The sequence below is a fragment of the Thalassophryne amazonica genome, chromosome 3 (assembly GCF_902500255.1).
Source record: "Thalassophryne amazonica chromosome 3, fThaAma1.1, whole genome shotgun sequence".
Lineage (NCBI taxonomy): Eukaryota > Metazoa > Chordata > Actinopteri > Batrachoidiformes > Batrachoididae > Thalassophryne > Thalassophryne amazonica.
This window is the reverse complement of record NC_047105.1, coordinates 20,745,803-20,889,981: the sequence shown is the minus strand read 5'-3', so window position 1 is coordinate 20,889,981 and position 144,179 is coordinate 20,745,803. Positions and strand designations below refer to the sequence as shown.

Below are 144,179 nucleotides of genomic sequence, written 5' to 3'. Positions count from 1 at the left end.
AATATATGACATAGACACTAATATTGATGAAAGTATATTTGACTTAAAAACGATTGGTTGTGAGTATTATACGGTAGAACAGCTGAATAGTGAAAAAATTGCAGAAGATACCCTGTCACTCATACATATAAACAGTCGAAGCTTGTATTGTAAAATGTCACAAATAAAAGATTATTTAAATCAGTTTAAAAATAGATTTAGTATTGTTGCAATCACTGAATCTTGGCTTAAAGATGATCTCATGGATGAAGTTCAAATGGAGGGATATGAGCTGTATTTTGTAAACAGAAGATATAAAAAAGGCGGTGGTATTGCTATGTATACAAAAACAGATCTGATGTGTACAATTGTTGAAGAAATGACAATTATGAATGATGTCATAGAAATTGTAACAGTGGAACTTGTACATGAAACATCTAAGAATATTTTAATTAGTTGTGTATACAGAGCACCAGATTCTTGTGTTGTGAAATTTACAGATAAAATAATTGAATTATTCCATCAAATTAAAAACAAAACGCTTTTTATGTGTGGGGACTTTAATATTAACATAGAAAGCTCCAGCTGCCAAAGATTAAGTGATTTTGTGAATACAATGTATAGTTTGGGGTTATTCCCCTTGATAACAAAACCAACCAGAATTACATCGCAAAGTGCAACGGTAATTGATAATATATTTACAAACAGAACAGATGAAATTATCAAGAATGGGATCTTCATGACAGATATTAGCGACCATTTACCAATTTTTTCAATATTTAAATATAAAAATAGGTACAACAAAAAAACTGATATAAACTTTAAAAGAGATAAGTCAGTAAAAGCCTTAGAGGCATTAAAATATGACCTTAAAAATCAAAACTGGGAAGAAGTTTATGTCAGTGATGTTAATGTAGCATATAACTCATTTATGAAAATATTGATGAAATCATACAATAAAAATTGTAAATTAATTGAAATTAGTAAGAAAAGAGTAAATAAACCATGGCTGACAAAGGGAATAAAAAATGCTTGTGCAAAGAAAAACTATTTATACAGGTGCTTTTTAAAATTGCAAACAAAGGAATCAGAACATAAATACAAAAAATATAAAAATAAACTATTAACAATAATTAGGAAACAAAAAAAAAGATTATTACAGTGAAAAACTAAATAAGAGTAAAGATAATATGAGGGTAACATGGGGAATTATAAAAAGTGTGATTGATAGTGATGGAACGAAAGAAACTATTCCAAATTACTTTGTTAAGGAAAATAAAGAGATATATGATATAAAAGAAGTTGCAAATGGGTTTAATGATTATTTTTCAAATGTAGGGTCAAGTCTGGTGGGAAATAAACCAATAATAGAAGATAAATTATGTACATTGGTAAATACGGTCAATAGTATTTTCCTGGACAGTGTGGAAAAAGATGAAATAAGAAATATTGTAAAAAACTGTGTAAGCAAAAGATCAACTGACCATGAAGATTTAGACATGATGACTGTAAAAAGTATAATAGAAATTGTTATTGAACCATTTACTTATATTTGTAATCTGTCTCTGTCAACTGGGGTTTTTCCAGATGAAATGAAAATTGCTAAGGTAGTCCCATTATATAAAAATGGAGACAAACATAATTTTTCGAATTACAGGCCAGTATCATTGCTTCCACAGTTTTCTAAAATTATGGAAAAAGTTTTTGTAACAAGATTGGATAAATTTATTGAGAAACATCATATTTTAAATAATGCTCAGTATGGATTCAGAACAAAACATTCGACAGCTATGGCAATTATGGAACTAATAGAGAAAATATCAACAACAATAGATAATAAGGATTATTTTGTAAGTATTTTTATTGACCTGAAAAAGGCTTTTGATGTTATAGACCACTCAAGATTGCTCCACAAGTTACAACAATATGGAATAAGAGGTGTTGCACATCAGTGGGTAAAAAGCTACTTAGAAAATAGAAAACAGTTTGTTCAGATAAATAATACCAAATCAGAATTGTGTAACATTATTTATGGAGTACCACAAGGATCGGTACTTGGACCCAAACTGTTTATTTTGTATATCAATGATTTTGTGAATGTATCCAATGTGCTTGGCAGCATTTTATTTGCTGATGATACAACGCTGTTTTACTCTGGATCAGATATACAGGAAGTAGCACAAGTGATAAATACAGAGTTGGAAAAAGTTAAACATTGGTTTGATATAAACAGATTGTCACTAAATATTAATAAGACAAATTTCATATTGTTTAATGATAGAGCGAAAGAAAATAATGTGTCATTACAAATAGATGGAATGGATATACAAAGGGTAAAAGAAATGAAATTTTTAGGAGTCATGATTGATGAAGATCTTACATGGAAGTCACACATAAATTACATAAAAGGAAAAATAGCGAAAGCCATTGCTGTTTTGCATAAAGTAAAATATTCATTAAATAGTTATGGTTTATTAACATTGTACAATTCATTGATTGTCCCATATTTAACTTACTGTGTAGAAATCTGGGGATCAACATATACAACCTATATACAACCTTTATTTATTTTGCAGAAAAGAGCTTTAAAAGTGATTAGTAACAGTGGTTTTAGAGATCCATCTAATCCATTGTTTATTAAGTATAGGGTACTTAAATTTCATGATTTAGTTGATTTGAAAATATTACAAACGATGTACCAAGTTAATAAAATACTTTACCAACAAACATTCAAAATATGTTTGAAAAAAGAGTAAGTAGTTATAAATTGAAAGGAATAGAAGTCTTTAAAAAACCAAGATTTAGAACCAAAGTAAAGGAAAGGAGTATTGCAGTAAATGGTGTCAAATTATGGAACAATCTTAATAAAGAAATTAAAGAATTAAGGTCACTTAAATTATTTAAAAAACATATTAAATTAGATGTATTAAGTAAGTATGAAACTATGAAGTAAGTCAGTGGGCTGCAAGAAAGTAAAAAAAAAAAAAAGTAAACTGTTAATAATGTTTGGAGTGTCTTAAGTTTAAATATAACCTGTCAGTGATGTAATCTATTAATTAATGGTCATAATTATGAAATGGGTCAGTGGTATGTGACAAGTTAAAGAAATGCAATCTGTTAAATAATGTTGACTATGATGCTGTATATTGAAAGATTGTATTGTTAAAAGGGGCAGAAATCATAAGACTTGTTCTTCTTTCTGCTCCTTTTCATTCTGGTATTGTGGTGCTTTTGTTTTTTGCTTTTCTGTTTTTCTTTTAAATGAATGAAATAAATATTAAAAAGAAAAAAAAGAAAGAAATAAATAAATGCATGAATTAGTTTTTCAGCATCACTCTGAGACAAGACCTTTCTGATTTTAGAGATATTGCGTAAATGCAAAAAGGCAGTCCTACATATTTGTTTAATATGCGCTTTGAATGACATATCCTGATCAAAAATGACTCCAAGATTTCTCACAGTATTACTAGAGATCAGGGAAATGCCATCCAGAGTAACGATCTGGTTAGACACCATGCTTCTAAGATTTGTGGGGCCAAGTACAATAACTTCAGTTTTATCTGAGTTTAAAAGCAGGAAATTAGAGGTCATCCATGTCTTTATGTCTGTAAGACAATCCTGCAGTTTAGCTAATTGGTGTGTATCCTCTGGCTTCATGGATAGATAAAACTGGGTATCATCTGCGTAACAATGAAAATTTAAGCAATACCGTCTAATAATACTGCCTAAGGGAAGCATGTATAAAGTGAATAAAATTGGTCCTAGCACAGAACCTTGTGGAACTCCATAATTAACTTTAGTCTGTGAAGAAGATTCCCCATTTACATGAACAAACTGTAATCTATTAGACAAATATGATTCAAACCACCGCAGCGCAGTGCCTTTAATACCTATGACATGCTCTAATCTCTGTAATAAAATTTTATGGTCAACAGTATCAAAAGCAGCACTGAGGTCCAACAGAACAAGCACAGAGATAAGTCCACTGTCCGAAGCCATAAGAAGATCATTTGTAACCTTCACTAATGCTGTTTCTGTACTATGATGAATTCTAAAACCTGACTGAAACTCTTCAAATAGACCATTCCTCTGCAGGTGATCAGTTAGCTGTTTTACAACTACCCTCTCAAGAATCTTTGAGAGAAAAGGAAGGTTGGAGATTGGCCTATATTTAGCTAAGATAGCTGGGTCAAGTGATGGCTTTTTAAGTAATGGTTTAATTACTGCCACCTTAAAGGCCTGTGGTACATAACCAACTAACAAAGATAGATTGATCATATTTAAGATTGAAGCATTAAATAATGGTAGGACTTCCTTGAGCAGCCTGGCAGGAATGGGGTCTAATAAACATGTTGATGGTTTGGATGAAGTAACTAATGAAAATAACTCAGACAGAACAATCGGAGAGAAAGAGTCTAACCAAATACCGGCATCACTGAAAGCAGCCAAAGATAACGATACATCTTTGGGATGGTTATGAGTAATTTTTTCTCTAATAGTCAAAATTTTGTTAGCAAAGAAAGTCATGAAGTCATTACTAGTTAAAGTTAATGGAATACTCAGCTCAATAGAGCTCTGACTCTTTGTCAGCCTGGCTACAGTGCTGAAAAGAAACCTGGGGTTGTTCTTATTTTCTTCAATTAGTGATGAGTAGAAAGATGTCCTAGCTTTACGGAGGGCTTTTTTATAGAGCAACAAACTCTTTTTCCAGGCTAAGTGATCTTCTAAATTAGTGAGACGCCATTTCCTCTCCAACTTACGGGTTGTCTGCTTTAAGCTACGAGTTTGTGAGTTATACCACGGAGTCAGACACTTCTGATTTAAAGCTCTCTTTTTCAGAGGAGCTACAGCATCCAAAGTTGTCTTCAATGAGGATGTAAAACTATTGACGAGATACTCTAACTCCCTTACAGAGTTTAGGTAGCTACTCTGCTCTGTGTTGGTATATGACATTAGAGAACATAAAGAAGGAATCATATCCTTAAACCTAGTTACAGCGCTTTCTGAAAGACTTCTAGTGTAATGAAACTTATTCCCCACTGCAGGGTAGTCCATCAGGGTAAATGTAAATGTTATTAAAAAAATGATCAGACAGAAGGGAGTTTTCAGGGAATACTGTTAAGTCTTCTATTTCCATACCATAAGTCAGAACAAGATCTAAAATATGATGAAAGTGGTGGGTGGACTCATTTACTTTTTGAGCAAAGCCGATAGAGTCTAATAATAGATTAAATGCAGTGTTGAGGCTGTCATTCTCAGCATCTGTGTGGATGTTAAAATCGCCCACTATAATTATCTTATCTGAGCTAAGCACTAAGTCAGACAAAAGGTCTGAAAATTCACAGAGAAACTCACAGTAACGACCAGGTGGACGATAGATAATAACAAATAAAACTGGTTTTTGGGACTTCCAATTTGGATGGACAAGACTAAGAGACAAGCTTTCAAATGAATTAAAGCTCTGTCTAGGTTTTTGATTAATTAATAAGCTGGAATGGAAGATTGCTGCTAATCCTCCGCCCCGGCCCGTGCTACGAGCATTCTGACTCGGGGGTGTTGACTCATTTAAACTAACATATTCATCCTGCTGTAACCAGGTTTCTGTTAGGCAGAATAAATCAATACGTTGATCAATTATTATATCATTTACCAACAGGGACTTAGAAGAGAGAGACCTAATGTTTAATAGACCACATTTAACTGTTTTAGTCTGTGGTGCAATTGAAGGTGCTATATTATTTTTTCTTTTTGAATTTTTATGCTTAAATAGATTTTTGCTGGTTATTGGTGGTCTGGGAGCAGGCACCGTCTCTACGGGGATGGGGTAATCAGGGGATGGCAGGGGGAGAGAAGCTGCAGAGAGGTGTATAAGACCACAGCTCTGCCTCCTGGTCCCAACGCTGGACAGTCACAGTTTGGAGGATCCAAAAAAAATTGGCCAGATTTCTAGAAATGAGAGCTGCTCCCTCTAAAGTGGGATGGATGCCGTCTCTCCTAACAAGACCAGGTTTTCCCCAGAAGCTTTGCCAATTATCAATGAAGCCCAGCTCATTTTTTGGACACCACTCAGACAGCCAGCAATTCAAGGAGAACATGCGGCTAAACATGTCACTCCCAGTCTGATTGGGGAGGGGCCCAGAGAAAACTACAGAGTCCAACATTGTTTTTGCAAAGTTACACACCGATTTAATGTTAATTTTAGTGACCTCCGATTGGCGTAACCGAGTGTCATTACTGCCGACGTGAATTACAATCTTACCAAATTTACGCTTAGCCTTAGCCAGCAATTTCAAATGTCCTTCGATGTCGCCTGCTCTGGCCCCCGGAAGACAATTGACAATGGTTGCTGGTGTCGCTAACTTCACATTTCTCAAAACAGAGTCGCCAATAACCAGAGTTTGATCCTCGGCGAGTGTATCGTCGAGTGGGGAAAAACGGTTAGAGATGTGAACGGGTTGACGGTGTACACGGGGCTTCTGTTTAGGGCTACGCTTCCTCCTCACAGTCACCCAGTCAGACCGCTTTCCCGACTGCACGGGATCTGCCAGGGGGGAACTAACGGCGGCTAAGCTACCTTGGTCCGCACCGACTACAGGGGCCTGGCTAGCTGTAGAATTTTCCACGGTGCGGAGCCGAGCCTCCAATTCGCCCAGCCTGGCCTCCAAAGCTACGAATAAGCTGATTCCCAAAAACACACAAAGTGAATAATGTGCAAATAATCAGTACCTCCAAATATGAGACCATGGGCCTCTGTTGGAAATGGGTGGATTGTCCCCTCTGGGTAAGGGGAGATTTATCTTCCAAGCACAGGAATTCAAGTGTGAGATCGATGGACTTTTTGGAGCTTCATCCAATTGAAGATGTACTGGATTGTCGCGATGAAGAAAGAGCTGAACTAGAAGGCAAACTCTTGCTGTACCAGTTAATTCATGCTCTGTCCTCACAAAAGGTCATGAACTTTGGGTAAAGACTGAAAGAACAAGATCACAGATACAAGAAGTGGAAATAAGATTCTTCCATCAGGGATCTGGGCTTCCACTCAGGGCCAAGGTGAGACGTTTTAATATCTGGGAGGGATTCTGAGGGGAGCTGCTGCTTCTTCACATCAAAGGAGCCAGCTGAGGTGGTTTGGACATGTGGTGAGAATGCCCGTTGGTCTCCCCAGAGAGGTCTTCCAGGCATCTCCAACTGGAAGGAGGTCCCAAGGAAGATTCACTGGGGGGGGGATTATATTTCCCGGCTGGCTTGGGAATGCCTCAGAATCCCCCAGAAAGAGTTAGAAGACATGCCTAAGGGTAGTGAAGTGTGGAATGAGCTAATTGGTCTTCTGCCTGTGGCCCATAACCGAATAAGTGGCAAAAAATGAATGAACACCAATATTGTCCACAGAACTGTCCACACTCTGATATTTGTTGGAATATTTGTTGCATTACTTGACAAACTTTGCTCTAGTTGCTGATACTTCTGGGAGCGACTGACCTCTGGCTGGCGGGTTAGACATGTTGGCATACTGGACATCTCTGATTACGTTTAAACCACTTCTCAGGTCGAGTGTTTTTACATTTTGCTCCTGTGCTCTATTTCTGCTGAGCTCAAAACAAAGGACAAATGTAAGTCCTTGGCAACAACATGAGACAGCTTTACTTTCTTTTCTTCTTTGGCAGGAATCCACTGATTGTTGCTTTACAGTACATTTATTTTCCAATGCCCTGCTGCAATTTAGGAAGCGTTTCCCCCAAAAAATAACGTCTCTACTTCAATCCCCTGTCTCCCTCCTCCCTCACCTACCTTCCTCTGGTTTGATTCTGCCTCTTGCTGGTTCGACCCCTGCGATCCCAGACCCGTAGGGGACGAATGCGACCTCATGTCAGCTCGTCTCTGTTTGACACGACTCCTTGAGGGAACGAATGTCCCCACATAAAGAAAGACAGAAGAAATGGGGACGTCAGGAATTCGCTGATTCTTTCAACGTTGCTGTCTCTCAAACCGATGACTTGGTCTCTATTTCTAAATGAACCAGGCAAGAAAAGTAGCATCATGATATGACACATTGGTCATCCTGCTTCATATGAAATGTGTCTTCAGACTCAGTGTGAGAGCAAAGCCACATAAAACAAACAAGATTTTTTCTTTTTCTTTTGCAAACCTTCGATGCGTGTCTGCACTTGAATTTGTTGTTTTGTATATGAAAAATGTTTCTGTGAAACGAGCAGAAATCCTGGCAGTTTGATGATGTTTCATTTGCTGTCACCGTGGTGTCTGACCTGTGAAAGTAATCTGTTTCTTTTCATCTGAATTAAATGAGGAAGCCCTCGTTTTTCTTTTTCAGTCACACAATTTTAGCAAGATCATTTTCATTCCAGCCTTCAATCACAGACAGAATTTTGATCACATTAAAAAGCATAATAATTAAAATACAAAGAAATCACAGCAATATCCAGAATTAAATAATTTATCTCAGAGTCATCAGTAAAGAGATACTGATCAAGACACAGTTCAGTGTCTCCTGCATGGAGTAAGTGTTGGTTCGGGTTGTGAACCAATGACAGAGGCACCTTTGGCACTAAGATGAGGACTATCACTTGCATTGTGAGGGAACATCTGCTATATCATTTTGGCCATATGGTGCATTTTTGTTGTGTTGTGGACCCAAGTTGTTTGAGAAGATCATAGACACACTCATGCTACATCAAGCTGCTACAGCTAGGTTCCTTTTGAAAGTCTAGGAAGAACTGGTAGGGAGGTTCCAGGCACGTTCATTTGGGAGGAAACCCCGGGGAAGACCCAGAACTAGGTGGAGAGATTATATCTCCACACTGGCCTGGGAACGCCACGGGATCCCCCAGTCAGAGGTGTTCAATGTGGCCCAGGAAAGGGAAGTCTGGGGTCCCCTGCTGGAACTGTTGCCCCCGCGACCCAATCCCGGATTGAAGATGAGTGATGAGTAGTCTGTAAACTGAGAATGGTGGAGTTATTTAAATCCAGATTAAAGACTCATCTGTTCCATCTGTTTTTTAATTGGCATAAACGTAGTTATATTGAATCGTTGTCTTTCCCTCAAACTTCATATCTATGACTGGTGAAGGACTCAGTTTCATTACAACAAAACTGGGCAAAAGTTGGCAAAGAAGAGGACTCTATTGCTGGTGAATAATTAGCATTTTGTGTTCGCTGTTGTAAAGCGGTGTTACACTGAGCTGTTCATTCTGGCTGATTCTGATATGTTTTCCATCTAAGGACAAGCTGTTGAATTCACAGAACATGTGTGAAGGGGAAGTCATCTGGACTCACTGGCTTAGGATTGCACCACTGGCTAAGATGTGTGAGGTCTATAGGTGCAATGATTTTGAAGGAAATCCTAACTTAATATATTGGTTTTTTTGTGTGTGTGCATGTGTGTGTAGAATTCAAATACAAGTGTATTTGTTGGATAGGATATGTCAATTGGCATTTCTAATTTGCCAGTTTTATCCTTTCGAATCCCTGTATCAGATATTAAAATAAATATTTTACATTGACAAAGCCAAATCAAATTTACATATTCACAGGTGAACTGCATATATATCACTGGATAGAACTGCAAAGCTCAATCTCCTGCCTTCCTGAACTTTGCCAGGTTGCACAAGTCCTGCTGTGATTCATTTTTGGACAGCTATTGTCTACTGTTGTTCAAACTCAATTACACAGGCATTTGAATTTTTGCAGTCCACTTTTGATGTAGTGTGGTGCCGTCTGGAGAAATTCAAACTGGTCTTGAATGCTGAAAAATCCAAAATAATGTTTTTTTTTTCCTCAAAGTCACCTGTTTCCTTGGAGAATATACCATGAATTAAAACTGCATGAGGTAAAATGCAAGTCAGCAGTTACAAGTATTTGGGATTAATTATTGATATGGAGCTCTCTTTTAAAGTTCATTTTAAACACGTGATCTCCAAATTAAGAGAGAAGCTAGGCGTCTTTTATAGAAATAAGTCATGTTTTTCCTTAGGCGCTCGGAGGCTTCTAATAACTGCTACCTCGTTGCCAGTACTGGGCTACGGCAATGTCGTGTATATGTGCGCTTCAACCAGTTGTCTACAGTCCTTGACTCCGCTGTATCACTGTGCCTTGAGATTCATCACTGGTTGAAAGTGACTCACACATCACTGTGAGCTTTATGTTAATGCTGGCATGCTGTCTTTGCATGTAAGGTGATATACAACACAGTGGATGACTCTGGTTTACAAGGCTATTATGGGATTGGTTCTGATTTATTTATCCAGTTTACTTCAGAAGCCATTATGCTTTGCATTCGAATGACATGTTGCATCGTGTTTGCACTGAAACAGGAAAGAACGCTTTTAGTTTTTCTGCTCACTCTGTTTGGAATGTCCTCCAATCTGAACTGAAACTGTTTGGGTTGATTTCTTTGAACACATTCTGCTTTATTTTGTAAATTGCTAGTATTTTATTTGTTTTAACATTCTTTTGATGTTGTTAACTCACTTAATATGACGTGTGCTGCTGCCTTGGCCAGATCACCCTTGTAAAAAAGGTGTTGATCTCAATGGGATTTTTGTCTTGTTAAATAAAGGTTATATATTCCATCATCACACAATGGTTAGATCAATCCTTCCATCAAAGAGGATGCACAGTTGAGCATGAGATCCCCCTCCTTCTTTGCATTTCTTCTCAAACTCTTGCCCTAGCTATCTCATCAGCCTCTCTGCTCTCTTGACCTTTTCAATAACTGTAATTATGTTGCCTTCTGTGATGATTCCTACATCAGTCAGAGCTGCAGGTGGCCTCAGGCCAATGCCATACCTAAGACTAGCACCGGCAATGCTTGGAATCTCATTATAGTTTTTCTGCATCTTTACTGAAGCTGTAGAATCAGGGTTAGTTTCTTCCATGAGCTCAACTTCAGGGACAGAATGCTCTCCAGCACCACTTCTCTCCAATTCCAGATCCTCATCACCATTTAACAGAAATCTTTCAACATCCTTCCTGGCTTCTTTCTCTGCTACCACAACATTGTCCTCTTTGCTCCTTCTCCTTTTCTCTTCTTCTTTTCAATCTCTTGCCTTGGTAAGGCAGGGGTTCGCATTTTTCAATTCAATCTATTTAATTTATATAGTGCCAAATCACAACAAAGGTGTCTCAAGGCACTTCACACAAGTAAGGTCTAATATTACTGACACCCACAGCAAGCACACAGGGGACAGTGGTAAGAAAAAACTCCCTCTGATGATTTGAGGAAGAAACCTCAAACAAACCAAACTCAAAGGGGTGACCATGCTACTGGGCCATGCTACTGATAGAACTGACAATACAAATATACAGGAAATTTTGGGAGTACATGCCAGTGTCTGGTTTACAAGGCTATTACAAGGCTGAGAAGGGGAAGGGGATTGGGTCCACAGATCCCATCTGTTTCATGACCATTACAGAAGACACCCACTCCCACTTCTGGATGGAGCTGCACCTCAGACAGAGAGAAAAAAACTGAATCAGGTGGCAGAAAGACAACAAATAAGGTATAATTTGTAAGCATTAAAGGGCCCCTTCACACATAGAACGAATGTGGTTGAATTGCGCATGAAGTTCGCATGAAGCAGGAATCGTATGCAATACGTGTAAAATCGTAGTTGCCTCCAATGCCTCATACACCTGTTGCTACAACTATTTGCGCACCCCAGAGGCTAAAAGACAGTGTGCCCTGTGAGAGCCCATTCAAACCCTGTGTGTCAGCCAAATTCCAGGTGACACACACGAACATCCGACACCGCTCGATTGGCACGTAGAAAATGTTTGGCCATTCACACTATTAACATGACAACAGCTAACAGACAATCACTGTCAAACTGCATGTGAAATTTGTCTAAGTGCCTCCACAAGTGTGGCGTGAAATCAACACACATGTGGGGAAGGTGTCTCGTACATATGTGTGATTGCCATCCACTAGCCCTAAGCTTCATTAAAAGACCCAGACTTTAGATAAAGTTGAGGGCACGGCCCGCTCTGTTTACTAATAAAATTAATTTAATAGAGTAAAAAGCACAGTAACATACTATGCCAGTATGCTAGCCATATGAAAGGGAAGTCTGGAAGCCTTAAGTCTGGACTTGAAAGTCTCTACAGAATCTGACTACTTTATTGACACAGGGAGATCAATCCACAGAACAGGGGCACAATAAGAGAGAGCTCTGGGACCCACAGACTTTTAATTCACCCTAGGGACACTAAGTAGTCCTGCACCCTGAAAATGCAGAGCTTGGGCCGGTACGTAGGTTTAATTAGGTCAGCTAAGTAGGGAGGTGCTAGTGTTACAGGTCCCAGGCGTGGTGACCACAATAACAAAAAGAATGTGATCTGTAAAATGAATGTAGAGTTTCAGAGCAGGGAACATAGATGCACTCGTACTTTCTCCATATTGCGTCTCTTTATTCACTCTAACATATGTACAGTTCCATCAAATACAACCCCAATTCCAATTAAGTTGGGACATTGTGTAAAATGTAAATAAAAACAGAATACAATGATTTGCAAATCCTCTTCAACCTATATTGAATTGAATACACCACAAAGACAAGTTATTTAATGTTCAAGCTGATAAACTTTGTTGTTTTTGTGCAAATATTTGCTCATTTTGAAATGGATGCCTGCAACATGTTTCAAAAAGGTTGGGACGGGGCAACAAAAGACTGGGAAAGTTGATGAATGTTCAAGGAACACCTAATTGGAAACAGGTGAATGTCATGACTGGGTATAAAAGGAGCATCCCCAAAAGGCTCAGCCATTCACAAGCAAAGATGGGGCGAGGATCACCACTTTGTGAACAACTGCAGGAAAAAAATAGTCCAACAGCTTAAGAACAATGTTTCTCAACATTCAATTACAAGGAATTTAGGGATTCCATCATCTACAGTCCATAATATAATCAGAAGATTCAGAGAATCTGGAGAACTTTCTACACGTAAGCGGCAAGGCCGAAAACCAATGGCACTGCATTTAAAGCTGACATCAATGTGTAAAGGATCTTACTGCATGGGCTCAGGAACACTTCAGAAAACCATTGTCAGCTAACACAGTTCGTCGCTACATCTGCAAGTGCAGGTTGAAAGACAGACGCAAAATGGAAAAGTGTGCTGTGGTCTGATAAGTCCACGTTTCAAATTGTTTTTGGAAATCATGGACATTGTGTCCTCCAGACAAAAGAGGAAAAAGACCATCCAGATTGTTACCAGCGCAAAGTTCAAACCCAGCATCTGTGATGGTATGGGGGTGTGTTAGTGCCCATGACATGGGCAACTTACACATCTGTGATGGCGTCATCAATGCTGAAAGGTACATCCAGGTTTTGGAGCAACACATGCTGCCATCCATGCAATGTCTTTTTCAGGGATGTCCCTGCTTATTTCAGCAAGACAATGACAAGCCACATTCTGCACGTTACAACAGCGGGCTTCATAATAAAAGAGTGCAGGTACTTGGCTGGCCTGCCTGCAGTCCCACTGAAAATGTGTGGCGCATTATGAAGCGTAAAATACGACAACGGAGACCCTGGACTGTTGAACAACTGAAGTCGTACATCAAGCAAGAATGGGAAAGAATTCCACCTACAAAGCTTCAACAATTAGTGTCCTCAGTTCCCAAACGCTTATTGAGTGTTGTTAGAAGGAAAGTTGATGTAACACAGTGGTAAACATACCACTGTCCCAGCTTTTTTGAAACGTGTTGCAGGCATCCATTTCAAAATGAGCAAATATTTGGACAAAAACAATAAAGTTTATCAGTTTGAACATTACATATCTTGTCTTTGTGGTGTATTCAATTGAATATAGGTTAAAGAGGACTTGAAAATCATTGTATTCTGTTTTTATTTACATTTTACACAACGTCCTTCACAACTTCATTGGAATTGGGGTTGTAGATCTTGTTAAATATTCAAAAAGATAGAAAGATAGGATCATTGCAATACTGTTGCTAGGCACAAAGGAAATATTATTTATTTACTTTATCTTTTGCAGAAAGAAAAGAAAAAAAGAGAATCTACTTTTCAAGTAGATCATTCTAGTTTCTAGTGCATTTTCTAGTCCTGTAAAACACGGTTCCAAAAACGTAAATAAAGTTCTTCCTCTACCATGTACTTCTGTCTTACTCCACACTGTTTATTATTACTCACTAATCATGATACAGGAGCTTTCAAACCTGAGATTTAATTCTACATACAGAACCTTTAATTGTAAACTGACTTCTATTGATTCAGCGCAAATCTCAGAAATACTCATCTGTGCTCTCAATGAAAGTACGTAAACTCTTTCACCTGTGGGCATTGCACTGCTGATTGTACATAAATGAGCTTAATGTGACTGTTTCTGCATGAATATAATAAAAAAGTGTATTCATTCCTTCAAAAACTGCATTAAGAAATCATCTAAACACATACGATAATATCAGGAGCCTTTGTGGGATAAATTGGGGCGGCTTCAAACATTCAAAACCTAGCACAGAAGTTTGCAGGTGAACAGAATCAGCATGAGCAGACAGAATCTCATTTTAGGGCAGAGCCAGCTGAGATTATTGGCGCGACGCAGCTGGGCTTTGGCGCCTTTCTCCCTCACTTGCTGCAGCTTAATAAACTCACTCAAAAGTTACACAAGTAATCAAAGTTACTGTTAGAGACTTCCAGCAGCAACACAAAGCTTAAGGCTTACATTTAGAGCAATTTCTGTAAAATGAACGGAGAGTTTCAGAGCAGGGAACACAGGTCCACTTGTACTTTCTCCAGAAAACGGATGGTCCGTCCCTTATATGCGACTGGGAAACACAACTACCACGCCAAAGGTTCTGCTTACTATTTCTCTCCTACTTCATTCATATTCACCAAGACTATATCTCATGAATGTAAACTAATACTGGTCTCAATTATCAGATCATATTTGCACAGGCTAAATGCTTATGAGACAGTTTTTAGTTGAGAATTCAATACAACAACATCAAATGTGGCTGCATATATTTGGGTGCACCACACAAGTCAGTGAATAATTTTATAGGTTAATAGCAGAACCTTAAAATCTGATCTCACTGGGACAGGAAGCCAGTGAAGGGATGCTAAAATGGGTTTAATGTGGTCAAACTTTCTGCTTTGTGTCAAAAGTCTGGCTGCAGCATTTTGAACCAATTGGAGAGCCCTAATACTGGACTGCGGTAAACCAGAAAATATAACATTGCAGTAGTCCAATCGAGAAGAGATAAATGCATAAATCAGGGTCTCAGCAGCAGCCATAGACAGGATGGGATGAATCTTTGCTATATTTTGCAGGTGGATGACATCAGTCCTCGTAATATCTCTAATGTGGAGCTCAAAGGACAACGTAGGAGCAAAGATTGCATTTGGTGGGGTGCTTTACTTCCAAGCTTCTCTCTCTGTCCTTTGATGTAGGCAAGATCTTTCACAGGAATGTGTTTCCCTCTGGTGCAGGAACAGCTAATAAAATATCAAATAACTTGTCTAACTTCATAGTGAACCTGTTTTTGGCATCAAGTTTGCCTTTCCAAAGAGAAAGTTTCATTGCTTGATTCCAGACCCCTTGAGATTGGAGATGTTGGGCACCTTTTCATACCTCCCGGTGTATGATCAGTCCAGTGTCGATGTCGTGCACCAGCTGGTCCACTGGGTAGTTCCTCCTGTCTTCACTTTCTTCCCTCAAGTTTAAGTATGAAGAATAAAGGAGGTGTTGAAGTACAATGTGTGGGGCCCTGGGTACGTTTAACTCTGACTGAGCCTATATAACCTGTATAACTATGACAAATTATCTCCTTTTCAGATTTAGTATTAATTCAAGCAAATGGAGGTGCATCCACTTAGTAGGAAAATATGAATTTTTATTTTTAAAACCCACTAAGAATTTTTAAACCCAATTTTACACTATTTACTTTTCCTTTTTAGCCTGTATTTATTTCATTTTTTCAACATAGTTTGTACCTTTATAACTAAAGGTATGAGACACACAAAATACTTTAAATGCAGAAAAGTAGTTTATTGTGTTTGTGAAATAAAATAAAATCTGAAATTAAGTTTCAGCGTTCAATATTTTTCCAACAATTCTTGACACTTGTTTTTTCTTATAAGAACAGTCTTTGAGAATAACTTCATTAAATCAACAAGTTCGGTTATCACAACCTTTTAAAACAAACACTGACCCACAGGAACACTCTTCTGCTAAATAACAACAAAAAAGAGAATCCTTTGGGAAAAAAAGTTGCAGGCCTGAGTCAGTGCTTGTTGAGGTCTAAAACTTAGTGACCCGTTCACTGGCAAAGCAAGCAAAATAAACTTAAACAATGAAAGCACGCACACAGTTTTATTCACAACCTTCTTAGTTGATGGACAAGTGATGGAATGATGAGGGGGAATTGTGAGTGATAAGGGGGAATTCTGAGTGATGAGGGAGGAATTCTGAATGATGATGGTGGATTCTCAGTGTTGAGGGGGAATTCTGAGTGACGAGGGGGAATTCTGAATGATGAGGGAGAATTCTGAATGACGAGGGTGGATTCTGAGTGACGAGGGGGAATTCTGAATGACAAGGGTGGATTCTGAGTGACGAGGGGGAATTCTGAATGATGAGGGTGGATTCTGAGTGACGAGGGGGAATTCTGAATGACAAGGGTAGATTCTGAGTGATGAGGGGAAATCTGAGTGACGAGGGGGAATTCTGAATGACGAGAGGGAATTCTGAGTGATGAGAAGGAATTCTGAATGATGAGGGAGAATTGTGAGTGATGATGGGGAATTCTGAGTGATGAGGGAGGAATTCTGAATGATGAGAAGGAATTCTGAATGATGAGGGAGAATTGTGAGTGATGATGGGGAATTCTGAGTGATGAGGGAGGAATTCTGAGTGATGAGAAGGAATTCTGAATGATGAGGGAGAATTGTGAGTGATGATGGGGAATTCTGAGTGATGAGGGAGGAATTCTGAATGATGAATGGGAATTCTGAGTGACGAGGGGGAATTCTGAATGATGAGGTGGAATTCTGAGTGATGAGGCGGAATTCTGAATGATGAGGTGGAATTCTGAGTGATGAGGTGGAATTCTGAATGACGAGGTGGTATTCTGAGTGACAAGGGGGAATTACAGTGAGGAAAATAAGTATTTGAACACCCTGCGATTTTGCAAGTTCTCCCACTTAGAAATTATGGAGGGGTCTGAAATTTTCATCTTAGGTGCATGTCCACTGTGAGAAACATAATCTAAAAAAAATAATATCCGGAAATCACAATGTATGATTTTTTAATAATTTATTTGCATGTTACTGCTGCAAATAAGTATTTCAACACCTGCCAATCAGCAGAAATTCTGGCCCTCAAAGACCTGTTGGTCTGCCTCTAAAAAGTCCGCCTACACTTCACTTATTATTTCAAATTAGAAGCACCTATTTGAGGTAGTTAGCTGCATAAAGACACCTGTCCACCCCACACAATTTTTTTCACTTTTTTCAATTTATTTTCATTTATATAGCGCCAAATCACAACAGAGTTGCCTCAAAGCGCTTCACACAGGTAAGGTCGAACCTTACCAACCCCCAGAGCAACAGTAGTAAGGAAAAACTCCCTCTGAGGAAGAAACTTCAAGCAGACCAGACTCAAAGGGGTGACCCTCTGCTTGGGCCATGCTACAAACATAAATTACAGAACAATTCACGGATGAATATACAAGAAATCCTATCGGTGCACAGGACAGGAGGATCACCAACACAAATACAACTCCCATCTCTGGATGGAGCTGTACCTTAAACAGAGAGAAAAAACAGAATCAGGCATCAGAAAGACAAAAAAATACTGCATAATTTGCCAGCATTAAATAACAAGAAAAACAGAGAAATACTAAGGTGATCGCCGGCCACTAGCCCTAAACTTCACTAAAATACCCAGAATTTAGGTAAAGTTGAGGCCGCAGCCCACTCCAATTACTAATAAATGAATTAAAAGAGTAAAAAGCATCAAACAAAACTGTACCAGTATGCTAGCCATATGAAAGGGAAAATAAGTGCATCTTAAGTCTGGACTTGAAAATCTCTACAGAATCTGACTGTTTTATTGATGCAGGGAGATCATTCCAAAGAACAGGGGCATGATAAGAGAAAGCTCTGTGACCCACAGACTTCTTATTCACCTGAGGGACACAAAGTAGTCCTGCACCCTGAGAACGTAAAGCCTGGGCCGGTACGTAAGGTTTAATTAGGTCAGCTAGGTAGGGAGGTGCCAGTCCATGAATAATTTTATAGGTTAGTAGCAGAACCTTAAAATCTGATCTCACTGGGACAGGAAGCCAGTGAAGGGATGCCAAAATGGTTGTAATGTAGTTGAACTTTCTGCTCCATGTCAAAAGTCTGGCTGCAGCATTTTGAACCAATTGGAGACCCCTAATGCTAGACTGCAGTAAACCAGAAAATAGAACATTGCAGTAGTCCAATCTAGAAGAGATAAATGCATGGATCGGGACAGGATAGGACAAATCTTCACTATATTTTGCAGGTGGAAGAAAGCAGTCCTAGTAATATTTCTAATGTGGAGGCCAAAGGACAACGAAGGATCAAAAATTACCCCAAGGTTCCTCACTTTGTCAGTGTGATGTATGACACACGAGCCGAGGCTGAGCGTTAACTGGTCAAATTGATGCCGATGTCTCACTGGACCAAGAACTATCATTTCAGTCTTATCAGAGTTTAAAAGTAGGAAGTTTCTAGACATCCAACTTCTCACTGCTGCAAGGCAATCGTCTAAGGATTTTATGTGAACGAGATTACCAGCAGTTATCAGCATGTATAACTGAGTATCATCTGCATAGCAGTAAAAGGTAATCCCAAAATGCCACAATATGTGCCCAAGGGGTGCTATATAAAGGGAGAAAAGCAGGGGGCCTAAGACAGACCCCTGTGGAACCCCAAATGTCATGTCACTAAGGTTAGAGGTAGTGTTACTGTACAAAACACAGTGAGAACGACTGGTCAAGTATGACGTCAGCCATGCAAGGGCACTCCCAGTAATCCCAAAATTATTTTCCAGCCTATCAAGTAGAATATGATGATCCACTGTATCAAATGCAGCACTGAGATCTAACAGCAACAGAACCGTATTGGTGTCCGAATCCATTGTAAGCAGAAGATCATTCACCACTTTAGTGAGAGCCGTCTCTATGGAATAATATTTTCTAAAAGCAGACTGCAGTGGCTCAAAGAGATAATTCTCAGTAAGATAGTCTACGAGTTGCCGTGACACCACTTTTTCCAGAATTTTAGAGAAAAATTATAGATTTGATATTGGCCGATAGTTTGTCAATACACTAGGGTCAAGATTAGGTTTCTTAAGTAATGGTTTAATCACTGCAGATTTGAAACATTCAGGAACATATCCAGAAGTTAAAGAAAGATTAATAATTTCCAGCACAGTCGGCCCAAGAGTGGGCCACAGGTCCTTAAACAGTTTTGTTGGTATAGGATCAAATAAACAGGTTGTGCTTTTTGTTGACATTAAGAGTTTTGTCAGCATGCCTAGTGAGATACTATCAAATTCTGTAAATCTAGGTAATACCTCAGTAGTGGCGCCCACCTCAATAGCAGGGTGTAGTGGCTGGGTTAAGGCCTGCCGGGATATGTTTAACCTGATGTGTTCTATTTTCTTCCCAAAGAAATCCAGGAAATCTTGTGCTGTAAAAGAAGAGCGAACTACAGGTGGTTGTCCATGCATAAGTGTTGCCACCGTGTTGAACAAGAACTTTGAGTTATGCTTGTTTTTGTTAATGAAATCAGAGTAGTAAGTCCGCTTTGTAGCCAGTAATGCATGCTTATAGTCTAAGATAGCATCACGCCACGCAAGGTTAAATACTAATTTTGAATGACGCCATTTCCATTCTAGACCTCTTGCTTTATGCTTGAGGTCACGCAGATAATCATTGAACCAAGGTGACTGTGATTTGGGGGAGCGCGGTTTTAACACAGGTGGTGCAATCATGTCGAGTGTAGTTTTGAGCACTGAGTTTAAACTATCCACAAGTCTGTCTACTGACTGGGTATTTGTCAAATGTGAAGCTAAGACATCAGGCAATTTAGCTTCGAGTTCAGTCTTAGTTGAGGAGTTGATGCATTGCCGTAATGATATATAAGGTTGTTGTTCCACTAAACACGGCAGCAAAACTGTAAACTTAATAAGTGAGTGATCAGACACCACTGATGTAAGAGGCATGATGTCAATATTTATGACAGCAATACCACATGCAGAGAACCAGATCCAGGGTATTTCCACTAATGTGCATCGAATCCCGAATGCATTGCCGAAATCCTAATGCATCCACAATTTCCATAAATGATTTGCAGAGGGGATCATAAGGCTTATTTATATGAATGTTAAAGTCACCAATGATCAGAATGTTATCTACACTAGTTGACAAGTTAGAGATGAACGCACCAAATTCATCTAAGAATTCAGAATATGGGCCAGGAGGCCTATATACAGTGACAACGTAATACGACTGATTTTTATTCTTCTGACCTTGGCAATGTGTAATATCCTGAGCAGAGTGGAGAATCAGATGCTCAAACGAGTGATATTTGTAACCCCCAACAGTTAATAAGCTAAACCTAGATTTATAAATAAGAGCAACACCCCCGCCTTGCTTCGCATCACGAGGGACGTGACTAAATGTATAAGCTGGTGGACAGGCCTCATTTAAGGGGAGGACAGCTGTAGGTTTAAGCCAGGTTTCACATAGCCCAATCATATTTAAGTGATGATCAATAATTAGATCACTGATCAACAATGATTTTCACACAATCAGTAAGACTCCATCTACTAACATGGGTAAGACCAAAGAGCTTACCCAAAATTGTAGACCTCCACAAGGCTGGAAAGTGCTACGGGGCAATTGCCAAGCAGCTTGGTGAAAAAAGATCAACTGTTGGAGCAATTATTAGAAAATGGAAGAAGCTAAACATGACTGTCAATCTCCCTCGGACTGGTGCTCCATGCAAGATCCCACCTCGTGGCGTATCAATGATCCTAAGAAAGGTGAGGAATCAGCCCAGAACTGCACGGGAGGAGCTGGTCAATGACAAGAAGAGGTCCACTGGCACCACTGTTTCCAAGGTTACTGTGGGTAATACACTAAGATTCATGGGTTAAAATCATGCATGGCATGGAAGGTTCCCCTGCTTAAATCAGCACACGTCCAGGCCCATCTTAAGTTTGCCCATGACCATTTGGATGATCCAGAGGAGTCATGGGAGAAAGTTATGTGGTCAGATGAGACCAAAATAGAACTTTTTGGGCTTAATTCCACTCGCCGTGTTTGGAGGAAGAAGAATGCTGAGTACCATCCCAAAAACACTGTCCCTACTGTGAAGCATGGGGGTGGAAGTATCATGCTTTGGGGGTGTTTTTCTGCACATGGGACAGGATGACTGCACTGTATTAAGGAGCGGATGACCGGTGCCATGTATGCGTGATTTTGGGGACCAACCTCCTTCCCTCAGTTAGAGCATTGAAGATGGGTCGTGGATGGGTCTTCCAACATGACAATGACCTGAAGCACACAGCCAGGATAACCAAGGAGTGGCTCCGTAAGAAGCATATCAAGGTTCTGGAGTGGCCTAGCCAGTCTCCAGACGTAAACCCAATAGAAAATCTTTGGAGGGAGCTCAAACTCCATGTTTCTTAGCGACAGACTAGTAACCTGGCTGATCTAGAGAAGATCTGTATGGAGGAGTGGACCAAAATCCCTACTGCAGTGTGTGCAAATCTGGTGAAAAACTACAGGAAACGTTTGACCTCTGTAATGCAAACAAAGGCTACTGTACCAAATATTAACATTGATTTTCACAGGTGTTCAAATACTTATTTGCAGCAGTGACATACAAATAAATAAAAAAAAAAATCATACATTGTGATTTCTGGATTTTTTTTTTTTTTTTTTTTTTTTTAGATTATGTCTCTCACAGTGGATATGCACCTAAGATGAAAATTTCAGACCACTCCATGAGTTCTAAGTGGGAGAACTTGCAAAATCGCAGGGTGTTCAAATACTTATTTTCCTCACTGTATGAGTGATGAGGGGGAATTGTGAGTGATGTGGGGGAATTGTGAGTGATGAGGGAGGAATTCTGAATGATGAGGGAGAATTCTGAGTGATGAAGGAGAATTCTGAGTGATGAGGGGGAATTCTAAATGATGAGGGTGGATTCTGAGTGATGAGGGGGAATTCTGAGTGATGAGGGGGAATTCTGAATGATGAGGGTGGATTCTGAGTGACGAGGGGGAATTCTGAATGACGAGGGGGAATTCTGAATGACGAGGGGGAATTTTGAGTGACGAGGGGGAATTCTGAGCGACGAGGGGGAATTCTGAATGACGAGGTGGAATTCTGAGTGACGAGGGGGAATTTTGAGTGACGAGGGGGAATTCTGAGCGACGAGGGGGAATTCTGAATGACGAGGGAGAATTCTGAGTGATGAAGGAGAATTCTGAGTGATGAGGGGGAATTCTAAATGATGAGGGTGGATTCTGAGTGATGAGGGGGAATTCTGAGTGATGAGGGGGAATTCTGAATGATGAGGGTGGATTCTGAGTGATGAGGGGGACTTCTGAATGACGAGGGTGGATTCTGAACGATGAGGGGGAATTCTGAGCGACGAGGGGGAATTTTGAGTGACGAGGGGGAATTGTGAGTGATGAGGGAGGAATTCTGAATGATGAGGGAGAATTCTGAGTGATGAAGGAGAATTCTGAGTGATGAGGGGGAATTCTAAATGATGAGGGTGGATTCTGAGTGATGAGGGGGAATTCTGAGTGATGAGGAGGAATTCTGAATGATGAGGGTGGATTCTGAGTGATGAGAGGGACTTCTGAATGACGAGGGTGGATTCTGAATGATGAGGGGGAATTCTGAGCGACAAGGAGGAATTCTGAATGACGAGGTGGAATTCTGAATGATGAGGGTGGATTCTGAATGACGAGGTGGAATTCTGAGTGATGAGGGGGAATTCTGAATGATGAGGAATTCTGAGTGATGGGGGAAATTCTGAATGACAAGGTGGAATTCTGAGTGACAAGAGGGAATTCTGAGTGACGAGGGGGAATTCTGAGTGACGAGGGGGAATTCTGAATGACGAGGTGGAATTCTGAGTGACGAGGGGGGGAATTCTGAATGATGAGGGTGGATTCTGAATGACGAGGTGGAATTCTGAGTGATGAGGGGGAATTCTGAATGATGAGGAATTCTGATGGGGGAAATTCTGAATGACAAGGTGGAATTCTGAGTGACAAGAGGGAATTCTGAGTGACGAGGGGGAATTCTGAGTGACGAGGGGGAATTCTGAATGACGAGGTGGAATTCTGAGTGACGAGGGGGAATTTTGAGTGACAAGGGGGAATTCTGAGCGACAAGGCGGAATTCTGAATGACGAGGTGGAATTCTGAGTGATGAGGGGGAATTCTGAATGTTGAGGGGGAATTCTGAGTGATGAGGGGGATGAGGAGTGGACACAAGGAGGACGTCACCAACAGTCAGCATGCGGCGACACACCCCAGCGTGGTGGAATTATATTGCAGCATGAAGTCCAGGCTATGCGCTCCAAGCCACAGAAAAAAAAAACAGAGGAATTTCTCCTGTCCAAGTCCTTTATTGAGCATACATGTTATCTCTTAGTTAAGAGTTTATTTAACTTTAAAATTAGCAGCATACCATAAAATGAATCAGCGAGGTAAACGTTTTCAGCATTATTAGCATATGCTAGCACTCACAAGCAAGCTAACATGCTAACAATGGTCATACACTCATCACCTTATTGTTACAAGTAGACATTTCTTCACGTAATATCAACCTGGTTTCACAGCAGTTTGTGGCAGCATTCCGAAAAGTGCACTAATCTGTGGGTTCATAAGGGGGGCATGAATTAATTTTGTGATGAAATGTGGGGTGATAGGGAAAAGTCTGGGGGGTTATGGTTCAGGTTAGTGGAGGGTAGACACTTACGCTATGGTTATGGCTAGAGTTTGCAGAATGGGAGAATTATAAATAGAAAAATAAAAAACTTTTGTCATGAAAATGAAGCACTTTTCATTCTGTAAACCTCAGAAATTTTCCGTTACCACTCTGTAAACTCTGCATTCACGGGGTAGTGAACAAAGTCCTCCGGTAGCTTGTACAGCATCCTTTTGGTACAATCCCACAACTTTCTTGCTGTGAAGCTAAATCACTTGTTTGTGTTTTTATTTATTTATTTATTTATTTATTAGTGTTTAAATGCAATTTGTAAACTGGCCAACAAGTAGGTTATAAGGTTTTGAATAATCAGGTCCCATCTTATCTTAGGGACCTCGTAGTACCATATTACCCCATTAGAGCACTTCGCTCTCAGACTGCGGGCTTACTTGTAGTTCCTAGGGTTTGTAAGAGTAGAATGGGAGGCAGAGCCTTCAGCTTTCAGGCTCCTCTCCTGTGGAACCAGCTCCCAATTCAGATCAGGGAGACAGATACCCTCTCTACTTTTAAGATTAGGCTTAAAACTTTCCTTTTCGCTAAGGCTTATAGTTAGGGCTGGATCGGGTGACCCTGGACCATCCCTTGGTTATGTTGCTTTAGACGTAGACTGTGGGGGGGTTCCCATGATGCACTGTTTCTTTCTTTTTTTGCTCCGTATGCATCACTCTGCATTTAATCATTAGTGATCGATCTCTGCCCCCCTTCTCGGCATGTCTTTTTCCTGGTTCTTTCCCTCAGCCCCAACCAGTCTCAGCAGAAGACTGCCCCTCCCTGAGCCTGGTTCTGCTGGAGGTTTCTTCCTGTTAAAAGGGAGTTTTTCCTTCCCACTGTGGCCAAGTGCTTGCTCATAGGAGGTCGTTTTGACCGTTGGGGTTTTTCATGGTTATTGTATGGCCTTGCCTTGCAATATGGAGCGCCTTGGGGCAACTGTTTGTTGTGATTTGGCGCTATATAAGAAAAAAGTTGATTGACTGATTGATACCTCAGAATAATTGGTTCTAACTTGAGACATTTCTTACTAGTAGACAGTGAAATCAAAACCGGAATATACAGGTAATACCCCTACAGACAGATATTAAAGTATTATAAAGGTAAATATAATGTAAAACTAGCAAAATATTCCCTTCACAGGTACCTACTTTCTTTCACAGGTAGCTAGCAAAATGTAGCCTAAACAAATCAATTAAACTGTAATACAGTATAAACCAAGAAATTTGTCAGATATATTTTATTGCTCGGGTTCCTAATTAAAAACTATTCAACAGCAATGCCACAATGCCACAAGAAGACAACAGAAGAGATGGATAACTGCCGTCAAACATCCTAAGATGGCCACAACTGCTGTCCCAACAGGATGTTACTAAAATAAAAGCTCTAACTTCAAAATAAACACCTCCCAAATTTGTCTCTTTTTCCAGAAATGCAGCAAAATAATCATGAATATGCTGTTGTTCAAATTCAAATTCAGGATAAGGTAAGGATTATCAGAATTACAAGTTGTTCTTCATTTTTGAGTTCTACACACCAAAACACATCAAATGAACACCGCTCTTGGGTGATTTTCAAAAAAAAAAGTGTGACCCACCCTACTTTGGGAATCTGGAGCGTACCATGAAATTTAGGACTCACTACTTGTAGTCTCGTTAATAAGACTCTGCTCTTCATCGTTTGGGTGTCACATGAGCCGCTGGGCATTACGATTAGTGGACTCAATATGATTGCGGTTGTTTAGTTGCAAAGTTTCTGTCTCTGCATGTTTTACTTTTCTTTGTTAGGACCCATTTACACAATGACATGAAGTGGCTGACGCTGGCCGACGCAGCAGATTCTTAATAATATCCATGGGACACTCCATGGGTCCAAATTTCCTGTCTTCAATGCAAGTAGGCATAGCACTTGTAGAGCTCGACGTTTGCCGACGGTCCACTGACTCCACAGAGCAGTAGCGTTGCTTGGCGGAGCTGATTGTCTACTCAGCATTTGTGAAGCTGTGTGACGTAGCCAAAAGAAACTCAGCATAATTCTACAGTTGTGTCACAAGCTGCTGATTCATCATCGAGACAGGTTCTACAAACTCCTTCACATTTTCACATATTTCTTCATGCCCAGGGGTCCAGAGGAGGTGGTGAGTCCAGTCAAACGCCCGATGTTGGTTTTAGCATGAATGTGGAAAATTTTTCCAGGACTAGGATGAGCTCATGCGGAGTCTGGCGCACCTGGGTTCTGGTCAAGGTTAATCAAGTTTTCACTCTCCATCAGGAAACGCCGGGCTGAGTGTCAGAGTGTGAATGCACCATTCGGCTTTGAGTATGGCCAAAACAGATGGTCACCCCACTGAGTCTGGTCTGCTTGATATTTTTGCCTACCACTGCTGCCAGTGTGGTGGGAAAGGTCAGAGCTGACTTGTATGTAGTGCCTTAGGGTGACTTACATTGTGATGTGGTGCTGTATAAATAAATCAGATTGAACTGAAGGCGGTTTCGAGATGTCATGGATTTGGCGAGGTGTGACCCCAGCGCATGTTGTCTTTTGCATGAAATTTTGCATGAGTATCCAAGACTATTAAACATGCAGAGTCAGAGGAAATCGGTAAAACGTCAAAGATGTTTGCACTGTATTTATGCACACATGCACATGTGCACACATTGCCGTCATGTCTGTTGCTTGGCATTTTGCAAATGTCAGAAGGATAGTGTTCACAAATTCAGCCAGGCACCTGGGAGATTACATTTTATCAACATACAAATGAGCACTCCTTCATACTACACTGAGCACCGTCACAGAATACTAACCATGGCTGAGATGATAGGAAAATGGCTGTGACATTGAATTGTGTTGCCCGTGTGTGTGTTTGTGCCATTAGGGCTGTGTTGTTGATGTCTGTTGCCTGCAGTGTCAATGCAGCTGAATATGAGAGGAATAATCAAATACACATGCGGTGACGCTCGCCGATATTTATTTTATCCCGAGTCCAGAGACTTCAGATTGTACTGCTGGATAACATGTGTTATTAAAACGAATGTGTCACTTAAAATAGAGCTGTGTGACAAAGCACAGTCAAACAAAGCCCCAGCAATCACACTGCTGCTGCACATAAATTTAATTGCATAAAAGAACAACACCGTCGACTTACATCGAGGGAAAATATTAGAAAACCTTGTAACTCTTTTCACAATGTTTCATGCAGGACGTGTAGATTTTTATAGATTCTGACAATGACACAACCGGAGCCTGATTCTCAGCCTGCTGGGAGTTTGACTCTGATATTACAGCTAATTTATATCTTCTCAGTCTATGCGTTAGTATGGGGGTGTGCAACTCTGGCTCATCTGGTTGAGCAGGTTGTTGACTAACTGAAGGGTCATGGGTTTGATGTCTTGTCAAACAATGGTTAAACCTGGGGTTCATTTGTCACTTCAACTCCCACAGAAATGTGACATTAAGCTTTTACTGAGTTCACTGCAAGCACGTGTCTTTTAAATACATTGGCATGGAGATTTTTGGGCTTTTAAAATTTTTTTTATGATAAATTCAGGCTTGTCCACACTAACATTTCTAAATTTCTGCCAAAACTAACATTACAGTGTGCATAAGTATATGTCCTTACATATAACACAATTAAATCATTGTGAGATCCCCATGACATTCTTGGACATCACGACCTATACACAGGTAGTGTAAGTGCTGTACAGAGAAGTGACAAAGTCTCTGACTTCCTCCCAGTGACTTTTGGTGTTCCTCAGGGATTTGTTCTGGCTCCTTCTCTGTTCAGTGCTTGCATGGACTGGCTGTTGGGTTGGGTTGTGGATACCAGAGACTTTGTTGGCATTGAAAATTTTATTGCCCTTGATTTCACAGACAATGCTGTCATCTTTGAGGTGTCAGTCAGCACTTCCTGCTTCTATCTTAAAAATCTATACAGTTTTCCGGCGGTTTAAAATTTAGCCCATAGTGTTGAGTGTTGTGAATGTTCTCGAAGTACCATGACAATAATCCATTAATATTTACTGTTAACACACAAAAACGTAACCCAAGAATATAGAAGCAGCCTCTATTTAGAATTTTTTGGACATGATGTTTAATTTCAACAGCAGTATTTGTGCTTCGACTCGCATTTCCTCAAGGAGAGTATGTTCCACTTCTTTTCTTTTTCACACAGTTTCTATTCATTGAGCAGGGTGGTGGCCAAGTGGTTAATGCGCTTGGTTTCAGTTCAGAAGGTTCCGGGTTCAAATCCCACCCCTGCCACATTTCTGCATGTAATGTGGAGTTGCGTCAGGAAGGGCATCCGGCGTAAAACTTGTGCCAATTCAACATGCAGATCCACCTTGGATTTGCTGTGGTGACCCCAAGTGCAAACAAGGGAGCAGCCGAAGGGACTTACTTTTACAGTTTCTATTCATTGTGGGTCGAGAGTTTTCACATCCACAGAATATTCACTTACAAGTGCAAAAACAAAACCACAACAAAGATCAAATGTGTTTACGGGTTATCAAGCATGCATAGAGGACAATAAAATTCAGGGTATTTGCGCAACAACTAGTTCATACACAGCTTCAGCACTGGACTTTCCTTTGTCAAACACTCTCTAGTCAAGCACCTTAAAATGACGTAACATAATATGGTTGTTTTTAAATTTTAATCATTGGACTAGTTAGTCTTGTTCTATGACTTAGCCCAAGACTTTTTAGCACTGCTAACAACAACAACAACAACAACAAAAAGAGGAGGGGGCCCCGATGTGTCCTGTCTTAATGTATGGTTATGAGATTTGGACAATATCCAATGGCCTACAGTGATAACTGGATGTCTTCTACATGAGTTCCCTGTGGAATGATTTTGTGTTAAACAAGCAGTTACTTAGGGAGATGAAGATGAGAAATACAAACAGTATGGTCCTGTATGATAAAACTGTCTGTGGAGTCAACATTTCTACCATTAAGACTCAGGAGACTAGAAACAGTTTTTCCACATTTACTTCATGGAGACATTTTACAAATAAGAAGACAGTCTTTGGGGCCGGTCCCAATTTTGAACTTTTGAACTTGAATCCTGCCATTGGAAGAAGGCAGGGCGGAGCTTACCCCTGGTGATGGACAGAGACCATCTGGAGGCAGTTGGGTGGAGGAGGCCATGGTTCTAGCCAAGCAACAGAGAGGTGAGTCAGAATTGACATTTTTAAATAACTTGGATATTTCCTATTGGTCGAGGTTGATGACAAAATTATGGATGAGCTCCTTCTTATTAGAGACATGACTGTTACTGATTAGGAAAATCTGAATGACAGTTTAAAATCTTAGTACTCCTGGTAGGATTTGCAATATGCTACATTTCTCAAAAACTGAGTAACCATGCAAGAAGGAGAGGAGTGAGGGAAGCCATGAAGAAGGCATGAATAGGGTTCTGTGACTGACTAGAGAAAATGTGCATAGTGTTGCTTTCGTGTGTTCCATACCCAGTTGTCTTCATACAGGTTTGGAACAGAGACGGAACATTAGGGATGGAATTCGAGAAACGCCACTTGAGAATTGGTCCCACGTTTTTCAATCCATCTGAATTGTATGTGTCATATGTTCTTTTTAACAACACCAACATGTTTTTGGCAGTTCTGTGTTGCAAGATCATGTCATAATTTTAAATGAAATGTCCTGAGATCATCAAATTGTGCATCTAACAGCCAGGAAAACAGCTGTGTTAATGCTGAAAACCTCAGAAAATTGATCAGGAATTGATAAGGGAATCAGGCCGACAGCCAGAATTGATAATATTAGCAGTATCAATAAAATCATATCAATTCACGTACCTACTGAACATGTTCAGAGTTTCAGGAGCTAGCTCATCTCTACAGTTCAACACAGTGTGGCAAATCTTACTGCTTCATGATGCAAAAAAGATGGAGGTAAGATTTTGAGGCTCAAACATTTGTTTCAGTATGACTTTTATTTGTCTTCCAACAAATGAAAATGTAAATGAAATTACATTTTGGTTGAGGATTAACATTGCCACAATGTCATTCTGTAGACTCCCAGCAATGTTACTACAATGTTGAAGATCATCCAAAGTATGCATGTTCATGTACGTCTGAGTCAATTCTCCTCATTCAGAGGAAAGGTGGCACAGTGATAAGACAGTATTATTTAAGTAAACCCAACCCTACAAAATATTTTCCAGTAAAATAATGGTTAACAGTGGCGCTGAATTACACTGTTTCAAATGACCACAGCTTTGGGTAATGACCGAAAGCACAATGTCATGGGTACAAGTAACGAAAATGTGGTTCCTTCATCGGGTATCTGGGATTATAATCAGGGAAAGTTTCAGAAGCATGGATATTTAGGGGGGATTAGGAGTAGAGTTGCTGCTTCTTCACCATCGTACAGCCATCTGACATGGTTTGGGAATCTGGCGAGGATGCCAACTGTATGTCCAACTGGGAAAAGGCCAGGACACACTGAAAGAATTATGTTTCCCAGTTGACTTGGGAACACTCTGGGATCCCCCAGGAAGACTTAGAGGACTTGGCAGAGGATAAGGAAGCATAGGGTGAGCTGCTTGGTCTACTGCCACCTCAACCTGAACCTGGATAAGCGGCAGAAAATGAATGAGTGACTGAATTAACATCAGTTTCTAATGTTATCGTTACTACACTCAACAAAAATATAAATGCAACACTTTTTGTTTTGCTCCCATTTTGTATGAGATGAACTCAAAGATCTAAAACTTTTTCCACATACACAATATCACCATTTCCCTCAAATATTGTTCACAAACCAGTCTAAATGTTGTGTGGGCCGCCAGAAGAGGAGGTACTGCTGGCCCACCACCAGAAGGCGCCCTGTCTGGAGTGCGGGCCGCCTCACAGGAGCAGCCAGGGTGACAGCTGTCACGCATCACCTGCAACAGCTGTTACCAATCACCTGATCAGCAGGGGTACATCAGCAGGACGATGTCTCCACCTCTTGGCCGAGATATTGCTCTACCTGGAATGTAACGTTCTCAGCCGACTGTGAGATCTCTCGACAGTAACCTTTTGTGACTTTTGTGCATTACATAGCAGACTTTTTTTCCAACAAGAGGTGGAGGTAGTTTTCCTGCCGTGTGGATTGCTGGGTGCAAACGCGCCCACATTTAATTGTTTTTTTGGTCCTCGCCAGCAGTACCAGGTCCGACACGCGGAGGCAGTGGCCACCTGGGAGTTCGGGATTTGGCGGCTCCAGTATTCCCGGGGTCTGGTGGCGGAGGAAATCGTGTGGTTCCGGTTCTCCTTTGGACAGACGTCTTCTATCTTCGAGCCTGCCCACACGACACCTTTTGTGATTTGGCTTTTTGTTTATTGTTGTAATCTGTTGTGTTTGTTGTGCCTATTCACAACAGTAAAGTGTTGTTATTTGACTTCCTCCATTGTCCGTTCATTTGCGCCCCCTGTTGTGGGTCCGTGTACCTACACTTTCCCAACAGGATATCTCGGCCAACGTCATGGACCCCGAGGGGCGTCAACCGGCCGTTGAACGGCCAATGGAAGAGCAGGGCGCACAGGCGTCTGCAGGAGGAATGATCGGTGAGTTGCAGCAAATCCTCACCGCTTTTACGGCTCGGCTGGATCTGATGACCGAGCAGAACGTCCTCCTTAACCGCAGGGTGGAGGCTCTCGCCGCGCAGGTGGAAGCGCGCCCTCAGGGCGCTGCTGCGGCTCCCCCTCCTGTCGATCCTGTGCGCAATAGTGACGTTCCACAGGTCGTTCAATGACCCCTCCCACCTTCCCCTGAAGCATACATAAGCCCTCCAGAACCGTACGGGGGTTGTGTGGAGACATGCGCGGACTTTCTTATGCAGTGTTCGCTCGTCTTCGCACAACGTCCCGTCATGTACGCGACTGATGCTAGTAAGATAGCTTATGTGATTAATCTGCTTCGCGGCGAGGCACGCGCTTGGGCTACAGCGCTCTGGGAGCAAAATTCACGGCTCCTTCTGACATATGATGGGTTTGTGAGGGAGTTCAGAACAGTGTTCGATCACCCAAATAGAGGAGAGACCGCTTCAGCCGTGCTGCTGTCAATGAGACAGGGGCGCCGGAGCGCAGCTGCTTATGCAGTCGACTTCCGCATCGCAGCTGCGAGGTCCGGCTGGAATAGCACTGCCCTCCGCGCCGCCTTTGTAAACGGACTATCGTTGGTCCTGAAGGAGCACCTGGTGGCCAAGGACGAACCACGGGATTTAGACGGGCTTATTGATCTCGTTATACGATTAGACAATCGGTTAGAAGAACGCTGTCGGGAACGAGACGAAGGGCGTGGCCGGGCATGCGCCGTCCCTCTCCCTTCCGGTTCCGACCGAGTTCCGCCCTCCCCACGCTCCACGGCCTCTACGGTCCGTGTGGTGACAGCTCCCCCTGCTGACGAAGCTATGGACACGAGCAGGGCCACATTTAGGGCACCAGATAGACAGAGGAGGCTGGCCCGCGGAGCGTGCTTTGTTTGTGGCTCAATAGAGCATCAAGTGAGGGACTGCCCCAGCGGTTAAACACCAACGCCCGCCCCTAGACACTGGGTTAGGGGTGGGCCAAAACATTCACGTGGGACATACCCATATTGCCACACGACTCCCAGTGACAATCCTTTATGAGGATTTAACCCTGAAGGCCCCAGCACTGGTGGACACGGGCTCTGAAGGGAATCTGTTAGACAGCAGATGGGCCAGGGAGATAGGGCTCCCTCTGGTGGCGCTTACCTCGCCTGTGCAGGTGCGGGCACTAGATGGCTCCCTACTCCCTCTAATCACACATAAGACACCACCAGTAACTCTGGTGGTGTCAGGAAATCACCGGGAGGAGATCGAGTTTTTTGTGACTCCTGCCACCTCCCGTGTGATTCTAGGGTTCCCCTGGATGTTAAAACACAATCCCCGGATCGATTGGCCGTCCGGGGTAGTGGTTCAGTGGAGCGAGACCTGCCATCGGGTATGTTTAGGTTCCTCGGTTCCTCCCGGTTCCCAGGCTAAGGAGGAGGTCAGAGTCCCGCCCAATCTAGGGACGGTGCCGGTGGAGTACCATGACCTTGTGGATGTGTACAGTAAGGATCTGGCGCTCACCCTTCCCCCCCACCGTCCGTACGATTGTGCCATTGATTTGGTTCCAGGCGTTGAGTTCCCGTCCAGCAGGCTGTACAACCTCTCACGACCTGAGCGCGAATCGATGGAGACCTACATCCGGGACTCTTTAGCCGCCGGGTTGATCCGGAATTCCACCTCCCCAATGGGTGCAGGTTTCTTTTTTGTGGGTAAAAAAGACGGTGGACTTCGTCCATGCATTGATTATAGGGGGCTGAACGAAATCACGGTTCGTAATCGATACCCGTTGCCCCTGTTGGATTCAGTGTTCACGCCCCTGCATGGAGCCCAAATATTCACTAAGCTTGATCTTAGAAATGCGTATCACCTGGTTCGGATCCGGAAGGGAGACGAGTGGAAGATGACATTTAACACCCCCTTAGGTCACTTTGAGTACCTGGTCATGCCGTTCGTCCTCACAAACGCCCCCGCGACGTTCCAAGCATTAGTTAATGATGTCTTGCGGGATTTCCTGCACCGATTCGTCTTCGTATATCTAGACGATATACTCATCTTTTCTCCGGATCCTGAGACTCATGTCCGGCATGTACGTCAGGTCCTGCAGCAGTTGTTGGAGAACCGGCTGTTTGTGAAGGGCGAGAAGTGTGAGTTTCACCGCACATCTTTGTCCTTCCTGGGGTTTATCATCTCCCCCAACTCCGTCGCTCCTGATCCGGCCAAGGTTGCGGCGGTGAGAGACTGGCCCCAACCCACTAGCCGTAGGAAGCTGCAACAGTTCCTCGGCTTTGCAAATTTCTACAGGAGGTTCATTAAGGGCTACAGTCCTGTTAGTTAGCCCCCTGACAGCCCTGACCTCACCAAAAGTCCCCTTCACCTGGTCGGATCGTTGCGATGCCGCGTTCAAGGAGTTGAAACGGCGCTTCTCGTCTGCACCCGTTCTGGTGCAGCCCGATCCTAGTCGCCAGTTAGTGGTTGAAGTGGACGCCTCGGACTCAGGGATAGGAGCTGTGCTTTCCCAGAGCGGGAAGACCGATAAGGTCCTTCACCCGTGTGCCTATTTTTCCCGCAGGTTGACCCCGGCCGAACGGAACTATGACGTCGGCAATCGAGAACTCCTTGCGGTGAAAGAGGCTCTTGAAGAGTGGCGACATCTGTTGGAGGGAACGTCCGTGCCATTCACGGTTTTCACTGACCACCGGAACCTGGAGTATATCAGGACCGCCAAGCGGCTGAACCCCAGGCAAGCCCGCTGGTCACTGTTCTTCGGCCGTTTTGACTTCCGGATCACCTACTGTCCCGGGACCAAAAACCAGAGATCGGATGCCTTGTCCCGGGTACATGAAGATGAAGTCAAAGCGGAGTTGTCGGATCCACCGGAACCCATCATCCCGGAGTCCACTATCGTGGCCACCCTCACCTGGGACGTAGAGAGAATTGTCCGGGAGGCCCTGGCACAAAGCCCGGACCCCGGAACTGGGCCGAAGAACAAACTATACGTCCCACCAGAAGCTAGGGCTGCAGTCCTGGACTTCTGTCACGGCTCCAAGCTCTCCTGTCATCCAGGGGTGCGAAGAACCATGGCAGTTGTCCGGCAGCACTTCTGGAGGCCAACGTCCGAGATTATATCCAGGCCTGCACCACCTGTGCCAGGGGCAAGGCTGACCATCGCAGGGCATCAGGACTACTCCAGCCGCTGCCTGTGCCTCATCGCCCCTTGTCTCACATCGGCCTGGATTTTGTCACGGGCCTCCCGCCGTCCCAGGGTAACACCACCATCCTCACGATAGTGGACCGATTCTCCAAGGCGGCCCACTTCGTGGCCCTCCCGAAGCTCCCAACAGCCCAGGAGACAGCGGACCTCCTGGTCCACCACGTCGTCCGGCTGCATGGGATTCCAACAGACATCGTCTCCGATCGTGGTCCCCAGTTCTCCTCGCAAGTCTGGAGGAGCTTCTGCCGGGAACTGGGGGCCACGGTGAGTCTCTCGTCCGGGTACCACCCTCAGACCAACGGGCAAGCAGAACGGGTAAACCAGGAGGTGGAACAGGCCTTGCGCTGCGTGACTGCCACACACCCGGCGGCCTGGAGTACCCATTTGGCCTGGATCGAGTATGCCCATAACAGCCAGGTGTCTTCAGCCACCGGCCTCTCCCCTTTTGAGGTGTGTCTGGGGTATCAGCCCCCGTTGTTTCCGGTGGTTGAGGGAGAGGTCGGTGTGCCCTCGGTCCAGGCCCACCTACGGAAGTGCCGTCGGGTGTGGCGTGCCGCCCGTTCTGCTTTGCTAAAGGCCCGGACGAGGGCAAAAGCCCATACAGACCGTCGGCGGACCCCGGCCCCTGCGTATCGGCCAGGGCAGGAGGTGTGGTTATCCACAAAGGACATTCCCCTCAAAGTGGACTCCCCCAAGCTACAGGACCGTTACATTGGCCCCTTCAAGATCCTTAAGGTCATCAGTCCGGCCGCAGTGAGGCTTCAGCTTCCGGCCTCACTGCGGATCCATCCTGTGTTTCATGTGTCCTGTATTAAACCGCATCACACCTCACCCCTCTGTACTCCGGGTCCGGCGCCGCCTCCTGCCTGGATCATCGATGGCGAGCCGGCTTGGACTGTACGCCGGCTCTTGGATGTCCGTAGGATGGGCCGGGGCTTCCAGTATCTGGTGGACTGGGAGGGGTACGGTCCCGAAGAACGCTCCTGGGTGAAGAGGAGCTTCATCCTGGACACGGCCCTCCTGGCAGATTTCTACCGCCGCCACCCGGACAAGCCTGGTCGGGCGCCAGGAGGCGCCCGTTGAGGGGGGGGTCCTGTTGTGTGGGCCGCCAGAAGAGGAGGTACTGCTGGCCCACCACCAGAGGGCGCCCTGTCTGGAGTGCGGGCTCCAGGCACCAGAGGGCGCAGCTGCCTCACAGGAGCAGCCAGGGTGACAGCTGTCACGCATCACCTGCAACAGCTGTTACTGTTGGGTATTTTCTCCTCCAAACATTCTTAAAACCTTTAACAAGACAAACAGAGTCAAGAAACACCAGTGAGACAGAAAGTCAAATTTAGCTCGCGAGGAGTGCAGTCAGGCTGTACACCAAAGCTACACTAAAGTCTGGCCTGCGCTCCTGCTCTTTTTATTGGAGAATCCCTAACCACATCATAAAACTTGTCCTAAGGGTGGGGGGGACAACGCAAGACAAGTTTCTTCCCGTAACATAAACACATACGTCAATAAGTGCATCTGCGTGGAAAAACAGTTTATTTAATCTTATCAATGGAGGTCAGCACATCCCGTTCGTCTGTTGCACTTATCATCTGTTCTGCATCTGCCTGGAGTGTCCTGTTCTTTATACTAAGCATCACATATACAAGGCCATAAATTCACAACGGTCAAAACAACCTCCAGTTCTTTACTCCCAGTTCAGACTGACCCCAGCATGCTAAAACAAAGTTGAATAACAAGTACATTCTCAGGGTTACTTTTAAGACAGGTGCATAACAGCACAATAACAGAACAAAGACAAAGGTACAAATGTTTAACAGTGATAAAAATATATATATATATATAAAATCTTTAACAGTTACCAATCACCTGATCAGCAGGGGTACATCAGCAGGACGACGTCTCCACCTCTTGGCCGAGATATCGCTCTACCTGGAAGGTAACGTTCTCAGCCGACTGTGAGATCTCTCGACAGTAACCTTTTGTGACTTTTGTGCATTGCATAGCAGACTTTTTTTCCAACGAGAGGTGGAGGTAGTTTTCCTGCCGTGTGGATTGCTGGGTGCAAACGCGCCCACATTTAATTGTTTTTTTGTTCCTCGCCAGCAGTACCAGGTCCGACACGCGGAGGCAGTGGCCACCTGGGAGTTCGGGACTTGGCGGCTCCAGTATTCCCGGGGTCTGGTGGCGGAGGAAATCGTGTGGTTCCGGTTCTCCTTTGGACAGACGTCTTCTATCTTCGAGCCTGCCCACACAACACCTTTTGTGATTTGGCTTTTTGTTTATTGTTGTAATCTGTTGTGTTTGTTGTGCCTATTCACAACAGTAAAGTGTTGTTATTTGACTTCCTCCATTGTCCGTTAATTTGCGCCCCCTGTTGTGGGTCCGTGTACCTACACTTTCCCAACACTAAATCTGTGATAGTGAGCACTTCTCCTTTGCTGAGATAATCCATCTCACCTCACAGGTGTGCCATATCAAGATGCTGATTAGACACCATGATTAGTGCACAGGTGTGCCTTAGACTGCCCACAATAAAAGGCCACTCTGAAAGGTGCAGTTTTATCACACAGCACAATGCCACAGATGTCGCAAGATTTGAGGGAGCGTGCAATTGGCATGCTGACAGCAGGAATGTCAACCAGAGCTGTTGCTCATGTATTGAATGTTCATGTCTCTACCATAAGCCGTCTCCAAAGGCGTTTCAGAGAATTTGGCAGTACATCCAACCAGTCTCACAACCGCAGACCACGTGTAACCACACCAGCCCAGGACCTCCACATCCAGCATGTTCACCTCCAAGATCGTCTGAGACCAGCCACTCGGACAGCTGCTGGAACAATCGGTTTGCATAACCAAAGAATTTCTGCACAAACTGTCAGAAACCGTCTCAGGGAAGCTCATCTGCATGCTCGTCGTCCTCATCGGGGTCTCGACCTGACTCCAGTTCGTTGAGTGGGCAAATGCTCGCATTCGCTGGTGTTTGGCACATTGGAGAGGTGTTCTCTTCACGGATAATGCGAAGGAGATGTGTTGCACTGCATGAGGCAAATGGTGGTCACACCAGATACTGACTGGTATCCCCCCCAATAAAACAAAACTGCACCTTTCAGAGTGGCCTTTTATTGTGGGCAGTCTAAGGCACACCTGTGCACTAATCATGGTGTCTAATCAGCATCTTGATATGGCACACCTGTGAGGTGGGATGGATTATCTCAGCAAAGGAGAAGTGCTCACTATCACAGATTTAGACTGGTTTGTGAACAATATTTGAGGGAAATGGTGATATTGTGTATGTGGAAAAGGTTTTAGATCTTTGAGTAAATCTCATTCAAAATGGGAGCAAAACCAAAAGTGTTGCGTTTATATTTTTGTTGAGTGTAATAAGTGATGTTGTGACAATGTAGAATTGTTTGCTTGGTTGGCACAAGTTGCCCGGCAGTGGACGGGTCACGCTCCCACTGATTGATGCTGGGTTGCCCACGGCCTCAAACCTGTAGTTCTTTGCAGCGTGTGGAACAGATGCTAAATGTTCTCTCGGCCTGGTATGTATGCATGTATGCTGGAACAGAGCAGAGGGCATAACGTGGAGAGCTGTGAAGAGGCACTCCAGTCAAACACGCTGCTCGTGATATATTTTAAAAGTACACCGAGTGCACTTCCAGCAGTGGCATTTCAGTGAGTCAGCAAACAACAAATGCCTGATATGTTAATATGTGGGAAAGTGTGGCTGTGATGTTTTATAAAAGAGCTGCATGTACGGCAACAGAGGACACGGGGAAGAGAGTGAGGTAAGGAGGTGGGGGAGAACTCACCTCAAGGGAGCCATATAATTAAATAGATTCCATCAAGTTCAACTGTAGGAGAATTTGCACCAGTGTGCTGTGCTGCTCACCTCTGAGACAACAGAAGCAAGGTCAGGTCAAGTTTAGGAGCATCAGTGGATGCTGTACCTCCCACATCCATCACCTCATTGAAATGCCCATCATCTCAGCTGGATGCCACAAAGTAAGACCCACCACAGCTAGGCTTCCCCTTGTCCCATCACCGACCTTTGCCACATACGTAGATATACACATGCATGAAATCTACACTTTTGCCAGAGCATTCACACAGCTCTTCTCATCTTCCAGGGAGCTGTACACTCATGCGACTTCCCCGCACACAGCCACTGCAGACTGCTGCACTCATCATTGCTAACCACTCCAATCACTTTTCACCACACTCCAATGAAAACGCTCACCACTCGCTCCAAAAAGGAAAACAATCTGCATTGTATTTTAATTTTAGCTGCAATTGGAGCTTGTCATCAAAATATCTGAGCAGCCAAATCCACAATCATGCACAAAGTATTTATTTTAACCCATTTATGCCCAGATTTTTTTTTTTTCATAAGTGGAAGAAATTGCATTAGTACCTTAGAGATTTTTTATTGTGAGTAGAAAATGACAGTGATACACTTTGGTAACAACTGTTGCCAGTGGGCAAAACAGGTTATGATGTGCTAACAAAATAAAAAGCAAAACATCTGTAAAATTAAGTAAAAGTCAAATGGTCTGAGTGGGTTTGGTTCTGCTCCGGTGTTCAAAAGTGGAGTGAGATGTGTTTCAGACTTGACACTGCAGTTTCTTCAAAAAGAAAAAAAAAGCTGCCACACGCTCTGGCCAAACTCTGTCCTTTCCACTCCACACTCACATGCCGTAACCTTTGTTAAATATTACCACCTATCTGCACTAATTTCATATACATACAGTATTCATGTTTTGTGGATCATGATGTGTTGCTGACATTCTTAAAATGTTTAAAACAAAATTGCTGGCATTGTTCTACAACACTACTTTTACCACATACATTCGACCCATTTTCAGTCCCCGATTGGGTATCTAATTTTTGTTTAGTGCTAAAAACAAACACCGGCTAAAGTCATGCATTCTACTGACATTTTTCAGTGGGTGACATCACACTGTCACAGTTAAGCCCTGTAATTCCCACTTTCATGGATATGCATCACCGACAGCACAGTGGAAACTTGCAGCATGATGGAATAAGCAGTTTGTACACTTGCTTCCAAAACAGAAGCTGCTCAATTTACGAGGTCTGTGAGAAAAGAAACGGACCTTTTTATTTTTTTCAAAAACTATATGGATTTGAATCACGTGTGATTACATCAGACAAGCTTGAACCCTCGTGCGCATGCATGAGTTTTTTCACGCCTGTTGGTTGCGTCATTCGCCTGTGGGCAGGCTTTGATTGAGCACTGGTCCACCCCTCCTGTCGGAATTCCTTTGTCTGACAACTTGCTGAGAGACTGCTGCTTTGCTTGATCAAACTTTTTTCAGAAACTGTGAGGCAGATCCGAGTGGACACCATTCGAGAAATTCAGACGGTTTTCGGTGAAAATTTTAAGGGCTGATGAGAGATTATGGAGTGTTACTGTCGCTTTAAGGACTGCCCATGGAGCCGGAGGGTGCGCCGCGCCCCGAGCCGCCTTCGTCAGCCTGTTTCAAGCTGAAAACTTCCACATTTAAGCCTCTGTTGATGCAGGACGTCGTGAGAGAACAGAGAAGTTTCAGAAGAGGTCTGGATCAGCAGTTTATCCAGACATTCCACTATTAAAGGAGATTTTGTAATGAAAGACGTGCGGACGGATTCGCGCATCGGCACTCAGCCGCTCATGGCGCGGCGCCACAGCAAAACACCTCCGTTGGAAGCCTTACATGACACGTTTGAACATGGCCAGCTGTTAAACAATTTCTTGGATACTCACTCGACTGAAAGCCATCGAAAGCCGCCTAGATCTTACGAATGGTTATCAACACAGAGGCATTTTCATGTGGCGCCGCGCGATGAGCGGCTGGGTGCCGACGCGCGAATCCCTCCGCACGTCTTTCATTACAAAATCTCCTTTAACAGTGGAATGTCCGGATAAACTGCTGATCCCGACCTCTTCTGAAACTTCTCTGTTCTCTCACGACGTCCTGGGTCAACACAGGCTTAAATTTTCAGCTCGAAACAGGCTGACGATGGCAGCTCGGGGCGCGGCGCGCCGTCCAGCTCCGTGGGCAGTCCTTAAAGCAACAGTAACACTCCATAATCTCTCATCAGCCCTTAAAATTTTCACCGAAAACCGTCTGAATTTCTCGAATGGTGTCCACTTGGATCTGCCTCACAGTTTCTGAAAAAATTTTGATAAAGCAAAGCGCCAGTCTCTCAACAAGTTGTCAGACAAAGGAATTCCGATGGGAGGGGTGGACCAGTGCTCACTCAAAGCCTGCCCACAGGTGAATGATGCAACCGACAGGCATGAAAAAACTCACGCATGCGCACGAGGGTTCAAGCTTGGCTGACGTAATCGCACGTGATTCAAATCCATATAGTTTTTTAAAAAAATAAAAAGGTCGGTATCTTTTCTCACAGACCTCGTATGCTCCATTATCTGTGTATATCTGGATTTATGTCAAGAAGGGCAATTAACATAAAACAAATTAATCCAAATTAACAGGTGGATTCATATCTGACTTTGGGTTCCTTGAAAGGTTATAGCAATCTAAGTAAATGATAATAATAATAATACAAAATCTCCAGGGCCTGTCTGTGCAGTTTCACAGCAGGAAGCTTTGGATTGACCATGTTGGCCATGAGGCTGATACAGGACCTGTGACTTCTTCAGGCTGATGTGAAGACCAAGCTTAATGTGAGTTTCACAGAAGGTTTAAAGGATTTTCTGAAGACCTTCTTCTGGTGAGCACAGTGGAAGTCAAGAAGAGATAGGGTGGTGATTTTGTTCTTTACTCTCAGTCTGCTCAGTTTGAAGAGCTTTCCATCTTTCTCTATATGTCATGCATTAATGGTGACACCTTGTCCTTGATCAGGTGGAGGATTGTGGCCACAAAGATTATAAAGCACATAAGGGCAATAGCACAGCCCTACTTCACTCCTGATTGAACACTGAACATTTCAGATTTTGTGCCATTTACCAGTACTGTGTGGCAGACATGTCACCATAGAGAAGCCTTGGGATCTCGATGAATTGATTCTCTTGACAGATCATTTTGCTCAGAACTTCCACAGAACTGGACATTACATGCCATTGAATGTCTTTGTCAGGGCAGTAAAGGTGAGGTACAGCAGTTGGTGCTGCTCTCAGCACTTTTTTTGCACATGGTGGACAGTGAAGATCATGTCTGTTGTCCGTCTTGATGTTTGGTGGAAACACAGTAGAGTCCTGCATGGACTATTTTCTTCACCCCACTTCTGCCCGCTCCTGCTGAAGTTTGGACCATTGCCACCTGCACCCGCGATGTGTATTTCCACTACTGCCCACACTTGCAAAACTCTGAGAATTTATGCCCGCAAAATAACAGAGATACATTTGTTTTGTGTCTTCTCCCATCTCACAGGAGAATACGTCATTTAGGCTATTAATAAAGAGAGTCGTGGGGTTGTTTGTTTCGTTACCCTGGCCTGTATGTCTTTTGATGCACTGCTCAGGAATAGCACTTTTATTTCCTTGTTTTTATTTAGTTTAAAGACAGTTTCCTCTGCTGCTCCTGTTAAATTAAAGACATTCTGTTTAAGCTGAAAGTAGCGTGTGGACATCGCATACTTTCACACTATTTTCCTTTGATGACTGAGTCATCCTGTCACTCCCGATCCAGCAGTATTTTATTTAGCTACCTGTTTCAACCTGCAATTAAATTCGAACCACCAGCACATCTCACGGGACCAAGCAGGACCCAGTCCCAATGCAGCGCTCTAAAACACAGTTTGATTACATGGCATGCTGGAATTGTACCATGTGACTGTGCAGAAACAACTGTAGGTTGTCTCTAGTATAGCTTTAGGCCTTGCAGAACACAATGCATGACAACATCAGCATCTTTGTGAAAATGCAAGAGATTGTCAAAGTACGTCAAATTTTGCAATTAAGGGGGAAAAAAACTTGAAACAAGACCACTCCACAATGAAGGACCACTCTCGTTCCGTCCTGGATCCTCTGAGGTTGTTCAAGGCATGGACAAAGTTCCAAATTCTGACTTTCCAGGATACATATCCATGAAAAAGAGAATGGCGCTTAAAGTAGTTTCAATAAATAATTTAACCTTGCATTTGCGATTTAACCATGAAAAATGAAGGATATGAGAGAATAAACACCAAAGGAGAACAGAGCAGAGCGGTGACGAGAACAAGGTAATATTTATTCATTGCATTGTTTGGAAGGTCAGATATTTGTGGAAAGTTAATAAAGTGATGCACGTAACAATAACAGTACAACCTGAGACGGCGGATGTCAGCTTTGAATCCCTCGGCAGGTCATGATACAGATGAGATATTGATGTTGTGTTTGAGCTATTTCACAGGAATCAATGTGATCCCCCCCCCCCCCACACCCCATGATACATTTCAAATATGTTTGTGTGAGCTATTTATTTTCCATTAATATGCAAAGTATTAAGGCTGTATGGGCCCATGGAGTCGTTCCATTACTAAGAAATGCACCTTATACAGCAGAAGGTGAGGAGCAGCACAAAGAGGCGGTGAGAAAATTGAAAAGAGCTGTGACAAAGGCCGAATCTTTCATCGTAATCCTGCTTTTCTTCTGTGCATGGTGCACCGTGATTGACAGCGAGATATTAACCTTTAGAAGTACGCATCTGAAAGAGAGCTCCCGCGTTATTATGGCAGCAAATGGACAACAAACACAAATATCTGATATATGAGGCGAGAAGCGATTTTTGGTAGGAAATGTCATTTGTTTTAAAAAGGAAAGCTGATTTAATTGCTTCTCCTTCTCCCTCTGCATTTCCAAAAAGTAATGAAAGCCTGCAGAGGTGAAAAAGGTGAGCAAGTAATGAAATATACTGCATGTTTCTAATCATTTTTCCAAGTTCAATTACCAAATGTCACAAGATAAATTTATACAAACATGAATGTGAAATATGAGCGTTCTGTATCACCAACAGTTGACTTTGTTGACTCCTCCAGGAATGAAATCACCCCAGTCTGTTTGCTTCCTTTAAAGGTCTTGTCCACATGGAAATGGAACTAACCCTACACAATCTTTTTTTTTTTTTTGGCATTTTCAAAGTGTCCCGCAAACACAGCACCGTTTCAAGAAATATCTGTGTACACATGAAAATGCTGTAGTACACACACCAGAACTATATGTTGTGCTGTAACAATTCCATAATAAACTGAGACAAAACATGGAGCATGCACATAACCGGTGTAAGGAGCTAATCAGTGTAGCAGCAGAAGCAACAACTTTACAAAGTGGCACACAGAGTAAACATAAAGCCGTTTAACTGACCTGTTGTGTGGATTCATCATCACAGCCAAAAAGTATTGTCCACATAATGCCCTTGTTTTAGACAATAAAATCTGGAAATACTTCAATTCCTTATTGTGGAAACTGCTTGTGAATAAATGTCACCATTTTAAAGAGTCCCTCTGTGTTTGCGCCAGGTGCATTTCGCAGCCTGGGCCAGAGATTGCCACTGCTTTGTCTCACAACTGAGAAGAACAAATAAAACTCATTTTAAAAGCTGAAAGTCCTTTCTGCAATTATTTCATTAATGTCATAGTGCTCCAATGTATTCATGATCAGCAATCACCACAGGCATTCCAACAGCTCATTAAGGATCCACACGACAAAAAAGTATGCTAAATTACACTGTTAACAAAAACAGCATGTCATTCATCATGAAGGACTGAGATTAGAGAGGTTGGGGCAATGACATCATCATTTCAGAAATGCTGCATATACTGTGCATCTGGAAAGTATTCACGGCACTTCACTTTTTCCACATTTTGTTATGTTACAACCAGTGGTGGGCACAGTTCCGCTAACCACTAATTAGCGAATCTGACTTTTCTGTTAGCGGATTAGCTTTTCAGCTAACTTTAAAAACCATCAGCGGACCAATCAGCTTCCGCTAAATTTAGTTTCACTGACTTTTAGTCCACAAATGTTTTTTTGCTGGCATAGTAATTAAAGCCAAATGGTCAAAAAAACATTTGGGCAATTCTACGGTAACGGAATTACAATCTGAGCTAATCTGTCATGGTTAGATGCTATATGTCCAGATTTTGCTGCTGTTGTAATTCCGTTGCCATAGAATTGCCCACTTGCAAACCCTAAAATCACATGTTAGTTCCTGAATGTTATATGTTTTGCAGCAGTCAGGCAGCTGTGAGGAGCTGAGTTCAACCTGACCCCAGCAGAAGGGACTTGGTTACTCGGCTGCTGCTGCTGCTGCTGCAAAAAGTAATTTACATTCAACATGGAGTGCCCCAGACATGTGGCAAAAGGCATATAAAGCAAAGCAGGTTTGACTTATGGTTTGATTTAAAAACCAAACTAATTCCGGGTGTTTTATTGATTTTAACATCAACTCTGTCATTTTTACAAATTCAAAATATCACAATTATCTTTTTTTTAAATTAATGCACTAATTCTGAAAGTTTGAGCAATAAAACTCATAGATGCCAAAAGGCATGGGAAAATGAGCCTCTTCATCACTGGTTGGCTGTTTATTTATTTGTATAAACCAAACCCACATGTTACTGTAATGTGTGTGTTGGTTTTTACAAATAAATGTTTGTAAATATGTCATTTGTTTTTCACTTGTAAAAAAGGCATTAGGAAAACTGAAAATTCTGTGTGATTCAGCACACTGAATGGCAGCCATGTGACAGTTGGATGCTATTTACACTCCCATCCAGTAGATGGCAGTGTTCTATGGATTTTAATCCGAAATGCATAAACCCAGAGTCAATACTAAAATTTAGCAGTTAGCTTCTGCTATTTTTTTCAGTTTATCGTTATAAAACCTAACTTTTGAGTTAGCGGATTAATGGTCATCAAAGCTAACTTTTTGGTTAGCTGTACCCACCACTGGTTACAACCTTATTCCAAAATGGAATTTTAGAATTATTTACCTTACAATTGTACTCACAACACCGCATAATGACAACATGAAAATGATTTCTTGAAATTTTTGCAAATTTATTAAAATATAAAAAACTAAGAAGTGACGTGTACATAAGTATTCACACCCTTTGCTCAGTACTTTGCACCTTTGGCAACAATTATAGCCTCAAGTATTCTCGAATATGATGCCACAAGCTTGGTGCACCTATCTTTGTGACATTTTTCACATTCCTCTTTGCAGCACCTCTCAAGCTCCATCAGGTTTGATAGGGAGCGTCAGTGCGCGGCCATTTTCAGATCTCTCCAGAGATGGTCAATCGGATTCAGGTCTGGGCTCTGGCTGGACCACTCAAGGACATTCACTGGGTTGTCCTGAAGCCACTCCTTATGTCTGTGCTTAGGGCCCTTGTCCTGCTGAGAGATGAACCGTCGCCCCAGTCTGAGGTCAAGAGCGCTCTGGAGCAGGTTTTCATCCAGGATGTCTCTGTACATTGCTGCATTCATCTTTCTCTCAATCCTGACTAGTCTCCGAGTTCCTGCCACGGAAAAAAACATCCCCACAGCATAATGCTGACACCACCATGCTTCACTGTAGGGATGCTGCCTGGTTTCCTCCAAACATGGTGCCTGGCATTCACGCCAAAGAGTTCAATCTTTGTCTCATCAGACCAGAGAATTTTGTTTTTCATGGTCTGAGAGTCCTTCAGGTGCCTTTTAGAAAACTCCAGGTGGGCTGCCATGTGGCTTCCGTCTGGCCACTCTACAAACAGGCCTGATTGGTGGGTTGCTGCAGAGATGGTTGCCCTTGTAGAAGGTTCTCCTCTCTCCACAGAAGAATGCTGAAGCTCTGACAGAGTGACCATTGGGTTCTTGGTCACCTCCCTGACTTAGCCCCTTTTCCCTGATCACTCAGTTTAGATGGGCGGCCAGCTCTAGGAAGAATCCTGGTGGTTCTGAACTGCTTCCATTTATGGATGATGGAGGCCACTGTGCTCACTGGGACCTTCAAAGCAGCAGAAATGTTTCTGTACCCTTCCCCAGATTTGTGCCTTGAGACAACCTGTCTCTGAGGTCTACAGACAGTTCCTTTATCTTCATGCTTGGTTTGCGCTCTGACATCCACTGTCAACTGTGGGACTTTATATGTAGACAGGTGTGTGTCTTTTCAGTTCAAGTCCAATCAACTGAATTTTCCCCAGCTGGACTCCAGTTAAGCTGTAGAAACATCTCAAGGATGATCAGTGGAAACAGGATGCACCTGAGCTCGGTTCTGAGCTTCCTGGCAAAGGCTGTGACATGTGATTTCTTTTTTTTTTTTTAAATAAATTTGCAAAAGTCTCAAAAAACAACAAAAAAAAGCTTTTTTCACATTGTCATTATGGGGTATGGTGTGTAAATGCTTGAGGAAAAAAAAAATTGTCCATTTTGGAATAAGGCTGTAACATAACAAAATGTGGAAAAAGGGAAGTGCTGTGAATACTTTCTGGATGCACGGTAGGCTGCCAACACAAAAACGTGAATCCGGTGTTTTCAGATTTATCCACTCGGGGACCTGTTTTCAAAAAGTCATTTTCAGGCTCTGAAAACGCTGGTTCCATTGGGACAAAACACAAATAGGACACAAAACTTTTGCAGATATGCCCGAACCTGTGGCCGTGTGGATGCGACCTAAGTCTACAGAAAAAAATGTTTAAATAACTTTTTTAAATAGTGTGTAGGAGTGTAATGTGAAATGAGGAATGAATGGGAGGAAACTGGAGTCAACGTCTGTGACCGAACTGTAAGAAACCGCCTAAAGGAAATGGGATTTACATACAGAAAAGCTAAATGAAAGCCATCATTAACACCTAAACAGAAAAAAACAAGGTTACAATGGGCTAAGGAAAAGCAATCGTGGACTGTGGATGACTGGATGAAAGTCATATTCAGTGATGAACCTCGAATCTGCATTAGGCAAGGTGATGATGCTGGAACTTTTGTTTGGTGTCGTTCCAATAAGATTTATAAAGATGACAGCCTGAAGAGAACATGTAAATTTCCACAGTCATTGATGACATGGGGCTGCATGTCAGGTAAAGGCACTGGGGAGATGGCTGTCATTACATCATCAATAAATGCACAAGTTTACATTGATATTTTGGACACTTTTCTTATCCCATCAATTGAAAGGATGTTTGGGGATGATGAAATCATTTTTCAAGATGATAATGCATCTTGCCATAGAGCAAAAACTGTAAAAACATTCCTTGCAAAAAGACACATAGGGTCAATGTCATGGCCTGCAAATAGTCCGGATCTTAATCCAATTGAAAATCTTTGGTGGAAGTTGAAGAAAATGGTCCATGACAAGGCTCCAACCTGCAAAGCTGATCTGGCAACAGCAATCAGAGAAAGGTGGAGCCAGACTGATGAAGAGTACTGTTTGTCACTCATTCAGTCCATGCCTCAGAGACTGCAAGCTGTTATAAAAGCCAGAGGTGGTGCAACAAAATACTAGTGATGTGTTGGAGCGTTCTTTTGTTTTTCATGATTCCGGCCGGTGATTCCGTAATTTTTGCCAGGGGTTGTATATACAGTAGTGTTCAGAATAATAGTAGTCCTATGTGACAAAAAAGATTAATACAGGTTTTGAGTATATCTCTTATTGTTACATGGGAAACAAGGTACCAGTAGATTCAGTAGATTCTGACAAATCCAACAAGACCAAGCATTCATGATATGCACACTCGTAAGGCTATGAAATTGGGCTATTAGTAAAAAAAAGTAGAAAAGGGGGTGTTCACAATAATAGTAGCATCTGCTGTTGATGCTACAAACTCAAAACTATTATGTTCAAACTGCTTTTTTTAGCAATCCTGTGAATCACTAAACTAGTATTTAGTTGTATAAGCATAAGGCAACATGACCTCTTCAAGTATTTTGACATATCCAAACTGATCCACGATACCTGGTATGCGACACCATAGTAGGAGAAACATGCCCATATCACGATGCTTGCACCACCATGCTTCACTGTCTTCACTGTGAACTGTGGCTTGAATTCGGAGTTTGGGGGTCATCTCACAAACTGTCTGCGGCCCTTGGACCCAAAAAGAACAATTTTACTCTCATCAGTCTACAAAATATTCCTCCATTTCTCTTTAGGCCAGTTGATGTGTTCTTTGGCAAATTGTAACCTCTTCTGCACATGTCTTTTATTTAACAGAGGGACTTTGCGGGGGATTCTTGCAAATAAATTAGTTTCACACAGGCGTCTTCTAACTGTCACAGCACTTACAGGTAACTCCAGACTGTCTTTGATCATCCTGGAGCTGATCAGTGGGTGAGCCTTTGCCATTCTGGTTATTCTTCTATCCATTTTGATGGTTGTTTTCCTTTTTCTTCCACGCGTCTGTTTTTTTTTTTTTTTTTTTTGTCCATTTTAAAGCATTGGAGATCATTGTAGATGAACAGCCTATAATTTTTTTGTACCTGTGTATAAGTTTTCCCCTCTCCAATCAAATTTTTAATCAAACTACGCTGTTCTTCTGAACAATGTCTTGAACATCCCATTTTCCTCAGGCTTTCAAAGAGAAAAGTATGTTCAACAGGTGCTGGTTTCATCCTTAAATAGGGGATGCCTGATTCACACCTGTTTGTTCCACAAAATTGACAAACTCACTGACTGAATGCCACACTACTATTATTGTGAACACCCCTTTTCTACTTTGTTTTTTTACTAATAGCCCAATTTCATAGCCTTAAGAGTGTGCATATCATGAATGCTTGGTCTTCTTGGATTTGTGAGGATCTACAGAATCTACTGGTACCTTGTTTCCCATGTAACAATAAGAAATATACTCAAAACCTGGATTAATTTTTTTAGTCACATAGCACTACTATTATTCTGAACACTACTGTACGAGGTCTATTAGAAAAGAAACCGACCTTTTTATTTTTTCAAAAACTATATGGATTTGAATCACGTGATTGCGTCAGACAAGCTTGAACCCTCGTGTGCATGCGTAGGTTTTTTCACGCCTGTCGGTTGCATCATTCGCCTGTGGGCAGGCTTTGAGTGAGCACTGGTCCACCCCCCTCGTCGGAATTCCTTTGTCTGACTTCTTCCTGAGAGACTGGCGCTTTGCCTGATCAAAATTTTTTCTGAAACTGTAAGGCACATCCAAGTGGACACCATTCGAGAAATTCAGACGGTTTTCGGTGAAAATTTTAATGGCTGATGAGATATTATGGAGTGTTACTGTCGCTTTAAGGACTGCCCATGGAGCCACACACCCACACTATTGCTGTAATTTCCACCACAACACTGTAATGTCCCTAAACAGTTTGTATGAAAGATTGTTTGGGTAGTTTCTATGGAGATAAACAGTGACATCAGAGCACATGTATATAGCGCCAAATCACAACAAACAGTTGCCCCAAGGCGCTTTATATTGTAAGGCAATGGTGTGGTGGAAATTACATTTACAAGGCCAATAGTGCCTGTAGTTAAAGAATCACCCGTGACCCTGTGACAGACTGGCATCCTGTCTAGGGTGTACCCTGCCTCATGCCCTATGACTGCTGGGATAGGCTCCAGTCTCAGCCCATTGTAATAACACATAACTACACTAAAGGACAAAACTTTATTCATAGAACAGTTTAGAATTTTGTGGGTCAGTGTTTTATAAAGTTAGATGATATATACACTCAACAAAAATATAAATGCAACACTTTTGGTTTTGCTCCCATTTTGTATGAGGTGAACTCAAAGATCTAAAACTTTTTCCACATACACAATATCACCATTTCCCTCAAATATTGTTCACAAACCAGTCTAAATCTGTGATAGTGAGCACTTCTCCTTTGCTGAGATAATCCATCCCACCTCACAGGTGTGCCATATCAAGATGCTGATTATCAATCAATCAATCAACTTTTTTCTTATATAGCGCCAAATCACAACAAACAGTTGCCCCAAGGCGCTCCATATTGTAAGGCAAGGCCATACAATAATTATGAAAAACCCCAACGGTCAAAACGACCCCCTATGAGCAAGCACTTGGCAACAGTGGGAAGGAAAAACTCCCTTTTAACAGGAAGAAACCTCCAGCAGAACCAGGCTCAGGGAGGGGCAGTCTTCTGCTGAGACTGGTTGGGGCTGAGGGAAAAAAACAGGAAAAAGACATGCCGTGAAGGGGGGCAGAGATCGATCACTAATGATTAAATGCAGAGTGATGCATACGGAGCAAAAAGACAAAGAAACAGTGCATCATGGGAAACCCCCCACAATCTACGTCTAAAGCAGCATAACCAAGGGATGGTCCAGGGTCACCCGATCCAGCCCTAACTATAAGCCTTAGCGAAAAGGAAAGTTTTAAGCCTAATCTTAAAAGTAGAGAGGGTATCTGTCTCCCTGATCTGAATTGGGATCTGGTTCCACAGGAGAGGAGCCTGAAAGCTGAAGGCTCTGCCTCCCATTCTACTCTTACAAACCCTAGGAACTACAAGTAAGCCCGCAGTCTGAGAGCGAAGCGCTCTAATGGGGTAATATGGTACTACGAGGTCCCTAAGATAAGATGGGACCTGATTATTCAAAACCTTATAAGTAAGAAGAAGAATTTTAAATTCTATTCTAGAATTAACAGGAAGCCAATGAAGAGAGGCCAACACGGGTGAGATATGCTCTCTCCTGCTAGTCCCCGTCAGTACTCTAGCTGCAGCATTATGAACCAACTGAAGGCTTTTTAGGGAACTTTTAGGACAACCTGATAATAATGAATTACAATAGTCCAGCCTAGAGGAAATAAATGCATGAATTAGTTTTTCAGCATCACTCTGAGACAAGACCTTTCTGATTTTAGAGATATTGCGTAAATGCAAAAAGGCAGTCCTACATATTTGTTTAATATGCGCTTTGAATGACATATCCTGATCAAAAATGACTCCAAGATTTCTCACAGTATTACTAGAGATCAGGGAAATGCCATCCAGAGTAACGATCTGGTTAGACACCATGCTTCTAAGATTTGTGGGGCCAAGTACAATAACTTCAGTTTTATCTGAGTTTAAAAGCAGGAAATTAGAGGTCACCCATGTCTTTATGTCTGTAAGACAATCCTGCAGTTTAGCTAATTGGTGTGTATCCTCTGGCTTCATGGATAGATAAAGCTGGGTATCATCTGCGTAACAATGAAAATTTAAGCAATACCGTCTAATAATACTGCCTAAGGGAAGCATGTATAAAGTGAATAAAATTGGTCCTAGCACAGAACCTTGTGGAACTCCATAATTAACTTTAGTCTGTGAAGAAGATTCCCCATTTACATGAACAAACTGTAATCTATTAGACAAATATGATTCAAACCACCGCAGCGCAGTGCCTTTAATACCTATGACATGCTCTAATCTCTGTAATAAAATTTTATGGTCAACAGTATCAAAGCAGCACTGAGGTCCAACAGAACAAGCACAGAGATAAGTCCACTGTCCGAAGCCATAAGAAGATCATTTGTAACCTTCACTAATGCTGTTTCTGTACTATGATGAATTCTAAAACCCTGACTGAAACTCTTCAAATAGACCATTCCTCTGCAGGTGATCAGTTAGCTGTTTTACAACTACCCTCTCAAGAATCTTTGAGAGAAAAGGAAGGTTGGAAATTGGCCTATAATTAGCTAAGATAGCTGGGTCAAGTGATGGCTTTTTAAGTAATGGTTTAATTACTGCCACCTTAAAGGCTGTGGTACATAACCAACTAACAAAGATAGATTGATCATATTTAAGATTGAAGCATTAAATAATGGTAGGACTTCCTTGAGCAGCCTGGCAGGAATGGGGTCCAATAAACATGCCGATGGTTTGGACGAAGCAACCAATGAAAATAACTCAGACAGAACAACCGGAGAGAAAGAGTCTAACCAAATACCGGCATCACTGAAAGCAGCCAAAGATAACGATACATCTTGGGATGGTTATGAGTAATTTTTTCTCTAATAGTCAAAATTTTGTTAGCAAAGAAAGTCATGAAGTCATTACTAGTTAAAGTTAATGGAATACTCAGCTCAATAGAGCTCTGACTCTTTGTCAGCCTAGCTACAGTGCTGAAAAGAAACCTGAGGTTATTCTTATTTTCTTCAATTAGTGATGAGTAGAAAGATGTCCTAGCTTTACGGAGGGCTTTTTATAGAGCAACAAACTCTTTTTCCAGGCTAAGTGAAGATCTTCTAAATTAGTGAGACGCCATTTCCTCTCCAACTTACGGGTTATCTGCTTTAAGCTACGAGTTTGTGAGTTATACCACGGAGTCAGACACTTCTGATTTAAAGCTCTCTTTTTCAGAGGAGCTACAGCATCCAAAGTTGTCTTCAAAGAGGATGTAAAACTATTGACGAGATACTCTAACTCCCTTACAGAGTTTAGGTAGCTACTCTGCTCTGTGTTGGTATATGACATTAGAGAACATAACGAAGGAATCATATCCTTAAACCTAGTTACAGCGCTTTCTGAAAGACTTCTAGTGTAATGATTAGACACCATGATTAGTGCACAGGTGTGCCTTAGACTGTCCACAATAAAAGGCCACTCTGAAAGGTGCAGTTTTATCACAAAGCACAATGCCACAGATGTCGCAAGATTTCAGGGAGCGTGCCATTGGCATGCTGACAGCAGGAATGTCAACCAGAGCTGTTGCTCGTGTATTGAATGTTCATTTCTCTACCATAAGCCGTCTCCAAAGGCGTTTCAGAGAATTTGGCAGTACATCCAACCAGCCTCACAACCGCAGACCACGTGTAACCACACCAGCCCAGGACCTCCACATCCAGCATGTTCACCTCCAAGATCGTCTGAGACCAGCCACTCGGACAGTTGCTGAAACAATCGGTTTGCATAACCAAAGAATTTCTGCACAAACTGTCAGAAACCGTCTCAGGGAAGCTCATCTGCATGCTCGTCATCCTCACTGGGGTCTCGACCTGACTCCAGTTCGTCGTCGTAACCGACTTGAGTGGGCAAATGCTCACATTCGCTGGCGTTTGGCACGTTGGAGAGGTGTTCTCTTCACGGATGAATCCCGGTTCACACTGTCCAGGGCAGATGGCAGACAGCGTGTGTGGCGTCGTGTGGGTGAGCGGTTTTGTGATGTCAATGTTTTGGATCAAGTGGCCCATGGTGGCGGTGGGGTTATGGTATGGGCAGGCGTCTGTTATGGACGAAGAACACAGGTGCATTTTATTGATGGCATTTTGAATGCACAGAGATACCGTGACGAGATCCTGAGGCCCATTGTTGTGCCATACATCCAAGAACATCACCTCATGTTGCAGCAGGATAATGCACGGCCCCATGTTGCAAGGATCTGTACACAATTCTTGGAAGCTGAAAATGTCCCAGGTGACACAATTGACAACCTGGTCAACTCTATGCGAAGGAGATGTGTTGCACTGCATGAGGCAAATGGTGGTCACACCAGATACTGACTGGCATTTTTCTAACATTTAAATTCTCTCTAAACATTTTACTTGTCGAAATTATTATTATTTTAAGCAATATTAGTAGTTGTAGTAAAAAACGGCTTCAAAACTGGACCTTTAATCTAGGGGTGTTGTGAGGGGGCACATCCTTGCCCCACGCCCCCATTCCATCTGGATTCGCCCCTGCTTTGGTGTTTGAGCACAAAGAATGGATTACATTTATTTATGCAGAAAACATGACCAGATTTACATTTAAGAAAGTTTTATTGCGTTTTCACATCATGTGGTCCTCAGAAAGAGAGTTTAGGTGCATTTGAGTGGAAAATAGTGTTAGTTGTTGACGCGTCGCGGAGGATCAGCTGTTTTAACGTGCAGATACAGAGCGGCTCAGCTCAGAATTCTAAATAAAGGAGGAAAAAAGTATAAAAATGTCTTTGTAAAGCTCAGTGCAGGTGTGCTGATCACCGCGCTTTAAGAGGTGAGGACGAGTCGAGCAGCTGCAAAAAAAACGCGGATGAAAAGCTCACAGCTCACTGAAAGTGGGCAGTTCAGTCGAACCCCGACCTCCTGCCCACAGACCAAGTTTAATGCTGCTGTTGACCCACAATGAAAAATAATAGTAACGCACAGTGACATGGAGAAGTAACTTTAATCTGATTACTGATTTGGAAAGATTAACGCGTTAGATTACTCGTTACTAAAAAAAAGTGGTCAGATTAGAGTAACCGGCATCACTGCCTGCGATAGACTGGCATCTTGTCTAGGATGTACCCCGCGCCATGCCCTGTGACTGCTGGGATAGGCTCCAGCACCCCCGTGGCCCTTAATTTGAGGTAGCGGGTATAGAAAATGGATGAATGAACCAAATAAATTCAATGTTTTTTTTGCACGTCACATTTTTCCACAACCACAGAAGGTTTCCTCAGATGAAACCCTCTGCTCCCCTTTGGATCCCACAGCTCGAAAAGCCAAAAAAAGTGGCAAAAGTTACATTGCAGTCCACGTGACAGCTGATGATGAACTCTAAAGGTCGATTGCCTGCGTTATATTTTAACCTGTGGACTCGTGCTTTGGGACCAAGATTGGACACTAGTGGTCCATCTTGAATCAGTCTGTGCTTCTTTCTCATCCACATCTGTCTGTCATCTCATGGTGGCCGGACAGAGGCACTTAAAAGTGTTACACTCATCTGATTCTCAGTTATTTTAATGAAGCAAATTCTGCTTTAAACACCTTTTCAATCACTCATCTTGTCACACAGAGTTCTTGACCTTTTATCTTGTGCAGAAGGGTCTGAATAGAGTGTCTCTCGCTCTCTTTGCCTACATTTTTTCCTCATCAACCTTCTATTAAAACCACGCCATCCTCTTTTCCTTTTGGAAACCACGTCATGAAATCTTGTCATGTTTCAGTCTCAAATGCTGCTTTTTTTTCCCTTGAACATGAGTTGGACCTGTTTTACAGCCTCGTCACAAACAGCAGTTTTTCTGGAATACTTTCATCACTGGAGCCTGAAAACTTCAATTTCATATATTTGTCGTTTTACTACATATAGTATTTATAGCACCTGCGCTAAATGCTAGCAATCGCTAACCATCATGACTTGCACATTACAATGCTCTTCATGCTAAATCATAAATCATGGCAGCAGCTATCATATTATCTCCCCATATATATATATATACTCAACAAAAATATAAACGCAACACTTTTGGTTTTGCTCCCATTTTGTATGAGATGAACTCAAAGATCTAAAACTTTTTCCACATACACAATATCACCATTTCCCTCAAATATTGTTCACAAACCAGTCTAAATCTGTGATAGTGAGCACTTCTCCTTTGCTGAGATAATCCATCCCACCTCACAGGTGTGCCATATCAACATGCTGATTAGGCACCATGATTAGTGCACAGGTGTGCCTTAGACTGCCCACAATAAAAGGCCACTCTGAAAGGTGCAATTTTGTTTTATTGGGGGGGGGGGGGGGGGAGATACCAGTCAGTATCTGGTGTGACCACCATTTGCCTCATGCAGTGCAACACATCTCCTTCACATAGAGTTGATCAGGTTGTGGCCTGTGGAATGTTGATCCTCTCCTCTTCAATGGCTGTGCGAAGTTGCTGGATATTGGCAGGAACTGGTACACGCTGTCGTATACGCCAGTCCGGAGCATCCCAAACATGCTCAATGGGTGACATGTCCGGTGAGTATGCCGGCCATGCAAGAACTGGGACATTTTCAGCTTCCAAGAATTGCATACAGATCCTTGCAACCTGTGCACTAATCATGGTGTCTAATCAGCATCTTGATATGGCACACCTGTGAGGTGGGATGGATTATCTCAGCAAAGGAGAAGTGCTCACTATCACAGATTTAGACTGGTTGTGAACAATATTTGAGGGAAATGGTGATATTGTGTATGTGGAAAAAGTTTTAGATCTTTGAGTTCATCTCATACAAAATGGGAGCAAAACCAAAAGTGTTGCGTTTATATTTTTGTTGAGTATATTTAGGCTCTTATCTTGACAGCATGCTACAAACACTTCTGGAGCATGTCCCCAGAGTCTGGTTAACCAGACTTATCTGCATCCAGGGACCAAAAATGGTAGGACTGAAAGAATCCTGATCTAGGATGGAGATCATGTGTTTGTCTGCTTTCATAAATAAAATAAGTACAGCTGATCCTTAGCTTTGGTCATCTTTTGTCTGTTTGACAGTGTGAGACTTTAGAAAGAATGTGTCCACCCTCCTGTGTCACTCAGCAAATGCAGTAATGCTGCTGAACATTTTTATTCCATTGCTGAAGGTACAGTATGTAGAGTTCAGAATAATAGTAGTGCTACATGACTAAAGATTAATCCAGGTTTTGAGAATATTTCTTATTGTTACATGGGAAACAAGGTACCAGTAGATTCTCACAAATCCAACAAGACCAAGCATTCATGATATGCACACTCTTAAGGCTATGAAGTTGGGCTATTAGTAAAAAAAAAATAGAAAAGCGGGTGTTTACAATAATAGTAGCATCTGCTGTTGACGCTACAAACTCAAAACTATTATGTTCAAACTGCTTTTTTAGCAATCCTGTGAATCACTAAACTAGTATTTAGTTGTATAACCACAGTTCTTCATGATTTCTTCACATCTGCAAGGCATTCATTTTGTTGGTTTGGAACCAAGATTTTGCTCGTTTACTAGTGTGCTTGGGGTCATTGTCTTGTTGAAACACCCATTTCAAGGGCATGTCCTCTTCAGCATAAGGCAACATGACCTCAAGTATCTTGACATATCCAAACTGATCCATGATACCTGGTATGTGATATATAGGCCCAACACCATAGTAGGAGAAACATGCCCATATCATGATGCTTGCACCATGCTTCACTGTGAACTGTGGCTTGAATTCAGAGTTTGGGGGTCGTGTCACAAACTGTCAGCGGCCCTTGGACCCAAAAAGAACAATTTTACTCTCATCAGTCCACAAAAATATTCCTCCATTTCTCTTTAGGCCAGTTGATGTGTTCTTTGGCAAATTGTAACCTCTTCTGCACATCTTTTATTTAACAGAGGGACTTTGCGGGGGATTCTTGCAAATAAATTAGCTTCACACAGGCGTCTTCTGTCACAGCACTTACAGGTAACTCTAGACTGTCTTTGATCATCATGGAGCTGAGTTGTTTTCCATTTTCTTCCACACGTCTTTTTTTTTTTTTGTCCATTTTAAAGCATTGGAGATCATTGTAGATGAACAGCCTATAATTTTTTGCACCTGCGTATATGTTTTCCCCTCTCCAATCAACTTTTTAATCAAACTTCTCTGTTCTTCTGAACAATGTCTTGAACGTCCCATTTTCCTCAGCGTGTTCAACAGCTGCTGGCTTCATCTTTAAATAGGGGACACCTGATTCACACCTGTTTGTTCCACAAAATTGACGAACTCACTGACTGAATGCCACACTACTATTATTGTGAACACCCCCTTTTCTACTTTTTTTTTTTTTTTTTTTTTTTTACTAATAGCCCAATTTCATAGCCTTAAGAGTGTGCATATCATGAATGCTTGGTCTTGTTGGATTTGTGAGAATCTACTGGTACCTTGTTTCCCATGTAACAATAAGAAATATTCTCAAAACCTGGATTAATCTTTAGTCACATAGCACTACTATTATACCAATAACCAGCAAAAATCTATTTAAGCATAAAAATTCAAAAAGAAAAAATAATATAGCACCTTCAACTGCACCACAGACTAAAACAGTTAAATATGGTCTATTAAACATTAGGTCTCTCTCTTCTAAGTCCCTGTTGGTAAATGATATAATTGATCAACATATTGATTTATTCTGCCTAACAGAAACCTGGTTACAGCAGGATGAATATGTTAGTTTAAATGAGTCAACACCCCCGAGTCACACTAACTGTCAGAATGCTCGTAGCACGGGCCGGGGTGGAGGATTAGCAGCAATCTTCCATTCCAGCTTATTAATTAATCCAAAACCCAGACAGAGCTTTAATTCATTTGAAAGCTTGTCTCTTAGTCTTGTCCATCCAAATTGGAAGTCCCAAAAACCAGTTTTATTTGTTATTATCTATCGTCCACCTGGTCGTTACTGTGAGTTTCTCTGTGAATTTTCAGACCTTTTGTCTGACTTAGTGCTTAGCTCAGATAAGATAATTATAGTGGGCGATTTTAACATCCACACAGATGCTGAGAATGACAGCCTCAACACTGCATTTAATCTATTATTAGACTCTATTGGCTTTGCTCAAAAAGTAAATGAGTCCACCCACCACTTTAATCATATCTTAGATCTTGTTCTGACTTATGGTATGGAAATAGAAGACTTAACAGTATTCCCTGAAAACTCCCTTCTGTCTGATCATTTCTTAATAACATTTACATTTACTCTGATGGACTACCCAGCAGTGGGGAATAAGTTTCATTACACTAGAAGTCTTTCAGAAAGCGCTGTAACTAGGTTTAAGGATATGATTCCTTCTTTATGTTCTCTAATGCCATATACCAACACAGTGCAGAGTAGCTACCTAAACTCTGTAAGGGAGATAGAGTATCTCGTCAATAGTTTTACATCCTCATTGAAGACAACTTTAGATGCTGTAGCTCCTCTGAAAAAGAGAGCTTTAAATCAGAAGTGTCTGACTCCGTGGTATAACTCACAAACTCGTAGCTTAAAGCAGATAACCCGTAAGTTGGAGAGGAAATGGCGTCTCACTAATTTAGAAGATCTTCACTTAGCCTGGAAAAAGAGTCTGTTGCTCTATAAAAAAGCCCTCCGTAAAGCTAGGACATCTTTCTACTCATCACTAATTGAAGAAAATAAGAACAACCCCAGGTTTCTTTTCAGCACTGTAGCCAGGCTGACAAAGAGTCAGAGCTCTATTGAGCTGAGTATTCCATTAACTTTAACTAGTAATGACTTCATGACTTTCTTTGCTAACAAAATTTTAACTATTAGAGAAAAAATTACTCATAACCATCCCAAAGACGTATCGTTATCTTTGGCTGCTTTCAGTGATGCCGGTATTTGGTTAGACTCTTTCTCTCCGATTGTTCTGTCTGAGTTATTCTCATTAGTTACTTCATCCAAACCATCAACATGTTTATTAGACCCCATTCCTACCAGGCTGCTCAAGGAAGCCCTACCATTATTTAATGCTTCGATCTTAAATATGATCAATCTATCTTTGTTAGTTGGCTATGTACCACAGGCTTTTAAGGTGGCAGTAATTAAACCATTACTTAAAAAGCCATCACTTGACCCAGCTATCTTAGCTAATTATAGGCCAATCTCCAACCTTCCTTTTCTCTCAAAAATTCTTGAAAGGGTAGTTGTAAAACAGCTAACTGATCATCTGCAGAGGAATGGTCTATTTGAAGAGTTTCAGTCAGGTTTAAGAATTCATCATAGTACAGAAACAGCATTAGTGAAGGTTACAAATGATCTTCTTATGGCCTCGGACAGTGGACTCATCTCTGTGCTTGTTCTGTTAGACCTCAGTGCTGCTTTTGATACTGTTGACCATAAAATTTTATTACAGAGATTAGAGCATGCCATAGGTATTAAAGGCACTGCGCTGCGGTGGTTTGAATCATATTTGTCTAATAGATTACAATTTGTTCATGTAAATGGGGAATCTTCTTCACAGACTAAAGTTAATTATGGAGTTCCACAAGGTTCTGTGCTAGGACCAATTTTATTTACTTTATACATGCTTCCCTTAGGCAGTATTAGACGGTATTGCTTAAATTTTCATTGTTACGCAGATGATACCCAGCTTTATCTATCCATGAAGCCAGAGGACACACACCAATTAGCTAAACTGCAGGATTGTCTTACAGACATAAAGACATGGATGACCTCTAATTTCCTGCTTTTAAACTCAGATAAAACTGAAGTTATTGTACTTGGCCCCACAAATCTTAGAAACATGGTGTCTAACCAGATCCTTACTCTGGATGGCATTACCCTGACCTCTAGTAATACTGTGAGAAATCTTGGAGTCATTTTTGATCAGGATATGTCATTCAAAGCGCATATTAAACAAATATGTAGGACTGCTTTTTTGCATTTACGCAATATCTCTAAAATCAGAAAGGTCTTGTCTCAGAGTGATGCTGAAAACTAATTCATGCATTTATTTCCTCTAGGCTGGACTATTGTAATTCATTATTATCAGGTTGTCCTAAAAGTTCCCTAAAAAGCCTTCAGTTAATTCAAAATGCTGCAGCTAGAGTACTGACGGGGACTAGAAGGAGAGAGCATATCTCACCCATATTGGCCTCTCTTCATTGGCTTCCTGTTAATTCTAGAATAGAATTTAAAATTCTTCTTCTTACTTATAAGGTTTTGAATAATCAGGTCCCATCTTATCTTAGGGACCTCGTAGTACCATATCACCCCAATAGAGCGCTTCGCTCTCAGACTGCAGGCTTACTTGTAGTTCCTAGGGTTTGTAAGAGTAGAATGGGAGGCAGAGCCTTCAGCTTTCAGGCTCCTCTCCTGTGGAACCAGCTCCCAATTCAGATCAGGGAGACAGACACCCTCTCTACTTTTAAGATTAGGCTTAAAACTTTCCTTTTTGCTAAAGCTTATAGTTAGGGCTGGACCATCCCTTAGTTATGCTGCTATAGACGTAGACTGCTGGGGGGTTCCCATGATGCACTGTTTCTTTCTCTTTTTGCTCTGTATGCACCACTCTGCATTTAATCATTAGTGATCGATCTCTGCTCCCCTCCACAGCATGTCTTTTTCTTGGTTCTCTCCCTCAGCCCCAACCAGTCCCAGCAGAAGACTGCCCCTCCCTGAGCCTGGTTCTGCTGGAGGTTTCTTCCTGTTAAAAGGGAGTTTTTCCTTCCCACTGTAGCCAAGTGCTTGCTCACAGGGGGTCGTTTTGACCGTTGGGGTTTTACATAATTATTGTATGGCCTTGCCTTACAATATAAAGCGCCTTGGGGCAACTGTTTGTTGTGATTTGGCGCTATATAAAAAAATTGATTGATTGATTGATATTATTCCTACTGTACCCCAGTTTCCAGTTGTCAATGATGCAGTATTGCCAAAAAACAGACAAAACACATCAGAATCAAGTCGATATTTAATGTAAAACCAGATAAATGTGACTTCACACGATTGTATCCCTCCTCAATAAACAAATATTCATCAGATATCTAAGAATAGGATGACTAAGGATTCAGAATCCAGTGAACATGGACTTTATAGTCACGTCTTCTGCAGATTCTATTCTGAGATGCTGTGCTATTCTGTCTTTTGTAAACACACACGCACCCTGACCTCAGAATCCTCAACGTCCTGAATTCTAATGGAGCCTCTGTCAACATGTCTGCAAACGTCACTTTACCTCAACACGGAGCTCGATTTGTCAAACATTTTACCGACAGGAATCTGACAAAATGGCACAACAAATCATGTTGGGCATCTGTGCCGTGATGGATCGAGTTTGCCTCAGACTCTGAAGGTGACTGATTAGACTTTGTGAAAGGCAACCTCAGAGCCTCGTTAACACCTCGGCCAATCACGCTCAAGATTTAATTAAAGTACATGCAAAGCCACAAAGCGCGTTAGAAGACGAGTTCACTTGTTTACAAGTGTTCAGAGACCTGGGGCCTCATTTATATTTATATATTTGTTGTGGACACAAAACAGGACCTAAACAACGTTTGTAAATGGACACAGACTGTGAGCCACGTGCGCAAATATGTTTGTGTTAAAATGTGATTGGCAACGTTAAACATATGATGCTGTGTGCAAGTGAGTCAGAACTCATTCATTAATCCCACTTAACACACGTCATACACACATGGACAAATTGTTGATAGCACTATATGTACACATTTTAATATATGGTCAAATAAATGCAAATAAAGCAACTTGGTTAATCAAAATATTTTTGGGTAACAAGAAAAAATGCTTTCATGAAGTGAAACAAAAAAATCCTTCCATAAAATGTATGCTGGACAGTTATTGGGACCATTTTGATTATTTTTTTTTTTTTTTTACAGTAAATTATCACTTTTACAGCCAATTTTCTTGAAACAAGTCAGGGGATGGATACATTAACATTTCCAAGTCTCTTGGATGTCATTTCCTTCCATTTTTAAGAAATACCAACAGTATGGTACTATGTGGTAAATCTCTGGAGGCAATTCTCAAAAGGTGAGTGACTGCTAGAAGAAGACAAGTGAGGGAAGCCACCAAGACACCCAGACAACCCTAACGTAACCAAGTTACAGGTTTCTGTGGCTGTACCTGGAGAAAATGTGCATAGTACAACTTTTTTCACAGCCTTATCATGACGTGGAGCAGATGAGGATTTTCATACAAAACAGATCAAATCTAGGCTTGCATCTCTCTTGTACCTTCTGGTAAACTGTAGCCAAAATTCCACTTTTTTTTTTTGTTTTTAAGAAAAGCCTTCTCTGTGCCACTCCACCAGGAAGTTGGTTAACTGGTGATTCGTAATTTAAAACTTGCACTCGGTGCAATTTCTCCAGTCGCAGCCACAGAAGCCTATAACTACTTCCAGGTTGTTTGGGTGTCTTACCTCACTTATCTCCTTCTTGAGACAAGTAAAGAAATTTCCAAGTCCAAATTGTGACTTGGAAATGTTCATGTATCAATCCACTGATTTGTCTAAAGAAAACTGGATGGAAAAGAGATTATTTACTGTAATTCATAAGTTTGGACATTTAAAAAAAAGTATTTTATTTGTTTGGTTTTATTTCTGACCATATATTAAAATGTGTACATAAAATACAGAGGTACCAACAATTTTGCCCATGTATGTACAACAAAAATATAAACGCAACACTTTTGGTTTTGCTCCCATTTTGTATGAGATGGACTCAAAGATCTAAAACTTTTTCCACATACACAATATCACCATTTCTCTCAAATATTGTTCACAAGCCAGTCTAAATCTGTGATAGTGAGCACTTCTCCTTTGCTGAGATAATCAATCAATCAATCAATCAATTTTTTTTTTATATAGCGCCAAATCACAACAAACAGTTGCCCCAAGGCGCTTTATATTGTAAGGCAAGGCCATACAATAATGATGTAAAACCCCAACGGTCAAAACGACCCCCTGTGAGCAAGCACTTGGCTACAGTGGGAAGGAAAAACTCCCTTTTAACAGGAAGAAACCTCCAGCAGAACCAGGCTCAGGGAGGGGCAGTCTTCTGCTGGGACTGGTTGGGGCTGAGGGAGAGAACCAGGAAAAAGACATGCTGTGGAGGGGAGCAGAGATCGATCACTAATGATTAAATGCAGAGTGGTGCATACAGAGCAAAAAGAGAAAGAAACAGTGCATCATGGGAACCCCCCAGCAGTCTACGTCTATAGCAGCATAACTAAGGGATGGTTCAGGGTCACCTGATCCAGCCCTAACTATAAGCTTTAGCAAAAAGGAAAGTTTTAAGCCTAATCTTAAAAGTAGAGAGGGTGTCCGTCTCCCTGATCCGAATTGGGAGCTGGTTCCACAGGAGAGGAGCCTGAAAGCTGAAGGCTCTGCCTCCCATTCTACTCCTACAAACCCTAGAAACTACAAGTAAGCCCGTAGTCTGAGAGCGAAGCGCTCTATTGGGGTGATATGGTACTACGAGGTCCCTAAGATAAGATGGGACCTGATTATTCAAAACCTTATAAGTAAGAAGAAGAATTTTAAATTCTATTCTAGAATTAACAGGAAGCCAATGAAGAGAGGCCAATATGGGTGAGATATGCTCTCTCCTTCTAGTCCCCGTCAGCACTCTAGCTGCAGCATTTTGAATTAACTGAAGGCTTTTTAGGGAACTTTTAGGACAACCTGATAATAATGAATTACAATAGTCCAGCCTAGAGGAAATAAATGCATGAATTAGTTTTTCAGCATCACTCTGAGACAAGACCTTTCTGATTTTAGAGATATTGCGTAAATGCAAAAAAGCAGTCCTACATATTTGTTTAATATGCGCTTTGAATGACATATCCTGATCAAAAATGACTCCAAGATTTCTCACAGTATTACTAGAGGTCAGGGTAATGCCATCCAGAGTAAGGATCTGGTTAGACACCATGTTTCTAAGATTTGTGGGGCCAAGAACAATAACTTCAGTTTTATCTGAGTTTAAAAGCAGGAAATTAGAGGTCATCCATGTCTTTATGTCTGTAAGACAATCCTGCAGTTTAGCCAATTGGTGTGTGTCCTCTGGCTTCATGGATAGATAAAGCTGGGCATCATCTGCGTAACAATGAAAATTTAAGCAATACCGTCTAATAATACTGCCTAAGGGAAGCATATATAAAGTGAATAAAATTGGTCCTAGCACAGAACCTTGTGGAACTCCATAATTAACTTTAGTCTGTGAAGAAGATTCCCCATTTACATGAACAAATTGTAATCTATTAGACAAATATGATTCAAACCACCGCAGCGCAGTGCCTTTAATACCTATGGCATGCTCTAATCTCTGTAATAAAATTTTATGGTCAACAGTATCAAAAGCAGCACTGAGGTCTAACAGAACAAGCACAGAGATGAGTCCACTGTCCGAGGCCATAAGAAGATCATTTGTAACCTTCACTAATGCTGTTTCTGTACTATGATGAATTCTAAAACCTGACTGAAACTCTTCAAATAGACCATTCCTCTGCAGATGATCAGTTAGCTGTTTTACAACTACCCTTTCAAGAATTTTTGAGAGAAAAGGAAGGTTGGAGATTGGCCTATAATTAGCTAAGATAGCTGGGTCAAGTGATGGCTTTTTAAGTAATGGTTTAATTACTGCCACCTTAAAAGCCTGTGGTACATAGCCAACTAACAAAGATAGATTGATCATATTTAAGATCGAAGCATTAAATAATGGTAGGGCTTCCTTGAGCAGCCTGGTAGGAATGGGGTCTAATAAACATGTTGATGGTTTGGATGAAGTAACTAATGAAAATAACTCAGACAGAACAATCGGAGAGAAAGAGTCTAACCAAATACCGGCATCACTGAAAGCAGCCAAAGATAACGATACGTCTTTGGGATGGTTATGAGTAATTTTTTCTCTAATAGTTAAAATTTTGTTAGCAAAGAAAGTCATGAACTCATTACTAGTTAAAGATAATGGAATACTCAGCTCAATAGAGCTCTGACTCTTTGTCAGCCTGGCTACAGTGCTGAAAAGAAACCTGGGGTTGTTCTTATTTTCTTCAATTAGTGATGAGTAGAAAGATGTCCTAGCTTTACGGAGGGCTTTTTTATAGAGCAACAGACTCTTTTTCCAGGCTAAGTGAAGATCTTCTAAATTAGTGAGACGCCATTTCCTCTCCAACTTACGGGTTATCTGCTTTAAGCTACGAGTTTGAGAGTTATACCATGGAGTCAGACACTTCTGATTTAAAGCTCTCTTTTTCAGAGGAGCTACAGCATCCAAAGTTGTCTTCAATGAGGATGTAAAACTATTGACGAGATACTCTATCTCCCTTACAGAGTTTAGGTAGCCACTCTGCACCGTGTTGCCACATGGCATTAGAGAACACAAAGAAGGAATCATATCCTTAAACCTAGTTACAGCGCTTTCTGAAAGACTTCTAGTGTAATGAAACTTATTCCCTACTGCTGGGTAGTCCATCAGAGTAAATGTAAATGTTATTAAAAAATGATCAGACAGAAGGGAGTTTTCAGGGAATACTGTTAAGTCTTCTATTTCCATACCATAAGTCAGAACAAGATCTAAGATATGATTAAAGTGGTGGGTGGACTCATTTACTTTTTGAGCAAAGCCAATAGAGTCTAATAATAGATTAAATGCAGTGTTGAGGCTGTCATTCTCAGCATCTGTGTGGATGTTAAAATCGCCCACTATAATTATCTTATCTGAGCTAAGCACTAAGTCAGACAAAAGGTCTGAAAATTCACAGAGAAACTCACAGTAACGACCAGGTGGACGATAGATAATAACAAATAAAACTGGTTTTTGGGACTTCCAATTTGGATGGACAAGACTAAGAGACAAGCTTTCAAATGAATTAAAGCTCTGTCTGGGTTTTTGATTAATTAATAAGCTGGAATGGAAGATTGCTGCTAATCCACCGCCCCGGCCCGTGCTACGAGCATTCTGACAGTTAGTGTGACTCGGGGGTGTTGACTCATTTAAACTAACATATTCATCCTGCTGTAACCAGGTTTCTGTTAGGCAGAATAAATCAATATGTTGATCAATTATTATATCATTTACCAACAGGGACTTAGAAGAGAGAGACCTAATGTTTAATAGACCACATTTAACTGTTTTAGTCTGTGGTGCAGTAGAAGGTGCTATATTATTTTTTCTTTTTGAATTTTTATGCTTAAATAGATTTTTGCTGGTTATTGGTAGTCTGGGAGCAGGCACCGTCTCTACGGGGATGGGGTAATGAGGGGATGGCAGGGGGGGAGAAGCTGCAGAGAGGTGTGTAAGACTACAACTCTGCTTCCTGGTCCCAACCCTGGATAGTCACGGTTTGGAGGATTTAAGAAAATTAGCCAGATTTCTAGAAATGAGAGCTGCTCCATCCAAAGTGGGATGGATGCCGTCTCTCCTAACAAGACCAGGTTTTCCCCAGAAGCTTTGCCAATTATCTATGAAGCCCACCTCATTTTTTGGACACCACTCAGACAGCCAGCAATTCAAGGAGAACATGCGGCTAAACATGTCACTCCCGGTCTGATTGGGGAGGGGCCCAGAGAAAACTACAGAGTCCGACATTGTTTTTGCAAAGTTACAGACCGATTTAATGTTAATTTTAGTGACCTCCGATTGGCGTAACCGAGTGTCATTACTGCCGACGTGAATTACAATCTTACCAAATTTACGCTTAGCCTTAACCAGCAGTTTCAAATTTCCTTCAATGTCGCCTGCTCTGGCCCCCGGAAGACAATTGACTATGGTTGCTGGTGTCGCTAACTTCACATTTCTCAAAACAGTCGCCAATAACCAGAGTTTGATCCTCGGCGGGTGTGTCGTCGAGTGGGGAAAAACGGTTAGAAATGTGAACGGGTTGGCGGTGTACACGGGGCTTCTGTTTAGGGCTACGCTTCCTCCTCACAGTCACCCAGTCAGCCTGCTTTCCCGGCTGCTCGGGATCTGCCAGGGGGGAACTAACGGCGGCTAAGCTACCTTGGTCCGCACCGACTACAGGGGCCTGGCTAGCTGTAGAATTTTCCACGGTGCGGAGCCGAGTCTCCAATTCGCCCAGCCTGGCCTCCAAAGCTACGAATAAGCTACACTTATTACAAGTACCATTACTGCTAAAGGAGGCCGAGGAATAACTAAACATTTCACACCCAGAGCAGAAAAGTGCGGGAGAGACAGGAGAAGCCGCCATGCTAAATCGGCTAAGAGCTAGTAGCTACGCTAAGCTAGCGGATTCCTAAAAACACGCAAAGTGAATAATGTGTAAATAATTTAGAGGTGATTCAGCAGAATGAGTGCTTTAGTTAAGGCACGTAAAGATTACACTGGGAAACAAATCGTAATCTAGATAACTAGATCAATCTAACTGCGCAGATTAAACAGCTAACAGATACAGAAAAACACCGCTGTGCTCCGGAACAGGAAGTGATACAATACCGCAGTGAGAGCCAACCACCAGTAGAGGCCATCCCACCTCACAGGTGTGCCATACCAAGATGCTGCTTAGACACCATGATTAGTGCACAGGTGTGCCTTAGACTGCCCTCAATAAAAGGCCACTCTGAAAGGTGCAGTTTTATCACACAGCACAATGCCGCAGATGTCGCAAGATTTGAGGGAGCGTGCAATTGGCATGCTGACAGCAGGAATGTCAACCAGAGCTGTTGCTTGTGTATTGAATGTTCATTTCTCTACCATAAGTCGTCTCCAAAGTCGTTTCAGAGAATTTGGCAGTACATCCAACCAGCCTCACAACCGCAGACCACATGTAACCACACCAGCCCAGGACCTCCACATCCAGCATGTTCACCTCCAAGATCATCTGAGACCAGCCACTCGGACAGCTGCTGGAACAATCAGTTTGCATAACCAAAGAATTTCTGCACAAACTGTCAGAAACCGTCTCAGGGAAGCTCATCTGCATGCTCGTCGTCCTCATCGGGGTCTCGACCTGACTCCAGTTCGTCGTCGTAACCGACTTGAGTGGGCAAATGCTCACATTCGCTGGCATTTGGCACGTTGGAGAGGTGTTCTCTTCACGGATGATGCGAAGGAGATGTGTTGCACTGCATGAGGCAAATGGTGGTCCCACCAGATACTGACTGGTATCCCCCCCAATAAAACAAAACTGCACCTTTCAGAGTGGCCTTTTATTGTGGGCAGTCTAAGGCACACCTGTGCACTAATCATGGTGTCTAATCAGCATCTTGGTATGGCACACCTGTGAGGTGGGATGGATTATCTCAGCAAAGGAGAAGTGCTCACTATCACAGATTTAGACTGGTTTGTGAACAATATTTGAGGGAAATGGTGATATTGTGTATGTGGAAAAAGTTTTAGATCTTTGAGTTCATCTCATACAAAATGGGAGCAAAACCAAAAGTGTTGCGTTTATATTTTTGTTGAGTATATGTGTACTGTATTAGCACACTGGACTGTCCCAGGACGAGCATCAGCCTACCCCCTTTTCTGAATAAAGTTGGTTAAACACCCACCTGACAATTTATATTGTATTATCAAAGTTTAATAAACGCCCATCCTAAAATAATTTATTGACCCCAACACATCTTAAAAATGCAAAGTTTTCACAATATTTTTCTTGTCTTTCCTGCATGTGACCTGTGATGTCAGTGTGTCCTGGTAATATTAAGTTGAAATGTACTATTATTTTGAAAGACTTCTGCAAAAAACAGGAAGTGTTCTGGAACAAGGGCGAGCTTTGTGAAGATTCAGGTTCACAGTTTGTGAGGCTGACAGGAAAATTTTAGTGAAGTAAATTATATTTTTTGGGTGGTTTTCATTGAAAAATGTCCACGTTTTACATCGCCTCTTGCAATCTGCTGGGGCAGGAGATGACATGAGATTTGGCCAGCTGACGAGAAACATTTAATAAACGAGAAAAAGATTTGTACAACCCCAAAACAGACACAAAAGAGTGAATTATTTATGATTTCGTATTTGTGATGAAATCAGACGTTACTGAAATGGGCTGTCCGACAAACGTAATATTTGGCAGTAATTGTGTATCCAACCCGTACCCTCTTGAGGCACTCAGACACGTGAATACAACAAGAAGAACAACCTTGAAAAAGACAAAAAAAATAAATAAGTAATTCCACTAAAACTTAAATGGGGGAGACGGGGGCTTTCAATGCGGTAAGGTTTAAAACATGTTTGTATGCAGCACCTTCGGCTGACACATGTTGACATTTGGTGTTGTTATATGGTATGGGATTTTGCCAACTTCTGATTGGCCCATTCTCCACTTTCTGAGCTGTACCACATGCCGGCGCGTGCGAAACGAGTACACCTTGCGTGCAACGTAGTGCTAGCTAATCGAGCTACACCTTTTATCGATAATGGCCAGATAATGCGATACAACGCCTACTTTGGCAGTCAGTTTGTTGACAAGATGGCAGAAGACAGGTTTGCGTCTGTTAGCGATGCTGACTTAAAACAAATTTTACACAAAAAAGATTCAAACATCTGCAGAAATACAGTCAGCAGCCAACCTGTTTCACAAGTACGTCACTGAAAAGGGACATGTGCCCAACTTTGAAACTTATGACGGATGCTTGACGGAGTACATTGGAGTATTGTACATAATCTCATGTTTTGTTTTATTTATTGTAATTGTTTGTTGTTGTGTGTCTGAGGACTACAGATGGAAAGTAGCTTTTAGCTAAATCTGGCATATTTACACTAAGGCATGAAAATGTACAAAGTGTTCATTAATGTGCATTGTCCTCATCAAATAAACAATAAAAAAAATAAATAGTCGATTTTACGCGGAAGCTAGACAGGCGAATGGCTAACTTTGTCACGGACTTAACAGGCATCTCCAGTCGATCGATGGGATGTCAGTTGGTGCAGTATGACAGTAATAATAAAAAGGGCCGAGGTGGTAATTTTGACTTATACCCAAAACATTCTCAAAGTGCACCCGCTGAGTGCAGCTTTGTCACAAAGTATATTTGGACTTGTAGCTGGACTTATGCAGTTGTCAGGAAAACTTGACTTTACTTCACCTGGTTCACTGTCACTTTGTGTGTGTTTGTGTGTTTAAATGTGGGTGAGCCGCTCGTGCTTTAAATCCAATTACTCCAACGTATTTATCAAATAATTCTGGTCTTGAAAAATGCTCTGGTTGGCATTTCTTGCACACCAAAACCAAAGCTTCATCTCCCTTCACTGCTAAACTGATATGACCATTTTTAATTTCAAAAATACTGCAACAAGAACCTGGTTAATTATTAGAGCCCATATTCAACAATCTTAGTATCATTCATGCAATAACCTTTGTCATCCCAAAGATCCATTTCAGCAACAACTGATGTCTTGGAAACGATTTCATCACTGCTTCCCTGACTTCCAAATTGAATTCATGAATTATTATGGGGTGCTGTACAGCAGGCAAACTGTTTGCATCTAATCAATATTCCAAGTGATCAATGCAAAATTATCTATATGCAATGTGTGGAAAGACTGAGCGAGCTGAGTGTTTTCAGAGCGTAGCCTTTTTAATGGGCAGAGCTTTCAAACTGATTTGTCCAACTAGTAACTCAATAGGAGGATAATTTAGTACAAAATGAACAGAAAAGACAGTAGATGGTTGCCAGGCAGCAAGCTATTGAGAGAGGTAAAACCTCTTGTGGACTTCAGACAGACTGATTTATCAATTCAAGGCTAAGTGGGAGCAGTAAAAAAAAAAGTGACAGTGACTGAAAACCTCATCCATACACATCAGTCTGGTTTTGACTGCGGGGTCTGAACGGACATTCCATAGAATTCCCAACAGAACCAGCTCGGACAAATGCAGTCAGACACATGAATGAAGAAGGGTTGGACTTTTATCGTACCAGTTGGTTTTATTATGACAATGCACACTTTAAAAGCAAAAAAACAAAACAAAACAAAAAAAAAAAAAAAAAAAAAAAAAAAAGGGAAAAGGGGAGGAGAAAAAAAAAGCCTTGGCATCCTGCAAAAACCAACAGTTTACTTAATGACGAGTCACTTGCTTGAGCCCACACTGACGGGTCACCGAGTGATCCAAGTCTTACATTATTATTGCAAAGGGTCACCTTCAGTTAAGTCATCAGCAAACAAAAGGACATTAAAAATAAAATCCGAGTACATAAAATATGGGTCAGTCCCTCTTTGTATAATGGTAGATACACTTTGATATGCAAACACACGAAAAATAAAACGTGAAATATATGACCTATGAAAAAAATAAAAAGTGTACATAACTGAATCATGATTGAACATCTAGGCTAAAAATCTTACAAATCACAGAAGACTAATCATTAACCAATCATTATTTTAATAATCAATTTGTGGCTGTATCAAAAAAACAAACAAAAAAAAAAACCTTCCACTGGCTGCTTCCCTTCAAATTAGCTAATTAGTGGAATTTCAAGGTTCTTTTTTTCCTTTTCAAATCACTATTCTTGCCATGATTTTCTACTCTGTGACCTCTGAAAATGGGACTACCGGTACAATCCCACCTGGGATCGTCTCCATGGTACATTATGTTTCAGACTGTGTGAAATGCCTCATTATGTAAAAAAATAATTATCTCAGGGCCAAAATAATCTGTAGAGTTTATCTTACATTTCCCCCTTATCATGATGATATTACATGCACAAAAACAAAGAGGTGGGGAAAAAAAAACAACCCCAAAACAACAACAAAAAAATATGCATCAATGAAACTCTGTTACTGACAAGTAAACATAGTTTCACAGTGTGGAAATGAACTTCTGTGACTCAATAGCAATGTTAAAATAAATATTGTGCACTGAAAATCCATGTGAGGTCATATCACCATTAAGTTTCCAAGCTGAGCCTGTCACTGAGTAGATGAACACAACTGGGACAACTAATATTTGAATCTACTTGCCTCTTGACACATTCCTCCCACCATCGTAAAAATAAAACGGCCAAATGAAACAAACATCTCTAAATCTTCAGGCTTACCTTTACTAGACACTGTAAGGATAGAAACAGACAAGTAGTGTTAAAAGGCAAACCATATTGAATCTGAGAAAACACACACACACACACACTCATTCACGCATACAGGCTTCTGATTTTCTTGTGGTGTCTGGCAGGGTGATTTGAGATCCTCCTGAAGGTTTTCTCCGTTTCATATTTAGAGAATCTCACGCCGTATTTCAATCATGACGTGTTGCCTGCAGTGGTCTGATAGCAGTTTGCCATCTTCTGGCATTAAAAACTGGATAAAAGAAGTATTGTTCGGTAAACAACTGAGTCTAAAAAAAAAAGAAAAAAAAAAGCAAAAATTGTGGGATAAGATGAAAACTAAAAGCCTGTATTCAAATTGGCAGAGAAAAATGAAATGCTGGGAAGAGAGCACATCTCCCAAATTGCTGCTTTGACCAACCGGCCGACGAACAAACCAACATGACGAGAAGTTGTCTTAGGCCACTGTAGTAGCTGGGCTACTGTTAAAATAGTAGTCCTTCCCAGCTGTTTCAACTCATTATACCGCCTCTCTACTGCAAAACCCCAACTGACTCTTTACTCCCATACCACCCCCCCCCCCCCCCAACCAAAGTCCCCGATAACAGTTTTGTACTTTAGCACCTCTTTGCATCCCTCCAAGTAAATGTCCAGACAAACACCAGAATGGAAACCATCTCTGTTCCTCAGGGATCCTCTCCCTCCACCCAATCAGGGGAGGGATAAACAAGTTTTAAGGTGGAACATAGGGAGGTGGAGATCTGTAGGGAGTCATGTTCTTGGGACGGGAACCCTTGCCCTCCATGGGGGTAGTAAAGGGAGGTGGTGGCTGGTAGGGAGGTGCATTGGGATCTTCATCCCGCAAAGCTGTGTATTCCCCCAGCATCTCTTGGTTAAGGGGAGTTGTCTCTGGCGTGGCCATGTTGGGATATTCAGGGGGTGGAAGTGGGGGCTTCTCTTCCTGGAGAATCAAGGGCATACTGGACGATGGAGGTGGCTTAGAGTCATCAAGTTCATCAGCAAAGATAATCGGCACACCCTTTTTGATAAAGGTAGCCTGGTCTTCAATGGTCAGTTTACCTTTCCGTTTCTTCCTGTAGCAGATCATTGCAATTATACCTGCAATTAACAAGATCGCTGCCACTACCACAGCTGGAATGACCGTGTGGAGATAGACATCATCTGTGCTCTGCCGACCTGTTCCCAATGCTGGTGTGACTGCAGCAGGCTCTGGAATATCTATTTCGCCTGGTGGGATGAAGGAATATGTTCTGCAACTTGCCCTTCCTTTAGCTTTAACATCAATCGGTCTGAATTCAGGCTCCATTGAGTACCTGAAAGTCTGTGAGGGCCTTCCATCGGCATTGCCAAGTGTCCGGCTCATGACTGTGATCTGTTCTTTGGGACATGGGTGCTGCTGGAGGCTGGTGTTTGTCCACTCCACCATAATGGAGCCCTTGGTGATGTTTCTTATACTCACTGTACTGCTGTTGCGGTCCCCAAGGGCATATGCCAGCTTCTTGACTAGAAGGATCTTTTTGTGAATGTCATTTGTTACTGAACGTGGCTCGCCTTCAAATCGGGCTGTGAAGATCACAGGAGTTTTATCGTTGATGGGCCATCGATTTACACGGACCTCAAAAGCATCTATGGCATTCAAGCCACCTTTGTCAGTAGCCTGCATGAAGTATTCATGTTTCCCCACATGCTGGACATCAGGCACACCATAGAGAAGTTGGCTTGTGGTGTTAAACTGAATCCAAGAGGCATCTCCAACCACTTCATTTTGGTTCTGTCTCAAGGTAAGACGCAGTTTATCTGTTGTTCCATCCTCTTTGTCAAAAAATGTGTCAGATGGAATCTTCACCTCGAAATAGGTACCCACCAATGCATTGACCTGGTCAATGGGATTACGCAAAACAGGTTTCTCATTGTATGGATCTGGGATGATGCCTGGTGAAGGTGTGGTACGTCTGGGTGGCTTGGCTGTGGATGTCTTCGGTTCTCTTGGAAATGGTGTAGTTTTGGGCTTTTTTGGTTTCCTGGTAGGTCTTCTGGTAGGTGAGGGTGGAGTGGCAGTAGCTTCCACATATATAGGTCTGGTCATGGTTGGCTGGATGGCAATGGTGCTTGTAGTCTCCATCACCTTTGTAGGTTGAGGATGTCCCAGGGTTGGAGTATGGGCAATAGAGTCACGGATTCTGATTGTAGGTTTTCCAGGCAGGGGAACAGGGCCTCTCACTGGGGGAGCAGAGCTTTCAGTTGGAGCAGCAATAGAAGGGGAGGATAGTGTTGGTATTATCCTCACCGGAGGCTCTACCAGAGTTGTTGGAGGAAGTGTGGTCAGAACAGGTGTCGGGGTGTTGTTTATTTGACGCCTCACCCGCTTAGGTAAGTGGGGTTTCTTGTTGGCAATATGCCAGCCCACAACAGGATAGCCCAATTTAACTGACATGGTGCCTTCTTTTGCAGGGTTCTGAACACTGTTGATATTTGGAACGGTTGTCTGGTCCAAAGAACAACCAAGCTTCCAGGATAATAGAGCACCATTCTCCACCACCTAGAGACATTTAAAAAAAGAAAGTTAATTTTGTCTGCCATGTTACTTCTTTTATCAGCAACGTTTTACACACTGACACGACTACGCACTCACTTTTTTAGCATTCCCAGGTCCAGCCATGAATGCAGACATGTCAAACAATCTATTGTTAACCACTGGGAGCATCCTCATATGCTGGAGCCCCACCCCAGAGAAGCCCCTCATGTTGTCCAGCAGCTTCACTCTCTGCTCGGCACTCATTTTGGTCAAATCTGCATCCAGGATCACTGTCAGAACTGTGACTGGTTCCTCATTGTTGCACATGAACAGTTGGGCCTCGCTGTCAGTGGGGACTTGGTTGGTCACCAGCTGGACTGAATCTGGGTCCAAATGATCTTCAGGGTGCACCTCGATGGAGAACACTTCAGAAGACGAGGAGGACTTTGTGTAATTAGAGATGGACACAGAGATGTAATGGACACCCTTGTCCTCCTCCAAAGGCAGACCCTGGAGGATTCTGCTGCTGGCGTCCCAGCGCAGCCAGGCAGGGAGAGAATCCTTACCCATCTCTGTGATCTGGGAGGAGACAGGGACAAGAGTTGAACATCAATGCACCAAGTATTTTGAAAAAGTGTAAAAAAAAAAAAAAATGTATAAAGGAAATACACACTTTAAACATTACAAGCAGGAAGCAAAGAAGCTTGAAATGAAGGTGTAGTTGGAATTTTACAGTGTGTCATATTCAGTGTTGCCACAGTTACTTTGAAAAAGTAATCTGATTCCCAATTACTCCTTGAAAAAGTTAATTACTTTACTGATTACTCATTTTTAAAAGAACCCAAGTTAGATTACTACTTAATTAGTTACAGTAACTAAAGTAACAGTGGCAACACTGATGATATTAATGATGAAACGAGAAACTTTTGTTTGGCATAGCATTAAAAAAATAAAAAATAAAATAAAACGGAAGGGCAATTGCTTTAATTAAATTAGTGTATGCACCAGTACGAGTACAGCTTCCTTTGAGTACATCATTTAATTCACTTTTACAGTCTGAAAAATGATTAAACTGGCTTATTTCCATTCAGGTCTGATTGGCCACGTTTATGTGCTTTTGAATGTGTCTGTTTTGCTTCTTTATCTCAGCACCTTCAGACTACTATCAGATTCTTCTTCAAAAGAATGTAAAATAACAACCTGAGATCTGTGAGCAAGCTCAAAAAATAAAAATGATTGAGACTTCAGTTATTTCCCTTCATGCACCAAATGATATGTTGTGCTGCTCCACTGTGTGAGGTTTCACCAAAACCCAACCAGTTTAGGAGGAGCTGCATGAACAAAGTATATTTTATCATCGTATTTTGGCCGCTGCAGTTTGAATCCCCGTCCAGTAGCCTCAGCCTCATTTCTCTTCCACCTGCTCTTTCTCCTCTCCGTCACATCAGCCAACTCTGTCCCTTTACCAGTCACACTGCTCACATCCAAAGTCCCCACCCTCACTTCTACACTCATAACTTTCCTCTCGGACATCTTCTCAGTCTGCTGGACAACACCGCGGATGGACGCTGTTGTTAATCCAGGCCTCGACCAATTTGGTATGGAAATCTGACTTGTGGTGTGCATGTTTGGTTTTGTAAAATTTTACGCTGGATGCCCTTGTTGATTGAAGCAGGACCGGGACAAGGATTCCACATGGCCTCGCTCCAGATTTGACACAATGCACAGTGAATGTCCCTCCTCCTCTTTCCTTCATTTATGTAACGGCTGTACACCCATGTGGCTGAGTTTACAATGTCAATGTTATGTGATGCATTAATTAAACACATATGTCCAATTATTTCCCCTGGAAGACATCGGAACAAAATTAAATTCCTTGACACGAGTGATTCCTAAAACTACACCCACCCAAACTGCTTAACAGCATCAAGTTGCAAATGGCATGAAAGCTCCAGTCTTTCTTACTTTCTTCTTCTTTTTAAATAGACATGTGCACTAAGACACCAGCTTAAATGGTTGTAAATTAAACTCAACCAAAATTAAAATAAGTTGGCCAATTACAGAGCCGGGGACGTCCCTCTGGCAGGAGGCTGATGGAGAGAAATGGATCACAGGGGAGTGACAATTCATCCTGCACACATAAATCCAAAAACAAGAACAAATGCATCCTGTGCTCCATGTGCCCCCACCCCCCCACCGCCACACAAGTTAATTCTGCAGCTAATAAATCTTGGTTGATAAATTACGTAGAGGCAGCACTCCCTAGACACATCATTAATGCTCTAACCAGCGCACAGGCAGCGCAGGGGGAAACATATGTGCACACAAAAACACACAAGTGCGTTACACATGCATACACAAATATGGACACATCGAAACAAAGCTGATGCATCTGATCTGTTTTATGCTCAGAATACATGTGTACGATCAAATCAAACGTAAACAAATCCGCTGCACCAGGAAGTGGATCTTTAACAAAGTCTGCCAATTGTCTTCAAGCTCCTCCCTCCGGATGAGTTCTGGCACCACCTTATGTCTCCGCCTCCCCCCCCCCCTTTTTTTTTTAAGGAAACAAGAAAAAAGGCTATAGGTGTGTTGTCTTTTCAGTTTGTTATCACAGGATACATAGCGCAGTCCACACACACGTGCTGCAAATAAACACTGGTTTAAACTTGTTTTTTGATTATTATTATTATTGACTGGAAGGTTGTTCTTCCAAAACTGTGCCATCACAACACTTTCCTTGTGCAAGTATCTACTTCCTGTTGAATCAGTACTTCAGGAAGTAGCAAGTGGCCGTCAGTCGTCATTGTTTTGAGCTGCTTTTCTTTATCATGCTTTGTCACACATGCAGGAGGCCATATGCCAGAAAAGTAATGTCTCTCAACTTTCCAGAAAAATGTGTTATTTTTATTTGTTTGAGAGACAACTTTCACAACACATAGCCCCATTAGTTGGTCAATACGAGACTGACTGCCACCATAGAGGCTTTGTGCAACATTCACGTTGACAGTAGAAATGGCTTCATACAACTCATTATGGTAAAATTTCTTATCTGTAGCGGCAGAGAGACGACGATGTGCAATTGTGTGATTCTGGAATTATCTTAATCCAAATAACAGTGTTTTAGCAGTTAGAATCACGTTATATTAATACAAAAATCAGTGCTGCTGATTGTTGCTTCACCCTGTGTACTACCCAAATACCATGTGTCATGCCAGGCTAATAATTTGTTTGTTGTTATGCATTATTTTTTACGCTACTACATGTTTTCTAAAATGGCTTATGCATTTTATTTTTGAATTATTGCCATGTGGCGCTGTATTTGATGCATTTTGTGTGTGCACTTTGGCCATGGCCTCTGTATCAGGGTGGTCTTCCAGCCCACTAATCATTTTTTGTGGTTTGAGGGGGGGATTAGCACTATAAAAGTAAACCAAAGGAGTCATTTGATGAAATTTTAGGCTGTACAGGGAGCTGAGAGGACAAGGAGGTGTTTCTGACTCACCATTTATGGTGTAGTGACCCTCACCCTGTTTACAGAGGAATCAAAGTACTCTGTTCCTTCAAACCCAGTTTGTCTCACTGCATTTGTAGCAGAGGATGGTTCAGTCTTGACAAATGTTCCTGTTGCACTGTCTCATGTGGGGCTGGCTACTTTGAGCAGTTGTACATGGCTGATCCTCCTGCTGGAAGATCAGATATCTACAGTGCCGAGGTTCTTGTGGCTCATTGTCCATTCAACCATGAACTACCCAAATGCTGGTGAGATCACAAATGGCATGAAATAGCCGTGTTAGTCAATGAACATGTTTGAGGGGTTCAATTTACAAAACATTGCTTTTGTTGTCCTTTAGAAGTTTAAAAAATGTAGCTAAAGTCCCCTGGGGTTCAACTGGACCCCACATGGTAAGATTAAAGCGTTCTCCAAGTGCAGTAGGATGAGGGTTGAACTGTCCTGCTTGTTTTTCCTGTTTATCTGTGAAAGTGTGTCTGTGTACTAAAATAGTTCCATCTCTCACTGTCCCTCTTTCCTCATTATTAAACAAAAATCTGGTTTGTCCTTGTTGCAACACAAACAGAATTGTGCAGCACTTTATCAGTGGTTGCATTACACATTTCGTTTAAGGGAAAACAGCAGCACTGGCCACTTATTTATACAGTTTAAAAAGTGTATTTTATGAGTTTCCAGCAACCACTGCCTGTCCAATGGATGGGGATAAAAAAAATAAAAAAATAAAATAAAGGTAGTTTTGGCTGTATAAATAACTAATCTTTGTCAGTTTCGGGATTCACCTACTGTGTGTTGGAACTACACTATAATGGAGACTGTTGATACTACGGTGTATTGTGCAGTCATGTCTCAACGTCTAACTGTACAACAGGCTCCTGGACCAAAGTGGCCTCTTGTGGAAACTAAAACAAATTGGTTCCTTTCTGCTATTTTTCAAAATGTTTAAATGGAAAAGCTTTATTTGGTTTGGCACTTCAATCAACCTAATAACTAATAATAAAAAAATCTGCCCTGCTACACATTGTGAAATTTATTTCAAACAGTGTAAGAAGAAAAAACAAAAAACAAAGTAGGTAAGTAGAGAAATATTTGAATCCCTGAATTAAAGAGATTCTTTTTCATAAATACCACTTTTCCTGAACAGTTCCTCGGCCAACAGAGGAAAAGATTGTGGTTCTCCTGGGCACACTCTAAAATGCTAAGAGGTTATCCTTGCCGTCGTGAGTTCCGTATGGGATCATTAAAACCTTAAAGCTGACGGCAGTGTTTTCTTAAGTCTGTTCCAAGCAAAACAAATGTGAAATTCAATACACCAACTTTTTAAAATTCACGCTAACCTAGCAAAGAGCTTGTGGCGTTCTCTCGCTGAGGGGACATAAAAAATACATCTGGTCGAAAAACGAAATCAAGAGAAACATTTCCCGTCTTCCTTACACAAAGCTTCGGTATACAAGAGCTTAATGTTTGGCCCTTTAGGTGACAGTGTGCGCTCACTGATTCCTCGACTCCTTTCCCCTACGATCCAACTCGTACCTCTGGCAAGGTTAACATCTAAGCCCTACAAAAGCACGAAGGGAAAACCCCATTTTGTGAAAGATTTATTTGAGGAGGCACAGTCAGCATGAATGATGGAAACTAATCTATTGGAGTTGCTGGGATGCTCGAATGTGGGATGGTAAAGACAACTTTGAACAGGTATAAAATGTAGATTGGATTTGCTCAGCATCATGATCATTTTTAATGAATAAAAAAACCTAACTTGGTATCTATCATGTGTTATAGCTAAACTGTTAGTCACAACATGATCACACTGTCTTAGTGTCACAGTAGTGGCTGCTCATTCGAAATTGTGAAACTCTCACCTAATCAAGGTTGAAACCAAACTGAGAACTAATGCGTGCAAGCAAGGTTGTTGCATGACTGGCTCAAATGCAGCTGAACTGCCTGAAATTTTCCTCTCGTCACCTTAAATTTACACTCATTGATACAAAACATAGGGGTCGCACCTGCCACCTAATGGAAATCAGCATAGAGTGCAATGCAAGTATCCCTGGTAGGGTACAACTGGTGCAGTGGTTCTTCTCATGCTCAGTGTTCATGCTCTTTAAATAGGTGGGCTTCATAGATAATTGGCAAAGCTTCTGGGGAAAACCTGGAAAAGAGTCAGAGCTCTATTGAGCTGAGTATTCCATTAACTTTAACTAGTAATGACTTCATGACTTTCTTTGCTAACAAAATTTTAACTATTAGAGAAAAAATTACTCATAACCATCCCAAAGACGTATCGTTATCTTTGGCTGCTTTCAGTGATGCCGGTATTTGGTTAGACTCTTTCTCTCCGATTGTTCTGTCTGAGTTATTTTCATTAGTTACTTCATCCAAACCATCAACATGTTTATTAGACCCCATTCCTACCACGCTGCTCAAGGAAGCCCTACCATTATTTAATGCTTCGATCTTAAATATGATCAATCTATCTTTGTTAGTTGGCTATGTACCACAGGCTTTTAAGGTGGCAGTAATTAAACCATTACTTAAAAAGCCATCACTTGACCCAGCTATCTTAGCTAATTATAGGCCAATCTCCAACCTTCCTTTTCTCTCAAAAATTCTTGAAAGAGTAGTTGTAAAACAGCTAACTGATCATCTGCAGAGGAATGGTCTATTTGAAGAGTTTCAGTCAGGTTTTAGAATTCATCATAGTACAGAAACAGCATTAGTGAAGGTTACAAATGATCTTCTTATGGCCTCGGACAGTGGACTCATCTCTGTGCTTGTTCTGTTAGACCTCAGTGCTGCTTTTGATACTGTTGACCATAAAATTTTATTACAGAGATTAGAGCATGCCATAGGTATTAAAGGCACTGCGCTGCGGTGGTTTGAATCATATTTGTCTAATAGATTACAATTTGTTCATGTAAATGGGGAATCTTCTTCACAGACTAAAGTTAATTATGGAGTTCCACAAGGTTCTGTGCTAGGACCAATTTTATTCACTTTATACATGCTTCCCTTAGGCAGTATTATTAGACAGTATTGCTTAAATTTTCATTGTTACGCAGCTTTATCTATCCATGAAGCCAGAGGACACACACCAATTAGCTAAACTGCAGGATTGTCTTACAGACATAAAGACATGGATGACCTCTAATTTCCTGCTTTTAAACTCAGATAAAACTGAAGTTATTGTACTTGGCCCCACAAATCTTAGAAACATGGTGTCTAACCAGATCCTTACTCTGGATGGCATTACCCTGACCTCTAGTAATACTGTGAGAAATCTTGGAGTCATTTTTGATCAGGATATGTCATTCAAAGCGCATATTAAACAAATATGTAGGACTGCTTTTTTGCATTTACGCAATATCTCTAAAATCAGAAAGGTCTTGTCTCAGAGTGATGCTGAAAAACTAATTCATGCATTTATTTCCTCTAGGCTGGACTATTGTAATTCATTATTATCAGGTTGTCCTAAAAGTTCCCTAAAAAGCCTTCAGTTAATTCAAATGCTGCAGCTAGAGTACTGACGGGGACTAGAAGGAGAGAGCATATCTCACCCATATTGGCCTCTCTTCATTGGCTTCCTGTTAATTCTAGAATAGAATTTAAAATTCTTCTTCTTACTTATAAGGTTTTGAATAATCAGATCCCATCTTATCTTAGGGACCTCGTAGTACCATATCACCCCAATAGAGCGCTTCGCTCTCAGACTGCAGGCTTACTTGTAGTTCCTAGGGTTTGTAAGAGTAGAATGGGAGGCAGAGCCTTCAGCTTTCAGGCTCCTCTCCTGTGGAACCAGCTCCCAATTCAGATCAGGGAGACAGACACCCTCTCTACTTTTAAGATTAGGCTTAAAACTTTCCTTTTTGCTAAAGCTTATAGTTAGGGCTGGATCAGGTGACCCTGAACCATCCCTTAGTTATGCTGCTATAGACGTAGACTGCTGGGGGGTTCCCATGATGCACTGTTTCTTTCTCTTTTTGCTGTGTATGCACCACTCTGCATTTAATCATTAGTGATCGATCTCTGCTCCCCTCCACAGCATGTCTTTTTCCTGGTTCTCTCCCTCAGCCCCAACCAGTCCCAGCAGAAGACTGCCCCTCCCTGAGCCTGGTTCTGCTGGAGGTTTCTTCCTGTTAAAAGGGAGTTTTTCCTTCCCACTGTAGCCAAGTGCTTGCTCACAGGGGGTCGTTTTGACCGTTGGGGTTTTACATAATTATTGTATGGCCTTGCCTTATAATATAAAGCGCCTTGGGGCAACTGTTTGTTGTGATTTGGCGCTATATAAAAAAAAAATTGATTGAATTGATTGATTAGGCTGGACTATTGTAATTCATTATTATCAGGTTGTCCTAAAAGTTCCCTGAAAAGCCTTCAGTTAATTCAAAATGCTGCAGCTAGAGTGCTAACAAGGACTAGAAGGAGAGAGCATATCTCACCCATATTGGCCTCTCTTCATTGGCTTCCTGTTAATTCTAGAATAGAATTTAAAATTCTTCTTCTTACTTATAAGGTTTTGAATAATCAGGTCCCATCTTATCTTAGGGAGCTCATAGTACCATATCACCCCAATAGAGCGCTTCGCTCTCAGACTGCAGGCTTGCTTGTAGTTCCTAGGGTTTGTAAGAGTAGAATGGGAGGCAGAGCTTTCAGCTTTCAGCCTCCTCTCCTGTGGAACCAGCTCCCAATTCAGATCAGGGAGACATACACCCTCTCTACTTTTAAGATTAGGCTTAAAACTTTCCTTTTTGCTAAAGCTTATAGTTAGGGCTGGATCAGGTGACCCTGAACCATCCCTTAGTTATGCTGCTATAGACTTAGACTGCTGGGGGGTTCCCATGATGCACTGAGTGTTTCTTTCTCTTTTTGCTCTGTATGCACCACTCTGCATTTAATCATTAGTGATTGATCTCTGCTCCCCTCCACAGCATGTCTTTTTCCTGGTTCTCTCCCTCAGCCCCAACCAGTCCCAGCAGAAGACTGCCCCTCCCTGAGCCTGTTCCTGCTGGAGGTTTCTTCCTGTTAAAAGGGAGTTTTTCCTTCCCACTGTTGCCAAGTGCTTGCTCACAGGGGGTCGTTTTGACCGTTGGGGTTTTTCCGTAATTATTGTATGGCCTATAAGGCGCCTTGGGGCAACTGTTGTGATTTGGCGCTATATAAATGATGGGGATTTTATGAGTTGTTACCATTTATTTAATTAATCATTGCCTGCTTACATGATATTCAATGTAATCAAAAGTAGTCTGAGTTAAGTTTCTGCTTCTTGTGAAATGAACTGTATCAACTATCTGTTATCTGTGTGATGTGGGAGTGAAACCAGCCACAAGACTGAAAGAATATGTGTCTTAGCTGACTTGTTAAAGGATTCTACATTTATTATTGTCTGAATTATATTCTCTTATACATCATTTACTCATTCAATCATAATAATTATGTACCCATTCATATATGCTGCATTTAAGCTAAATGATTGCTCAGCCACAGTGATGAACTAAAGGTTGTTTCAGGACTCTGTTGACATCGAAACTTAACTGCTTACTCCCTTCTTTCTGTGAAAGAAACGAGCATGTTTCACAGGTAATCGTAACTCACAAGCAACCGTTCACCCCTCCCATCCCCAAATGCAATGTACCCTAATGCTACGTTGTATTGTTTGATTTTTTTTTTCTTTTTCAATAAAAGAGCAAGCGTCGGGGGGGGCGGCGGAGAGGAGCAGGGAAAGCAAGGTTGGTCTTAGGTTTGTACGCTCTCTCCGAAGCTTCTCCCCTTTGCGCAAAGCTCACAAAAGAGATCTCTGTCTAATGTTGTCTCTTTTTATGTGATTGTGCTTTGAGAAACTGTGTTTTGCAGGATACGATCTCAGGCACAGTTTAAGTGCCAGGTCCAGTTCGGGCAACGGACCTGACATTTTCCTGGCGCCCAACGTGGGGCGTCGACACATCCTCCCGCCGTAACCAGAAGATGACGCGCCGCAACCCCGTTAGACGGAGGAAAAGACCACCACTTCAAACGTGGCCGGCGTTTTAGACTGAAGTTGACTTGTGGCTCGGAGGAGGGATTGACGACGCTCTACGAAGCCACTAGAATAACAATTTTGACGTAAGTAAGGAGTCTTTTGTGTGAGATTGTGAACTTTAAGTTAATCACTGCAGTGTAACTAAAAAACAGGAAGACCGTTTAATACGTGACCTGTGACTAAAATACAGGAAGACCGTTTAACACGTGACCTGTGACGGGAAGACAGATTTATTCTTGACCCGATGTGATGTTTGCCACAGGAAGACAGTTAACACTTGACCTGGAGGGCAATTCTAAGACTATTATTTACGTCAAAGAGAGACAACTGTGACAACGTGTAGGATTGTTTTTTTTCTCTCCTAATAATTTCACAAATTCTAACTGGACATTTTACAAAGTACTGAAAACCCAAGTTTATCTGAAGGGGTAATGAATGATGAATGAATGGAATGTATGACTGGGAATGATCGTAAGCGAATTCCTGTAACTCCGGTTGCAGTGTAGCTTGCGTGACATTCCATACGCACAAAAACTCAACAGCGACCGCAAGGAAGCAGAGGCAAGGTCGACCTGCCCAATATAAGGATTTGGTAGAAGCTTGGTCGGCACCGCGGACGCGCCAGAGTCATTAAAGGGGTCTTGAAATACCACTGATTTAGATGGCCCTAGGCCTAACCCCCCCAGTGGTCTAAAATGGGAAACACACAGGGTACATTAAAACTCGAGGGCGACCCCAAATATATGGAAAGGGTCTCCCCGGGATCCACACAATACTGTAAAGACTGGAAAAAGAAATATGGTTTCACAAATAAACTTGTGGTGGAAAATTGTCAAAAGGTTGTAAGTGACGTCACACTTCAAGTAGCCACAAAGACAGAAAAGAGTAAGTTAAAAAAGGAGGAAGAATTGAAAGTAGCGAAGAGATGGTTAGATGAGGCACAGAAGAGACAGAAAGCAATCAATGACAGGAACAGTCAGAAAGGAAAGGACAAGATAATGTATGTAAGACCTGAAGATAATGAGACAGTGACCGGACGACAACAGCCACCATTACAGCCGAGACCACAACCTGGACAACAAATTGTACAACAACCATCACAGCAGAATTCACAAGTACAACAACAATAATCACAACTTACAGACTCTGGAAGTACACCCTGGAGATTGGATCTACATTAAAGTAATCAAAAGGAAATCCTGGTCCAGCCCAAAGTGGGAAGGGCCATTCCAAGTGTTACTAACAACACCAACTGCAGTTAAAATCGCCGAGAGGTCGAGTTGGATCCACCTAAGTCACTGTAAGCTGGTAAAACTCCTGGACAACCCAGAGGAAAAGGCATCCAGCCCAGAGGAAAAGGCATCCAGCCCAGAGGAAAAGATCATCTTGGGTGCATCTATCCCACTACAAAGACAAAGACCAAAGGTTGAAGCAAATATCAGAGTCCTGAAGCAGACGAGTAACCAGCTGTGACCAAGGGGAGGCCTGTCAACTCAGACCAGGATCAGAAGCAGACGTACTACAAGCTTGAAATAAGAGCACTGAAGCTGACGTGACCAGACCAGGAGACAGAAGCAGACGAAACTGCATCTTTGAAAACAGGAGACAAGACGATCCTGTTCTAATCCTGTGCACCTGTGTTTAAAAGAAACGTCAAGAACAGGGCACAGGACAGAGTACATGACACATTATCTTAAGTCCACTTGCAACATGCCTTACACATACTGATAATAGTACAGATTTATGCACTACAACTGAAGGGAAATAACATAAAAAAAAGGTTCCAGATTCCCTCAGTCCCTTGCTGAACTGAACTGAGACTGTGAACTGTCACCTTCAGCCCCTAAGCTCAGACAAACTGCACCTTTTGAACTGTCACTAAAGATGACGCCTGTACCAGTCAACATGAAGGACGAAGAGCTCCTGCTGAGGAGAGAAAGAGTTAGACGACATAAGGGAGAAATCCGAGAGGTTCATAGCAGAAAGAAATGCTCTTGTTTTTGTTGTTGTATGATAATGTTGATTCTGTTAGCAGGGGTAATATATTTACTTCATCATTTCCGGTTACAAGGGACAGCTAGACAAAGCGAAGCATTCGCAAAAATCAATAAAAGATACATACCTAAACAGATGCTAGCACTACTTGATGAGATAAAAAAAACGATACCACAGACAATCCATTACAGCAAAACTCATGGTACAATTATGCAACAATCGTAGCTCAATCAGTTAATGAGACAGACTGTTATGTCTGTTCATACATCCCAATATCCAGCACACAACCAACTTTATGGGCACGACCATTTAGTTATGGTGTCACTGACTATATTGTTCAAGCTATGTACGTAACAATGACTGGTGAGGATCACGTATATATGTCCAAAGCATACAGCGGATGGAATGGATCTCATTGGGGGAAAATTTATGACCCGTGTAGTCAATTAGTACCCTTGACTAGGATTAAGGCATCTGCACTTGTGGCCAAAACTGTTATAATACCCCACGGAATTAAATTTCCAATTTGTTATTATCAGGAAGGGAATGTATCAGTGGGACGGTTGACTGCTAAGAGATGTGTAGAGACTCGCCTAAATGTTGGAGCGTGTATTCAAGTTAACAACCAAATCTGAAACCCTATATTGTGGAAAGTGGGCTCAGAACAAACCCTCCTGTCCAACAGATCACAATTGCTTCAGGATAGCAAAATTATGGTTACCGGCCCGGAACGGAACATGGCCAGTGGATGACGTGTTCTGGGTTTATGGTACACGCTTGTACCTGAATCTCCCATCGGGATGGGATGGAATTTGCGCTCCTACCCAGGTGTCAGATCACACCTTTGTCGTCGCGGCCGAGCCCAAAAGGCCAGAAAGGGTGAGGCGGAATTTAGATGACGTGGAGATTCACCAGGTAAAACACATCTGGCAGAGCGATGATGTGCCCGAGGAGTTTAAGATCTGGAAAGATTGGGAGAGGGGTGGTCTGTCCGTGTTGCCCTGGCTGGGTATTCCAAACTTACAGTTTCGATTAGAAACAGTAAATTATCGATTGGCTGTATTCCTAAACGCGTAGTCAACAAAGCCCAAAACAAAATGTTGACCGAAATCCGTACGATGGTCCTCCAAAATCGATTAGTGTTAGATTTGTTAACAGCGGCACAAGGCGGAGTATGTGGAATGATAAATGCCACGTGCTGTACATATATATCTGAGATAAATTCTGATTCGGCACAACAGGTCCTGGAAAAAATGCAAAGTACTATGACCACCGAGTTTCAGGAAACAGCAGCTCGATGGAGCCTGTGGGGGTGGTTTACCTCCGGCTCCTGGTGGCAAATATTGCTAAAATTCTTTACACCGGTTCTGATTTTGATTGGAGTTTTGATTGTTTTCTCCTGCTGTGCCATACCCTGTATTAAGGCAATGGTTACTAGGCTGGCAACCAAGCTGTTTGTGCAATTACAATTGGCTCACACACCAACCTATACACTCTTGAACCTCAAGGAGCCCCAGGAAGGATGTGATAATGTGGACTAAGGAAAAGACACTTATGATGATAATTGAAAGTGTAAAGTAATGAAGTTATGAGTGAAAATGTGTAAAAAAAAAAAAAAAAGTGCTCATGATGGATGAGTGAAATTATGCTGAATTATTGTCATACACTGTAAATACATTTATTTTTACAATAGCTAACTACAAATAAATGCTAAAAGAGGAGGGAAATGATGGGGATTTTATGAGTTGTTACCATTTATTTAATTAATCATTGCCTGCTTACATGATATTCAATGTAATCAAAAGTCTGAGTTAAGTTTCTGCTTCTTGTGAAATGAACTGTATCAACTATCTGTTATCTGTGTGATGTGGGAGTGAAACCAGCCACAAGACTGAAAGAATATGTGTCTTAGCTGACTTGTTAAAGGATTCTACATTTATTATTGTCTGAATTATATTCTTTTATACTTCATTTACTCATTCAATCATAATAATTATGTACCCATTCATATATGCTGCATTTAAGCTAAATGATTGCTCAGCCACAGTGATGAACTAAAGGTTGTTTCAGGACTCTGTTGACATCGAAACTTAACTGCTTACTCCCTTCTTTCTGAAACTGTGTTTTGCAGGATACGATCTCAGGCACAGTTTAAGTGCCAGGTCCAGTTCGGGCAACGGACCTGACAATAAATAAAATTGATTTGATTTTAAACAGCAAGTGTAGTTGTGGTCCTCGCTGTGCCAATGGGTGTGTTGGTCTAAAAATAAGGTGTGGTCATGTGCAGTGCCCATGTTATGCAGAACACATTTGCACCACAGATCAGCAAAAACCTGTAGAATTACTGAACAAGTATACAATTGTTCATATATTTATAAAGCAAAATATGCAGACGCCTTGGGCTCCAGGTCCATATCGCATTTTTTTTTTTTTTTTTCCTGGAGGAAAAGCACAGCCACAAGCATTTTCTTCTCAGTATTTCCTGTGGAAGGTGTCCCTGTGACATTTTTCTATGACAATGATTAACAGCCAGTGTGGACTAGCTTGCAATGTATGCTGATAAAATGTACTCACTCATAGCCAGACCCAAGTGTCTGTCCAATCTGCTGTCACAAATTAGTTTTTTTTTTTGTCTCTATTGCGATCGATTTAGAGAGATGAATCAGACAAAAATAATCCTCTCCTCCTGTTTACCCAAAAAAGTGCTGCAGTAACATCACTGAAAAGTTGAGATTTTCAACTTAAAAGCACGCTGGGCGCTGGGCAATGGGCATACCCCCCCCCCCCCCAAAAAAAAACACCAAAAAACAGTGTGCTCTGAAATAATAATAATAATAATAAAAAAAAAAATTTAAAGACTGGGTATGGCTTTTTGTTGTCAAACGCTCCCTGTGGCTGCATGCACTCCATTCCCATTTACAGTAATTGGGAGGTCGGGCTATATGGACACAGAACCTTAAGTATGGCTTCACAATGCATGTATCAATAAGACTGCTTAGCTGCAGCATTTCTCTCTTTGCTGGTTTGACAACTCTTCTTGTGCATTGTTTTATTTCTTATTGGCACTATAGCCAAAGCAGATATTCACCCCACCACATCTGGTCTCCTCCAGGATTCTTCCTGTAACTCAAAATAACTGAGGGAGTTTTTCCTGAACAGTGTTGCCAAATTGCTTGCTCAGAGGTCAGTTAAGGTTAGACCTGACTCTTGCACCTTGGGGCAACTTGCACTTTGATTTGGTGCTGTATAAATACAAATAAACATGAATTGAAAAGCCTCGCCTACATTTCAATGTTTCACCTCAGGCAGCTTTGGTGGCTGCTCTCCACAGGTGCGCTTTGGCGCAGGTCTGTTATTACCAAAAAGTCTCACTTAACTCTACATTCTAAACAGCAATGACTCAGGTAGCAGCACACTCCAGCTTTTAAGGAGGATGGCAGATTAATCCAAATAGTTTACTTCATGTTATAGCAAAAAGGTTAGTAGTTAGGTGATTGAGTACAACTCTTTTGCGCAATGTGCCCTAACATGAATTCAAATTTCATCTTATGCAAATAGCGCCGCAGAACTGGAATTTTGACACTTGGTCACAGTTCAGTAAGATGGCATCCACTGAACAGCATACATGATGTCATCATTTATCGTGAATGCTGCACATGTGGCAGTGTAACGTCCATCCTGTTTTTAAACTCAGGTGCAAGGAGATCAGACTCAAAACAGCTCCTGAAACTGCACTCTTTCAAGCTGAATCTATGATGGGGTTTTAGTCATGGTTGTTCACATTAAGGTAATTCATTGGTATCAGAAGCATATGGAAATGGTGAAATATGAAATATATAATATAATATATTATAAATATAATATAATGAAATATATAAACTTCTAAATCCCTTGTACTCAACTTCTTCCAGAGAAGATGAAACCAACATTGCCCTGGAAAGCACTTTTTAAGCAATACTGCTTTTAGTTTCTGCTTTCCAGCACTTCAAAAACATCACGATTACTAAGACCAAGTCCAATAAATGTTAATGTTGGCGAGATAAAAAAGAAGCCATGGAGTGCAACGAAGAACCTTTGGGTGCAGCAGTGTGAAACAACTTATCAGTGACATCTGTAAAGAGTTTTTTTTTTTTTTTTTGCGTCACTGTCGCCTCCAGTGAGACTACAGATATACAGAAGCAGCCAAATCTGTTTTACCCCTCAAAACCCGACTCAGGGCTTAATTAAAACAAACGATAATCTCTTTCAAGATGGGTCTTGTTTGATCTCTCTTGCCACCCGCCACCAACCCCCCCGCCGCCGACACATGCACGTGTCAGCCGTAAAGCCGCCGTGACCATCAGCACTGTAAGCGACTGTCACGGGCACTGTGGCGTAATAACCGTTGTGAAAAATGCATCAGTGTGAGCACACTACGAGACATTATCGCGTATCGCTGGCATCATCCTCGGTGTAGTTGGCAGAAACGGCCGTGCCTTCACTCTGCCTTCTTTTTTTTGGTTCGAAGTTACAATCCTGCAGTGTGAGTAAGACTGCACCACAGCGCTGACACAAAATGAAGAAACAAACCAGCCTTGGAGCGGTGCGCTACAGAGCCCAATGCCAGAACAATGTGTGTATGATCTGGAACAATGTCCTCTCTGTGGCCTTCAGGTGAAGAAATACTTGCAGTTTCTCCTTTCACAATCTCTCACTTGTCCTCCATTTCTGGCTCCCGCTTTCCTGCTCTGACACCCACCGCCTGGCAACATGGCACCTAAAGTGAAACCCACACCTTTATTAGTCTTTGGAAGACGGAACAGCAGAGAAGGTGGGAGAAAGAGACATTGATAGACAGTGAGAGACAGACTACTGATGAAGAAAGGTTGAAGCAAGAGACCCCCCCTCCTCCACCCCAAACAGAGATATTCTGAAGAGGCGTTGAGTCCCTCGGCATTCTGGGAAATAAAGCAGCTCACTGTTGCGGTAAGAGGACCGCACGAAGAAACGAGGCCATTGTTACCGGGGACCTGCTTGACAGCTCGAGCGATAAGCCTCAGATTTTAGAGAGAGAGGGATGTAAAGAGGAGGTCCAATGTGGACATACTGCTGTGACATCATCATTCAGAGTGAGCTGACAGTTGAGGAAGCAAGATGATGTGAGGGGAAAGGAAGTGGGTAAGGAAGCGTGACAGGCAAGAGAGGAGTGAGGAGGAGAGGGGGAAGACGGTGGAACAGGCATTAAAAGGGAAGTCAGGACGGGGATGTGCGAGATAAAAAGAAAAAGTGAGAAGTGGAGTGAGAGAGAAAAAACCCAGTGTGGAGCGAGTGACAGTGCATGAGAGCGAGAGGGAGGAGGCAAGAATGGCAAACCTATGGAGAGGGAGAGTGACAGAGCGTAGAGGGAATTGCTGCATACAGACGAATGTTTCCACTGGAAACTCTGTGGCAAAGAGGATGGATGGATGGATGGATGGATGGATTAAGGGAGAGAACTATAGAATAAAAACATACTGGTGTTGCTGGGATGGACGTAGCCAAGGAGCGATAAATGTTTAAGAGGAAAAATTCATCCTACAAGCCATTTTCGACAGTTAAAATTAATTCCTGGCTAAGGTTCACAGCGGACACGTTCACACTCAGAGCACAGCATCAGACCGGGGAAAGGATGAGCACAGAGAGTGTGGCTCATTCACAAAAGAACTTCATTCATAAAATCGAAATCTTAAATTTCAAGACAGGTTTTCAAGAAGAAATGTCCCGAGATTAGATTTAAAGAGCTTTAAAATGAACTCTGAGGTACACCGGCAGCACAACAAAGCAAGAGTATTCGCTCCAAAGCACCACACAGGATGTAGCTGCAGTTAACTAAGTGAGGCGCCATGAGCATATCAACCTCTGGCTAGTTATTGCTGTCTGCCTACCTCACCCTGAACACTGGTGTACAGCAGGGCTATATGCTGAGGCCCCTGGAAGAAACTGAGCACCTGATGGGTTTGAGGACTACAAACAACTTGGCCTTAAACAAGAGATCTGTGAGCAAGGTCATAAAATGCTGGTATACAAGTTTCCTGCATGTGTTTGATACCTGTGGTAGCAAATCTTTGTGATAAAATACTTAAATTCACAAAGAAGTCAACCTCTGTAAATGTAATTGACAAATATGACCATTTCAAGGGAAAAAAGGTAAACAAAAACCCTGAAATTTTTCTTAGATGATGCTGGAGCTACCGCACCTAGTGGGGGGTCTGGGAGACTTACCCCACACAACAGTGAAATATGACATGCAATTTTGTGTAATCTGGTGCAATTAATAAGATAAATGAGAGCTACAGTGCATCCAGAAAGCATTCACGGCACTTCACTTTTCCCACATTTTGTTTTATTACAGCCTTATGCCAAAATGGAGTAGCTGAATGCAGTTTTCCCCTAAAAATTCTACTCATAACACCTCATAATGATAAAATGAAAAGGTTTTTTCATGGCATCCTGTCCAGGATGTACCCTGCAGGGATGAAAAATGTCTGCTTTTTGGTGGATTTCCGCTTTTTCCCCCATCAGGCATCTTGTTGAGCAGCAAGGAGCCCTTGAAGCAAAACTGTTGGTTTTTATTTTGCATTCTCTTCATTTTTCTATGCTAAACCCTAAACAGCATATGTCTAGGAGTACCTTTTTATGTTAAACTGACCTGTTATGGTCTTCTGAAGCAGTTGATAGATGTACTTACAACTTCAAAACAAGAGCGATGCTAACACATTAACATGTCTGTGGCATTTACAATGTTAAAGTTAGCATTAAGCTGTCACCTGTCAGCACGTTTGTGTTGCATTTCTGATCAGTATAATAATTAATGATTCAGCGTTTGTTTACATAAGTGTCAGATAAATTACATTATTATATGGTATGGGATTTTGCCAACTTCTGATTGGCCCATTCGCCACTTTCTGAGCTGTACCACATGCCGAGTTGACTGCTGGTGGAGTCGAGTAGACCGTGCGTGCAAAACGAGTACACCTTGCATGCAGCGTAGCGCTAGCTAATCAAGCGATGCCTTCTATCGATAACGACCAATCAGATAATGGGATACAATGCCTACTTTGGCTGTCAGTTTGTTGACAAGATGGCAGAAGACAGGTTTGCATCTGTTAGCGACGCTGACTTAAGACGAATTTTACAACTAAAAGATGCGAAGAACACCCGCAGAAATACACAGTCAGAAGCCAACCTGTTTCGCAAGTACGTCACTGAAAAGGGACATGCGCCCAACTCTGAAACTTGTGACAGACGGATGTCTGACGGAGTACTCGGTCGATTTTATGTGGAAGCTAGACAGACGAATGGCGAGCTTTATAAGAAAACAAGCCTGATGACTCTTTGTCACAAACTTAACAGGCATCTCCAGTCGATCGATGGGATGTCAGTTGGTGCAGTATAACCGTAATAATAAAGAATTGAAACTTGAGATAGATTTTTCAGTTTTAGTATGTTTGACAAACTCCCAGTTTTCTTGTTTACCATATAATAAAGCAGTTATAGACTTTTGATTTCGGTTCACAGAGGCCAAGGCTTCGGTGAACCCCATTCTGACCAGGTCCGCATAATAACGGGTACATCGAAATCAGAAGTCTATAATTGTATAAAGTATAATATTTTTATTTATATTATATATATATATACACACATATACACACACTGTAGTTACACATTGATACTCACAGTAAACATCTTAAACATCTTAATCTTACCTGGTAACTTCTAGATGTTTACTGTTTAACTATTTATTTGAAGGTTTACTTTGAACATAACAACAGCAATGACTGTAGAGTGATTTGCGATCCAGAACATGTTTTGCTTTTTTTTTGTTTTAACACCCCATCTATCTGTATTTGTACTTGCTCATTCATTCTGCAGTTCCCAAATAACAGTTTTTTTTTTATTTAAGTTTAATGACAATTTGTTTTGGTCAAACGATTATTTTCAACGTGTTAATTTCTTCAGTGATTTCCTCCAGAACTATCTGCGACACTAGAAAACTGCTGCATCCTAGTAGGAACAGAATACTACTAGGAGTGATTTTGGAATTAGGATAGTTGGGTTTTTTTTTTTTTCTCACCAAAATGGGTGCTGCACCCACTGCAATTTATTGTCTGGAACAGCCCCAGATTGCATTTCAGAACTTCTACAATTCAAAAATTTGGGGGGAGGGTGTAATTTTGGGTTTCAGCTTTTGTTGTGTTTCACCACTTTCATCCCTGACCCTCCCTCATGCCTTATGACTGCTAGGATAGGCCCAAGCCCCCCGCGACATGATCGTGTATAAGCAGACACACACACTCACGCACATACACTCGCATGTCCCCATTGTGTTTACACTGTGGTAATAAATATCTTCATCTTAACCTTATTCTTTAATGTGAACATCTGTCATGCAGTCGTCGTACACTACCTCGATAGTAAAGCAAAATTTAATTATGCATCATAAGATGTCCTCGACCATAAAACCTAAAAAGCTTATCCAAAAACTATACACACGCCTGGGTCAAGTCCAGAAGAATAGCAGCAGTGGAACTTTGGAGATTACAGCTTCATTAATACTGAATGGGACTCTATTACTGGAGACGAAATGTGTTCCACGAAAAAAAAAAAAAAAAAAAATTATAAACTTCTTAATAAGGCTTCGTTGTGGAAAAGATCACCATCAGGCTGGTGAAGTAAAAGACCTTAAAATCTTGTCAACAATTTCAAAAGAACTCACCAGCAGATGGGCAAGAGAGCAACTCCGTCACACTGAGAAGTACAAACGCGTGCATGTGCGTGCATAACCACAAATACACCCCTATTATACAGCCATTAAAGTATAATGATGAAGAGGCTTCTGAGCTATAAAACCTGCTCGAAAGTGCTCTCTCTCTCTCCATGTGTATCACAAAAGCAACACACCAACCAAAATTCTTTGTAGCAAATCTGGTTGCCAAGGCCTGCAGCAAAACTCAAAGCCCTTTGTTTCTCTCTATTCTCTCTTAACCCCTTCCACCCGCCTCATTTTGGCTTGTCAGTATCTCACAAATAAAAAGTGAAATTTCCCATCGATGAGATATACAGGTTTAGAAGGGGTTAAATCTCTCCATCACCCTCTCATTTGCTTTCAGTTCTCTAATAACGAACGTCTACATCCATGAGATTTAGCAGATTCTGGAACAAAATTCTTTGGACAGATGAAACTAAGAATAACTTGTACCAGAATGATGGAAGAAAGTGCGGAGAAGGAAAGGAATGGCGAATGATCTGAAGTATACCACATGCTGGAGGCAGCGATGTGGCATAGACATGTATGGCTGCCAGTGGAAATGGGGTAACTGGTGATTACAGATTATTTGAATGGATTACGAAGGGTAGGGCTGGACAACTGCTCATGTTCAGCCATATGTTGCTAAACTGATAGGACAGGACTTGACAGTACAGATGGATAATGACCCAAAAACATATGTACAAAGCAACCCAAGAACCTCAAGGCAAAGCAATGGAACATTCTTCGATGGCCAAATCAGGCACCTGCCCTCAACTGAATAGTCAAAACTGAAGGTAGAAAGACCCAAATACAAGCAATACATAGGCCCTGAGGCCCGTTAGTGCCACTGATTGTCTCCAGATTCCATAGCCTCACACCGATGAGAGGCTATGACTCTCTCCCCCTGGATGGGATGCCAGTCGGATGCAGGTTACTTTACCATTTGTAGCTGGGTTGACAGACAATGTAGATCAAGTGTCTTGTCCAAGGCCACAGACAGGTAGCATGAGCCAGATTCAAACCCAGGTCTACATAGTGGCAGGACAGCTCCTTATCCACTCAGCTACCCACTTAACTACAACTGAAAGAGGATGCAGTAAAGGTCTGGAACATCAATCAAAGAACATCAATCGAGGAAACAGCTTTTGGTGACATCCATGAGCTCCAGACATCAGCTAGTCTTTGACCACACAGGATTTTCATCTAAAAATGAACAATAATCCTTATACTTAAAATGATTTTGTCCAATTACTTTTTGGTCTCTTGAAATATGACTGAATGTGATATTCACTCTGGTTTTTGCAGATGATGTCGTTCTATTGGCTTCAGACAATGATCTCAGATGAGCACTGAGAAGGTTTGAAGCCGCATGTGAAGCGACTGGGATAAGGATCAGTACCTCCAAACCCGAGACAATGGTCTTCTATCGGAAAAGGGTGGATTGTCCCCTCTGGGTCAGGGGAGAGTTACTGCACCAAGTGTAGGAGTTTATCATGGGGTCTTGCTCATGAGTGGAGGCAAGATGGACCATGAGATGGACAGACTGCTGGGGTTGGGTCTGATATTTTATGATGCTGTCATGGTGAAGGAGGAGTGGAGCCAGAAGGCAAGGCTCTCAATTTACTAGTCGATTTACATTCCCATCCTCAACTATGGTCATGAGCCGTGGGTAATGACCAAAAGAACAAGGTTACAGATACAAGTAGAGGAAATGAGATTCCTCTGTCTGGTATGTGGGTTTACACTCTGGGACAGAGTGAGAGATGTGAATATCCCGGAGAGACTGAGTAGAACTGCTGCTTCTTCACATTGAAAGGAGTCGGCTGAGGTGGTTTGAGCATCTTGTGAGGATGCCCCCGGTTGTCTCCCTAGAGAGGTCTTCAAGCTGTGTCCAACTAGGAGAGACCCAAGGAAGATCCAGGACATGCTGGAGGGATTAGATTTCCTGGCTGCTGTGGGAATTCCTCGGGATACCCCATGCAGAGATACAGGACATGGCTGAGGACAGGGAAGTGTGGGATGAGCTGTTTGGTCAAATACCACAGCGACCCAGATAAGCGTCACAAAATGAATGAATAAATGAATGAAACGTTTTTGTTAAACCAAACCTGAAAGTCAACACTTATTACATCCTGACTGCATCACTTTCAGCTCCACTGTGATGGTGTAGAGATGCAAAATTACAAACAAACACTTATGTACCCAAGTTTATCCCAGAGCTTCATCATCATTACAGCGCTCCCACTGTGGGCTTCTTGTGCAAGACAGAATAAAAGTGTTGACTAGCAGAACGTATGAGGACACAGACAATGAGATTCGGCACATACTGACCACGGCAGCAAAACAAAACATAAAGAAGAGTGTGAACACGTCGGAGCACAATACGGTTCGTGCACATGCATTAAGACAAGGACAAGTGGACACGAGAGCGCGGCAGCACTCTCAGCTCGCTGCTTGTGCAGTTGCTGCCCCAGGAGCAGCTCAGCTTTGCAAACATAACACTTCCTCGCAGCTGACTGCGCTACGCTGGACGCCGCCGTTACAGTGAAAGAAAAAACACGTGGGAGGTAGACAGATGGTGTGTGTGTGTGTGTGTGTGAGCAAGTGATGCAGAGGACACAAAGGGGAAGTTGAAAGAAGCACAGGCACACACTGTGTGATTTATCTGATTACGTGCATGCATGTGCACATTTGTATGACCCCTGCTTGGAATGATGACTGTGTGTGTGTGTGTGTGTGTGTGTGTGTGTGTGTGGTTTCTGTCTCAGCATTTGCCGTCTCTTCTGCAGACGGGGTTTCAGCACTAACTAATGCTGCAGCACCACCAGGATTAGTCACTGTCACACACACATTCTCACTTCCATTTTTGGTTTACTGGCCGGACTCGGAAAAATGCAATGGAACAGCAATTCAAGTCAGAATTCCAACCTAGAAACTCTGGTGGGATCAGGGATCAGTGATGAGTTTTATGCAATAAATGTATCTGACAGGTCCCGCTTGACAATCCCCCTCTCAAGACGGAAAATGAAATTATCACAGAAAGGCACTTGGTGTCTTTTTCCCTAGGAGATGATGCTGTTGGTACCAGGTTTCTTCTGAGGATCCCTTACGCCCCTGTCACACCTTGACGATTTAACCAGCATACAGCTCTCAAGACTGAGTCACTCTGTGATGGATTGAGGAAAGGTATGAGTAACAGATATGAAATTCTGATATAAGTCCGTTTTTGTTGTGTGCATATTCTTGTACGCTGATGTCCGGAGAGTTTTGTGCATGCTCCAAACTTTGAGTGGACAAAGTGGCTGCACATTTGTTTACAGTTTTGTCCTGTATTTGGTTTGTAGCTTACCAGTGGACATCCAGTAGATGTTAGAGTTATCTGTGAGTTATTGGTTTGCCTCCTTTTTTCTGTTCACATTTGCATTCGGTGGTTGTCCATTCATTCCATCACACCCCTAAATCCACAAGAAACAGACTGGTGGCCAAGTGGTTATTCCCGGTTCAAGGCCACCGCCGCCCATTTTCCATGTGATGTGGAATTGCTTCAGGAAGTGCATCTGGTGTAAAATGTGCCACTTTAGATCTGCTGTGGTGACCAAAGTAAAACAAGTTTACTCAGTCCATCAAATCAAATCAATTTTATTTATATAGCGCCAAATCACAACAAACAGTTGCCCCAAGGCGCCTTATATTGTAAGGCAAGGCCATACAATAATTACAGAAAAACCCCAACGGTCAAAACGACCCCCTGTGAGCAAGCACTTGGCAACAGTGGGAAGGAAAAACTCCCTTTTAACAGGAAGAAACCTCCAGCAGAACCAAGCTCAGGGAGGGGCAGTCTTCTGCTGGGACTGGTTGGGGCTGAGGGAGAGAACCAGGAAAAAGACATGCTGTGGAGGGGAGCAGAGATCAATCACTAATGATTAAATGCAGAGTGGTGCATACAGAGCAAAAAGAGAAAGAAACACTCAGTGCATCATGGGAACCCCCCAGCAGTCTAAGTCTATAGCAGCATAACTAAGGGATGGTTCAGGGTCACCTGATCCAGCCCTAACTATAAGCTTTAGCAAAAAGGAAAGTTTTAAGCCTAATCTTAAAAGTAGAGAGGGTGTCTGTCTCCCTGATCTGAATTGGGAGCTGGTTCCACAGGAGAGGAGCCTGAAAGCTGAAGGCTCTGCCTCCCATTCTACTCTTACAAACCCTAGGAACTACAAGTAAGCCTGCAGTCTGAGAGCGAAGCGCTCTATTGGGGTGATATGGTACTATGAGGTCCCTAAGATAAGATGGGACCTGATTATTCAAAACCTTATAAGTAAGAAGAAGAATTTTAAATTCTATTCTAGAATTAACAGGAAGCCAATGAAGAGAGGCCAATATGGGTGAGATATGCTCTCTCCTTCTAGTCCCCGTTAGTACTCTAGCTGCAGCATTTTGAATTAACTGAAGGCTTTTCAGGGAACTTTTAGGACAACCTGATAATAATGAATTACAATAGTCCAGCCTAGAGGAAATAAATGCATGAATTAGTTTTTCAGCATCACTCAGACAAGACCTTTCTAATTTTAGAGATATTGCGCAAATGCAAAAAAGCAGTCCTACATATTTGTTTAATATGCGCATTGAATGACATATCCTGATCAAAAATGACTCCAAGATTTCTCACAGTATTACTAGAGGTCAGGGTAATGCCATCCAGAGTAAGGATCTGGATCTGCAGTGCCTTTAATACCTATGGAATGCTCTAATCTCTAATAAAATTTTATGGTCAACAGTATCAAAAGCAGCACTGAGGTCTAACAGAACGAGCACAGAGATGAGTCCACTGTCTGAGGCCATAAGAAGATCATTTGTAACCTTCACTAATGCTGTTTCTGTACTATGATGAATTCTAAAACCTGACTGAAACTCTTCAATCACACATCACAGTGTGACTACACCATTAGTCCAACTGGAATGGCATTGTATCAATGAGCAGTTATTTAGGAGCGGCTGGAGAAGGCCAAAGGGACGCCCACGTTTCACTTGTCTGTGGAAGACAGACAGCTACTTTCAAGAAGTGGGGATGGACTGGAACTGGTTGTCTGTCAGGACCAAAATGGTTCTGTTGTGGTGCATGCTCTCAGACTTGACTGCAGGAATGGTTTCTGATTTTGGTTATGTTCAGGTCAAAAATATCCATCCCTTCATTGCAAGCAGTGCTGCAACCTGCTCAGCCATATCTGCGATAAACGCTAAAAATTTGGGAGACCTTTTTGTGAGAGTGGTGTATCAGCAGCTGTCAATGGCTTATTATTATTTTATAAAAGGATAACAGTCTGCTTGCAATCTTTACTCATCCCACCACGTCTCATTGGTTGTTTCAAAAAGCTGTAGCAGAACCTGGCCGGCCAGCTTTCTGGCAGTTATACAATTTTGTCTTCTTTAGCCAATTGTGTCTTACCTTGTAAATCCTCCCTCTTTGTCGACCCACGCACTTGCAAAGATTAAGTAATCTCGTCACGTGATGTTTTAACACGTAAATATACACAATTGTCTTGGTGCTGCAACATACCAGCGACTTATGTCCAAAAAAAGTAAAAGTAAGAGTAACGGCATAACACTGCAGATGCAGACGTGTCACGGAAAACAGGTACAGTAAAACATTATACAGTTAAATCGTCTGTGGTGCAGCAGTCAGGGTGGAAAGTGAAGTTCCAGCTATTCGTCGCTGTGATTTACTCCACTTTAAAAAAAAATGTTTGACAGACTCACTTTCTCTCCAAGTATCTTCATCACTGCCGACAGGCTGAGTGCATCCTTACGGAATCATTTCTCTTTCCAGATGCTTGATGAACGACTCAGCCAAGTCCTTGTTTGTCCCTAGGTCAGCAACTATTCCTTTTTCTTTGATGCAGTGTGAATAAAATATTAGCTATCTTTGTTCGCCTAACGAGCTATAGTGCCGACACAAACCATTAAATATTAAACACATTGCTCAGAGATAATGAGAGACATGATATTGGGTGGGGGGTGCGGGGGATTTTTTTTTTCTTAATGAAGTCGTGGAGACGTTCTGTAATAGCGCCTGAAGAAGAGAGAGAAGCTGGTCACTCAAAACAAATCAATGCAGTCAGACAGAATAGATAAAGAAAGCTGTTTGAAGCTTCTACAGCTGCATGTGGCTCTCCTCTCAGTGTGTCCACTGGGGGGCAGCGTTACATTTAATGTAAAGGTATACTAGCGGGGGCATTCTATGAAATTTATTCATCTGCCAAAGCTTTCCAACCTGTCAGCCTATAAATTACCTTTAGCTTTGTCATGTCTATGGAGAAGCAGTACTGTCCTAAATATTGCACTTGCACAGAGCACATTGCAAGCACATTAAAGTCAATCCAATGCACATGCTTGACAGTTTAACAGCTCTGCCATGCATTAAGGGGGGCTCAAATCAAACTGCCCCTTGATGTTTTTTTTTTTTTTTTTTAATTAAATGCACAGATTCTTCCACATGCCTTCTCATTTCAATTTAGTGCAAAACTCTAGTAGTAAAACTGGGACCCTCAGATTGATACTGATTGAACATTTTGTGAAAATTGTGTTCATCATAAAAATAAATAAATAAATAAATGTCTTCAAAAATGGGCCTTCACTCTGAGGGGGAGGTGGGTTCTGACTCCTCTCCCTTCTGGCTACACACCTGCTCTGTCTGTGAGCAAGACGAAAAGAGACATGATGAAATGAAAAACTCATTTATGTGTAAAGCGCTCTCTGACTGAGCGGTAAGAAGTTATATCACACATGCCATCCATCAGAAACAGTCTTGGTGTAGATTTGAATCAAAGGAGGAAAGCATAAAGATGTTTCTAAAATTTGCATCAGCATTGTGCTATGAAACACAGCGAGACGAACGCACACTGTTGATGATCTGTGTGAATAAAATGGACTTGTATATTTAAAAGTTTAAAGAGAGAAGGAGCACTGTGCCTGTAGTGAACTCAACAGCAGCACCTACTGTCTGCTCGTTCCACCGGCACTGTGCACTTGAAACAATGCGAGAGGAAATGCGTACTGATTTATAGAATCTGGCTTCATAATCAATACAATCAACCAAAAAATGACTATCAGTCCGACTTCTTTGATCAGATTGCGACATCCCAAGCCTCGTGATCAACGACGACCTTCTGGCTGTGGGTTTAATGCCCTGACGAGACAGGAAAATGTTGGCGTGGAATGTGAAATAACAGCATTTGTCTCACTTGACATTTAAGCAGTGTGCCAAACTCCCAAATTGTTGCTGGTGTGTGTAGATGTAGTCCAAGACATATTTAGTGATTTGGAAATGTTCATGACTTGTCTAAGGAAAACCAGCTTTCGGTGGGGACTTGCTGTAAATTTTTCAAAGGTCGACAATAACTGTTACCCATACCTGTACCTGTGTGTGTTTTTAATTATTCATTTTGTTCTGTTACTGGTCAATGTCATAGCATTTTTTAAATAATCTCATAAAACAAAACTGATTTATTTGCAAAATGTCAGAAATATTCTAAATTCTGTAGAGAAGCAAATAATTCTGACAAGGCCTGCACAAATGCAGAAAGGCAAAACCTCCTTAAAATGGAGTAACATTCTAAATTGAGATTTCAAGCTTTTCAATAACATGAGTGGGGGAAAAAAACTGACAAACAATTATATTATGCATGAAAGTCTTCAGTTTACTTTGTCTCAGTGGCAGCGTTTCTCATTTCCACTGGAATGCAACTTTCAGCTGAACAGTTTGTCCACATCACATCCAGCAGTGATCAACAAATTACTATCGACCTACAATTACGGCGTCTAAATTTAATCTGTTAGTGCAACAGTCAGACACCAAATATGGCTTGGCATAGGAAGACTGGGAAACCGACACAAGCAGCTCGTTGTGCTGCAAATCCACTTCCCCTCCCCTTGGGTGACAACCAAGCATGCAAGGAGATACTGCCTGCTGGCTGGTCTAAAACCTGTGGTTGCTAGGCTACAGGCGGACACACCATAACATCAGGAGACAAACAGTACAGTGGTGGACAGCCGCAAAATGAATCTTCTTGAACGCTCTTTTCTGCAAACCACCACAGTAATTCACGTCTCCGTGTTTTCTTTCCCGGGAGGGGAGGCGGGGGCTGGCGGGGGCTCTAAGGAACAGTGGCAGATTTGGCAGTAATAATGATGTGGGCTGGAGGTCAAATGGAAATTATTTCTTGAAATTTAACTCCAGCATTAGTGAGACCAACAGTGAGGGAGCATGTCTACGTCTGGAGAGAAGTGACGGCTCCTGTTGTCCATCACGATGATGTCAAACGCACAGCCCAAAATAAAAAGAATGAATTTCTGCTTGCATGTAATTTGAAACAGAAGAATCAAAGCCTTGCCTGCTGTACGTTTAATTACATAGCAACACGGCCACCGCCACTTTGGTACCAGTAAAATGTTCGTGGCATGCCGGCTTACAGCGAAAGTGACTCATATGTTCTGGTGCGTGTGTTTTTATCTTTGGGTTGCCTCCTCCCTCTCTCTTAATACAACTTTTCCACTACTATCCTGCCAGCTATCAGCTATGGCACTGCAGAGTGGCTTATAGGAAAACTTTTCCTACCACCCCCCACCCCACCACGCAAAAGAAAATGACAAAACCTTTGGAGGAAACGGGATGTTTGAAAGAGAAACAGAGGACAGAGGAGAGACAGATGACAAACGGTGACAATAAGGCTGTCATTATAAGCGCGCAGCCTTGGGATTCAGAAATAAAAGTAAAATAAAGAGAGAGCCAAAGAGAGGTAATGGTTTTGCCAGCTAACGTGCATCGAGAACAACAGAAGTAAATAACCAAATGACAACTCATCAAAAATAAATATAGTAAAACTCACCTAAACCGTCATCGTATAAACTAGATATTCGCACTCACCGGATGAATGCAAAAGTTCCAATGTCATAGAGAAGCGCCATATATACTGGATTTTGTATAACGTCCAATCGCAATGCATTTCCATTAAAAACTCCTTGCGCCCAGAGCAGTCTGGGCGTGCCCAGTAACAGAGGTATGAAATTAGGTTCAGCACTGACACTTGCTGATTCGGGGAAAGTGCAACAAAATGCTGCTTGCTGCCTGCATTCCAATATATATCCCTGGGTGTGACGAACCAAAGAGCTTTACATTACAGCCCTCTGCTTGGCTGCAAACCTTCCCTGTGACGTGCACTATTAAATGACTGAGAAGCAAATGTGATTTGTCACTTTCATGTTTTCAGTCCTTCCTCTCCTGTCATATTTTAAAAGTTTTTGCAGTGCGCACGCTGATTACATTTAGATCGTGGATCAAATGCGTTTGGCAGAAAAGTCCACGAATATGACCAACTTCACAACACTGAGTTGGAAAACGATGCTCAAATGACCCGCAATTCATTAAGGCTTTTCAGGTTTAAAATCGCACAAAACCTCAGAGAGGTCGCCGTGCTGCGAGATCTCAGTAACATTGAGAACTGCATTCAGACGCTCTGATCACGCTGCACTTTAACCGCTGCACACGGGCAACACCATTAACATCGCAACATAAAACAATTTTTAGATTGTGCCTAAAACTCTCATGAATATATTCTCTGGGTTTTTAGACATTGTTATTGCGTTTGTTTTATGTAAACATGCGAGAATCACAGTCTGTCTCTCCGTTATTTTCAATGGGAGCTGCTGTGAGCTACAATCGCTTCCTGATCATGTGGTTCTGGGAGAAAGTGAAGTTTGCTCTTTATCGTCTTATTATTCTTTACAACACTGTTTGTCCTCTTTGTTCCAGACTAATATACATAATATGTCTGAAATTCGGTTTGTGTTTATTAAATTCCACGCACATTAAACGTAACAGACACGGATTATTTGTTATAATTGTTTTAGCAAGTTTTCAGGGTATCAGTCTCTTATTAACGTGATGAAAAGCATAAAAAAAATACATTGTTGTAGTATAATATTCATTTCCAATTGTCATCATATGGATTCTCTATGTTGTTTTGACTGCAGTGACTCTCTGGCGCGCAAGGGATTATGGGATACGTAATGGAGGGAAATTACACGTAAATTCCACTGCTCCTGATGTAAACTTAACTTTAAAGGGAAATGCGCACGTCAACGTCATTGCATGGCCACGGAGCTGGAGAAGCACAAATCAGGCTTTAGGATTTTAAGGTACCACTCTGCAGCGGACATAGAAAAAAGAGTGACTCGACCAAATATAATCCTTTTAATGCATATTTAAGGCAGATGTTAATTTTTTTTCAGATGACGTTTTGACCCAGTCAGTAAATGGATTTCGATTATAATGGACAAAATTCGCTGGTCCACCTGAACAGTGAGTTTTACTGTGTGGTCTTTTAAGGGGCGAGAAAATAAATATGCAAGTAATCTTTTAAAACTGATTCCAACACTGTGAAGATGTTTTATACAGAATTCTAAAAAGAAGTGATTTTTTTCCTCCTCCCTTCACCAGTAATTTGTTTCAACTTTTATACATTATCGGGCAAAAAAAAAAAAAAAAGCTATATTTGTAGGACTTACACAACAGACGGTTGACAATTAGGGCTGCAACTAACAATTATTATTGCAATCAATCAATTATTGTTGCAAGAAATTGATTAATCTAAATTTTTTTCATTAGTGCATTGATTATCGCATGGTTAATTCACCTGTAAGTCATAGCCATAAATTCTTTCAATAACTTTAAACCTTGCATTCAAATATTCTGTTATAAAGTGTATTTATTTTATAAATCCTAACATATAAACTAAGGATATAAAGTGCTAAAAATAAAAAAGGCAGTGTTGGAAAAAATATGAAAGTGAATCACTATCTCCAAACGAGACAATATAAAGACAATAGGTACTCATTACACAGCTGACTGCGAGTCACAGAACAGTAGGCATGTGAATCGTTCAACAACTCACGATTCAATTCGATTCCGATTCTTGGGGTGACAATTCGATTCAGAATCGATTTTCGATTCAAAGAGCTCTGAGAAATAGTTATATTACTTAAAAATGTTTATGTTTAAGAAAATGCAGCTTTACAAGGTTAATCAAGTGATTCTGGATGTAAATTTACTTATCTGCTTTGCGCGTTCAGAGTTGGCTGGCAGTTTAGCGAAGCGCTGGTCAGTAGTCGGCAGATACCACTGCTCCGCTCCTTTTAGCTCCGGGTCATAGCGTAGCATGTGGGCTTGCGGAGTTGAAGTGTTTCCGAAGTACTTGACTTTCATTTTGCAGATTTTGCACACAGCATAAGTCATATCAAGCTCCTTCTTACGCAGCAAATAATAAAATCCAAAATGCGCCCAAATATTTGCCTTCAGCAAAGACGGTTCTGGCTGAATTAGCTCTTCGTCCACCATGCTAAGCTACAGCCACTGAACTCTGCAGCTCACGAGTGTTTGAAGCACGCCGGACCACCACCCTACAGAAGCCGTTGCCTGACAAACAGTACACGCAGCGAGTAAGCAAGAAAATGTAAAAAAAAAAAAAAAAGCTTTTTAAAAATCGATTCTTGGACATTTTGGATCAATTCAGAATCGTAATAAATAAGAATCACGATTCGGACGTGAATTGATTTTTTCCGACACCTCCACAGAACAGAGTCAGCAACACCGCCCAAAATACAACACACACCCCTGACAAGGGGGGGTGTTAAGGGATGTTTTAAACAATAAACTACTTCAAGTTCAGGCCCTGATATGTTAGTCTGTTAAGGGTAAAAACACAAAAAAGATGCTATGAATGCCCCCTCCCCTTTCAGGGTGTTTTTTACATGTTCAGTCCCAAAAGTGAACAGTTTGAATGAGTTTGTCAGGACTCGAGGATGCATGGCACAAAATGTGGGAGGGCACAAAATGCAGACTCGAGGACAAGGTGTTATAAGTAAAAAATAATCTATCAGAGGTACAGATAAGTGCTAGGCAAAAACGTGGTTGAGAGACAGCTGGGTTCAAAGGCACGGAGATATACTGTATCATAGGCTGAGGCAAAACCAAGGTACGGTAAACAAAGCAAGGTTGTAACACAATGAGGCAAAAACAAGACAAGAGCAAAAGGCTGGAACGTGGATACAAGGATTGCAATGAACTGGCAGGGGAATGGAGAAAGTGAAGGGCTTAAATACACAGGTGGGGTAATTAGGTTAACAAGGTGCACGTGTGGAAGAATGTTTTAGAAGGGAGGCGTGGTCAGGTGAATCAGAGGAGGGAAGAGATGCAAGAGAGTGAGGGAGTGATCCAGGCAGACTGTGACAAAGATGAAACAGGCAAGTGCAAGAGTGTAAGTGAACATACAGGGGAAACAGAGACAAAGATGAAACAAGCACGTGCAAGAGTGTAAAACACACAGAAGGGCTACATTCAAGGGCCTCCTATACCAGTGGCCAAAAGGGCAAAAACGGAAACAAAAGAAATCCACCCAGAGGCCTACAGTCCATGGACAGACTCACAGCTGGGGGGGTGGGGGGTGGAGGAGTCGACCAAGAGATAGACCAACACCAAAATCAGGAGGGCGACCATGATAACCAGAGGTTCCCAACTCCTTGGAGAAACGGTGGGCAAGATGACTGGAAGCCATGGCAGGGATGGGGGAGGCCCAAAGGAGGAAGCAGGAGACAAAACCTCAGAAAACCAGACCCCTTATTGGGAACAAACCGTTGGGGACCAACATAGCGGACTGGACATACCAAAGAAATCATGGACCGAAAAAGCAAGCGTGCCTGTGTCCAGAATGAAAATAAAGCGGGGAATCCAAAGAAACAAACAAAAAAAAAAGCAACCACCAAAACCCAGGTAACCCCCCCCCCCCCCAAAAAAAAAAAAAAAAGTGGAGGAGGGACTGGTGAAAAACAAAGGGGACATGAGCCCAGGAAATCCAGTGTATACCATGTGAAAAAACAAATGTAAGGATTGCACCCAGAAGTAACCTAGGATAAGTAAATCATCAAAAGAACTGTGAGGAATGAAAACTGAGGAAAGACCTGGGGCGATAAACCAACATAATAAATGGACAAACCACCATGAAAAAAACCAACCAGAAAAGCCGTAACCAGGGCAACAAAAGGGAAAGACTAATAACCGAACAATAGGGGGCACCAAAACTGAGAAAAGATTAGGCAAGAAAAACAAACATTCCATAACAGGGGGCAAATGCAAACACACAAACCACGGGAAAACACGGGGAAAAGACCAAAAGAAAAATTGTTACAGTAATCTCTTGGTCATTAGTATGTGTGCCACTTCTATGCTCTGAAATACAGGTTTTTACACCCAGGGTGCCATTTATTTCTCTGAAGTACACCATGACGGGCATGTAGATGACCACTTTAGCATTACAGGTAATGGTACCTTTAATATACAGTGCATCCAGAAAGCGTTCGTGGCTCTGCACTTTTACCACATATGTTTTTAGTTACAGCCTTATTCCAAAATGAATGAAATTTATTTTTTCCCCCTCAAAATACCCCATAATAACATCAGAAAGGTTTTTGAGACTTTTTAAGACCAAAGATGCATCAACAAAGTATTATGTACTTTATGTACGTGTGATTCCTGAGTTTTTTTTATTTTTAATAAATTTGCAAAAATTTCACATTTTTCATGTTATTATGGGGTGTTGTGAGTAGAATTTTGAAGGGAAAAAATGAATTTACTCCAGTTTGGAATAAGGTTGTAACATAACGTGGATAAAATGAATTGCTGTGAATACTTTCTGGATGCACTATGTGTGTGTGCGAACACACACACACACACGTCAATGATAAAAAGAACATTTAAAAGTAAAGCTGTATTGTGCATAAATTCCACACTTTCGTACAGTTACCAGCTGGAGTAGCCAACAATAGGTCATTCTGGTGGAAGATCAGCCCTTATTAGACCATCTCAGGTGTACTGAACATGTTTATATACAGTATGAGGAGGATCACTGAATACTGTTTCAAGATTCGGAGGAGATATGCCACTGCAGCAGAACAATATCTTAAAATACTTTTCCCCAAAGGAAAATTATGCAAAGACACTGTCCATTCTCAGAATCAGTCCTGACAATATATTCATTCATTCTTTTTCTGCCTCTTATCCAGGTCCAGGTCACAGTGGCAGTAGACAAAGCAGCTTGTTCCAAAACTCCTGGGTACTGTCTGGGTCCTGGGATCACTTCGCACTAGTTTCTGTTTGGAGTTTGCATGTTGTTCCCATGTCCGTGTGGGTTTCCTCCGGGCACTCTGCTTCCTCCCACAATCAAAATATGCTTATATAGTGTCTGCTTCTTTCTCTGCTCCAGACGAAGACAGCATCTCTACATCTGGAGTTGGTCCCCAGGCACCAGACTGTGGCTGCCCATTGCTCCTCGTGGTTGGATTGCGTCTAATATACGCTCAAAGAAAATAAAAGCCCTTCTTCTTCCTGGGGGATACCAAGGCATTCACAAGAACGGGGCATACGGCACCGCGAGAGAGTGAGGAGTGGAAATTTGCTCACATATAGTGTCCCAAAAACAGGGTGGACACTGACAGCTCCACCACAGTGCTCAATCAAGTTGCCCTGCAGCTCTTTTAGAACAGGACAGAGGATGCGACTGCCACGAAACGTGAGTGTCTGACACAACACCTGCATGGTACTCCCACGCGTATATGGAACACTCACATGAAGGTCTGTGAATCAGAAGATCTGGGTTAGGAAAGTTTTATGGTGAGGCCATATAATAATAAATGTATCTGTGCTGACACGTGCAACATAAGGGGCACTTTGTGACGCCGTTGGATAACGTGTTGGCCCGTGTCAGTGCCAACATGTTTGTGCTACTGTCGTGTGTGTGTGTGGTAAAAGAGTTTTTCGTGCCAACCTCATAGGTATCTCTGTGACACAGTTCTTTAAAACCAGCCGCTGAATTTTAGAGTTGCCAGAGTCACAGTGTGCATCTTGCACATGTTCAGGATGCGGTCTGCGACTGATTTCCAGCCCACTACACATCAGTCATGCAAACGTGCCAAACACACCTGCAACATTTTGTCTTGAACCTGTGGCCGGGGGGGGCTAACCGTCCGTGTGACTCCACAGATTCCTGCCATCAATGCCTGCATTTTTACTGAAAGCTCCATGTTACAATTACTCATGTTTGATGTCACATCTGCTGTCATGGGTTCAAAATGTGCATCTAGAAACAAGAAAAACAGCTGCAATTAACCTGAAAAACCTGTGTCGACCAATAAGGTATGAGGACACAAACACATCACAACACCATGACACAGACCAGAGGAACCTATTCATCTACTACATCATCTACATCTGGAGACAAGAAGGATATAACTCACAGAATTGCTGATCATGGAAAACTAGAACTGAGAACATTTAAATACACAGACCACAATGTACTGGACTTGGAGCACGATATAGACCCGGACAATAATTTCTTCTCAAATATTAATGACAGTTGTTGCTATTATACAGATGAACAGTTTAATCGGATCATTAAAATGGATAACAAATTATCAGTAATCCATTTCAACAGCAGAAGTCTGTATGCAAACTTTAACAACATTAAAGAATATTTAAGTCAATTAAAAAAAAAATATTTAACATAATTGCTATATCAGAAACATGGATCAATGAAGATAAAGGAATGGATTTTGAACCGATCGAAGCAGTGGTTTGCAGATTGAAGCAATGCTTCGACCTATTGTTTCATTTATTCTTTCTTTCTTTCACTTGATTTTCCCCCCCTAAAACCCTAAAGAGCATACTTCTGAGAGTATTATTTACCTTTTCTATGTTAAACCGACCTGTTATGGTCTTCTGAAACAGTTGATAGATGTATTTTATAACTTAAAAACGGGAGCGACGCTGACGCGTTAGCATGTCTATGGCATTTTCAATGTTAAAAGTTAGCATGAAGCAGTTCCAGCTGTCTTCACGTTCGGGTGCATTTGTTTTCAAATTGGAATATTTCTTAAATTTATTTTTGTTTATATATTAATAATCTAATGATTATTATATACAATTTCAGAGAAAGAGACAAAAAGAACCTGAATAGAAACACAACAGAAAATAAAATATAAAAGCAACTAACAATGAACATACATACATACATACAGAAATAAATAAATGTTTCCTGTGAACACCTAGTGACTCTTCCACCTCCATTTCATTCCTGTTTTATTTAAGTTTAATGACAGTTTGTTTCGGTCAAACCATATTTTCAATGTGTTAATTTCTTCAGTGATTTCCTCCAGAACTATCTGCCAAACCAGAAAACCGCTGCATACTAGTAAGAGCAGAAACTGGAATGAATCTGAATAAGGAAAGTTGTTTTTTTTTTCTCACTAAATGGATGCTGCACTCACTGCAGTTTATTGTCTGGAATAGTCCCAGATTGCATTTCAGAGCTTCTATAATTGAAACATTTTCGTGCAGGTGGTGTTGGGGGGTAATTTTGGGTTTTGGGCCACATGTAGAACGAATCAGTTTTTAAATTAAGCTTTCAATTCATATAGTGGCATCTACCTTTTTTTTTTTTTTTTTTTTTAAAGGTTACTTTATACTTTTATACTTTAAGTAGGTTTTGGAGCACATACTTTTTCACTTTTACTTGGGTAAAGAGGTCAAGTTGATACTTCAACTTTTACCAGAGTGTTTTTAAACTGCAGTATCTATACTTCTACTTAAGTAACAAATGTGTGTACTTTTGACACCACTGCAAATCAATGATATAAAGACAGCAAACAACAGAAAAATAGAGGAGGTAGAAGAAAATGGCAAAATAATGACTGGAGAGAAAAAGGGAAGGACTCAGTGGGGACTGGAGGACAAAGTTAGTTTTGTCACACCACAACGCCTCCACAGTACGCTACTGTCTCCATTCATCATGACGGGAGCAATCTAAACAGCTAGTCAATGTGTGCCGACAAGCGCTCGCACAGCCTCGCACACTCACACACGTGCACTGTTGTATTTGTGCAATAGGGTGAATGCTTTGCACACATATGTGCACAGTAATGATAACAGACCGTCACCCGCGCGCAGAGCACGGAGTCAGTCGCCTGGGAGTTGATGTAGGGTGCCGCGCAGGGACAACCGTGCTCCATCGAGTAAGCAGGATTTCTATTTTTGGGTTATTAGCAGGCGGCAGTGTTGGTGTGGCTAATTATGAACTGGGCAGCTGTTAGCACTATACCTTTTGATCTGTGTGCTAACCAACGTATATTGAGAAATTCACAATAGAATACAACTCAAAGTAATGACTTGTAGGCATGGACAAACATTTGCCTTTACTAATGGTTACTCTTAGTACAACACACATTGTGTGACGTGGATCTCGCCTTTATTGTGAGAAGCAAAGTTCAAAATCGTTTTTCAGATAGCATCTATTATTGACTGTTATGAAAGAGGGGGAGGTGGCCATGCTTGCCTGCCAACTAGTTGGTTGTCCATTCGGCTGCTCCCGTTTTTTGTGTTCCGGGCGCCACAGCGGATACAACCAGATCCGCATTGATATTTGGCACAGGTTTTACGCTGGATGCCCTTCCTGACGCAACTCCAGTGTTACCTGGAGAAACACACACAGCCGCTGGTGTTCCAAAGAGGACTCCCATCCAAGTGCTAACAAGGTCCCACACTGCTTAGCTTCTGAGATCTGACGGGATCAAGCTGACACAGAGCAGATCGGCTGCTACTTGCCTGCCAACTAGTCCATCAGCCAATTGATTAATTACGCTGGTAACTGTGGTAATGGAGCTACAGAGACTACTCATCTGTTGGCCAGAAACTACATTCTTGTGGCCACTCCCATTAATAGCATGAGAAGATACACCAACAGTGGGCCACTTAATCCAAGTAGCACCTGCAGAGGCTGCAGTCACAAGAGAACCCAACCTTTTCAATCTTATTCCATCAATATTTATTAATGTTTTTATTCCTATACTGTGAAGAGAATTTGTAAAAAAATACAGTGCATCCAGAAAGAATTCACAGCACTTCACTTTATCCACATTTTATTTTACAGCCTTATTTCAAAATGGAGTGACTTCATTTTTTCCCCTCAAAATTCAAAGCACAACACCCCAGAATGACAACATGAAAAAGGTTTTTTGAAATTTTTGCAAGTTTATTAAAAATAAAAAACTAAGAAATCACATGCTTGTAAGTATTCACACCCTTTGCTCAATACTTTGTTGATGCACCTTTTGCAGCAATTACAGCCTTAAGTCTTCTTGAATATGATGCTACAAGCTTGGTGCACCTACCTTTGGGCAATTGTGGCCCATTCCTCTTTGCAGCACTTCTCTCAAGCTCCATCAGGGTGGATGGGGAGCGTCGGTGCACAGCCATTTTCAGATCTCTCCAGAGATGTTCAATCAGATTCAGGTCTGGGCTCTGGCTGGGCCACTCAAGGACATTCACAGAGTTGTCCTGAAGCCACTCCTTTGATATTTTGGCTGTGTACTGGGTCATTGTCCTGATGAAAGATCAACAGTCACCCCAGTCTGAGTTCAAGAGCGCTCTGGAGCAGGTTTTCATCCAGGATGTCTCTGTGCATTTCTGCATTCTTCTTTCCCCTCAATCCTGACTAGTCTCCCAGTTCCTGCCACTGAAAAACATCCCCACAGCATGATGTTGCCACCACCATGCTTCACTGTAGGGATGGTACCTGGTTTCCTCCAAACATGACACCTGGCATTCACGACAAAGAGTTCAATCTTTGTCTTACCTGACCAGAGAATTTACTATTCAGGCCTGATTGGTGGATTGTTGCAGAGATGCTTGTCCTTCTGAAGGGTCTTCTCTTTCAGAAAAGGGACTTACATTTTGGTGTTCCACTGCTGCTAAAGTTCAAATTGTGACATGTAGTTCGGTGATGTTGTGCACTCACTTCGGACTTCCATAAAAAAAAGGCTGTGTCGTTCCTCGGCCCAGCCAAAAATCACATCAGCTTTTCATCTGAGCAGCTCTTCATGCATCCAGATGGCTTACAGCGGAGTGGATTTTGTGTGTGTGTTAGAAGAATTAGCACCATCAGTTAGCTCAATCAAATCGCCGTCTCGCTTGCGTCGTCCTGCGCATGTGCGCGCACTCACACAACTGGGTTGGTGCTTGTGTGCATGTGTACTACAAAAAGAAAAAAAAAAAACGACTGTGTACATCCTCAGTGCAGCGGAAAAAAAAAAAAAAAAAAAAAAAAAAATCACGTCAGAAATTTGTCCAGCTTTTCATTCTAACTTCCTGCTAACAGCCTCCAGACAGCGCAGCAGATTTGTTTTGTGTGTGTGTGGTAGACATGGGCCAATAACCGGTTTAACGGTATCAGAATCAGAACCAGAATCAGAAAAGTTTTACTGCCATATGAGTGAACAAGGCTTGTCCAACAACGGGTGAGAAAACGGCAGGTGAAGTTTAAAAGATGTCAGCATCCAGATTTGAATTACAGATATCCTATCCTTGCCCGTTCTTGCTAACTTCAAAAAACATCAAGTTGATCTGATCCAGAAATGAAAGTCCTCTGTCATATAATATATACTACTACGTGGAATACTATATATTCTGCGTAAGGAATCATCTGTTCTTTTTTTTTTCAGGTTGTCAAATCTCCCATGTGACCTCCATAGAACAATTCTGTCCTTTGAGGTGGAAGCCCAACTGGACCCACTGCTCCTGAAAAGGTGAGTTAGACAGGTAGGTTGTCATGGACCTCTGGCAGCTTTTGTTTTTATTACAAAAAAAGAAAAGCCTATTAGTATGAGTGCAACAGCAAGCACAAGAATCGATTCGGCCTTTTGCTCCACAACCTTGAGTGCCGACCTTTGTGAATTCTGAGGGGAGAAGGGGATGGAATGCAGATGAAAGGACGAGTGTTGAAATTTGTAATGGAAGAAAGAGCAGAAGTTGGGGGAGTGGCTAAAGGGGTGCTGAAAGTAGAAATGGCGTGGGAGAGTAAACAAACCCTCCTGAAGTGGCACAATTTTGACAGTCCACAATCAAAGGAAGGCTCGCGTCCATAACCCGATTCCAATCAAGACACAGCGCATCTCTAAACTTTTCTAAACTCTCTCTGCACGCTTCCATCCTCCTTCAAGGTCATTTTATGCATCTCTTGCATATCTATGTCCTCTTTGCTCTGCACCACCCTGCTTCCAGGCCTCCTTTTGTCTCCTTTCTCTTCACTTGTGTTTTTGGCTACCTTCTCCATGCTGTCAGTTCATATTGGCTCTAATAGGAGCCCCTTGCTTCTCTGTGACAGATATAATCAGGTTTGGAAGAACAACTTTGGCCTATGTGACAAAAAACACACACAGGACATGGAAAGAGGTGGAAATGGTGACAGAAAGGTTGACAGCAAAATGAGCAGCAGGCTGGAGAGGGCAGAGGGAGGAAGAAAGGTAACGGAGCAATAAGGCATCTGAAGTTCTACAATCACTGGTTGATTAACTGATTAGCTGGTCATTAGCAAACCAAATCAAAAGTTTTGGAAAGAAATCAAATAAATAAATGTTGGATAATGATGACATGATGGTTTAACATGCTTTTAAAATGATGGGAAAATATTTTAACTGCTTTTAACTACATACTGGCTCTTTAATTGGTTTCAGGCAGCTTTAAACCAACAAGGTTTCAACCAAACTGACTGCAACTGTTTTTAGGGAAATCAGATGTCTGCACCAGAGCAGCAGGACAAGTACTAAGTACTAAGGTCTAACCTTACCAAGAGCAAACACACAAGCGACAGCTTTAATGAAAAGCTCCCTCTGATGAAAACCTCAAGCAGACCATACACAAAGGGGTGACCCTCTGCTTGGGCCATGCTACCGACACAATTGACAACACAAATATAGAGGGAATTTTGGGAGTTCATCCTGGTGTCCAGGACGGGAGGCTTGCAGAAGAAAAGTTTATTAATGTTCAATAATAAACTTCCCAAGACTGTGCTGAACATAAAGTACATTTATAAGAATAATACACCAAATCTTCCTTGTTTTTGTGTGTAAAATTTTGTCTTTTTAAAGTAAAGTGTTCCTGCTAATATATTTTTCATAACCCTAGACTTGACTGCAAAGAACATGGTGAAAAGAGTTAGCAAACCAGGTGTGTAAAACTGCATCTCCCAGTAGTTTGTCATACAAAGGAGAGGTCTACATCAGTGTAGAGTGGTATAAAGTTATTTTAAAATGGATTAACCCTAGGTTTTAAAATCTATTTTACATTCATCCATTTTCTCAACACACTTATTCCAATTAAGGGTCATGACTGGAACCTATCCCAGCATTTTATATTTATATTTTTTATATTTACTTTTACACCTTTGCACTACGGGAGTTGTCTTTTAATTTCGTTGTACATTGTGTATAATGACAATAAAAAGCATTCCATTCCATTCCTTGGGCATGAGGAAAGGTACAGCGTGGACAGGCCACCAGTCCATCACAGGGTTGACAAATACAGACTGAGTCATCAATTTGCACCAGGTGGTGCTAAACTTCCTCAAAATTGGGCAAGTCGAGAACTTTGGCGCCTCCTGGTGGCCAGCGCCACCAAGACCCCAATGTTTTTTCAGCTGCATTTCATAGTAGGGCCTATATTTGTTGATACCATTGAAATCTGGTCGGGGTCTTGATGGCACAGAGGATTATGTTCCCAATTTTGAGGAAGTTTAGCCCGCACCATCAGCCTTTTTTAATGAAATTTGCAGGAGTGGATAAACTAACATCTCTAATTTATATAACAGCTGGCAGAATTTTGGAGACTCCTCTTTTATTTATTTGATACCCCTTTAAAATCAGGTCACTGGTGGTCAGGGTCTTGATGCAGAGGGTTATGGGCCTTTAAATACAGCCAATTTCGCAAAATGACCAGACTTTGAGCGCCCCCTATAGTCAGCGCCATCGATCCCCCAACCAAATATGTATACGAGTATAAGATGAAAGAGTTTGCCTCCCTATGTCATTTGATAGTTAAACTAGCTTGGGGACTTGGTGGTGCTGAATGTTACACCACTTGAAAGATGGGAATTGAATGAAATATCAGTTTTTGTGTGTTTTTGCCTTGAACTGGCATGGTCACTGTTTGGTTTTCAGTTGCTAAATTTTGGGGAAGTTCATTTCTTAGTAGGTTCCATCTCTGAGCCAAGTTTAGTTGAAATCTGAGTCGGCTTGAATCACACACTAATGTAAACCTGCCGGAACTTTAAAAACATTGGCTCTTAAATGCTTATTCTCATACCAGTTTCACTTCAATATCATGCTTGTTACTGAAATGACAGCGTTGGAAATAGAACCATTCAGCCAACACTCATAATGTACCTGGATTGTTGACAAATAATTTGAAGAGGCTCTCAGAAACTGACTGGCATTTGTCTTATTCATTTAGGTTTTATAGCCTAAATTATCACCTGTGAAAATAATCAACAAATGAATCTGATTTGGGGGGGCCGGAGGCTTTTGAGTTGCAGTATCACACAGATGGACAATAAATGAGAAGGATGTCAAAAGGAGTTGAAAAGAATGTAGTGGATGTGAAACAGAAAGAACAGATCTAGAAACAGAAGAAGAGACACTCTAAATAATGGCTCCATTACAGGGGCATAGGTTTGCATATGGACCATAGGGACAAGTCACAACCAATATTTTGGGATGGCAAAATAGTCCCTACCAATATTTAGCATTTTTTGATATAACAAAATCATTCAATATTTTTTTGCGAACTCGATACTAAATTTTAGTCGTCACGTTTTGTGTTTTCGACTTGCCAGAGTGACAGGGTTACCCATGTTGCAATTTCATTGGCTCACGTTCTTCTCACATGAACGTAAACAAAGCGCATCTCGTGGTGGCAGTCAGTGCTTAATTTGTAAAGTGGGAGGTCCAGGAGCGCAGAGGATGGGTGGCTCCGGTGCAGAAAAACAAGAAGGGCGGGGGGGCTTGCGAACAAAGCTGTGCGCCACACTTAAAATAAACTGCACACCCACACAAACACGCACACACACCTTCACAAATGACACTAACACCCTGCCTTTTCCTCAAAAATTACTACATTTATGTTTGCTGTCTGTCTCTGTACTTTTCTGTCACTTTTGCACTCTTTTTCATACTTTTCCCTCGTTTTCAAAAGTCACCGAACGCACTTTACCGTAATATATGCAACATATAGCATACTGTTGGAAAGCACGGGTTCTTGGCTTGCTGTCAGTGTTGAAATTTTTCAGAGTGAGGGCTTACATGAGAACTTACGGTAATGAGAATCAGCGACGCACTAGTGTGAAGCTTCCGTGTTTTACCGTTTACCGTAATACACCATATATCATTGGAAAGCCCTTTTTTTTTTTTTTTTTTTTTTGGCAAATTAGGTTGCCAGATACCTATAACTGCATTATTGATGAAGAGAATAGATTATACATCTTGGTTGCAAAAACTTTTTTTGTTAGGTCCACAAGTATTTTTTTTTTGTTGTCTTGTTCTCTCAGGTGTAGGCCTATAGAATAGATTTGTGATCTTGGGTGCAGTTTTGTTATTTAAGCTATTTGTTTGTTTGCCTACACACTTAATAATGTAAATAAAGTGTTAAATTATTCAGCATTATGTCGTCATATGTTATGTATTATGCTGTACTTGTGCGTCTAATGGTATGAGTGGGTTAGGGGGTGGTGGTGGTGGGCAGGGGGGCCGGGGGGGTGGTATTGTCCCTATCAAAGCTGAGACCAAACCTACGCCCTTGCTCCATTATACAAGCTCAACTCTACGCCGTGTTTTATTTAAATCTCCAAAAGCTTCGATAAGAAAGGCCCAATGACTTTTATATCAACCATCACATAAAATATACATTAAATCCCCTGAAATTCCCACAGTGAATACGCACAGCACCCGCTGTGTGCCATCAAGTCAGAGCCAATCAGCTAAATTCTCCAAATGGATTTGTTCAGTCGTCTGTAAACTGCAAAAAACATTAATGAAAAATGAAAAAGCAGTTCCTAACAATATGACAACTGCCAAGTGGAAATACAATCAACTTGCTGCCAGATGGGATAAAACTTTCAATGTTTTGTTTGCAAATATTGTAATAACCAGCCTGGCTAATGTGGCTTTGCAGTTTGACTTTCATGGATATTCTTTGAAGAGAAGATTACAAATATGTTTCCATGGTGCTTATTACAATGAGATCACAGTGATATGATTGAGCTAGATTTGACAGGGTCGAATGAAGGAGCAAAAGTTGGAACCAGAGACAGAATTAATGAAGAGAAATTTTAAGAGTTAAAATATGAAAAACTGAAAGACAACTGACAGAAAGAGATGAGAGAAAAAACATGAAATGTGGTGTTTCAGCGTTTCTCTTAATGCCCCTGGTGGCCGCCTGCACTTCCCAGAATGCACCGCGGCGCCAGCAGAGTTCCGCTGTCTCACAGCGTATGTAACCAATGGCAAAGCAAGGATGTGGATGCTGTTAATTTAGCGAGTTCACAGGTGATTAGACTTCAGACAACTTTATTGATCCCAAAAAAGGGCAATTATGTCTACACTCCAATTACCTCAGACACAAGATACAGCAATTAATCCACAATTATTACTTGTTTACCGTAATAATGGCACACATCAAAATTAAAGACAACACATATACATTTGACATTGTTTATGTGCACTAAACTTGAAGCAGTCCGTCATCCGAATTGAGGCAAAGTGGGTGAAGGCCGCTGCAACTGTAAGTCGCGCCGCCAGATGAGCTTGAGAGGGGACAAGGCCTGCCGCAGGGAGGGAGGGGCAGAGAGTGGTAAGAGGAGAGGCAGGAGCATGCTTTGGTCCATGTGTAAGTCTATCAGTTTATTGTCCTTGTGGGTTGAGATAAGAATGGAGCCAAATAGTCTCACCAGAGACTGGATAAATTCCTCTGGAGATAAACAGAGGGCAACTGACCTTGATGCCTGTAATGTTGCAGCCGAGCAGTGAAAAACACTTTTTTTTATAGATCCACTGACTCAGCAAAATCCCAATTATAAATTAACAATATTCCTAACTTTGAATTAAGGATATTCACCGTCCTCCGAAACCTTCAGCTTCAACTGCAAGGCACGCATCAGCTCCAAGGTGTCATCCAATTTGGGTCTAAGTTCAAGAGTCAATGCAGTCTGAGAATGCACTGCCTTGCCGACCTCGATAATCATGATGGACAAGCGAGGGGCCGTGGTTCTTGATGCCGCCATCTTGCCAATTTTCCGGTAGATCAGGGCAGCACATAAGCCAAAACGTACCAAGCCAAAACATACCAGCCCTGCTACCATAAGACAAAAAATGAATAAATCCTCCATGTCCTCCACAGAGAAAGGCACCAGGCATGCCACATTCCAGGAACTCCAGGAGTCGAGGACATAGCCCGCAGGATACGTTCCATCTGGGCAGGCAGGATCCCCCGGTCCTGACCTTCTTGTAGAAAAAATGGTGTCAATAGCATTCAGAGACCAGCTGATCAATTCCATGGTTAATCCAATAGTAGTCCAATAGATACAGAATCCAATATAGTTTTGAGGAATTCACAAGTCTGATGAAGTAGGGACTTGAAGGTTAAAAGCAGAGAGATAGGGAGAGTGGAGGAGATGCGACCGCCCTCGTCGGAGTCCCAAGCTGTGTGATTACGATGATTATACATTCTCCCAAGTTTGAGAGGGTTATGTAGAGGAGGTGTAGCACCTGTGATGGACTTCTGCTGTGCCCTAATGTTGTCTTATTGTCCATACTTCATGAGATGCGTTTACACTGAGTCCTGAGCTCCTGACACCGGAGTTCTGCTGAAACCGACCTCTCGCATGAGTCACGGACTGCCAGACGGCGCGAGATTTACAACTGCGAAACACCGAATGAAAGCTGTGGAGATACCCAGTGCCCATATGGAATGTCAATATTGGGGACAATTCAAGTATTTTACTATAGTAACAGCATCCAATCCATTTCCATGTCTGTGTACACTCAATATTTTAGCAGTAGTAAAAATGTTGCACCCGTTTTTTTTTTGTTTTTTTTTTTTTTTAAAGGCATTTAACTGGAACTAAATTTAACCATTTTGTTCCTGCAGAATATAAAACACTACAAAAAGTGGCACTGATGGAGCTGAAGACCTTGAAACACTACGTACAGTAGTGTTCAGAATAATAGTAGTGCTATGTGAGTAAAACGATTAATCCAGGTTTTGAGTATATTTCTTATTGTTACATGGGAAACAAGGTACAAGTAGATTCAGTAGATTCTCACAAATCCAACAAGACCAAGCATTCATGACATGCACACTCTTAAGGCTATGAAATTGGGCTATTAGTAAAAAAAAAAAAAAAAAAAGTAGAAAAAGGGGTGTTCACAATAATAGTAGCATCTGCTGTTGATGCTACAAACTCAAAACTATTATGTTCAAACTGCTTTTTTTTAAGCAATCCTGTGAATCACTAAACTAGTATTTAGTTGTATAACCACAATTTTTCATGATTTCTTCACATCTGCGAGGCATTAATTGTGTTGGTCTAGAACCAAGATTTTGCTTGTTTACTAGTGTGCTTGGGGTCATTGTCTTGTTGAAACACCCATTTCAAGTGCATGTCCTCTTCAGCATAAGGCAACATGACCTCTTCAAGTATTTTGACATATCCAAACTGATCCATGATACCTGGTATGTGATATATAGGCCCAACACCACAGTAGGAGAAACATGCCCTTATCATGATGCTTGCACCACCATGCTTCACTGTCTTCAGTGTGAACTGTGGCTTGAATTCAGAGTTTGGGGGTCGTCTCACAAACTGTCAGTGGCCCTTGGACCCAAAAAGAACAATTTTACTCTCATCAGTCCACAAAATATTCCTCCATTTCTCTTTAGGCCAGTTGATGTGTTCTTTGGAAAATTGTACCCTCTTCTGCACATGTCTTTTATTTAACAGAGGGACTTTGCGGGGGATTCTTGCAAATAAATTAGCTTCACACAGGCATCTTCTAACTGTCACAGCACTTACAGGTAACTCCAGACTGTCTTTGATCATCCTGGAGCTGTTCAATGGGTGAGCCTTTGCCATTCTGGTTATTCTTCTATCCATTTTAATGGTTGTTTTCTGTTTTCTTCCACGTGTCTCTGGTTTTTTATCCATTTTAAAGCATTGGAAATCATTGTAGATGAACAGCCTATAATATTTTGCACCTGCGTATATGTTTTCCCCTTTCCAATCAACTTTTTAATCTAACTATGCTGTTCTTCTGAACAATGTCTTGAACGTCCCATTTTCCTCAGGCCTTCAAAGAGAAAAGCATGTTCAACAGGTGCTGGCTTCATCCTTAAATAGGGGACACCTGATTCACACCTGTTTTTTCCACAAAATTGACCAACTCACTGACTGAATGCCACACTACTATTATTGTGAACACCCCCTTTTCTACTTTTTTTTTTTAATAATAGCCCAATTTCATAGCCTTAAGAGTGTGCATATCATGAATGTTTGGTCTTGTGAGAATCTACAAAATCTACTGGTACCTTGTTTCCCATGTAACAATAATAAATATACTCAAAACCTGGATTAATCTTTTTAGTCACATAGCACTACTATTATTCTGAACACTACTGTAGATGCACACAGAAAGACTTGATATAATAACAATCAAATAAATCAGGTTAATTTATGGGATTTTGTGTACATACCATTTCAAAAACAGCTCTTTTTAGATGACATTTTAGACAATGGAGCAAAATGACACTAGACTACCACCCCCCCCCCCCCCCCCCCCAAAAAAAAAACCCAACCCTGTCTTGATCACCATGTAGCAAACCAAACAACACCATTGTCCGTGTCCCTCACCACAGTTAAATCACTATGTCAAATGCTGTGGAGCAAATTACCTCATATGAAGAAGATAATAACTATTGAAAGTGCAAAGGACAATGGCTTCTTTCTCTCTCGCTATCTATCATGTCCCCAGCTGTGACATATATAAAAAAAATGACTAAAGAACATTCATTCTCGAGTCTCCTGGTTCCCAAAGAGCACAGGGGGTGCCCGAGGTTTTGTCTGCTCCCATGTTATAAAAATTAAAAGTTCAAAAAAATTAAATAAAGTCATAATAAGACACTAACTTGACAATCAAAACGAATTATGAAGGTAAAATTTTGGATGAACCAAGGAGAATGGGGGGGCACCTATGTCATTTATGTTTCCCTCTTTATTTTTTTTTGGGGGGGGGGGGGGGGGGGGACTCAGCCTTTTTTTTTTTTGGTACAAATGGGGGGCTGTTTCTAGGGAGGCCCAGAAAAACTGTGATAATCCTTAGCAAACAGAAAGTAAATGTGAATAATCCGGAAAGAGGGCAGTTAAGGTAAAAAGAAGAAGAGGAGGAAAAGGGACAGCAGGCTGGATGAAAAACAGGAAGGACAGACAAGCTGAGAGGGATGTGACAGGAAGTTAGAGGAATGAAGATAGAAAAAGGGAAATGAGTAAAATGAAGTATACAATATTAAGCACTTACCCTGAAGCACTGAGTGAAAGATACACCCGTGATGAGGAATGGATACAGAGATGGAAAGAGGGGAGGAAGTAAGTATGGAAATAATGCATTGCCTTAAAGTAACCATATAACTGAAGTTCAAAAGATTAACACCTGATGAAGCTGAACAACTTCTTGACAGTTACTGGTTTATTGAGCAATTATTAAATGCTAGAGATGTCCACATCAGATTTTTTCCTTTTTATTCAATCCCAGAACACTTTCATTTCAAGATGCTCCTCAAAGTTTTATTCATTTCTTTTTTAAAATTAAGTAAGCAAATTTATTATAAGACAGACAGACAGACAGACAGACAGACAGTAATGTTCAGAATAATAGTACTGCTATGTGACTAAAAAGATTAATCCAGGTTTTGAGTATATTTCTTACTGTTACATGGGAAACAAGGTCCCAGTAGATTCAGTAGATTCTCACAAATCCAAGACCAAGCATTCATGATATACACACTCTTAAGTCTATGAAATTGGGCTATTAGCTTCACACAACCTGCTTCACTGTAAGCAGGTTGTGGGATCACTTCCCGCCTGGTCCATTCTGTGTGGAGTTTACTTATTCTCCCAGCGTTCACGTGGGCCCCCGCCCCCACTTCCAAAGGCATGCAGCTTAGGTGAACTGGTGACTCTAAATTGACCGTAGGTGTGTGTGCATGGGCTTGTCTGCCTACATGTGGCCCTGCAATAGACTGGCAGCCTGTCCAGGGTGTGCCCTCTCTTTTGCCCTACGACTGCTGGGATAGGCTCCAGCCACACCGTTACCCTTGATTAACTTAAGCAGATATAGAAAATGAACATTCACTATTATCATTATTAAAAAATGTCTTCAGAAATGGACGTTTATTTAGAGGAGGGTGTTCCCACCCCTCAGGCTACACACCTGCACTGCCTCTGTGAGCAGGAGCAACAGAGACAAGATGAGAATAAAAGCTAATGATGAGAATAAAAGCTAAAGCTTTTGTGGGAAGTGTTCTCTGATTGACTGGAAAGAAGATATATCAAAGACACAATCGATTAAAAACAAAATTGTGGTCCCTCCTTTATCGCGGAGGTTACATTCTAAAAATAACCCACAGTAAACGAAATCCGCAAAGTAGTCAGCACTATTTTTTGCAATTATTATAGATGTTTTAAGGCTGTAAAACCCCTCACTACAAACTTTATACACTTTTCTCAGGCATCAACATTTTCTCACTTTTCTCTCCAGTGTGAACACACTTTCTTCTGGGCGAGAAGATTATAAACAGACACACGCAGAACTCTCCCTTCGCTCACTGCCTCCGGAGGTAAGGATGCGGGACCCGCAAAGAATCCAAGTCCTCTCTCGGTGGCCACGGAGCTCTGCGGCTGCGGTCAACATCCGCATCAAAACAGCGAGCGTAGTCTCTGGACCTGTTGCCAGATTTGGCGCAGCTCCGCACAGCAGACAGGGGGGTGGATTGGCCCGCTGCTGCATTTATCGAGCCTGCAGACTCAGTAAGCGCATCAGAGGCAGTGAGAGCAATTGCAGTGATGCCGACCGGTGCCGCGACCAGCCCGCCTGATAAGGACGCAGAACACAATGCGCTGTTAAAAAAAAAAAAAAAAGCATGCAAAATTGCACGAAAAAAAAATCCACGAAAGGTGAACTGCGCTATAGCGAGGGACCACTGTACATTTGAATCAAAGGAAAGCATAAATATTTTTGAAACTTGCACTGTGGGCACACTGACTGTTATCCCCGTGTCTGCACCACACTGTAAAACAGAGCATTACTGACGCATGCTGTTGATGATCTGCGTGAATAAAATAGACCTGTTGAAGAAAAGTGATGATTTAATGCGGGCCTGTGGTGAACCCGGTGGCAGCACTGCCTACCCAGTCATTCCACTGGCACTTTGACACCGATAACTCAATCGGATCAGGACATCCCTACTGAACACATTCAAAATAATTTAGGATTTGATTTAAATAGGTTGACCATTTGATCAATAAATGGCCCAATACCAAAGATTTGTTAAATTTTATTTGGTATTTCTAAACAGCGGTGGGAAGGCCAAAGAAAGGGATGCATTAATCTGTCTGAGGAGGCATTAAAGGATGCACGTTTGAAAGGAGGGAGAGAAAACAAATGAAGAGCAAAGAACGGAAAGGTTGATGAATACCCAGGATAACACAGGATCGGTCAGAGGCAGTAGAACAGCAGATGGAAATACAGATGAGGATGCATAATGAAGCAGGGGACACTGGTGAGAATGCAGCTAAAGCCTCCAATGCAGATAATAGAACATATATTACATAAAATTGGCCACTGTGGAAAATGCAGCTCAATTAAAAAGGGCATCTTCCTGTGAATGGTTTCACATATAATTTGCTTTGGGTCTGCTTCTGGGCAATGAATCACACTTTGATCATTTCAGTGACCCATTTTTTGGGGGTAAATGGCTCATTTCTGATTGTTCTTCAGGTTTATCTGAAGTCAAACTCCTCGTTTAGGATGAAATATTTCCACGGCCACTAGCACCCCACAGTCTATTGTAACTGCTTATTTATTAAGCTTCTGCATCTTCATAAGTCAGCAACATATTTCATGAAGTTGTATCAAGAGTTTGTTCTTTGGAGCGAGATGATATCTGAAGAAACCTTTACTGCACAACTGCAAGTGACCACAGTCATCTGAAGAATAACTTCACTGTCAAAGAATCTCTGGCTGAATCATTTAGGCTGGAACATATCTTCAAATTATTCATTAAATAAGTCACAGTTCATTCACAAAAGACAGCTGTAATATACATGCACATTAACACACTAGACTTTAACATGCTGAATAACAAAAAAGTCTTTATTCTGACTAGGACTCTATTGTTTCTCAAAACTCAATATGACACGATAGGTATAGCTGGACGTCAGATACTTGATACATATGACTGTACATACATCTGCATAAGTTGCAGTGTGTGGTGTTGGTGTACTCGTATAACCCAGTTAATTAGTACTTTAATTACACTGCTTAAAGGGCATATCTTTGGGACATGAAATGGCAAATGAGTTAACTATTCAAAATACATAAAGAGTTATGAAAAGATTGGTGTATTGCATTTTATTTTTGGTGCCATATGCCCCGAGATATGTCAAAATGGTGAACAGGTGTGTTGTGGGAGGCTCCTGCAACACCAGTCGTGATGGCTATATAATGGGCCTCATGTATCAATGTTGCGCATTTGTGGCGTAAATTTACGGCGTAAACCTGAAATACACCAAAGTCGCCGTGACATGTATCAAGCAATGCGCACCTGCCCATTTCTGGCGTACGCCTGACGAGATCTTGATAAATGCGGCAGGTGGAAACAATTGTAATTATAATAAACACGCCCATAAATATTCAGACTCTGCTTCAGACACACCCTCATTTTACGACATGGAAGCAGGGTAGACGGCAATGAAAAAGAACTCCACCAATCACGACGTGTGCCAATAGAGCGTCAAAAGCGGCTGTCGTATTAATTGTTTTGTAGTATATAATAAATAAAGTGTCACAGTGGTACCTCATTAATCGCTGGAGTTACATTCTAAAAAATAGCCCGTAATACGCGAAACCGCGACGTAGTCAGCATTATTTTTTACAATTATTATAGATGTTTCAAGGCTGTAAAACCCCTCACTACACAGTTTATACACTTTCTCAATCAGGCATGAACATTTTCTCACTTTTCTCTCTTGTGTAAACACTCTCAAAGTTCAAACCTTAGTAGGAAAATAATACCAAACTGTTTTCAGTCCCAAACATTTGTTTGAGAAATAAAAATAGAACGTTTTCCTATAAATAATTATGATGGCATTTAGAACTAACAAATTAATTTTAACGATGAACAAACGAGGTCGGACACATAAGAAATTATTAATAGTGACTGACCACTATTTCACAGATCGGGCCTCTGCGTCCTGACGCCGCACCTTTTCCCACTCACATCTCGCTGCAGCAGGTGTGTGTTTCCGTGTGTATTTCTGTATTTATTTTATTGTGACAACCGAATGGAGACGACAAAACCTGGTTGCAGCACGGGCGAATTAAGGGAATGACGAAACTACAGTTATCAATTTCATAGTCTAACACGATCACACCACATGAAGTTAAGCTCAGCGCTGCTCTGGCTCCAAGCTCGAAGTCTGGAGAAAAGGCGAGCAGCGCTGTGACCACGGATCGTGCTCCATAAAAATCCCGCAAAGGCGGGATTTGTATTGATTATTATGTAGTATAATCAGGAAAGTGTTATTTATGTAACATATGCATTGATTTGTATAATGGCACTGTTTATCATGTTGATCATCTTCATTTTTATGTGGATTCCAGCGCTGGTTCATTTTGGTGTATAATTTACGCCACCTCTTGACCTGGTGTATATTTTCAGTGCAGCGTATGCCAACGACCACATTGATAAATGCCAAGTAGCGCAGCCGTTTTGGCGTACACCCCATATACGCTCAAATATCGCCGTACGCAACGTTGATACATGAGGCCCAATGTGTGCAGTTTTCCCAAGCATAAAATACTGAGGGGAAAAAGTGGAAGCATTGTGTCCGTGCCACCCCTAAAAATTGGAGAAATGCACTTGAGCATAGTATTGGAAATGGGCTTCAAAAACAGTTGGATCTTCCATTTTTGTGGCCAGAAGAACTGTAATAAAGCATGTTGCCTCTCCCAAAGCATGGAAAGGGCTGCGCTGTGTCGCCATCACTAAGACGAAATGCCTTCTCACGCATGCTACACTAACCTATGCCAGGAGCCGCTGAGTCTCGCAGAGAAAGCCGCACAAGTGTATCCGTGTGCTTATAAGCGTGACCGCGAAGAGTCAGAGAAAAAGTGATGGCAGGTAACAGCACTGTTTGCAATCTTAACAGGGAAGCTGCAATGTAAACACAAGACTTGGAACGGCTCTCAGCCCTTCATCATGTTAGCAATATGTATGCTTAAAAAGGATCACTGACTGTGGAGGAATCAAGTAATACAAACGTGCCTATGCTTACTGAATGTTTACTGACCATCATGTGGAACTCGCAACAAAACAACTGCTTACATAAGGAGCAGTGTGGAACTGTACCAGCACCAGACAGTAGAACAATATTGTACACGACTGCTGTGTGCTTGGTGTAAAGTCAGGAGGATGCAGCTGTCTTTCAGGGTATGTACTACTTTGTTTGTGCTTATCTAGTCTTATTTAGATGTATTTGATATTTTGTTTTTCTGGATACACCGCCAGCTTACAAGAGGGGGCGACAACAGAAATATGATGGCAAAACACAATAGTTTGACTTAAAAGCCACATTAAAGCCATTATACATTTGTATATAGAAAGCAACCCGGACTGATTGTGCATACTGGCAAAGGTCCAAGCAGGCAGGTAAAAGTTGGTCCCCAAAGTAACGTCACAATTTTGGATCAAAATGGCTGTGGATTTGTCTTGCATTTTCGGTGGTGGGCACAGTTCCACTAATCCGCTAACCGCTAATTATCAAAGACAATGTTTTCATTATTAGATAAGCTTTTCAGATAACTTTGAAAACCATCATCAGACCCATTATCTTCCGATAAGTTTGGTCCGATCATTTTTAGACCGCTAACATATTTTTGCAGATGTGGTAAACAAAGCTTAACAGTAACAAATGTTTATGAAGTCCAAAATCAGTTGTGTACCTACCAGTTAAATGTTTTATAGTAGATGTGCAGTTCTATCTTCTGCAAAAAGAGGAGCGCTGGTTCCAGACGAAACCGCTCTATCCTTTACAAGCAAAGGACAGCTGGTCACAGAAAAGAAAAAAGCTCATTTATTTTGACCCCATACTGACACGCTGGCAATATCACCCAAGTCATCCAGAGGCATACAGTTTTAACTTATGGTTAAAATTTTAACCAAACTAATTTCGGACAAGTTATTTAAATTAACATCACGTCTGAAGTTTTACAAAGTGAAAATGTCAGATATATGTTTTAGTTTTAAAGTAATGCACTAATTTTGAAGGTTTTAGTGTGGTCATGCTGTGACCAGTGCATTATGGGTAATCTCAGTACATTCACGACAGAAGAAATGCATTTGAGATGCTCTGATCAGGCTCCACACAGACAACAGCATTAAACTCTTTATATACTGGGCCTCATCTATCAACGTGCGTACGGCGACATTTGAGCGTATATGGGGTGTACGCCAAAACGGCTGTGCTACTTGGCATTTATCAATGCGGTCGTTGGCGTACGCTGCGCTGAAAATATACACCAGGTCGAGAGGTGGCATAAATTATACACCAAAATGAACCAGCGCTGGAATCCACATAAAAATGAAAATTATCAACATGATAAACAGTGCCATTATACAAATCAATGCATATGTTACATAAATAACACTTTCCTGATTATACTACATAATAATCAATACAAATCCCGCCTTTGCGGGATTGCTGGTCTATCGAGCACGATCCGTGGCCACAGCACTGACCGCCAAGAAAGCGCCGCTCACCTTTTACTCCAGACTTCGAGCCTGGAGCCAGAGCAGCGCTGAGCTTAACTTTATGTGGTGTGATCGTTTTAGACAATGAAATTGATAATTACAACTGTAGTGTTGTCATGCCCTTCGCCCGTGCTGCAATCAGGTTTTGTTTTCTCCATTCGTTTGTTACAATAAAATAAATAAAGAAATACATTTTAAAAGTAAAGAAATCTGAAAAATTAGGCGTGTCTTATTAACTGAGTGAGCAAATATCCACATGTCAAGAATTATTGACATGTGAAAAGAGAATACAGTGGTCCCTCACTATAACGCGGTTCACCTTTTGCGGCCTCGCTGTTTTTAGTCCAATTTTGCACGCTTTTTTTTTTTTTTTTTTTATACAGTGTTTTGTGTTCTGCGTGTCTGTTTATAAGAATCTTCTCGCCCAGAAGAAAAAAAGAGCGCCAACAACTACTCATAACTGTGTTTGTCACTCGGAAACAGACACCTGCAGCCAGGTGTGAGTGGAAAAAGGCGCGGAGTCAGGACGAAGAGGCGCGATCTGTGAAATACTGGTCAGTCACTATTAATAATTTGTTATGTGTCCGACCTCGTACATTGATTGATAAAATTAAATTCGTTAGTTCTAAAAGCCATCATAATTATTTATAGGAAAACGTTCTATTTTTATTTCTCAAACAAATGTTTGGGCCTGAAAACAGTTTGGTCTTATTTTTCTACTTTGAGAGTGTTTACACATGAGAGAAAAGTGAGAAAATGTTCATGCCTGATTGAGAAAGTGTATAAAGTGGTTTTACAGGGGTTTTACAGCTTTGAAACGTCTATAATAATTGTAAAAAATAACGGTGACTACGTCGCGGTTTCGCGTATTACGGGCTATTTTTAGAACGTAACTCCCGCGATAAATGAGGGACCACTGTAACACTTTTTTGATTATACTACAAAACAATTGATACGACGGTCGCTTTTGACGCTCTATATGCACACGTCGTGATTGGTGGAGTTCTTTTTCTTTGCCGTCTACCTGGCTTCCATGTCGTAAAATAAGGGTGTGTCTGAAGCGGAGTCTGAATATTTATGGGTGTGTTTATTATAATTACGATTGTTTTCACCCACCGCATTTATCAAGGTCACGTCAGGCGTAGGCCGGAACTGGGCAGGTGCGCACTGCTTGATACATGTCAAATTTACACCGGAAATTTACGCCACAAGTGTGCAACGTTGATACATGAAGCCAATTGTGCCTAAAACTCTTGTGAATATATTCTCTGGGTTTATAGGCATTGTTACTGTGTTTGTTTTATGTAAAAATGCCAGAAAAAGCCCAGGTTGCTTCTCCATTATTTTCAATTGGAACCATTGCAATCGATTCCTGTTTGCTCTTTAGAATCCTGCTTATGTCAAACACTGTCTGTCATCTTTGTTCCAGAATATATATATATATATATATATATGTATATATATGTGTGTGTGTCTGAAATTCAGTTTGCGTTTATTAAATTCCACGCATCTTAAATGTAGCAGACATAGATTACCTGGAATTTTGTTTTGGTAAGTTTTCACGGTCTCTACTGCCATCTACTGGCCAGTAGTGTTCATGGCAGCATTCGCCCCAAGTACTGAGCATCTGGGCACCAGTAGATGGCAGTGTTCTATTTATTTTGACACGGTTATATCAGACGTTATCTAATTACATCTTGGCTTTTTTTTTTGCAAATGCCTTTTTTTTTTTTTTTTTAAATTTTGTAGAAAAAAAGCAGATCACAGACATGACACAAAACTAAAGTCATTTCAAATGGCAACTTTCTGGCTTTAAGAAACACTATAAGAAATCAGGAAAAAAAATTGTGGCAGTCAGTAACGGTTACTTTTTTAGACCAAGCAGAGGGAAAACAATATGGAATCACTCAATTCTGAGGAAAAAATTATGGAATCATGAAAAACAAAAGAACGCTCCAACACATCACTAGTATTTTGTTGCACCACCTCTGGCTTTTATAACAGCTTGCAGTCTCTGAGGCATGGACTTGATGAGTGACAAACAGTACTCTTCATCAATCTGGCTCCAACTTTCTCTGATTGCTGTTGCCAGATCAGCTTTGCAGGTTGGAGCCTTGTCATGGACCATTTTCTTCAACTTCCAAAGATTTTCAATTGGATTAAGATCCGGACTATTTGCAGGCCATGACATTGACCCTATGTGTCTTTTTGCAAGGAATGTTTTCACAATTTTTGCTCTATGGCAAGATGCATTATCATCTTGAAAAATGATTTCATCATCCTCAAACATCCTTTCAATTGATGGGATAAGAAAGTGTCCAAAATATCAACGTAAACTTGTGCATTTATTGATGATTTAATGACAGCCATCTCCCCAGTGCCTTTACCTGACATGCAGCCCCATATCATCAATGACTGTGGAAATTTACATGTTCTCTTCAGGCAGTCATCTTTATAAATCTCATTGGAACGGCACCAAACAAAAGTTCCAGCATCATCACCTTGCCCAATGCAGATTCGAGATTCATCACTGAATATGACATTCATCCAGTCATCCACAGTCCACGATTGCTTTTCCTTAGCCCATTGTAACCTTGTTTTTTTCTGTTTAGGTGTTAATGATGGCTTTCGTTTAGCTTTTCTGTATGTAAATCCCATTTCCTTTAGGCGGTTTCTTACAGTTCGGTCACAGACGTTGACTCCAGTTTCCTCCCATTCGTTCCTCATTTGTTTTGTTGTGCATTTTCAATTTTTGAGACATACTGCTTTAAGTTTTCTGTCTTGACGCTTTGATGTCTTCCTTGGTCTACCAGTATGTTTGCCTTTAACAACCTTCCCATGTTTGTATTTGGTCCAGAGTTTAGACACAGTTGACAACAACCAACATCTTTTGCAACATTGCGTGATGATTTACCCTCTTTTAAGAGTTTGATAATCCTTTCCTTTGTTTCAATTGACATCTCTCGTGTTGGAGCCATGATTCATGTCAGTCCACTTGGTGCAACAGCTCTCCAAGGTGTGATCACTCCTTTTTAGATGCAGACTAACGAGCAGATCTGATTTGATGCAGGTGTTAGTTTTGGGGATGAAAATTTACAGGGTGATTCCATAATTTATTCCTCAGAATTGAGTGAGTACATATTTTTTTCCCCTCTGCTTGGTCTAAAAAAGTAACCGTTACTGACTGCCACAATTTTTTTTCTTGATTTCTTAAAGTGTTTCTTAAAGCCAGAAAGTTGCCATTTGAAATGACTTTAGTTTTGTGTCATGTCTGTGATCTGCTTTTTAACAACTGAATGAACATCCTCCGAGGCCGGTGATTCCATAATTTTTGCCAGGGGTTGTAGAATGAATGAGTCAACAATCAGTGTTAGCGGAGGCACATTTTACCCATAATCCCTTTGGCATCTGTCTGTGTTTGTTATAAAACTTCAGAATTAGTGCATTATTTAACATTAAAAGATATATTTATATTTTAACTTTGTACAAATGACAGAATTTACATAAATGGAGTTATTCTATCGGTATTAATTTTATTTATAACTCAAAACCATAAATCAGCACTGCTTTATTTTCCAAGACCTCCGCCTCACGGCGACGTTGTTACTGAGTAGAGAGTTGAGCTTTGCTGCTCCTCTCAACTGCTTCTCTGCTGGAAGCCATGTAGTAAACAGAAGCTTCCAGCAGGTGGCAGGGCGCTCAAAAACAGAGGTGCTGACTCATTGTTTGGGTCTGTGGTCGCCTTTGATGCTACCTGAAGCGATTGTGGTGTTAAAACTCAAAATCAGCTTGTTAGTAGTTGCAAGTGACTGGAGACAATGCTGGAAGTTATCAGTTAGAGTTAGCTGGAGCTTCCGATAAATTTTTGGGTGGTTAATCGGCTTAGCTTTCTTAAAGATAATTTTTCAGTTAGCTGATTATCTGTTATCGAATCTAAGTTTTTGGTTAGCTGTGCCCACTACTGTGTATTTTTAAGACACACTCTGGCTTTTTTTTTTTTTTTTTTTTTTTTTTTTTTTTTTAAATCAGCTTCATCAGGGAGCACACAAGTTAAAGACTTGGAAGAAATGATTCATAATCTGGTATAGAATTTATTCAATTTTTTTTAAAATTGTGTTGACTGGACTCAGATATGTCCTATAATACATGTTCCATTAGCATCTTCTTTTGTACGTTTTCCCTTTTACTTTGGCTTTACCCTATCCCAAAATGACTTCACAACCTACACGTGAGTTTGCCAAGACCCTTAATCACTGTCATACGTACAGCTTCCGTAACAGAACTGCCCTGATTTTAGAGAAAGAACCCCAAACAGACAGTTATGCCCTAGCCTTAGACACTGCTTTAAAAAAAACAAAAAAAAACGTTTATGTAGCTCAAGTCCATTTAGTTCCGAACTATATCAAAACTAAGGCACACAGTAATGCTGAGTTAACATTTTAGTTGTTAAAAACATAATTATTATTATCATCAGTCTAAGTAACAGTAGCAATAGGAGTGTATACTAAAAATGTCTAAAATGTATTAAAAAGTAGACCCATACATGGGGGGGGGGTGTCCATCCCCTAGCTCCCCTGGCTACACCCATGCACAGTCTGAGTGAGCAGGAAGAATGATGAGAAGAAAAACTCTTACATTCATGTGGAAACCACTACCTGACTGATACGCCAGAAGGTTTTATCCAATGTGCTGCCATTTGTGTTGTGTGTGAGATATTCCAGTTTTCACTTTGCATATATCACATTTTTTCCCTATGATTTTAAAATACAATGATAATCCTGGGGCTACTGAGTAGGCGGAGGGATGGCTTTTAATCATATAAAGCAAAATTAGAGCGGTTTCAAATCAGAGGAGTTTCAATTATCTTGGGGCTCTCTCAGAGGACCTGATATGGGAAGTGAACACCCGAGAGCTGGTGAAGAAGGCCCAGCAGAAACTCTTCCTCCTGCGGACCTGCGGGAAAGCTGAGCTCCCACAGAAACGTCTCACCAGCTTCTACTAGTACATCACAGAAAGTGTCCTGAGCTACAGATGCACAGAGGAAAGGTCTGCAGCAGATCACCAAGACTGCACAAAAGATAACTGATCCCACTCTTCCACCCCTGGAACACATCTTCTACCCGTTTAAAAAAATGAGCCAAAAAGACCATATCTGACTGCCCACACTCCGGACAATGACTTCTTCTCATCCTCCCCTTTGGTAGCCTCAGAGCCACAAGGGCACAGACAGAAAGACTGAAAAAGACCTTCTTCCCCAGGGCTGTGAAAGCTCTGCTGAAAGCCTGAGCTGAACTTTGTGCACCTCTGCACTTTATATTTAATGGATGTTCTGTCCTTTAAATTTTATTACCTGACCCTTTTTATTCAATTACTGCAACTTAAAATTGCAAAGTTTACAAGAACTGCATATGCTGCTGTGAAAAAGAGAAAGCATTTTGATGAAATGAGGAACTCTAAATGTCCAATATGATTTTCCATGTTTTCACATGGACACTGTGTCAGTTTTGTGTCAAAATAGATTTTTTGTTTTCTTTTAATTCTTTGCAGCTGCTCGTCCCCTTTGCTTCAACTGTGTGATAAGTGTGATGCATATTTTACACAGAGGAAAGTATGCGTGCCTGTTGCCATGGCTAAGCAAAAGCTGGTAGGGCTGCACAATAAGAAATAACTTGACACTTACCTTGACAATACCACCGAGGTAAACATCCTCCATCTTATTTGGCACCTTCATCTGGAAGAGCCGACCCACCACCGCCGAAGAGTCTGGGAAGACAGTCGGAGTGGCCGTGCCCTGTTGAGTCACTGTGTCGGCAGTCTCTATTGCCCTGATATCAGCCGTCACCTCCTGGAAGTCGCGGAGGAGCGAGGAGTGCATGGAGGCCTCCAGCTCCCGTCTTTCACCCATGCTTTCACTTTCTCCATCACTTTCCACAAACACCATCTCGCCCAGCACGTCGATTTGTACCTCTGCACAGACGGGCGGCGGCAGCCAGCCGGCCACGGCCACAAGCAAAATCAGACCCAAGGCTCTAGTCCTGGATAGTCTCACGTCGAGTTCCCTGCTTGCTCTGTGGCATCCGACACTTACTTTATTCTGCATTTTTTGCCTTTTGTCGGGCTGTCACTGTCACAGGAAGAATAGGAGGATGTCCAAGTTGGGGGGAAGGGGAGGGTTGATGGGGCAGCATGCACCCCCAAGAGACAGACCTAATCCCTCCTTTCAAACCTCCTTCCCCACCGACTCTTCTGTCTGTGGCTTCGTCAAGAAACTCTCTGTTCCACTTCCTCCTCTTTTGTGATTTTCTTTCCCTTCGTTCCCTTTGCCCCTCCTTTGCCTTTATTCTTCCTCTTCCCCTTGGTCTTTTGTGACCCCCCCCCCCCCCCCCCTCAGAGGCTTACGAGTCCCATTGTGCTGAGCACCTTTGAGACCTGTATGGGGAAACACAAGAGAGAAAGGCATGGTTAGGGAGATGCCTTCAGAGAGCAGCGACGCTGATTCCAACCACTCGATACGCGGCCTCGTCACATCGTTAAAAAAAAACACAACACACACACACACAAAAAAACTCTCAAACCCCTTTCCACTGAATCAAAAGTCAATCCGCTTGATAAGTTCAGCCCCTTAAACTGATTCGTGGCATGTAAATTTCATTGTCGATAGAGATCCATCACAGTAGGAGGGAGGGCAACAATATTATCAATGCGGTGGCACAATCTGATTAGTTCTTACACATTTCTGCTTCTCTCTTGCTCTCACTCAGTTCCCCCAATGAGAGTTTTCTCTCTTTAATTACACGTTGTTGGGTTATTCAATGACTTTAAGACCTGCACAAGAAGGGACCAAAGGAAAAGGGGCAGAGAAACAAGTCAGCCTGAAAGAGGTGCAACAGAGAGAGAAAAGACTGATTGATTAAGGGTGCATGAGAGAGAGAGAGTGTGTGAAAGTGAAGGTGATATACAGTGGGACCCTGGATTGGCCAACAATGCTAAAACCAGTCAAGGCTTTCTCTGAGCTGTTAATGAATGCGTGCCATCTCTATTGTGAGAGGGGTCAAAATGAGTGTGTGCGTAGGTGTGGGAAGGGTGTGACAGAGAGACAGAGCAGAGCGTTTGTCTATTGTCATCATGGAGGGGGTTTGTTATTCATGATGCCGTGTCACAGAGCACAGGATCCCCTCCTGTGCAAGTTTGTGTGCGTCTGTCACAACAGCAGAATTTCCCCTCAGGGCCAAGCTTTAGTTAAAAAGGAGGTATAAAAAGAAAAAAAAACTCAAAGGAAAAAAAAAAAGAGCGAGGGACACCTTCATTGTGCCTCAAAATCCCCCACCCCACCCACAGTAAATGCCCATTGGAGGAAAGTGCAGGAATTCACCCACTGCAGGAATTCACCGTCCACAGCGGGTCTCCCACGTGGCTTGTGACCAACTTAAAAAGAGCCTTTGTTGTTGCTGCCGTGCCCTTGCCATGCTCCCTCTGTGGAACAAACTTTGCTTTTTAATCACCAGTACCAGTGAGTCATTTCTCTGTTGTTCAGTCTTTTAAACAAAAGAATCTGTCAATATGACACCATTTAATATGTCATCCCCATTTACTGTCCATATAACTAATTTTCATCGCGTCTTAAGCGCACTCATCCCATCGCTCCTTCCCGTCAATTCTCCACCACCTGACTTGCACATGTGCCTCTCCTCTTTCTTTTTTTTTAAAATATTGATAACCATCTGCCAACTAACGGCTGTGAGAAATGGCTCACCCATTAGCTACAATGTGCACTATATTTACCTTACATCATGAAATGTGAATATCTGAAATGCAATGATTATCCACTATCATTCCAGTTTGGAACCAGACCTCATCTGGGTTTATATAACGGCTGAGTGGATCCTTGTGATTTGATTGGTGCTTTGTATGTCACATCACATGGATTAATTCATCCCATTTGTGTTGCATTGCATTCAGAGTGCGGCTTGGTTCCATTTAGAGTGCAAATTTGGTTCCATATGTTTGGTACCATTGCACTCTCACATGCACGCGCACATGTGATCATGCATACACAAGTGCGCACGAGTATGCGTGCACGATCACGTGCGAGCGTGCACGCATACTAGTGTATGCATACTCGTGCACGCGCACGTCAAAACACGCGCGCTCGTACACGAGTACGTGCGTGCCCACGCATGCTTGTGCACGCACACACAAAACCAATCCACTGTGCTGCCTGGAGGTTGTTAGCAGGAAGAGAGAACAAAAGCTGGACTCATTTTTGACACGACTTTATTTATTTTATTTTTTTGCTGGACTGAGGACGCATAGTCTTTTTGTTGTTCACGCACGCACAAGCGCCGACCAGGTTGCATGTGTGTGCGCACGCGGGGACACGACTCTCCTGAGACATAATTTGAGCTAACTGACACTGCTAATTCTTGTAAAATACACACACACACACACACACACACACACACACACACACACACACACACACACACACACACACACACACACACACAAAAAAAAACAAATCCACTGTGCTGCCTGTTAGCAGGAAGAGAAAGAAAACCTGGACTCATTTCTGACGTGACTTTTTTTTGCTGCACTGAAGAGGTACAGCTGGACCGAGTCGGTTGCATGGGTGCGCGCGGGACAGCAACATGATGATTTGATTGAGTTAACTGACGCTGCTACACACACACAAAATTCTCTCCCCTGTAAGCCGTCTGGATGCATAAAGAGCTGCTAACATGAAACGCTGATGTGATTTTTGGCTGAACTGAGGAACTACACAAAGACTTTTTTTTTTTTTTAAATGGAAGTCCAAAGTCAGTGCACAGCATCACTGGACTACACGTCACAGTGGAACACCAAAATGTAAGTCCCTTTTCTGTTGTTTATAAATTAATAAAATATCAAATGACAATGATCTATTTTAGCCGTTATATAAAACAAATAATGAATGTCTTTACATTATTTCAATGGTACGAATATTTCATGAGGTGAAAGCTGGAACATGTCAGTTTAAGAAAATGACATGCTGTAAATAAAACACTTTACCAACAGCTGTAAAATTTCAAAGAGTTATTTTAGCATTTACACTTTTGTATAAATACACTTTGAATGAAACCTGAAGCACCAGATGAAATGTTTACTGAAGCACATAAACCATTTTGGGGGATTTTCTTCCTAAATCTTTATAACTGTGTAAATTTTCTTGAATGCTGCGTTATTTTGGTAAATTTGATTCTCTCCAACTATGCAATTTGCAAACATGCCCAATTTATGGTGAATTTCATATATTTCTCAACATAAAAGTCCATATTCTTGAAGAAAATGTAAAATGTCTAACTTCAGCAAGGAAGAATTGTGAACCATGCTTAGATGAAGCAAACAAAACCACGTAAAAAAAAGTCCATCAAGGACTGAATGAGAAATACATTTTCTATTAATTATGGAGAGATGGACAGACAGACAGATGAGAGGTGCTTCATCGTGCTGAGGAGTGAGCCACCAGACAGGAGGAGAAGAGGGAGGCCAGAGTGGAGGTTTATGGATGTGTTGGGGAAGGACATGCAGATGGCTGGTGTGACAGAGGAAGATGCAGTGGACAGGATGAGATGGAGACTGATTATCTGTGGCAATTGCAATTCCTAATAGGAGCAACCAAAAGAATATTATTCCATCCCATGCAGTGTTCAGCAAGTGGCAAACAAACTACATGCAAATTCAACCGCAGCTCTTCCCAACTGTCCACAAATCAACCAGTTTCCACTATCCATCCAAGAGGTCTCTAAAACGTGCAAAAAAAAAAGAAAAAAAAAAGTTACTTTTCCACTAATGATATGGTCAATCAAAGTCAACCAAGGTCTACGCAATTCATTGTCTTCATCTATGATTTTTTAAAATATGGTGTTCCAAGGTCACAGCATTTGCAGTCACGTCTATAAAGAATTGAATAACCTGATTTTTACAATTTTTTTAATGCACCACCACAATAAAGCTGAAATAAAACGAGATGTGACTGCAGTGTAGATTGCTTTAACTCAGGGAATTTAACAAATATTGCATGCAATATTTAGGGATTACATAGATGTAGATGGTTCCTTCATTTTCTGTACCCATAAGATATTTGGCAATATTTATTTTATTTTTGTTTAATGATGCTAGCTCTTGGTATTTTTTGTTTGTGATGAATTTTAAATAAATAAAAATTTGGTTTTAAAAAAATATTTGGTAAACAAGGCTTGGACATAAATCATCACTGGTGTTTGTGCATCAGGCTGTCTGTCTGTCTTCTTCAACAATATGTTTCCTCTGCACTGACCCAGTCCAGCCAGCTACAAATTGGTTCCCGCATTAGCTGGGAAAGTAACCCGTGACTGACTGGTGCAAGAGTTTCAACAGCTACTGTCAGCCTTCACATTTGCCGGGCCGCTTCACAAAACGTGACTAACTTTTAGTGGCATCACATTAGTTTCAACCTATTTCTTCTCTTTATCATCATCATCATCTATTAAAAAAAAAATCCTAAATTGTCTTAAAAAGTGGACCTTTACAGGGAGGGGCAGCTTTCAACAACGCTGACTATACTGTCTGTGTTAACAGGAAGAAAACAGCCACAATGATGAGGAAAAACATTGATTTTACGTGAAAATCACTATCTGGTTTATCGGTAAGAAGGTCATAGGTCATCGTCTCTCTCAGTCCACTGGCACCACACTAAAGGTGCCTTGACACTTAGACAGATTTGATCCACACATTCGTATGCAATCTACCATGCAGGAGAGAAAACCCGTAAACCTTTATAAACTGTACGCGGCTTTCTGCAAGTGTGCAAAGAAAATTTTGAAATGTTCAAAATCTCTAGCGCGCATTAATTATGTGAACTTCACACGAACATTACACAATTAAAAAACACTGATTGTGAGTGTGTGTGATTGTGTCAGTGCACCGCACCACAGCTCATCTGAACGATAACGAAATGTCAAATCTATCATAAACATAATTTACAGGTACTCATAAGAAGAAATTAACATGCAACTGTTTTACCTGATAGCTTGGTTTTTAACACACAAACTCAGAAAATGATTAATCTGCTGCAAAATTCTTATTTTATATACGCAGCGGGTGGGACTGTCACTACGAAGTGAGTTTAAAAAAAGCCCCGTCACGAAAATTTGACTCATTTTATCACGGGAGCACGAAAGAAAAAAAAAATAAATAACATCAAATAAAACACATGCGACTGGGCTGTCCAGAGCATGTGCTAAGGTACTAAAAAAAGTAAAAAAATAAGGGGGGGGGGGGTCTCAACCTTATTACAGAGAATATGTACCTGTCTGAGAAAAAAAAAAAAAAAAAAAAACTGACTTTTCTGAAATTTGTTTTGAAAAGAAGGGTAATCCGGAATCAGATTTTTTTTCCTCTCTAAATGAGCTTTAGGAGTATAAGCAGTGGAATATGAAACAGAAAACGTGTCTTGAACATTCAGGCCAGTATTACTCTGACCAAACGCCCTTGGCACCTCTAAGAAATGGTAATTATCCATGTCGCAATTGTGCCTAATGTAACAATACACATAAAACATTTGACTTTAAACACTACAGATCTGGGAAGAGGTCTCCTGTGAGGGATTTCATTACATGCAACACTGATCGGAGTATTGCATGTAATGATCCACAACACACCTTTCAGTGCTCGATAAATATCATGATACATAATTACATCCCTGTTCACTCTAATTATGTGGAAAGTAATATGGGGTGAATGTTTAACTTAAATTATTTTGTATGTAGAAATTTTACCCTTGATATTACTGCTTTCTGTTTCGTATATTTTATAAATCATTTATGATTCTTTTACAGGATCTCATTTCTTATTTCTATCTGTTGGAGCGTAGGTGTGGCAATGTTGTGTAACGTTATTTTTGTCTTTGGTCGTGGTGACCTGCTGCTTTGTTTCCACACTGGGGGATGATGTTCTGCATGCTGTCACCAGGTGCCGCCTCTTTTTATTCGGTGTGCATGTAGAAACCTACAAAATGGTTGTTGAATGACAATGCTCAGTTGAGCATTAGTAACTCAGCACAGGTGTAATCCCTGCACTGGCATGCAATTTAGCATCGCAATGAGTAAGTTTGCTGTAAGCTGTCCATTATTGTGTGCGGCTGCACACCAGTGCGCAAAGAAAATGTTGAAATGTTCAATATTTCTGGAACGCATAAATTTCATGCCACTTGCGAGAACTAGCCGTTAACACTGCGCACCCTATTCACAAACACTGCGAGTCACTGCATGTCGATGCGTTTCGTTGAGCGCAGGGCCTCATACAATTTATGCACAGTGTGCAACAGTTTACAACGAGTTTGCTCATTGGCACGCAAGATTGCATGCCGGTGCGGGAATCAAATTTGTGCAATTGTCAACGTAGCTTTTCAAGTGTACCCTCTAATGACACACATTGGCACAACGAATTGCACGGGAGTACAGAGCCAAAATTCCTGCATGTGTCAAGGTAGCCTTATCCTGCTGACTGCACTAATTGCATTTATGCTCGTACTCACATGAATCCATTTGTTTGTGAGTTCTGTGTTGCCCTGGTGAAGGTCTTGCAACCCAAAGCTTGACAGATACTAGAAGATACTTGAATGGAACCAACTGTGCAGAAAACTACTTTCTAACCTCTTTTGCACCACACATTTTGTAAACCTGCAGCCTGCTTTTTCTTGTAAGGTTGCTCTTACCTTGTATAAGAAAACTTCAATACGCAAGGGGAAAAAATAGATTAAACACTTTACCTGTTCAACAAGTTTAAGAATTTTACTTTGCTAGCTTTGTCAAAGTAGAGATTTGTATCCCAGGCTTTGAACTGTTTTTCTTTGACATGGATTATTTAAAAAAACTAAAAAATAAACATGAAGTTATTTCAAAACTAATCTAAGACGACTGGCTGGAATAAACTAGTCCTTTCATATAGGCTATACCTTCAACTGCATTGCCGTAGGCAACATCCCACCCGCTTCCTTTTCCCATTTTATTGCACCCGTTGTTCAGTGTATATATATATATATATATATATATATATATATATATATATATATATATATATATATATATATATATATATACACACACACACACACACACACACACACACACACACACACACACAGTCACTTCTGCTTTCATTGCCTCTCCAATTCTTGGATACGGGATGTTTGTGACCAACATTCTATTTGTGTTTTTTTTTTTTTTTTTTGGTTCCTCCCTGTCATCTCCTTCCTCTGCCTTTGTTCCTAAGTTTCACGTGATGCCACATGTTCGCATTGTGAAATCTGCCAATCCTTTAAGGACATTTTTTGACCTCACAGTCACCTATCAAAAGCACAGCCTGTCTTTTCATCGTGTAACAATGGGCTTGACGATGGTGGGATAGTGTCGCTATAAAAAGACCCGCTGAGGTGTTCGATTTCAAAAAACACCCCTGCCAGTGCACAGAAGAAGACACACAAACGGAGAAAGAAGACATAA

At 41.6% G+C, this 144,179-nt stretch overlaps 1 protein-coding gene across 1 annotated transcript; it reads right to left on the bottom strand.

Moving 5' to 3' along the window:
• Window positions 1-71,675: 71,675 nt before the first annotated feature.
• On the bottom strand, window positions 71,676-137,046 carry dag1 (dystroglycan 1). The gene is made up of 3 exons (XM_034165898.1): window positions 136,340-137,046; window positions 75,483-75,944; window positions 71,676-75,389 (listed from the first exon to the last, which is right to left on the bottom strand). Exons 1-3 carry the CDS (start codon window positions 136,757-136,759, stop codon window positions 73,563-73,565), a joined length of 2,709 nt encoding a protein of 902 aa, XP_034021789.1. The 5' UTR covers window positions 136,760-137,046; the 3' UTR covers window positions 71,676-73,562.
• Between the last annotated feature and the right edge of the window lie 7,133 nt (window positions 137,047-144,179).

Excerpts from the sequence above, each read along its gene's own strand:
- dag1 (XM_034165898.1), bottom strand. The coding sequence starts at position 136,759 with ATGCAGAATAAAGTAAGTGTCGGATGCCACAGAGCAAGCAGGGAACTC. Across the intron at positions 75,945-136,339 it reads ACCTCGGTGGTATTGTCAAG|ATCACAGAGATGGGTAAGGA; the intron begins GTAAGTGTCAAG and ends GTCTCCTCCCAG. Across the intron at positions 75,390-75,482 it reads GACCTGGGAATGCTAAAAAA|GTGGTGGAGAATGGTGCTCT; the intron begins GTGAGTGCGTAG and ends AAATGTCTCTAG.